Here is a 133,638-nt window from a genome sequence, read left to right on the forward strand (position 1 = left end):
TAGTTCCCCAAGAGGCCTCCTTGTCTTCTCCCAGCATTGGGGCCTTTGGACGCTTCCGGGCGCTGCGGGCAATTTTACGAGGAGCCCTGGGCTCCTCCCAAGCTCTTCCCTCACGGCCCCCTCCCCCAGCCTCACCTTTCTCCCCTCCCCGCTCCTCCGCTCCTCCTTCTCACCCCTTCTCCGCTACCAAGCTAGGGTGACCAGGCAAGGCCGAGCTGCCGCCGCCGGCGGGGCGCAGGAGGGTCGGCGAGCACTGGCGGGCGAACTGCACTCTAGGGAGGCACCTCGGCCCGCCCTCCTCCAGGGCGAGCCCGGAGGGGGCCCGGACCCGCGCTGGGCGGGGAAAGCTGCCTGGCTCCTCCCCTCTCTGCCCTCCCCAAAGTTGCGGTCTTCCCCGGGGCCCGACAGTCTTATGATCCAGCGGATCCTCCTGGGGAAGCCGGGCCGGGGAGAGGACACGGGCGCCGAGCGGCGGGGGCAGCGAGTGGGCGCGGCGACCGGGGCCCCGGAGAGGAGCCAGGCAGTGACCGAGGAGGCGGCAGCGCCCCGGGCCCGCCGCCCCCTCCCCTTGGACGGGGGGAGCCGCTGCATGGGGCCGGGGGGACAACCCTGCTGCGCGGAGCGCCGGCGGCAGCGGACCCCCCAGGCGGGCTGGGGTTGAGCCCGGTGCCGGGGCGGGGGCTCCGGGGTGACCATGCCCGGAGGCCGGCCGGCCGCAGCATGGCTCACGGGCCCGGCGCGCTGATGCTCAAGTGTGTGGTGGTCGGCGACGGGGCGGTGGGCAAGACGTGCCTACTCATGAGCTATGCCAACGACGCCTTCCCGGAGGAGTACGTGCCCACCGTCTTCGACCACTACGCAGGTAAGCCTCGGAACTGCTGACTAAGGGGCTGCTCCCCGGGTCGGGAACTTTGGAGCAACTTTGGCGGAGCCCCCTCGCTGCCTCCCTTGAGCGCTCTCCCCACTCCTCCCCCGCCGCGCCCTCTGCGGGGCGGCCGGCCCCACCCCCGCGCTTTGCCTCTCACCACCACCTTTGCGGGCATATTGGACCCTCTTTCTACCCCCACTCCCGCGTCCAGTGCCAGCTCTCGGCACTTTTCAGTCCCCTTGGCGTCCTCGGGCGACCTCCTTGACCTTCCCACAACCGCCTCCTCTACCGCCCCGAGCCCCCGGGGAAACATTTGGGGGGGGCCGGGCGAGAGAGACGTGGCTCCAGGACTTGGGAGAAGGGAACAGGCTATAGTTGCGGGCCACATCACACCCCAACCTCACGCCGCTTCATAGTGAGCTGAGCGCAAGGGAAAAGGGGTGGCATCTTCTGCAGTGCCCTCATGCCTCCAGCTGGGATGGGAGAGGAAGGTCCTGGTGGGGACGAAATTGCCCCAGAGTCTTAAGTAATCGTGAGCTTTTCTCCCTGCCCCCACTTCTGCCCCTGCAGTCAGCGTCACCGTAGGGGGCAAGCAGTACCTCCTGGGACTCTATGACACGGCCGGACAGGTGAGTGCCTTGGCCCCTGGCCTACATCCCCTTCCCTTTCCAGATTCAGAGTGTTTGCGAAGGACTGTTGGAAATTGAGCTGTCTAAGGAGGGAGGGCGTGTCTGCGAGGGGCTGCTCTGGATCAAGTCTGTCTTTCTTTCTTCAAGTCAGCAAATTAGGAAAAGGAAAAATAACCCAACAGCAACCCCAGACCCGCCCACCCCGTGTGAACCCCTGGGCTTTGAAAGTTTTTGCCTGTGTGCCTTATGTATGGAGCTTGGCATGTGGGTCCCAACTCCTGTTGCAAAGTGGCAGCGGCCAATCGTGAAGCGCCCTTATTTTTGGTTGCAGATGACCAGGTCTCCCCCCACAGCCTTCGTCTGGTCCCTCATTGGTGAGTGGGCTGCCTGCCCGAGGAGCCTGATTGGTGGGAAATGGCATCATCTAATAGGATAGGAAGGCATTTGGTCCTGGTTATGTTTATTACAACATCACTGCACTCTGGGACTCCAGTCCCTGAAAACATAATTTGTGGTGTTACCAGGGGACCACCGGGAAAAAGAAACAACCATTCAGCTACTCCCTGGGGCAGGGAGGGGCAGAAAGGGTTAGAAGTTCAGTGTGAATCTTTGAAGAAGGGCTTTATTTATTTATTTTCCCCTGGAAAGCTAGGTGACTTTGGCTTTTCTATTTTTCTGGGGGAGATATGCAGAAAGAAAATGCACACTTCTCCTGGCAGCCTCTGAGCATTATTTGCAAATTAGAGGTGGCTCCTAAAGGATTAAAGTCTCTTTTCTCTCCCTCTGTCCCAGCTCCTCCCTCTCCCCAGACTCATGTTTGCTGTGGGGCTAAGATGATTGTGTGATGAAGTTTTGCAGAATCCAGCCCTGTGATTAGATCTGAAGACTCGGGCAGAAGTTTCCCCATGTCATGCAGACTTGGGTCCTTGAGGACATGTGAGCACCTGAGGGGCTTAGTTAGTGACTGCGGGATGCCCAGTAGTAGGTTCCTTATCTGTTAAATGGGGCTTAGCACCAAGTCTGGTACACTCTGGGTAGGTGCTCAATAAAGGGGAGCTGTTCTTTGTGGCTTTTCTAGTTTTGGGTTTCAGAATTGTGGTACCAGGTTAGATTCTGAAAAAATGTTGTGTTTGGAAGGTGCCTGAATATGGCCTCTGGTTTCTAATCTGTTAGAGGAGCATCTGAGGATTGACAGAGTGTTGCAGTGGGAGGTGCCTGAGGCAGCCACTTTCTCAAAGCTGACCCAAGTCACTACAAGCAGTTCTCCCAGGGCCCCTTTTTGTCCCTGCCTTATAGTTGTTGGTTGTTCCAGCTATCAGAATGCGTGGAGACCAACTTTTAAGCTGTACAGTTAACTTGTAAACCGCAGGTTGAAATTATTGGTTGAAAGGAGACAGGTTTTAAAATATGATCTCTATTTTTAACTTCTGTCACTACTCCTTTCCTTTTCTCCTTTACTTGTCACCGAGGCCACTCTCTGACCACGAGCCCTGTTGAACAGGATGTGTATATGTCAGAACCGTTCTGTGCACATTCAGACCCGACTAACATTTACTGACTTTCTTCTGTATATCAGGCGTGAGGCAACCACGTGCAAATATTATTATATTTTCTCCACAAATCAACCTTATGAGATAGGTGATATTTCATCTTTGCTGATGAGGAAACTGGGGCTCAGAGAGGCAAGGTTGCTGACCTAAGGTCACAGCTACTGAGGTATTGCTGAGTTTAGGGCACAGGTCTGAACCTGCCCCACTTGGAAGTGGTTTTGTACACAGGAAGCCATAAGAGGTGCTGAGATACCACCTGGGTTGACTGCATTGCTTGTGTGTCGATAGCCCTGGTATTTGGAATCTTCACAGCCATTCTCTGAGTGGGAGTTGTATGCCACCTTTATAGAGCAGAGAACCCAAATCCAAAGAGTCACACAAAATTAGGGCCCACTCAGAAAACCAGGGCTTTCCATATGGCATCATAATTGCTGTTTCCCATGGAGATTGTTAAGATACATGCCAAGTGAGCTCAACCTATTAGTGAGGTTCAGATATTACTGTTTTTGCTGAGTGGTGGGATACCTCTTCTGTTGGCTAAGGTGTGTATTAGGCCTCCCTGGTGTTTCTCCCAGTGTCTAAGACTTGTTTTTGGATCAAAGTTAGTGATAACTCATCTTTCAGCATTTAAGGGTTTATTACTAATAAGCAGTCTTAGCAAAGTAATCAGTGAGATTAAATGGTAAGGGCCTACCATGTACCGAGCACTGTGCTAAGCACCTGGGAAGTCAAAAGAATAAGGTAGGGATCTGCCATGGCCAATGACAGCACAGGTGGAAGTGTCTGGGTCAGATGCCTGCTCATGCACGTTATGTAGGAGATTTCTGTTGTATTTGGTCATTAAGATGCCATGCTTCTATGAATTGGTATCAGATTTATCTTACAATAACAATAATGATAAAAACATGTACATGCTCACACATAAGAATTTTTATGGTCAGTAGAATGATGGGCTTTGGAACCATATAGGCTTGGCTCAGATGGATCCCTCCCTTGCTAGTCATGTTATTCTAGCTACGTTATTTTCTTTCTTTGCGATATAGTAAAAATGTGGATAATTTGACTCTATAGTGCAGTGTTCTAGGCCAGCTTATATTGTTTACTGTACGTAAAAGCACAGACACTGTTCTTCAATCATAGCAGATGTACAGTATATTACGAGAAAGTATTGTACTCCACCATGGGCAGCTTTGTAGGGGGAAGGGATCACAGGTGGAAGAGGACAGTGTATTATGCTTGGAGTTGATAGCAATTCCACCAGGACTGCAGATCCTACACTGTTCTCAGCAGAGGTGTGAAGCCAGCTTTGCACTTTCTGATTCCCACAGTCCCCATCATGGACCCATGGATACAGCCAAGTGCTCCTTGCTCTAAGTGCCCTGTTGTGTCTTATGGTTTTCTTCCTGAATCAGCCTGCATCCTCCATGATGAAACTCTTAGGAAAACTAAGAGTGCAGTATAGACTTTGAGAAACAAGTGGGGTATGTAGGGTTCAGTTGATTCTATTTTGGGAGGCAAAATGGGATGAGGAGGAAGCTCACAGCACTGGAAGGCAGTTACTTTCTCCAAGAAGTTCCCTCATGCCCATGGACACTCACTGTATTTGAATAATAGCAACTGTACTTCCTTCTGGTTGGAACTTCTAGTCTATGTGCTTATTCTTCTGGGTGTCTGACCCCGGTGAAGTTCAAAGCCACAGGCAAGCATTCACCCAGTTTACATATTAGGGCACTCAAGAGATGACTATACAACCATACCTCATTTTATTGCACTTTGCTTTACTGAGCTTCACCAGCAAAAAAGATTACTGCTCGCTTTACTGCGGTGGTCTGGAACAGAACCCGCAATATCTCCGAGGTATGCCTGTAGAAGATGACCGTTTGCCTTCCAGAACAGGCTGCTCCCCACGTTGACCTCTGCTGCTATTGGGCGGGAGGGAGAGAAGAGAGGGGGAGAGAAAGGGAGGGGAAGAAATATGAATGTGTGTGTGTGTTGGCCAGTGTTAGTCCCCATCACATGTTCTGCCTGCAGACATCCCTCAACATCCTAACACACTCACTGACTAGCATTGCTGCTGAAGGGAAGTCCCCTTTCCTGGCCAAGCCCCTGGGTGGTTCAGGAGCAGCTGACATTTTGACTGCCAAGCATTTTGGAGTGGAAGTTGAAGGCAGCGCCTTCCTCTTCACTGGGGCCTTGTGCAGGGGTCTGGCTTCCGGCCTGGACCTCTGGAGCTTCTCCTTTCTTGCTCGGCTTTCAAGACTTCAGTGTAGGCTCTGCAGCAGCCTCCCTGTCTGCTCAGGGAGGGACTGGGGAGACAAGATTTCCCTCCTGCCTCTGCACTGTTTGGGAGCACACGGAAGGTGGGAAGAGCTCTCGCTCTCTGTGTAGCTATAGCTGAGTGGTGGGGAGCTGCCTGCTCTGGAGCTGCTGGCTCCAGGCTGATCGCTTAATCCTTGGCAGGGAGGCAGAACTTGATACCCCAAAGAGAGAGGACTGATGCCCAGTTTATCCCAGGTCCCAGAATACCCACACTCAGGAGGGCGTGTTGGGGGTGAGTTTGGGTTCCCTAGAGTTCCAGATTTAGCCACTGCCTCGGTGTGTGGAAGTCCATATGTGTGCTTTGGGGCGTGCTGTTGCTATGTGTGTTAACTTAAACGCACTCAAGTTCAAGGGCACATACATGAGCGCTATAAATACCCTTTACTCAGGTGTCCCTTGTGGTTGCTTTTTTAGTGACAATCCAGATCTGTTTCTTATCTGACATAGCCCAGCAGCTGTGGCTGCCCTGAGAGCCCTCTGGGCGCCCAGGGAAGCACTTCCTCTCCAGAAGGGTATCTCCGTGGGAGGCAGCCTCAGAATCCCCTGCTTGCCCTGCCTTCCTTCCATATTTCCTGGGGCAGCACCCAGGGCCCTGTACAAAGGGAAGGGGAAAAGAGGAGGGCCAGGGTGAGCTCCTCCCACCTTCAGGAAGCTAGTGTTCCTTACAATACCTTCCCAAGTAGACTTTTCCCAGATGAGGAAATTGAGAGTAGTGGGCTTATGGAAAGCAGACAGAGCTATGATTAGAGTAAAAGTTTTCTTTACTTTGGAAGGGGCCTGCAGGGAAAATCAGTAGGGCTTAGGAAGTGCCCACTCCCTTTACCCAGGCTCAAGGTCCCTACAGCCCCTCATTACATCCACAAGGGACCCAAGGAGCAGAGTTTAGGAGGAGCCACAGGGTTCCTTCCAGATATCAACTGCAACAGGTGAGATGCGGGCACTAAGCATCCTGGTTTCCCTTGGTAACCTACTGAAGATTTGTTATCTGTGCATTTTGCTAATCTTTTTAGAAGCTATTTATATCTCCAGCCTGCACCCTGTTGCTTGGAATGCTGGCTTCCTCCTCTGTGTTGGGAAGGCGGATGGCCTTTGTTGGCTCCACAGCCTTTGCAATGACTGAATGCCCTGCGTTTCCCTCTCTTGGGACTCTGGTAGGTTTGGGATGTGCCAGCTCAGACAGGCAGATGGGGGTGGGGACAGTCTCCATCAGCTCTGATTGGTTTCTCTTTATGCCTCAAATGGGCCTGTCCCCTTTCTGACCCTTTGATCTATCTGGCTTCTCCACTTCTGTCATGATTCTCTCGAGGTTTTGTGACATTTACAACCCTGGGAACCAAAGCTTTCCAGCAGGTGTCTCAGGAATGGGCGTTGCAGGTGTACTGCTGGGGGCAGGGGCAGTGCGCAGCCGCCTTGGAGCTGAGCCTGTGTTGCCATTTTCTGTGTGTGCTGAGATATGAAAAAGCTGGGAAGCATGGCTTGAAAACTCATGGGCCAGAGGCCTAAAGCTGGGTTTTTGTGGTTTTGTTGTGGAATTTGGGGTTTCAGGAGCTGAGACCTAGTGGTATTAAAATGAAACAAAACAAAGCAGCTCTCCATAGGGGTATCAGTTTCTGGCAGTGACACATGTGTTGGCAGCAGCAGGTCCTACCAAGAGGCCTCAGATGCAGAACAGCAATGCTGCGAGGAGGGGGCAAGAAAAGCAGTGACAAAGAAACAAAACCAAGGACCATGCATGTCTTTTGAAAGAACTAAAATTTGTGAGCCTCCGCCGAATGTCCCTTTCACTTGGAGGGGCTTGGTTTTGCCCTAATTTGGCATGCTAGAGTCAAGGAGCAGCTTCCTTGACCCTCAGCAGTTCACTCTTCCTCTTTTAGTTTCAGGCAGGCAGCTGCTTTGCATGAGGAAGCGATGGGACACCCAGCAAGGGAGGCTGCATGGCGTGGCAGGATGGCCATGGCTGGGTCATCGGAGCTCCTCCAGGTCTCTTGGCTCCCCCAGTAGAACTCTGCCAGGTCCTCTGCCTGCCACGCCTCCTGGACTGGTTCTTGCTCTCTCTAAGCTCCATGAGGACAGACCACTGTGTCTGTATTTTCTCTACCACTTTTCTAGCACTTAACCCAGAACCTGGTGCATGGAGGGCACACATCAACTATATCTGGGATTGCATTGACTCTCATTTGGCTGTAAAGTCATTTTTGCTAAAAGGTTAACCAAACACTAAGGTTTTAGCTATTAGGCAATAGCTTCAGGCACAACCCCTTTCTTGGAAAAAAAGCTTTGTTAATGCAGTAGACCTCATCGAAGTTAAAGGGAGTGGTAGTATGGAGGTGTCATCAGGCCATCGATTTGTCCCTACCCGGAACCTGGGATTTATGGATCACCCATGGGCTCCATCCCCCGGAACTGTCTCTCAGGCTCCCGCCTTTGTATCTTACCTGAGACCTCTCACTCTCTGATGATCATTAGGAGGAAGCAGCTTGGCAGTGAAAGTGTGGGTTGCAGATTTTCCAGACCAACTCTGATCCTCCTTGCACCTGTGAGCTGTGGGCCAGTCAGCTCACCTCTGGGAGCTCCCTCCCTCCCCGTGCACAGGAGATAATGTCTGCCTCGCACGGTTGCTGTGGGAGTTTAGAGGTGAGGTGCAGTTGCCTGCTATGGCCTGGTGCTGAGCCTGTGGTTCCTGAGAGTGGTGGCCCAGACCCGCCTGGGGCGGGTTTCCACACACGTTCAGTTGTTCAGTTCGGTTGGTGTTGACTCAATGCTTGCTGTGTCCGACCTTCTGTGGGAGAAGAAAGGGGGGACCAGATTGCAGAAGGGCCCACCTTTGCAACTGGAAAAGCTCATTCTGTGAGACTGGGCGCTGCATGGTTCCAGCTAGGAAGAGGTGGCAGGAGTGAGCTTTCTGGGAGGTCCAGGCTTCAAGGGAGAGGTGAGAAGTGGCAGAATATCCTGGTTACCTCTGTGGGCTCCCACCTTGGACTGCCGGGACCCGCTTCCTAGCAAGGAGCTTGACCTCTCAAAACCTCAGTTTCCTTATTTGTGTAATGGGGATTATATTGTAGAGTCATTGGGTCAAATCAGAGCTTCTCAGCTGCCAGATAACAGATGTTCTCAGGCTTAAGGCTGCAGGGTGGGGCTTGGGACACACAGCCCTGGGCTGAGGTAGTTCCTCCCGACTTGAGCAGTACAGCCTCAGTCACTTAACCTGCTGTTTGCTGAACACAAAATACTTCTCTGTATCATGAAGTGAAAGCTTGGGATGCATTGGACTAAATGAGGTCAAGCCGGGCAGAGTCATGGGAGTTCATAGTCTGGGTGGGGAGTGCAGGCATGGGGTTCCCGAAATGTCCGTTTATGAATCTCAGATCCCTGCTATCAGTGTCAACATGTGGAATAGGGCTGCTAACTAAATTATGGAGTTTCTCACCTGATAATTGACAACTTAGTCATTAGGAGATATTAATCTGGTGCTGTGTTGCTTGTTGATGTTAATATAACAGAAAATGAGGGATGGGGCCTTATATTGTTTGTTGCTATTTCCTTTCAGGTGACTGGTGGGAATAGCCAACCAGCCTATCCCCAGACTTGCCAGCCCTTCCTGGGCTCAGGTTAGAATTTGGGGTTTAATAATAACACACTGGTCGTTGAGTAGCATTTTTACAGAGTACAGAGCATGTTGCATTTTACAGAGTGCAAGGCATGTTGCATGTGAGGCTTCTCACCTGCTCCAAAAGTAAAGGAAGCAAATGGTCCCCTCATTTTGTAGGTGTGGGAAGATCAGTGACTTGCTCCAGACCACACAGCTGGTAAAAGGTAACACCAAGATCACAGGGCACACTGTCCAACACAAGTCCTGGCTTCTCAATGTTAAATTACTCATGCAAAGCAGCTTGACCGTGGTAGAGTGTCTCCTTTAATCACATATATTCTGTTGCTGAATATTTCATGTGAAAAGTATATTGCTCTTCTGGACAGAAGAGTTGGTGGAGTGGTGTCTATAGGTGGAACAGTAGAGGCTGCTTCTAAAATGGCTCCAAAAAACCCGCAATTGTCGCCCCCCCCCCCCACCACCTGGGAATGTAAGGGTGTTTTGTCAGCATTTGTTCATGAACCTGGACTCTTGCTTAAAAAGAGACATGGCTGGGTGGCTGCGTTGCTGGCTAGGGCGTGGGAAGAGCTCAGTGCCATTTGTGTTGCAGGTGTGGCCTCTTCCCAGGAAGGAGGAACAGGGACCCTTCTGTGCTGACAGGAGCTGACTCTCCTCTGGCCCAGGAGACAGGGCTCCCCCACTGCCCCTGTGAGCTCTCGCCCCTGCCCTGCCTGCGAGCCTTGACTTGACCTTCACTTGCTGTTTGGGGGCTGCTGAGCAGGACAGCTTTGGCCTGCAGATGGCAGGCGTCTTTGCCGTCCCAAGCAGCTGCCCCAACCAAGCCTTTCTTTTCCACAAGAATTTTCATATTCAGGTGGAAACTGCCATTTCAGATCTGTTTGTCTCTCTTCCATTTGAATATGACCTGGATACACACAAAACCTTTTCTCTCACCTACTACTCATTTTGCTTGCCGCCTTGGGCTGTCCCCATCGACATCACCCCTGTGTGAGCTCCTGCCCGTATCCTCCCACCTGGGCTGGCTGTTAGGACTAGATGAAAACATTCATGCAGCCAGTCAGCACCCATTCCCCAAGCACCAAATCGGGCTGAGACCTGTGCCAGGGGCGGGGCTTACAAAACAGGTCAGGCCCAGGCCATGCCCCCTGGAGCTCACAGTTCAGTGGAGGGGCCAACTGTGAGTGATGGAGGGGAGTGGGTGCCTGTTCACCCGGGACACAGAGGAGGCCACGTTCTGTCCTTCCAAGGAGATATGAACTGCTCCTAAGAGCTAAGCTGACCAAGGGGTTCTCTAGGTTGATTTTTTTTTTAAATAATTTATTTGCTATAGCTTATTTGTTTGTTTGATTTTATTTTTAGAGAGAGGGAAAAGGAGAAAGAGAGGGAGAGAAACATCACTGTGTGGTTGCCTCTCACTCACGCCCCCAACTGGGAACCTGACGTGCAACCTAGTAATGGGCCCTAACTGGAAATCGAACCAGCGACACTTGACTCGCAGGCCGACGCTCAATCCACTGAGCCACAGAAGCCAGGCTCTAGGTTGATTTTTGATGGAGAAAGTTGCTCAGATTGGATTTTTACATGTACCAGATGCCTAAGAAGGGTTTGATTTACTGTGGTGCTTGCTTGTCAGATGTGCAACTCAGACCAACATGTATCTCTCCAGAGAACTTAGAAATCTGAATTGCTAGGCTCTACCCCAGACCTGAATCAGAAACTTTGGGACATCTCTGTTACAATGAGCCCTGCAGGTGATTCTGATGCAGGAGGAAAAATCAGAGCCACAGAGGGAGTTAATGACTCTTTGTGGGCTTATGTGCCTCCTCTTAGCAAGCCACCTTCGCTGCCCCTCCTCCAACACACACACACACACACACACCACGTGCACACACACCCTTACTGGACACACTGTCCCTGGAGTGCATAATTTATTCATTTTTAACCCCTGCCCCACCAAACACACCTCCTTTCTGGTTCTTTATACATGGTTGTGACTCTCCATATTTGTTGCAGTGAATTGAAGCATTCAGCCACAGGTGCTGCCTTCCTCTCTCTCCAGGCAGAGATGGGGCCAAGGCACGCTCAGGGAACAGAAGCAGAACTTTCTAAGCCTCCCTTGGCTCCACTGCGATGCTGTCTGGCCCAGGGCTGGGCACCCAGTAAGCTCTATGTGCATTCTTTGATGAGCCATTTTCACTCCTGTACATTAAGTGGCCAACAGAGGGGTCCTGGACCCTGCTCCATTCTTGGGAGCCGAGGGTGGTACTCTGGGTGGTGACAGGCCTGCCCCTGAGGAGGGGTGCCAGTGTGGCTGTGCTGAGCTAGTTCCAAAGCAACACATGGGCAACGAGGTCCTTTTGTATTAAAACTCCCCAGGCAGGTCACCAGGGAGGGTGGGAGGAAGGGCTGTCACTCAGATACCCATCTCGGCAGTCACTACCTTTCTGGCTGACCCAAGCTCTCTGTGTGTCCTCCTTCATGCCTCCATTCTCCTATGTGCACACACACATATGCACACACACCCCATTTTACAATTCTTCCTCCCATCCTCCTCTCTTCCTTTCTCTCCCTCTCTCTCCTCCCTCTCTCACTCCCTCTCCTTTTCTCCCCCTTTCTTTCTTACCCCCTCACCACCAAAATTGTTCTAGTATAGAGAAACTGTCCTCTTTCAAATGGCATAATGGTTGGGATTACAGATGAGTTGGCTCAAAGTATGCTTCCTTTAGGAGCCACTGCTGAGAAAGAGCATTTAATTCTGATTGTCCAGTTCAATTAAAATTCCATTTATCCCAGCTTAATTTTCAAAGGCAGTCCTACCTAGCAAGCTTGTTTGGGGCTCACATGTACTACCTTAGGGTGTTTCTAGCGGGGTTCTTGGCCCTGAAGGGATGGGAAAGGGGCTTTGTCTGGCGGGAGGCAGTTTCTGGTTTTCATCCAGCTGCAGAACGTGAGACGGTCCTTTTGAGGCTGAGGCATTCTGTGCCACCTCCTCAGTGACTCCAGCCCTCTTGAGGTTGAACCCTTTCTTTCAATTTCAACTGAGCCAATTGTCTGTTGGCTATAGTCTAAGCATTTGGTTCTATTCACATGTAAATCTGTACTCAGCACCCAGATGGTAATGTGGCACAGAGCACTTAGCACAAGGTTTGGGGGGGCCCAGGAAGAAAGCAGGTATATATTGGATTTAGGAGAATATTTCAGAAAAATTATTATGGAAAGAACCTTGGCCATGACTTTATCACCTCCGCATTGGCTTTCTTATCAGCTCTCTTTGAAGGGAATTCTGATCTGTCTGGACATTACCAAAGGTCTTTAAAATCAGGTTGTAGGTGGTCATTTTAATGCATTGCTCATTGAAGCACAATAGAACTGACCTCTTAACTCACGGACCCCGTTAGTAGAAAGGCTGCCAGGTCTGTTTGGATAAAATATTGGCCAGGGTGTGTATTGTTCTCTATCAAGTCCAGATCTATAGGAATCCTTCAGTGTGTTCTATGTCAGGTGTCCCTCCAGGGTGCCTTGTTGGCCCTCGATTGGAAGCAAGGGAAAGAGGGAGCAGAGAATGGGCTGACCTGCTCAGCTCTGGCTTGACAGGAGGGGAAACCCAAATGCTGCCTGCTGCCCTGGGGGAGCCCTGCCACCTCGCCAGTGTGGAAGCAGCCGGCCTAGGCAGGCTGGTGTTAATGAAAGAAGTGCAATTCCTTGGAATTCCTGGTGGACCAAACTGCATAATATACAGGTTTATTCCTGTTTCTTTAAAAAAAAAAAAAAATTGAGATACAACTCACATTCAATGAATTTTATATATCCACAAAATTGTACAATTCACACTATTTAATTCCAGAATTTTTCATGACCCCTTAAAGAAACCCTGTACCTTGTTGGCAGTCACTCTATTCTCCCTCCCCCCAACTCCTAGCAACCACTAATCTATTTCCTGTCTCTGGATTTGCCTATTCTGGACGTTTCACATAAATGGAAACATGCAATAAGTGACCTTTTATGTTTGGCTTCTTTCATTTAGCATGGTGTTTTCAAGGTTCATCTGTGTTGTAGAATGTATCATACTTCATTTCTTTTATGGCTGAATAATTCTTGTCTGTCCTTTTTATTCTCTTTTGTCAGTCTTTATTACATGGGCATTTGCCCCAAGCTCTGAGAACCATTTTCCAGGTTGTGAGGTAGAGGGCGGGTCTGCTGGTCATGCAGGCCCTAGGTAGGGGTAGGGGTGGTCTCCCCTCCACCCCCCCCTCCCAGTGTCCTAGTTTTTTCTGTGCCTCTGTTCACAAACTCTCCTACCTCCATCCCCAACCTTATGTCTTTATTTATCAAATACATGTGTTTCTGTTAAACACAGGTGAAGTGAGTGAGGAACATTAAGATTCATCTGATAGGGTTCTTCCCCTGTAGGAGCTTAGAGCCCAGTGGGAGGGGAAGATGTATACAGATGACCAAAATGCAAGTAGAAACTGAGAAGGTGAAAATGGTGACGTGTGAGAGGTGTCATAAAGGTACCCAGCTGCCTGGCCACTTGCCCAGAGCCTCACAAATAGGCAGGGTCTCAATGGGGCCATCTCGATTCATCTAGTGCCTTGGTTTTACTGAGGCACTCACAGGTCATTTTGTCTGCAGGTCTGATCTGTGTTGATTCCTAAAGATCCAGATATAAATGAGGTTGCCAGAGGGTTAGTTTACCATGTGGTCTCAGTGAAAAAATGAACACAAGACATAAATCAGAAGCCCACAAAAGAAGAAAAGCAAATAGCCAGTGAACACATGATATGCAAAGACATGCACATAAAAACTTTTTTTCACCTGTCACACTGGACAAGATGGAAAAAAAAATTGTTACCCAGGAGTCAGGGAAGTGGGTGCTCTGTGCACCATTGTTGGGAGTAAAATCAGACACAAACCATTTGGAGGTTCTTTTTGCGTTGTAAGACTGTTTCAGCGTGGGGGGGGGGGCGGTGGGGTTCCCTACCCATACAACAAGCAGACCTCAGCAGGGTTGTCCAAGAAGTTAACTCAGTTCTGATACTTACCTACCCAAAGACAGCATCAGAGTCCACAAGTTAACGGTTCAGTCAAGACTCTCCCTACCACCCACCCCACCCTTTCCACTTCAGCCTCAAGCCCACGTTGTTTACCCGTGCTTCTGACCAACCAGTTACAGACTGGAGGTTCCAAGGACCCCCACCAACTCCAGGTGCCAATTGCAAGTCCAGGTTGTTAATCTGCACTTCTGACCAACTGGCTGTAAGTCACTTTCCCATGGTTCCCTCCTCAAGGGGCTCCATAAATTTGCTACAGCAGATCACTGAACTCAGAGAGACATGTTAGTTACTGGATCACGGGTTTGATGTAGAAGGACATAGCTCAGGGACAGCCAGATGTAGAGCTGTATAGGGCAAGGCGCGTGGGGGGGGCTTTCAGACCCTCTCTGAGCATGCCGCTCTCCTAGCACCGCCACGCATTCACCAACCTGGGTGCCTCCAAACTGTATCCTTTTGGATTTCTATGGAGGCTTTATTACACAGGCACAACTGGGTAAATCGTTGGCCATTGGTAATTGATTCAACTTCAGCCCCTCTTCCTTCTCCCTCCCCAGGAGTGGTGGGGAGGAGTTGGGACTTCAAATTCCAACCCTCTGATCACATGGTTGGGGCTCCTGGAACAGGCCCCCATCGTTAGGTGGGGTCCAAAAGTCACCTCATTAACATAACAAGAGACATCTTTGTGCTCTCAGCACTTAGAAAATTCCAAGGGTTTTAGGAGCTCTATGCCATAAAAGGGGATCAAGACCAAATATATATTTCTTATAAATCACAATATCACAGACATTAATTTGGCAAAAACCCTTAAATTGCGATGATCCATTTCTTTGAATTTATGCCAAAACATTCAGAGTATACAAATATTTACATAAAGTGATATTTATAATAGTGGTAAGTTATAAGCATGTTAATGCAAAGTGATTTGTTAAATGATAGCATGATGTGTATTAGAATAATCACAGCCATTAAAAACTGCTTTCAACAAATATTTAAAGGTATGTGAAAAGGCTAATGATGTGTTAGTGTGAAAAAAAGTAGGAATCAAAACTATATATAGCATGATTACAGCTTTGAAGAATATGTGTATGTATAATATGCAAGGAAAAAACCAGAACAAAATTGTCAAATTGTTAAAGTGGTTAGTTCTAGGTGGTGATATAGAATATTTTTAGTAATTTACTTCTTTATATTTCATTCTGTTTTCCTCTAATTTTATTTTATTTATGTAATTTTTTTTTTTAATTCTCACTCAAGAACTTTTGTTTTTTTCATTGCTTTTTAGAGAGAGAGGAAGGGAGAGAGAGAAACATTGATGTAAGAGAGATGCGTGGATTGATTGCCTCCCGTACCTGCCCTGACCCAGGATTTCATCAGGGTCTAGAGCAGGGGATCAACCCATAACCTAGGTATGTGCTCTAACCGGGAATCTGACCTGCAAAATTGGCCATGGGAAGGTGCTCCAACCAACTGAGCCACACTTGGCTAAGGCCCTCCAATTTTTAAAAAAGTTATTTTAGCTCTGGCTGGTGTGGCTCAGTTGGTTGGAGCATTGTCTGCTAAGCTGGAGGGTCACAGGTTTGATTTCCAGTCAGGGCACATGCCTAGGTTGTGGGTTAAGTCCCTGGGCGGTGCATGGTGTGTGAATGTTTCTCTCTTGAATCAATGTTTCCCTCCTTCTCTCTCTCCTTCCCTCCCCCTCTTTCCTTCCCTCCCCCTCTCTAAAATCAGTAAGCATGTCTTCAGGTGAAGATAAAAGAAAGGTTACTTTAATAAAGTTGTATGTGCAGATGCCCTAAAGAGTCAAAAATTTTATAAGATCCTGTTATGAAGAAACGAAAGATCCCTCTCCACTTCCCCTGCAGTAAAGTACTTTTCCACTCCCCTGAGGCAACCACTTTCAGTTTTTAGCTGTTTATTTTGGTAAAGAAAAAAATATGTGTGCGTATCTGTGTGTCTGTGTGTAGTGTGTGTGTATATATATATATATATATCGTTGGCGGCGGCGGTAGCCGTCCGTCTCGAGAGACGATGGTGTAGCTTCTTAAGAGTCTATCTGCACCGCCGAGAATGGCTGTGCAGTCCGACTCGGGAGTGACACGGTATCTGTCTCCTCCCGTGTTGAATCGACATCTTGCGATGACGCTGGAGTGTCCTCTCCAGTGAAGCTGAAGCTACAGAGCCTGGGCAGGGTGATATGGAGGGTCTGCTGTTGCCCATGCAGCAGACCCCCCCTCTCTTCGCAGCTGAAGGGTCCAAGGGAAAGACGGAGTCAATACAGCTTGGCTTCAGGTGCGCCGCAGGAGTTGCCGGTGTTGACTACAACATCAAACCGCCTTAGGGACTCCAGCTCCGGATTTTCTGTCGGGGTTTACTCCCTTAGCCTTTCCCCTGAAGAGGTATGCCGCAAGGCAGCAGAGGTTTTTTGGAGTCAGAGTTTTCCTTCTCTGATGTGCCCTGACTGGAAGATCGAACCAGCGACACTTAGCTCGCAGGCCGACGCTCAATCCACTGAGCCAAACCAGCCAGGGTTATATATATATATATATATCCTCTATTGACTTTAGACCATGCACGGTGGGGCTTCGGCTCTCTTTCACACATACTTTCCACTTCCCATCCACTCTTTCCCAGTAGTTTTATTGTAATTTGACCACTGGTGAGTGGTTGTATATATATTTTCCTTTACTACCATTTGCTTTTTTAAAAAATGTACCCTTTCCGTGTGACCCAACATATAGGTATTCTATCAGTTCCTTCTTGGAGGCATCCTTCCTGAGCCAGACCTGCTCCATGTGGGCTGATTGCCTGTAGGATGACAGTTGTCATGTGGGATTTCCCTTCTTCCTTATTGGAATTCCCTTTGGCTGTCTCCCTCATGTGAGCTGTTTTTGACATTTTTGTGTTTTCTTGGTTTATTCCCTCATTTTTGTGGAACATATATTTTATTAATTTCCTGAGGAAAGATGCGGTGTAGGCAAAACTTTTTGGCACCTACTATGTTTGAAACTGTTTTTATTTCCTTCATACCTTATTAACAGTTTGAAAGTAGATCAGAAATCACTGTTTTCCTTCAGAACTTTGAAGAAAAATGTCTCCATTGTCTTCTAGCTTCAATTTATGCTGTTACAAGGTCTGATGTCAATCTTATCCTTGATTCATTGTTGGGAATCTGGCTTTCCTCACTGGAAACTTTGAGGATCTACCATTTCACCATCCTGAAGTTTCACAGTCATGGACTTTGGGGTAGCTTGCTGGCTATTGCAAGCCCTTTCAATCTAGAAACCCATGTCCTTCAGTGCTGAGAAATTTTCATGGCTTATTTCTTTGATTTCTTCACTTCCAGTTAAACTTCTATTACACTAGGTGTTTAGATGTTGCAATTCTTGGGACAGTCCTCTAATTTCCTTATACATGGTAGGACGAAAGTAGGTTTACAGTTGTTCATATGGAAAATAATAGAATAATTAGTAAATAATAATACAAGAATAAACTTTGTTTCATGTACTCACAACTTTAAACCCACTTTTGCCACACTTTGTATTTGTTCTCTGTGTGTCTTTTTACTCTATTTTGGGGAGAATTCCTCAAAGTTACAGTGATGTATATTCTTTCCAGTGCCTGCTGTCCTGTGTACCTTTCCTTAGCATCAGGGTACCTAAAACATATGCATTCTTAGGACACTTGTTTGCAATTGAGGCTTTGCAGCAAAAGGGATTAGAAGTCTCAGAGGAGATTTATATTTCTTCTGGGTCCTGAAACTACTTGATGAACTTTCCATTTCATGAGAGCATGGCTTTCTAGAGACCATATGTGTGTGCCTGTGAGGTCCAGCATCTTACCATACCATGAGGCAGAGCTGGATAGACATTAATATTCTAATTATTCATTTTCTCCTTTGCTAGACTCTGTGTAGAGGCTACATAGACCATGCATTTTTAGTTAATATTTTTCAGACAGGCCAAAACATACTCTATTAGGTTACAGCTTTCTTTAAACTTTAGTTACCGTGGTTAGATTTGGGTGTTTTCAAATGTCTCAGTTATCTCAGTATGACCCATACTACAGATGACTAATAACTATTATTGATTTTTATTAATTTAATTCTCAAAATGTAGCCGTATGTCAGATTATTAGGTTCTCCTATACTTGTTAACTATACCTACAAGTATCAATGACATTGGGAGGCTGGAAAGAGCACTTCCAGCTCTGGTGATGGTTGGGGGAGGGTCCATACAGTTTTCCTAGGTAAAGAGATGGCATGTGTGTTTGCGTTCGGTTTGGGCCACAGGTAAGACAAGGTGTTTCGTGCAGGCTTTTCTGGTCCTCAACGGTGGCCTAGAATTCCTGTGGCATTTAGCATAAGTGTCTCTTGTCATTAATTTTGTGCCTACATCTGAGGCCTTCTCTGGACCTGGTTACTCCATTTAATCCTAATGGCAGCCTTATAAGGTAGGAAATATTATCCTATCCTTTCCCCTCCACTTTTTTCTAATGGGTGAGAAAACAGACTCAGATACTGAGATGGCCAGTACAGGTTACATGCACAGCCCATGAGAGGCAACACTGGACCTCCGACCAGGCCCCTGGCTCCAGATCTAGACTTTACCATTCTAGTAACTACCTGCTGCTGCCAGGGTCTTGCCAGGATGCTTACATAATCTAGTGGCTCTCCGAAGGGAGCTGTGTGCTGTTTGATTTGCCAGGCAGCACCTAACACAGACTCAACAAAGGAGATGACATGACAACAGGACTCATCTTAGCGGGTAACACAAGGCAGGGCTACAAGCTAGGACCTTGCAGGTTCCCGAGCAATGTGACCAGATAATAGAGTCCACACCTCAAAGTTTGAAACCTACTTCTACTCTCCTCCTGACTTATCCAGCTGCTCCAGTGGTAGTTTTGCCACCGTTTCACCAAGTGTCATGGGCTTGGTGGCTGTCCACACTGTCCTGGAGGGTGGGTTGGCAGCACCTGTCCCAGCACTGCCTCCAAGGGTTTTATGAGGATACAGAAAAGAGATGGACACTTGGAACCACTGGAATTACCTTTATTTGGTGCTTTTGTTATATAATTTTGTTGTTATTGCCCGTTTCATTGTCTGCCTGTAGCGTTGCTGCTCCTTGATTTGTTGTCCTGGCTCTTGGTTCATTTCTTTAATGCCATGTGTGGGGCAGGAGTCCGCATCCTGATTGGCTGAGCTTAGGGCACAGGGGAGGCTGGTGCAGACGTGAGTCTAACACTGTCCGGTCAGTCCCCGACGACTGCTGTCGCTGCGTGCGGCGCACGGCACAGTCCACATGCATCTCGACTGTTAAACTTCCCAGGTCTCATTCACCATTTTTAAAAAAAAACGTATCTGAACTATATTGCTTTGGTTATTTTATTAAAACAGCTGACTTAGTTCTTGCCTGCCATGTCAACATAAGCACTTACTAAGCCAGCAAAACTTCTCAGTGTGTTTTTCCCAGAGTCGATTTTACCCTCAATCTTCATTTTCTGCCCGTTCATTCCTCTGCCCCAAATCTGCTGAAACTCGGTGGAGAAGGACAGCTACTGGGTGTGGTTATGAGCTGGCAGCCACTACATTATGCTGAGTGCCTTTCAAACCTTAGCGCATTTAATCTTCCCAGTGGCGGAGGAGAAGCATCTATTAGTAATTCATTTTATAGGTAAAGGAAACAGAAAAGACAGGGCGGCACGGCTAGTAAGCTTGTGATTCAAAGATTTAAAAGGCCTATGACCAAAGCCTATGGTCCACTGCCTAGTTAAAACAAAGGGGCCGGGGGGGGTCCTATACTAGTTGTTCAAAGACCTATATTCCCACCTCGCTTCTGCCATCCTCTCCTGTGACATTGGACAAGTGATGAGCTTCTTCGAGCCTCGGTTTCTCCCATCAGAAAAGTGGGAGCTGCCCCATCTCATAGGCTGATGGTGAAGGTTCAGTGGGATAGTTGGGGTTCGTGTGGAAGCAGGAGCAGGGTGTCCTTCTTGGAGCTGTGAAGTCAAGAAGGTTTTAGTAATGTGATGCAGTTACTTGTTTTAGGCCTGGGGGAGCTCTGTTGGGAGCCTCCTGTAGTACAAGAGGGCCCGAGCTGGCAGGGAGAAGAGGAAGGAAGAAATGCATTACCAGCAGAAGAGGGTATACAACATGCACAGAGAAGGATCAGCTGAGCTTAAGTGCTCAGCCACAGGGAAGCGGGGAAGCGTACAATGGGGATTAACGCAGGTCCTGCAGAGCTGATGTGCTGGGTCCGGGGACTTCCTGCAGGTGCTTCTGCTGTGTGCCGCACCTCTCTGAATTTCAAAGAAATCTCTGTTTTTCTCTCTGTGTGTACATGCACATGTGTGTGAGTACTTGCGAGGCTCCAGCTTTGCACACTTGTGAGCCTGTATTTTCCTTAAATGAAGGTGAAATTCACACAACATAAAATTAATCATTTTAAAGTGTACAATTCAGTGGCATTTAGTACATTCACAATGTTGCACAACCTCCACCTCAGTGAGATTCTAAAACATTTTCATCACCCCAACAAAAACTGTATTTTTTGAAGGGCCTATTCTGTGAAAGCACATTTTTGAACTACATTAGGTCATCCTGATTTTGCCTGCTTGCCAAGAAGCCTTCCTCATCCTCAGATGGAAGATTTTACTGTAGGTTTGACCAAAGAGTGTGGTTTAAGTACTCAGATTCCCAGTGGGTTTGTTAGCATGGTTTAACTCCTCTGCTCAGCTTGTCTGCCTCATCTGGGCATGGAAAAAATCAGCAGTTCCGGCTTAATCAGAGTGTAGTTCCTTTCTTCTCTTACTGCTTGGCTGCTTGCCTTCCTGGTATATTAAAAGGCCAGTGAGAGACTTCAGTCTCCTTAAGCCTCTTCCCGAGCCTCAAAGGCAGAGAAGGGTAGGTGTTAGTTCATAGTTAAGGAGAATGGTGTAACCTCTGGATTTGGCCCATCCATTACTTACAGTTCTGTGTTGGTGTTCCCCTTCCCTGGCCCCACTCTTGCCCCCACCGTAGGAAGCCGAAGTGACCTGCATTCACAATGACCAAAGGTCCTCTGTAGCCCATGTGTTGGAAAGGGTAAGTGGGCTGCCTCCATGGAAGCATGAGGCCTGGTTATTATTCATGCCTCCCTCTAAATAGCTAGTCCTGGGTAGTCTCTGCTCCAGAGCGATACAGGGTCAAAGCAATGGCTGATAATAGAGGGGGCCCCTGAACAGTCATCATGAGCTTCAGAGAAGGGGCCCAGTGAACAGCAGCTATATGCTGAGAGAGAGAAGGAGGGAGGAAGGAAGGGAGAGAGAGAAAGCAGAGGAATAGCAGAAGGAAAGGGGTGAGGAGCCTCCTTGGAGAATCTAGGGAATACTTCATTCTGATGGGACATACTTAGGTCATATGCCCATCTGAGAACCAGTGACTTTGGCCAGGGGGTGGGGAATGAAACTCCATCATTGGGTTGCTCCAACCAGGAATTCTTTTAGCTAAATAATGGGATCAGGGTCCCCAGGGGCATGTGTCTAGATGAAGAAGAGGTGGGTCCTGAACAAAGTCAGTTTTGGGAAGGTGGAAATAGGAGAAGGATGCTCAGTAGGCAGTCAACAATATTCTTCACACCTGAGACTTTTCTCTTTTGAGCTCTCATTATGCAGAGACAGGAGGGTTGGAGCCGTAGATGCACCACAGAATATCCCTGATCACAGGAGGCAGTTTTATTTTTGACTGAGTGTGGTGACAGCAACCTGAGAAATTAGAATGTTACTAGAGAAGTCAGATACTTGATTCACCTTCTCCAGCTTTGTAGCCGGTGAAGGAGGTGCAGGCCAGCACTGGGCAAGCCAGCCGTGATCTGGCTACACTTTACCTTTCTGATTTCACCCTTCCACCTGCTACCCACAATCACTCAACAAGAATACAGTAAGCATCACCATAAGCCAGACTCTAAAGAACAGTCCCCCTGCTTTCAGGGTGTCCTGTGGAGATTACAGATAAGAAAAGAGGCAGTCTTACTACAGTGTAAGAAAGGGAAGGACAGGAGAAGCTACGGGTGCTACAGAAGTACCTAGCACCAATTAATCAGAATGGGAGATTTGTTGAATGAAGAGATTTCTAGACCAAAGCCTGAAAGATGAGCAGGAGCTGCCCAGGTATGGAAGTGTGGGGAGGGAAAGGATAGTGAGACTGGTTGGGCAGTTGACTGGTTTGCTGTGTGTTTGGGATGGATATTGAGGATCTTGAGCCTGATGCTCTTTACTGAGATGGTGAGCAGAGGAGGAATAAATGTTTAGTTCAGAAATGTTGAATTTGAGATGCTTCTGGTTTAGACCAAAGGGGAGGCATCTGGAAAGGGGTCTAGAACTCAAGAGGCGGAGCGCTCCTCCAGATATACCCTCCTGACAATTTTCTCAACATCTCAAGCTTAACATGTCCAAAATTGGCCTCTTGAATTTTTTCCCTAATGTGCTTCTCCACCCTCATTATTCCTCGTCTTCCTGTGAAGACATTATCCATGTGGCTGCACAAGCTAAATCCTGAATTATTCCAGAGACCTCCATGACCTAGATCTAACCATACAGCCAGCCCATCATGCAAGCCTGAGTTTACTTCCAGGATATATCCAGAATCCACCATTTCTCTAGCTGTCAACTGCTACTATTCAATCCAAGCCACCATCTTCTCTCACCTGAATTATTATAATACTCTCTGTCCTTGTACTCCTGCCCACTCCTGGTTCATCCTCCACAAAGCAGGCTGAATGGCCTTTAAAAAAAAATTACATGACTCCCCTTTCTCCACTTTTTATTGACTTTCCATTGTAGTAGGCCCTGATGACATAGAATGGCTAGTTCTCCGACCCCACCTTGTCCCATTACCTGCAGGGCTTTCTGCCTCAGGGCTCTTGCACACGCTGTCCTGTATCTGGCTCCAGAAACCTTCCCTCAGGTTAGATGTCACTCCTTCTGAGAAATCATCCTAGTGATTCTCTCTCTTAATACAGTAGTTTCTCTCTATATCGCAGTTCACTTATTGCAACCTCGCTGTATCACGGGATTTTTAAAAATATTATATTTAATTATTTATAGCAGATTTTTTGCTATATCGTGGAATTTTACAGGACTGTATACATATGTTGTTAAAGTTACGTAGGTTTAAGAGTGTAGAATATGTTTAAGAACATAAGTAGTGTTTATAAAAGTGTGGAAAAGGTTAATAAGGGAGTGACAAAGGTTAATAAGGGACTGGGAATGGTTTATAAGTGTGTGGGAAGGGTTTATAAAGCCTTAAAATATATATAAATACTAAAATAAATGTAAGATTCCTACTTTGCAGATTTTCACCTGTCATGGGGGTGTCTAGAACGTAATACCTACGATAAGTGAGGGAATACTGTACCTGGCTCTTTCTGTTCATTGCACGTATCCCAATTTGTATTTATGGTTATTCTTGTCCCAGTTTGTTGAATGCCTAGCTCAGTGCCTCAACCAAATCACACTCATGCCCCTTTTATAACAAATGTTTCTCCTTTACCTATCCTCAAATGAAATCTACAGGAAATATAACCTCTCTATATACATAACTTTAAATCAATATAACATCCTACCAGTAAATGTGACAGAAATAAAAGGGAAGTGATTCATCATAAAAATATTTCAGCATTAAATTCCTAAGTTCTCTGAGCTGAGTCCTCCAGAAATCATAATGAAGTAGTCAGGTACCTATACCTAGAGGTAGAATTACCACGAATGTAACAGCTTACAAATGGTGACTAACATAGTTGTGGTTTATTGATAATTCAGATACTAAGAGTGATATTGCCAGTGGTATACATTTTCTACAATGGTAAGCAACTCCTGTAATGTTTTGAACAAAATAAAGTACAGTCTACTTTTCTCCTTCAATTTGCACTTAAATTACCTTCCTAGAAAATTCATTATAACTGTACCAAAAAAAAAAAACCCAACTTTGCTTTTATATACACTGGGGTTAGGTCCTGGATTCAGGTAATTATGAAAGGGTTTTTCATGTTCATCAGTGCCAGGCAGTACACCCACCAGCCATGCACACAGGTTACGTAGCACCCTGGCTCCCTGAGCGCCAGTAGGGATACCATATATACCATTTCACATCTGAACGGAAGATTATGAAAAAAAAAAAAAAGCCAAATATTTGAAAAGTTTTGAAAAATAGTTCTCTCCTAGGAATTTATAGCACTTGAAAAAATTATTTTTGCCCCCCCCCCAATTTTTCTCCCCCATTTATGTTGACAATCAAAAACACCTTTCACATTTTCAAAACTGCCCCTGGAGACTTCCAGTCAAGATGGAGGCATAGGTCAACACAGCCACAACCACATCAAAATTACAACTAAACTAAAGAACAACCTTCACTCAGGACCATTAGAAATTGAGTTGAATGGAAGTCTGACAACTACAGAATTAAAGAAACCATATCCATCCAGACTGGTAGGAAGGGAACAGATGCAGAGATGCTGAATGGGCTGGTTCCACACCCACGTGTGGTGGATAAAAATGCAGGAGGGATATCTTGGGAGTGAGGATTCCTAGCCACACACCAGGTCCCCCTGCCAGTTCGGGGTTCTAGTACAGGAAGATAAGTCCCCACAACTTCTTGCTGCAAAAACCAGTGGGGATTGAGCCAGTGAAAGAAACTTCTGGAGTTTGAAGCAGTTCCTCTTCAAGAACCCATACAGACTTACTCAAACTCACACCCTCTGAGCTTCAGCCCAGGGCAGTAACTTGAAAGGCACCAGTGGCATACACAGAGAAACTGAAGGCAAGAACGGGGAAGTAGCTTTCTCCCAGACAAAAGTGCTGGCAGAGGCCATTGTTTCTTTTCTGAACCCTCCCCACATAGAGCCACAGAACCTACAGGTGGGTGCCATATCTGAGATTCCATCAACCTGGCTAATATTTTTTTGCCCCACCATGGAGATCCCCTGAGGCTCCACCCCACCAAACTTACAGGCCCACCCAAGCTGTTAACAGTGGCTTTTCTATATGAATGGCTGGTCTTGGCTCATGCTTCACAACTTCCTGAATTCTCTCAAACAAGCAACAGCTTGTTCAAAACTGTGAACAATAAAATGGCAAGAAATACATATCTATCAACAATTGAATCTAAAAAACAAACTGAGCAAGAACAGAGACAGAATCATGGATACGGAAAGCGTTTTGATGGTTGCCAGATGGGAGGGGTATGTGGTAGAATGAGTGAAGCGGTGAGGGAATTAAGAAGTACAAAGGGATAGTGACAGAATAGCCAAGGGGAAGTACAGTATAGGAAATGGAGTCACCAAAGAACTTATAGACATGGCCCATGGACATGAGCGATGGTTTGGGGATGGCCTGAGGAAGTGGGGGCGCTGGGCGAAGTGGGGCAAAAGGGGAGAAATTGGGAACAACTGTAATAGCATAGTCAATACAATATAACTTTAAAAAACAACAGTCCGCAGACACCGTAGCACTGCCCCAGGTGAGAGGCACTCGCTGCCTCCTATGTCACACAACTCCATGAGGGCGGGGACCCTGTCTGTTGTTCACTAGAGCATTGACAGTGCTCACCCCCATTACTTGTTAGAATAAATGAATGAGTGAATATTCTATCAACATGAAATTAGTGCCAAGAAAGTTAGAAAAGGAATAGACCACATAGAAGCATGACCTGACACTTACCTTCTCTCTGCGTGCCGTAGGACAGCTGACCTCCGTTTTAGTGAAAGAGACTTGCCATTAGAGCTCCAGACAGTGTAGAATTTCAGCTCTAAATCCTCTACAACCAGGGAAGCCATCTCACCATGCACAAAAGAAACTGCACTGGCTCTGAAGTTGTGGTTTGTCTTTTTTTGGAAAGTCAGCGTGTCTGTTGAAGAGCTCAAAACACTTGACCATTTATCTTAACGTGCGTATACTATATTTATCCTGCCTCACAGATGGAGAGCTACAGCTTGCCTGAGGCCGTATTTAGCTAAATCTTGATCTTCTTGCCTTGTGGGGTCAGCTTAGATGAAACAGAATCCTGAAGCTTGATTTTTTACCCAGTCGCTTAAATGTCCTCCCACGTTAAATCTGTTACTAGGGCTTCTCACCAGGGTAAAAAGTGTTCTTTTGAGCATTTTTAACCATGTAATGTGCGATCTAGTTGAGCCCCTCCTTTTAGAGAAAAGGAAGTGCTGGTTCATAATGACACAGTTAGATAAGGGCAGGGCTGTCTTCCTGCTATAGCACATTTCAACTTTCCTTTTTCTCCAGCTAACCTAAACAGGAGTTCTGGTCAATCAGGTAGTCAAAGGGGAAGGTAGTGACGGGAAAGGAGCCAAAGATCTGGTTCGCTAGCTCCTGAATAATTGATAAATCAATTGGGAGCCTGACTTATTGTAAATCAAAATATGTGAAGATGACAGTTGCTGAAGCTTAGAAGCTAAACCTTCAATTTCAATAATTCTTTTACTAAGAACTAATCAGGCCAGATATATATACACACATATATTTGTGTATATATAGATATAGATACATCATTTCACGACTGAACTGAAGATGGGGAATAAAGCCAAATATTTGAAAATTTTTTGAAACACAGTTACCGCTTAGAACTTTATAGCACTTAAAACAAAATTCCTCTTCTTTCTCAAATTTTCTTTAGTTCAGCCATAGTAGGAGGTGGTAGACAAATTCAATAAACTCATCACTGATATATTTTGAACCAAACTTATAAAAATGCCCAAAAGAGGACCCAACTCAGCTTCCATGAAAAACACAATTATTGTGAAGGCGGGTGAAAAGTGATATTTTCATTTCACAAAGTGAAACACAGAGTGAACTCAAAAGTGACAGAAAGAACTCCACAAAGGAGCTGAGGTTTCATAGACTACTAAGATTGATTGTAGGTATGTTTATAATTTGCATTAGATTCATGACAAAACATTTTTCATCTTCAGAAGCTAGCTTCAGTCCGTGTGGCCTCTTAACTTCAGTCCAGCACCCTTGGGACTGCCAGTGTTTCAAGAGCCATGCCTGACACCTATTTTGGGCTTCTCGCGAGAAACAGATGTTTCAGATGAAGATTACTACTGTGTTGTTTCTTTGTATACCACAAGCCACCACTTGTCAGGGGCTTTCTTCATTGTCTTACGTTGCAGTATCTCTTCAAGTAGTTAGAAGCTGTTTTAGACTTTAGAAATCTGGGGCTTGTCTGTTAAAGGATTATTCACTGGTGATCCCACTATTTATCTTTCAAGTTTGTTACAGAGAAAAACTTGTAGGATTTTATAAATGATTTATTTATTAAAGTAACATGCTGGATTATTTGGGAGTATAATATGTTCTTATAGCACTTTATGGCCTTCAAGTCATTTGTCACTGATCTTCTCCCATTTTACAGACAGAGAAACTAAGCCTCTAAGAAGTAAGTGGTTTGACCAAGGCCACATTGCTAATAGGTCATATATGTGCCAGTCCTCTCCATTCTTTAAGGCCACCTCTTCTGAGAAGCCTTTTAAAGTCCCCTAATTACCGCTCTGGGTATTTACCACATTTTGACATGTACTACAGTGTTCACATACATTTGTCTCCCTTGCCATGAACTCCTTGAAAGCAAGGACGGTTGTAAATGTTTGTGTGTCTCTCCACCTATCAGATTCTTGCTCCTCCTCGGTGCTAACATTATGCAGGTTCCCACACCAGCACTGCGATTTCTTCTTTTCGAGGCTGTGGCTTTGAGGTCTGCAGAGCTCCACTGAGGTGTGCGAGTACCTAGTGGGTACTGACTGTTATTGCTCATTTAAGCTCATTGCTTTGTTTATGACTTACAGAATTTTATGACAGAGCCTTTCAAGTGTTTATTAGGTGTTATATAAATCAGATGTGATCTGAGTTGTGTCCTCCCTTCATTTGCATAATGAGTGCCCTTCACACCATTCTGGACACACAGTAGGTGCTTATTAATGTTTCTTTGGATTAAGCGTTTATATATTCACCTGCCCAGGTTACACTTTTCTTTCTCCCATTATTGTATATGACTCTTTTTATATGTATATGTTTCGAACTTCCAACTAAACTATAAGCCCTAGAGAGGACAATTATTTCTTGTATTTATGTCTGTCTATCCTTAGAACATCTTCCACACAGTACAATCTCAGTAAATCTTTGCTGATTGATTGTAAGTGACCAGTGTGTGATAGCATACCAGTTAACAAAACATGACAGGGCCTGTGCAACCCAATGTGAGTGGTTTTGCTTAAAATTCATGTTTCAGATACGTACTTTAAGTAGACATACACATGCTAAAAGATATGTATTTTAAAGAGAATTCACTGAAGTAGGAGGGAGCACCAGGTCCACATGAAGGGGACAAAGGTCGTTTAGAAGCGGGGATGGGGCATTGGATGGCCATGGGCACTGCTGGCTGAGCTGTATGTAACCGGGTCCGCTCACCCCCCAGCCCCCATGGCCACCACTACAGTTCTGTACATTGGGAGGTCTTCTGTTTCCTCTTGGGCACATTTATTCAGTGTCCTTTTGTCTGTGGATCCTTCTCAGGTGTCAATGTGTAATATTTTTCAAGGGTTAAGTTGTTGTTGCAGATCAGAGACTCTTGACAAGAGTGAAGAGCTTGATCACTAAGCTACCAGAAGACAGTTCTAAAAAAAATGGACTCTTCTGAAACTTAGCCAGTCTGTCAGAAACTAAAGCTTTTACTAAGCAGTCCAATAATCCTGTTGATCGAACTCGTGATTATTTTTCATGGTTTTGATGTAAGACAGTTGTCTTGAATACGGTTTTCTCTGCTGAGAAAGTTCCAGTTACCATGCTGAAACGTCTAATAACCTACCTCTTTTAAAGAACTAAATATAATTGATCTGTTAATTAAGAGGACACTAGAGAGTTGGCATCCTCCTACAAAGCAGGAGGTTGCTGGACAGTGGGGGTCGGGGGAGGTTAGAAGGTGGAGGGACTGAGCAAAAAGGAAAAAGGACTCATGGACGTGGACACCAGTGTGGTGACTGCAGGGGGGAGCGGGTGTAAGGGGACTAGCTAAATGGTAATGGGGAAAAATACAGTAAAGATTAAAGGAAAAGAAAATGAAGTTTGGACTTTGATAAGTGGTTATTTAAGATTAAGGGCAGTTGTTCCACATTTAACTTTCTTTGTGTTGTCAGATTTACACTTTATATCTGGAGATGAAATTTCTTTATCCCCAAATCCAGAATTTCATATTAAGAATTCACTCAAGATACTGCACAGTGGATGTAAATTTTATATGATGCAGGGTACAGTATGCATAGGGGATAATTTATTTTTTTAATGTGCTGTCTATTATTAGACATCTAATTACTCAGGCTGGATGGAAGCAGAAAGGTCTCATTCTTGTAATAACTGCCAATTATTTAGTTGGAGATTACAGGCAGAAGGAGTTCATTTTAAGTAGTTCAGACATAAGCAGTAACATTTGTTTTTAAGGAGTTCTAAACATACTTGTTGTCTTGGTTTTATTTTTTATAGGCCAAATCCTTCACATTTTAAAAATTTATTTTTTATTAAAGATTTTATTTGTTTATATTTAGGGAAAGGGGAAGGGAGGGAGAAAGAGGGAGAGAAACATCAATGCGGGAGAGAAACATTGATCAGTTGCCTCTTGCACGTGCCCTGACTGGGGACCGAACCTGCAACCCAGGCATGTGCCCTGACTGGGAATTGAACTGACGACCTCCTGCTTTGCAGGACCATGCCCAACCAACTGAGCCACAGCAGTCAGGGCAGATCCTTCACCTTTTAATTATTTCAACAAAATCTTCAATTTAACAGATATCTAGAAATTATTGGTCTAATTTCTTTCCTTTGTGCCCCCCATATCCCTCTTTGAGAAAAGTCAGTATTTACCATGGTTATGAAAGCAATCCATGCAACACTTACATTCTATAGAATATTTGCATTAATATTATTAAACATTTCTAGAGAAGTTTGCATTCACTTTTTATTCTTTGCAATACCTTCTAGAGAAAGAGTGCACATTTTATTTCCCTGATGAGGTAAACTTGCTTGAAAAGTAAAATTTCATTTAAAAAATCTCATCTGGTTTTCTTAGAAATACTATATTCGATAGTCTTAAGGCTCTTGAGTCCCTAAGTGACTAATTAGTATAGTCATAATATTCTCTTTTATTAATCTGAAAATTATACTGTGCTCAAGAGACTTCAGTTTGATTTGTCTGTTTTGATGCCAGTGTAGAAAATTTTATTTCTCACTAAAGGAGTTTCTTCTCTGTGGTTGGAGAGAGATGCAAAACCAGTACTGGTGTGGGACTGCATGGATTTACAGAAGAATAGGAGAATCAGTTTCTCGTGGGATGAAGAATTTATGTGAAAAAACTGGAGTGTGTTATGTGCCTGGCACTATGCTGAGGGATTTAGTTGCATGATTTCATTTATTCCTCATAATCCTATGAGATAGTATCCCCATTTCTAATTCTGTGAAAATTGGAGATCTAAAGATGAATGGGGGTAGTTTTTTTTAAATTAAAGATTTTATTTATTTATTTTTAGAGAGGGGAAGGGAGGGAGAAAGGGAGGGTGAGAAGCATCGATGTCAAAGAGAAATATCGATTGGTTGCCTCTTGTACGCTTCCTGGCTGGGACTGAAACCTACAACCTAGGCATGTGTCCTGACCAGGAATCGAACCGGTGACCTTTCAGTTTGCAGGATTATGTTCAACCCACTGAACCGTGCCAGCCAGGGCAGTGAGGGGAGATTTTTAACAAGAACACTCCATTCCCTGACCACACTGAGTTTTCTCTCTGGAATGTAGAGTTGCTGGGTAGGTGCTAAGATTAAATGCTGTCACTTTTACCGCGCCCCCCCCCCCCATATTGACATGCAGTTTAAAATAGGCAGCAGGGTACAGAAGATATATTTAATGCACCCAACCATACTATTTTACACTCAAGCTGATTTTTAAAGACATATTCTATTTTTGATAGGAGTCCTCTGATAGGGGTGAAACTTGCTTCATACCCTCATTACTTGATCTCTTCATTAATTTCTTAATAGAGCACTGCTTTATTCAAAACCAATTAGAAGCCTCTACTTTTAAAAATAAAAGGTAAATAAAAATAAAGGGTAAAGACGATTGGGGATGGCTTTTCCCTTCTTGTGCTGTGATAGTCTACACCAGAGAAACCTTCCAGTGCCCATGGCTCCAGACTGTGGGTGTGTCCGTTGGAAGCATCACAGAGAAACAGAAGGGTTACCTCCGAAGTCGAGACTTTGAGACGTTATTATGCTTGAGTTGAACATTTCCCTGAGAAAAATGTTAGGAGATGACATGCAAGAAAAATTGTTCCATGAGGGAAATACTGCTGCTGAAACTCCGAGTGGAAGATGTTCTTAATATTTACTCCTTCAGGTCCACGTGCACTGCAGTTCTGGTAGTGAAGTGGGTCATTTAAGAGGGGTGGTGGCCTCGGCCCAAATTAAAGTTTCCTTGAAACCAGATGAGAGGCTCGTCCCAACAAAAATAGAATCCTGACTCTGTTCACTTACTAGAATGTAAATAAGCAGAATTTTGTGTCGTAGAAAATAGTGTAAGCAAAACAGGGTCTTCCCTGCCTTTTGTGATAGATGCTAATGCCGTCACATCTGCGGCCCTTCTGTGGGATACAAAGCAGCAGGTTAAAATCACATGGCAATCTGATGTGTTCAGATCTGGAAAGATCTCCAAGACATGCTCAGGGGTGCAGAACAACATGGATCGCACAATCTCTTCTGGAACAGGTGCTTGAATGTGTACAGTTGTAGGTATATACATGCATAGAAGAAGAGCTGGAAAGATACATGTGGAAACATCTCCATTCCAGTTATGGAAATTTAAAAGGAAAGGGTTTTTTTTTCTTAATTCCCTCTATATGTTTCTATCTTTATATTTTCATTCACTCACACATGCACACACACACAATTTTTAAAAAACCCTATATAAACAGGGAAAGCAAAGATTTAAGGTCTCAGTGAATATGTACGGTGGGTAAGGCATAAAACTGCCAGGGTCTAAATCCCATCTCTTTTACTTATTCCTTACACAAGTTGTTTAACTTCTGTGCCTCAGTTTACTCAAATGGAAAACAGGGATAATGGTACTTATGTTATTCTATAGTTGTTATGAAAAATAAGTAATACTTGGAAGAGCATATGACTCAGTACCTGACACAGTAACCTTTCAGTACATGTTAGTTATTATAAATAACCCTTAGATAACATCTCGCTAGCAATTCTTTGTGCAAACTTTTCAGTGAAAAAATATTTCCAGTGACAGCTTTTGTAATCACAATATATTTTCTCTAAGTTTCATTGTAGTTGTCCATGATCTTGTCATATTTTTACCCCACTGGTATTCAGACTTCAAGAGGAAAAACAACAAAAATGAATGGGATTATCTTGCTTTATTTATTCGTTTGTTTGTTTGTTTTTAGAGAGAGGGTAAGGAGGGTGAGAAAAAGAGGGAGAAAAACATCAATGTGTGGTTGCCACTCACACAACCCCCACTGGGGACCTGGCCCGCAACCCAGGCATGTGCCCTGACTGGGAATCAAACTGGTGACCCTTTGGCACTCAATCCACTGAGCCACACTGGCCAAGGCTGGGATTATCTTGATTTATGTAGAATGCCATGCATTTCAGTTGCAGAACACTCCTGACTTTGTTTCTTTGACTGTGCTAATCTGATGTACATATTATTAGTAAACTAAAGAAATAGAAATGGAAATAATGAGGTTCTTCTTTCTTCCTTAGGAAGACTATGATCGTCTGAGGCCTTTATCTTATCCAATGACGGATGTCTTCCTTATATGCTTCTCTGTGGTAAATCCAGCCTCATTTCAAAATGTGAAAGAGGAGTGGGTGCCAGAACTTAAGGAATATGCACCAAATGTACCCTTTTTATTAATAGGAACTCAGGTATGTCTGCTTTGATTTTACTCATTCAAGAAGACTCTCTCTGGCCTATCTTGTGGTGTTGCCCTGAGACAAAACGGTCCTAAGGATTAGCAAATGGTATACATGTTTAAGCTCTATTGTAAGTTATAATGAATTCTGTCACATTTTTGGAAAAAGTGCTGAAAGAAAGCAATTCTATTAGTTGGTTTTAAAAATTAAGCTCCTGTGTGTAATCTTTTACTGGTGTGTGGGGATTAAGTGGGACTACATGCTTTCATTCATTTTTAAAGACTTGTAATATTATGGGACATTATTGACCTTTTTTAATTAGATTGATCTCCGAGATGACCCCAAAACTTTAGCAAGACTGAATGATATGAAAGAAAAACCTATATGTGTGGAACAAGGACAGAAACTAGCAAAAGAGGTAATGGAACCTTTACAGAATTTGTACATAAGTGTAAAAGTAGCTAAAGTAATACTAGAAGCTAGCATTTATTGTGCATTTACTATATGCCAGGCACTGTGCTGAGTGCTTCTCATGTCTTTTCTCATTTAATCCTTGCACCGACTCTGAGGCAGGTCAGCCTAGTTCCTTCTTTTACTTAACAGAAAACGGAGGCTTGGTGATGTCAAGTAACTTGTAAGGTCCTGCAGGTAATAAATGGCAAAGCTGGGTTCCAGTCAAGGCCTGACTCCAGAGCCCAGACTCTTATACCACTAACAGTATTTTCCTAATAAGTCATGTGTAGAAAGAGGCATTGGAAAAAGGTGCTGATCCTTTCTTTTTTTTTTTTTTTTTTTAAGATTTTATTTATCTATTTTTAGAGCAAGGGGAAGGGAGGGAGAAAGAGAGAGAGAGAAACATCAATGTGTGGCCTCCCCCCACACAACCCCAACCGGGGAACTGGGCTGCAACCAGGCATGCGCCCCAACTGGGAACCAAACCAGGAACCCCCTGGTCTGCAGGTTGGCACTCAATCCACTGAACTGCACCAGCCAGGGCAGAAAAAGGTGCTGATCTTTAAGCCCTTTGTAACTACTTAAATATTTGTACTGTGCTAAGTCAGGCTATGTCTTCAGTTAACACTCGTGGAGTAGGCAGTGGAGGGACATAGGGCGACAGATTAAATCTGCAGTTAAAAAAAAAAAATTATGGCTAGGTTTGAAATGAAATTAGTTGAATTTTCCTCCAGCCTTTTTATGAAAGATAGGAAATAGTGGCATTCTAAAAAATAGATAACTGTGATGCTCATAATATATTTTAACTTATATTTTTCCTCGCCCCAAAGCTATGCTTACTTTTTTCTCCTTTGGGCCCTAACATTATTGGATTCTATTTTTTAGATGTGACTTTAATAGGTCTTTGGTGGAAACAGATTCTAATAAGGTTCTTTAAAGTATACTATCAGGAAGCAGAACAGAGTAGGAAAACTTTTGGGAGGACAGGTTTTTCTAAAGCAAAAGATAAATAGCTTCACTAACAAATCACTTTAGAATTTCCACATATTCAATTTAGTAATCTTGGGGAGAAAAGGAACTCCTAAATGCCATAAAGGTAAAAATCATAAATGAAAATATTGATGATTTAACTATATAAAAATTTAATACATCAAATGCCAGAAATAAAATTAAGTCATATAACATACTTGACATGTATGGCAGAAAAATGGATTAATATCCTTAATACACAGGAACCCCTTGCATGTGAATTGATCAGAAAAAGACATATATCCCCAAAAGAAAAGTGGGCTAAGGAACATCAATGGAAAATTCAGCAAAAAAATACAGATTGCCATTGAAGATAGAAAATATGTTTAAACTCTTAGTAGTCAAGTATAAGTTCAATTTCCACCTGTAAAGTTGGCCAAAAAAATGAGACATGAATTATAATAGACTCTCTTTCAGGGGTGTAAGGAAATGGGCACTCTGTTGTACTCTGAGTCATTGAGTAAAAGCGGTCTTGACAACATACAAAAGCCTTAAAGTCATGCATACTTTTGATCAAGCAATTCCATATGTAGGAATTCATCCTAAGAAAATTATTTGGATGTGCTTAAAGAAATGGCTACAAAGTTGCCCCCTAAAACCCTACATCTATTAAAAATTTATACTAGTGTATCGAGTTGTTCAAATTCATTATGTAGTTTAAGGAAAAAAAAGTGGTGGTGAAACAATATGATCCCATTTTTAGGCCTCTCAGGAGCATTGGCAGTTGGTTCCTCCATGAAATACTTTCACGTGGCTTGCCTGAATGCCCTCTCTTGGGTTTTTTTTCTCTCTTCGTGTTGGCCTTTCCTGTATCTTTTCATCTGCCTGTTTCTGGATAATGGAGGGTCCAGGGATCAGCCCTCAGCTGCTTGGAAGTCTTTTCTTCTATTCCACAGTCATTCTCTAGGGCAAGGTGAGCTTCTGCCAGTTTTGTGGTTCGAACAATCTTCTACTGAAGGTTCCCAAATTCCTGTCTTCAGCTGGACCTCTTCCCTAAACTCTAGACTTGGTTATCCAGCCATGCACGCGACAAATCCATCTTGGTGGCTGAGCATCTCAAAGTTAACGTGTCCAAAACAATTCCTACTTTTATCCTCTGAGCCTCTCCTTCCAGTTACTCAGGTCAAAAACCTTGAAGCGACACTTGACCTTGCTGTTCTTATATGATACAGCCAACCCTCTAAGTGAAACATACTGCTCTACCTTCATAACACATCCAGAATCCAAGTGTTCCACCTCATTCCCTCCCCTATCAGTCAAGTTCAGGCCCATCCATCTCCAGCCTGGATTGCTGGGACAGTCTCTTAACTCTCCTGTCTGTGCCCTCTGTTAACCTGTGCTCAACACAACATCCCCAGTGAGTCTTTTAAAATAAGCTCCATTGGGTCACTGCTCTGCTCAGAATTCTCCAGTGGCTCCCAGCTCATGCAGAGTCAAGGCCAAAGTCCTCACCTGCTACCTCTCTGCCTCACTCAGGCACAGGGCCCCAGGTGCATGACCTACTTGCTGTTCCCCAAGGTCTTCTACCTCAGGACTTTGAACTCTTGTTGCTCCCTGGAGTCTTCTTCCCTCTGGAATATTATTCATTCTTTCACTTCTTTCAGATCTCTGCTCACAAATCACTGTCAATGAGATCTTGCCTGATCTTATCCCCACTGATTTCCTAGCCTGCTTCTCCACAAATTACCCTCTGACATTTCTACCTCTGTATTTATTAGCTCATGGTCTTCTCCCTCTAACATGTAAGCTTCATGAGTAAACTTACTTTTGTTCCTTGCTGTTTTCTCTTATTTGGTAAATAAAAGTGCTCAGTATATTTTCAATGAATGAATGACTAGGTCCCTTCTCCAAGTAGAAGCCAAAGTCTTTAGAGTGGCCTCAAGGGCCTCACTGACTTCATTTCTTGCCATTCCCCCTGTTCACTCTCTCCTGCCACACTGGCTTCTTTCCCATTCCTGGAATGCTCCAAGCAAGCTCCTGCCTCAGGACCTTTGCACCTGTGGCTCTCTCTGCCTAGAATTTGAGATATCCCTCACTGCTCCAACTTCACCTGTTAGAGCTTTCCCTGACCACCCCCAGTGTCCTCTGCACTCCATATCTTCCTCCCTCGGCCATTTCTCCAGAGCATGTACCCGCATCCCTCGTGTGTCCCTCCCCCAAAACTTAGGTAAATGGAAGCATCGCACAGCAGGGACTTTGTTCTGTTGTCCAGTTCTCTGGCATTAATTATCCCCAACAGTGCTTGGCATGTAGTACGTACCCAGTAAATGTCTGATCAAAGGACTTTTCACAAAAATGTCTGGAGGGGTATATATTAGTAATTTAACTGTTAGCTATCTCTGAGTATTATGACAATTTCATTCTTTTTGCATAGCTGTATTTTATAATGTTCCTTATAATGGTGCTTTTGTGTCATACCAGTTGTGTAAAAAAGATTTTATGTATTTGTGATTTTTTTTTTTTCTTCTCCCTCCCAGATAGGAGCGTGCTGCTATGTGGAATGTTCAGCTTTAACCCAGAAGGGATTAAAGACTGTTTTTGATGAGGCTATCATAGCCATTTTAACTCCAAAGAAACACACAGTAAAAAAAAGAATAGGATCAAGATGTATAAACTGTTGTTTGATTACGTGAAAAACGTCTTCAGTGGCCAAGGAAACTGTCCATTTCTCTCTAAGAAAGCATATGAAATGCTACAGCTATACCTAGACCTCTTATAAATACTGAAGCAGTTCAAAACTTGAAAGAAAAAACCAACCCTGTCCTCAGAATTCTATAAAGTTCATTAAGAATGTTTCTTAAAGGTTCAAGAAGCAGCAAACAGCATCTGAAGTCACAATCTATTATAAATACTTTATTTCAACTAGAAGGTACAATCTCTCAGGGGTTTCATAGTTTAAAAAGCTATAATCAGATCATGTAACTACATAAAAAACAGTGCTATAAATGGAACTGCCTGGCTTAGACCATATACATTTCTGCAGTCTTTATGGAATCTGCACACACACACAAAAACTTCTTCCTTTGTTACAGTTAATTGTTCTTGTACGTAAGTTGCTTTCTATTCCAGTATATCCAGAGGGGTGAAATGACAAGGCCAGCCACGTAGCCAAAGGTCGCTCCCAGCGTACAGGAGATGGGCCACACCTGAGGAGCCAATGTATGTGGTCAAAAGAGAACAAATGTTTTATTATTACTTGAGCACAAGTTAAGTGTAAACTAAATACTTCTATCTTAAAGCTTAATGTGCTTTCTTAAAGAATGCCAAAAGTGTAATAAGGTCATAACTGCATTTATCATGAACACTAAAAATGTACACGTTTTAGTTAATGTGCATTCACTTTTAACAAGGCTTCTGGCAACTGTAGATTTAGTTTGATGCTCCCGAAACTGCATGAGAGACATACTAAAATTACAAATTAAATTTTTGGGCCAGACTTTGCCATAATCCTGGACTCAATTTAGCTTGTTGAAGTTGGTAATTTTGTTTTTGAATTTCCACATTGGCCTGTATTGTATACCAAATGAAATGAGAAGTGTATATGACGATCAACAACAAGAAACTTTAAATTGTGTTAAAGAGAAAAGACCTAGAATTCAAGCATGTCACATGGAATTTATAACAAAGCAATTGCCTCCATTATAAAACTGATGTCACCTTTCAGATACAGATATTGGAACCATCGCAGAAGTTATAGAACTACAACTTAAGTCAAACACCTAGAGTATAAATTAAACAAAATACTGGCTTCCAGATACTCATTTTTTTCCCCAGCCGAATTGTAACAGATCACAATATTACATTAAGCTAGAAGTAAATAACGTTGATTTATTCCATCCACACACAAGTAGTGCATGTTGGTCCCTACGTTAAAGGCCCTGTTTTAAATCAAACTTTTTCATGTTATCTGTGAAGCATACTAGAACCCTTTCTAGTCTTTCTCTGGAGGAACAGGCCAAAGAACTGTGTTAGAGGTGAACCATCTTAATTACTAGTTCTGTTACCTAATTAAGCTTCCTTGTTTGGTCTGCTGTGGATCTGCCTTATTCCAAATGCCATGCAACAGACAATAATGTTAGGCAAAGTTTCAGTGTGAACAAACCAATGCAGTTCAGAGAGAAGCATAATCTAATCCATACAATTTTCCCCCAGCCTTTTCTACATTTAAATTTGCAGTTGCCTATATTATGATTTAATGTCTTTGGTGAGCTCCTGTTAATTTCCATAACTTGAGCTTACAGCTATGTCTATTGCACAGATTGGGTAATGAACACCAGACTTTTATACTTGAAAATGACAGCCTTAAATAGTCATTATCAGTCACAAATCTAAGATGGACTGTATTGTATGTGAGCTTTGTAGAGATTTTTTAAAACATAAGCATCATCTTCCCCATTGAAGAGTGGAGAATCTACTGGGTAAGCTAGTCAGGAGCTTTCTCTCTGAACTGGACAGTGGATGTCTTCTTTCTCCTAAGCAGTGGTGGTTCACATTAAGTACCATGGCCTTATGTATGCACAGATGGAATCCTATGTAATGTTCTCATTTAATTTTGGTCTGCTATTTTTAGATAGAATTGAAAGGAATTGTGTAAATCAGTTCATATATTAGCTAAGTTGTCCAACACATGGTATAAAAGAATTAAGACAGTAAAGTATTATACATTTCCAACTTGTCTTTGGGGATTGAATGGGAATTTTATTTTTTCTCAAATTCACACTCTTGAAACTCTTCACACTTGGTTTTACTAGCCAAGTAGTGAAAATTAACTAGTGAAAGTTAAAATCTAGAATTTGTCCTAAGAGAAATGGACCAGGAATCTGGAAACACAGCTCTGGTATCACTTGTTTCATGAATGGGCCTCAGTTTCCTCATCTATAAATATGGTAGATAGAACAGATGACTTCCAATATCACTTCCATTTATCAACTCTTATGTTCTCTTCTTTTCACAATAATCATAATTGGACATTACCCATTCAGCTTCACATTCTTAAGATGGTAAAAATCCTGTACATAGATTATTAGAACTCAAAGCAAAGATGATTGTATCATCTGAACCTGAGGTGCCTTAAGTGCTCTGTTGACCTTGATGGGGTTTGGAGTTTCCCATTGCTTATTAAGAGCCTCTTCATTGCTTTGGCTCTTTAGTATTCTTTTTGCAAAATCCTTTCTGCCACTTTAACTAAAAACCAAAGATTTGTTTTCTATTCATACGCAGATTGTAGAAAATTGCCTTATTTTCAGAAACACATCTTCATTAAAGCTTAGGTCTCAACAGAAATTCAGACTAGTCACAGGAACAACTAGTTCAAAGTAGTGAAATATCTGGGAAATAAAATACTTCAAAAATACCTTACTGACGTGAATTTTGCTAGTGAGTGCACATACACTGCTTCAAATTAGGTGGTATCGATGAACTTATAGTTAGTATTTTTATATATATGTATAATCAATTCTGAAGTTCTTAAAAGTAATGTTAGGGGCTCCCTGAAATCTTAACGCTTTGCTAATTTATACCTTCATTCTATCTCTAAAGATACATTTTAGTTTAGCCTGTTCTGAATTACTATATTTCCAGTATATAGAACCTGAGTTAATGGTTTTTATTGTGAATTATCTTACTTATTTTAGGTATTGCTTCCATTTGATTTTTAATTATTAATTTTTAAGTACCAAATTAAATACTGGTTTTTTGATTGTTGCTTTTTAAGTGATTGTTACTTTAACAATGTCCCATCTTAACACATGGGATTAAAAATAAAATACCATGTATAGTTTACTATCTATGTAAAGCATTGCACTTCTTACCTTAGTTTTTATTTAACACCCTGTGTAAACATTTGGGATACTACTCTTTCCTCTGTTTCTCATGCTGTTAATCTACTCACCAACGGCCAAGTATTAAAGCCTCTGCACTTTGTTAAAAAGCATGCTGTCCAACAGTAGGGAGGATAATAATGCCTTGGGAATCCCAGCCAAATTCCAGTTTGGGTTACTAAGTTCTATTTTAATCACTTTGTAATTTCAGTGCGGCTCTGTTTCTAAACACAAATATATTCACACACACACATCCTTTCAACAGCTGCTGTACTTCACCTCTAGTGGAATGGCAAAAATGAAATAAATATTGGTTAAAAAGTTGTGTCTAATGACGAGTTAAGTCTTCTTGGAACACTTGCTATTAATAAACGTCTCAAGAAATCTATGCTGTCAGCAAACTAAAATGTTTTGAAGATCGTTTCCTAGCAATGGATTAGGCTTTCCAAAGTGGTCCTTAATTGTAATGTGGTAATTTTTTACAAAGAATTTCTCTATTCGAGGGCAACTTCCCTGGTTTTTGTAGACCAAGATAAGGAATAGTGAAAGGAGGAGTTGGAGGAGGTTGCCCACTAATAATTTTTCCTCAAGCAAATTCTTACTAACCTTCTTATAATTGTTCTTAAAAAATTAAACCTATACTATGGCAACAGAATTCATATTGACTTGTCAAGCAATCCTAGCTTAATCATGTATTTTCATAATTAGATCTTGAAGTTTATATTTAAAACTATTTACTTGTTTCATATACAGAGATGTTTCTATTTAACATTCTTCATGTCTAAAAGGATTAGAAAACATGATATTATCTATTGAACAGATGATTCAACTGCACTGCTACAAACATTTCTCCAAAGTATAGTAATCTGAGATGGCTATATATAATTATCTTGTTTTGTTTAAGGAAAATAGAAAAAGACATTCATGTAAAGGGAGTCATTCACAAGTCTGCCACCAAAATGACGGTCATCGTTTTACCCAATTTTTTATTAATTTAAAATCACAAAAGAGAAGAAAACCCCACACTGAGTAATAAGGTAATAAAATGCAAGTGGGTAAAATATTTAAATTATTGTTAAAAAGGAAAACATTTTTAAAAATGAACATCTATATCATGTGAGGAAAGTATCTTGCTTAGCATAATTATTATCCTCTCTTTATATCAAATGACTCCTTATATTTTCATCACTTAAAAAAGGTAAGTGTGCTCTTAAAATAATCAGCATTAACAAAGGCCTAATATAAGTTCTGGGTACATGGTATCTGGAAATAAATTATTTCTTGGAAATAAAACAATTTCATCCTAATAAGCTAAAAAAGCTTCTTTATAAATGAGTTATAACTTTGTATTTTCTCTGTTAAACATTGCATTCTCATTGAAAGAAATTGCAAAATTACAGAAGCTTATTTCCACCTGAAAACTACACTGCTCTCTTCTGACAGAACTCTGCTTACATTTTAGGAAAGGAAAATGTGCTAAAACGAGTATATCTATGTAGTGTTCAATATTTTTCAAAGCATGTTCTGAGTAGTACAGAATAAGGATTAAGAAAACTGGTTTTTGTATTAGACTGGATGAGTCTCAGCTCTGCTATTTGTTAAATATGTGACTGGGCAAGTCACCCAACTCTTGGGTACCTTGGTTTCTCATCTGCAAAATGAGGATCATCATAAGACTCACCTCCTGAGGTTGCTGTAATGACTAAATGAGATAATGTACTATGTACAACTTATAACCATACCTGTAATAGTATCTAGCACATAGTACAAGTGATCAACACATGTGAGCTATACTTGATGATAATGTTTTAGTTCATATTCCTAATTGCTACATACAGGGTGGAGCAAAAGTAGGTTTACAGGTATTCTATGGAACAATAATACAATAAATAAATAATAATACAAGAATAAACTGTTGCACGTACTCACAACTGTAAACCTACTTTTTCCCCAACCATGTAAGTTGTCACAATATAGAAAACCATCACTCTCCAGATTTCTGCTGAGTCTTCTAAAGCTACTATTTAAAAAAAAAAAAAGTCCTACCCAAATTTTAAGTACTTTAAAAATAATTTTTAAAAACTGCATCTAACAGAATTCATGTTTCCTTGTTAAACACAATCCATATATATCATATATGTAAAACGCATATAATTTCAGGGGTTCACAGACCTCTGAGGCCCAACTATGGACTCCTGGTTAAGAATCCTATTACTCTAACTAGTATTTTTATTAACTGTTCTACTTGTTCAAAGAAATATGTTCAATGATGTAGATGGCATGTTTATTGATCTGTGATTTGAGAGTAAACAGTTTAAATACATTTTACTTAATTATAATATACACACTATTATTTAGGTCCCTTAATATATATTAAGTGCACATAGACTTTTAACCTTGTAATGTCATTAAAATGATGTCCACACGTTTGAGACTCTAGAACAGCTAGAATGGCAGTATATAAGCTGCTGCAGATTTCCTAAAACAATGGTCAGGTATTTATTAGAGAATTATAATTAGATAATCAGATAATTATGATCTTTGTGAAATTAGTTAAAATACTCAACAGAAAGTTGTAAAATAATTATATAAAAACATTAGGCTACTTTAAAAAATACTTCATATTTAACTTGGGAACTTTGCTTTTCTGGGGAGAAGCATGGGAGAGTGGAATGAGGATGACCTGAGTTTGCCAGGCGAGGTGGCCATATGACCCTGGACAGGTTACTGAACATCTGAGCCTCAGTTTCGCAATGTGCAGAACAGGAATAATAGCACCTCTTATACTTAAAACATGGGTCTATTATATTAAATGAAATGATGAAAGCTGTGAAGTCCATGCATCAGTATCATTTTGTATATTACATGTTCTAACTTGAAAAAATTAAGCTTATATGATCACTAATGTATTTCTTAGGTACTGACACTAAGTAATCATTAGAACTGGCAGAATCATTATTTATAGTGATTCATTTAGTTTAATCCTTATGATTCCTAGCTTTAATTTATGAAATAATCTGTGGCATCTGTGACTTTAGAAAATAAACAGATGTTTCCAAACATTAAAATTTTAACCTAATAAAACCAGAGGAAAAAAAGGATTTTTAAATACAACAATGCTTCATTTATCTGGTATCTGATGGGTACAAGGACAAATATTTTAAAATAATTTTAAATTGCTTTAAAGACTTATCGATTTTGCTTTTTAAGAAATAAATATGCTAAGAAGTTTGATTATCTCATTTAATTCCATTTTATAAATAGTAGCATTGAAGTCCAAATTTAAAGGTATCTAGGTAGTTAAATATTTGACAATTTTTACTTTCTTCTTTATAATTGTTAATATTGCTTAAATTTTCTAAATAAATGTACACTTTCTTTGTAATTAGAAAAACATTCTCTTCATGTTTGAAAAAGAAAGAATATTTTAAAATAACAACTCCATTTGGGGGAAATTACCTTAAATATTTGGAAAAATCTGAAGATGCAGATTCAAAGACGTTTATGATAGCACTTTATAATAGTAAATACTAGCAATAATGTAAATGATCAATAGTCAACTTCTTAAATTTTGGAATAACTATATAATGGCATACTACTAAGCCATTCAAAATTAAGACAATCATATATGCATTACTACCTCAGTGAACTTGAAAATATTACACATCTTCCTTGCATCAGTTTCCTCACCTGTAAAAAGCGATACAAAGAGCACTTCCCTCATAGTGCTTTACCTAGCTTATTAGCTATATCCTACTGCAACAGGAAACGAAAAACCTGATGTTAATGAGCTTCCAACTGGATCATGTATCCCTTTTTAAAACCTACTTTGCTACATGCTTTAAAAATTTTTCAAACTCAACATTCAATTGGGCCATCAATCACATTAAGAAAAATATGACACTAAAGACCACAAAGGCAATGAATATCAAAATTGAAAATAGGGAATTCCTGCAACTTCTGGCCTATTAAAAAAACAAATGAAACAAACAAACTCCTATACATACCCACAAACTAAGCTTGTTTATTCACCTATATTTGAAGAAAAAGTAGTGCTGGAAGATAGAACCAGACTGATTTGGATGCCTGTGGCACTGAGACAGGCTTCAAGGAGCAACCACCTAGATTATAGAGGGACCTGGCTTACCTACCGTCTAGATTACAGAGGGACCTAGCTTCCCTACTTAATTGAGCAACAAAACAGTTTACACGTACGTGTGTGTGTGTGTGTGTGAGCTTCATCAGCTTTATTATTGTACAAACATTAATTTTGTTGCACTAAGTAGCTGAAACCAACCTGCCACGGTCTTTCCCAATCGAGTGGAATAGGAAATGCTCCAAGCCATGTTCCTACAAAACTAGAAATTGTAGTGATCTGGAGACTATTCTCCCAAATGGATGTAACTCTGTAAAACACAAATACGTAAATGATTGGTGGTATATATCTAAGCTGCATGCAAAATCAAGCAAATAGAAGCACAAATTAACACTATGTATACATATTCTGTTCACTTTAAATAGGCATCTCAAATTGACATATACTTACCGTGAACTATCAACAATTAATTGGCAAGAAGATGTGTTTTCCAGTTGGAAACCTAACATAAGCACATAGTAAGTCAGCCAATATAGAAGAGCATTTGCAGTGAAATTTAAGTCTTCCTCCTGCCCTTATCATCACTGCTAGTTCCTTTCTCCAGAAGCAACTGCCATTACCAACCTAGATCCTTCCACAAATATTTTATGCATGCACAAATACACACACTTTTGTTAGGAATGATATATGCATATTTGCATATACACACACATCTACACATAGATCCTTCAAAACAAAACTCGAAGCATCATGTTATAAACCCAGTTTTGCTGTTGTTTTCCTGTAACAGTTATAACAGTATTTCATTGTATGAAAGGAGCTTCATTTATTCAACAAATGCATCTTATGGCACATTTTGTTTAAACAAATCAACTCTATTTAGTGGAGGGTTAGAAAACAAGAACAAAATATTTCAAAAGATTCAGTGATGCCCTGGCTGGTGTGGCTTAGTAGACTGAGTGCTAGCTTGTTAACTAAAAGGTTGCCGGTTCGGTTCCCAGGCAGGACACACACCTAGGTTGCAGGCCAGCCAGTGCTCCAGTTTGGGGCGTGCGAGAGACAACAAATTGATGTTAATAAATACCTTTAAAGATTACAATTAGAGTATTAATAAAAATCCTTCCTTGAAGTAGACTTTCAACTCTTCACTGTTTCTTCTATGTATCTTAAATTTAAAAGGCTATACATTATGTATGGATTTTTAAAGATTTAGTTTCTGCTTTCTACAATGGAAAAAGATTTAACATTCTTTACCCACAAGGCTCCCATCCCCACATTCACATTTCTGACAACCACCCCTCTTTCACTGTAATATCTCCTCCTCTCAGGTGAATCCCTAGCACTGTATGTACAGTTTATGATTATGAAAATATTCATCACAGCTGAACCATACAGTATACCGTACATATATTTCTTTTTACAGTAAATATAATTTTTAATTTTCCTTACATGCTAAGAACTGCCTCTTTTTCCCCTCTATTTGCTTACATATCTGTAACTAGATCACCCTTAAATATTCCACAGCAACTAAGCATCACTTCTAAATGCTTGCCTGTGCTCTGTCACTCTTTTGTGGAAACACCTCACCTCACCTGCTCCAAGTAACTGTCCACATTGACTCCACTGAAATTTATTACGTCAAATGTTAATTGAAATAAATACAATATTTTGAATGCCAACTATGTGTCAAACACTGTTTCAATTACCTGAGGTAGTTCACATTAACACTGTGACTTAGACCCTCATCAAAACAGTGCTTGTTGAGGTGGAGCTGATCTTTTTAACTGTTCCTCTCCAAAGAAGATGCCACACAGCTCCTCCTAGTGGCGAAAGATATTTATAAAATCCTTATATAAACTTTCCCCTTAGCCAATCAGTACGTATTAAAAATCAATCCCTCTCCCACTAAATTTTTGTGCCCACGTTAAGGCTAAATTAACTTTTTATATGTATACATTTTTCATCATTTATATCTTTTCACTTTCATGTCCACAGTGGTTTTTCCAATATAACATCCCCCTCAATACAAAGAGGACAAAAAGAGGCCTGTTGTCCTTATGTACACAAATAGGTCTTAGTGTCTTTACCTTGGCAAGATAACCAAAGATTCAAGAACCTATTCAGAAATTCAGTTTTCTTTCATTTCACGAAAAGTGATCGGATTCTCACTTAAACATTTACCTAACAGTATAAAAGAACTGATAAGTCAAAAAGCAAACTTCGATGAAAAATATAGGTTAAAGGTAGTCAGATTATTTTTCTTTGGAAGAAAGTCTGTAAATGAAAAAAAAAACTCACAATAATTATAATACAGAGGCAACAAACTGAATTAAAGTTGTACAAATTGAGTATATTCGGTCACTAATAAGCATACCAAAAAGTTGGCAGAACTTTTAAAGAAACCAAATGACTCTTCTACCTTCAAGTCTCTTTAAAATAGTATTTTTTTTAAATTTGTAATAACTTTACATTTACTTTAGGGAAAGTTTTGTTAAAAGTGTCATTTAATTATGTATTAAATCTCAATAGTATCCTCAAATCCTTTACTCTTGGGATATAGTTCTCTCAATTAAAGCTTTTGTGTTTCTCAGTCTTCAACTTAATATCATCCATTCAATTTAAACATGCAAATAAATATATTAAAAATTAGGATGTACTACTTATTTCACTTCAAAGTAGTATGAAACATTTATATTGATTCAATACTAAGTGAGATGTCAACTTAATTCAAAATTGATCTGCTTATACTGAACATCTGAATTATCATATTTCAATAATACTGGAAAGGCTAACTTGATACAAACAAAACAAAAACTCTACCATGTTTTATACACTAAAACACAAGATAAATGATAAAAATATTGTAAGTTCTAAAACTTACAATACTTTAAGGTAATTTAAATACTTTTAATTAATTAGAACTAGAGCATAAGAACTTAATATCAGAACTTTAATTTGTTGTAAATAATTACTGGGTAGGAAAAACATATTATTCATGTTTTGTATAACTTCTTTAAATAATAGAATTCTTTGAAATTAAAGTTGTGACTCAATGTAAATAATGCTAACTGTGTACTGGGACAATTTAAAAATGACACAAAACTAATTGTTTTTTTTTGTGTGGGGAGTTCATATTTTTACTGCAGAACCATCAGACCTTTGAATTTTAAAAATATTTTTGCCTAACAGTGAACATTTAAGAAGGACAGCTCTAACATTAGACAAGTTAATGTATTGAATTAATAATTGTTTCTTAAGTCATTCAAAATTTGACATGCTTTTTATTCTAAATTCTTTAACTATGATAAAACTGTTAGGGAAAAAAGTGAACAATCACTAATGTATGGTGGAGACATGAAGACTTAAGTTGCCCTCTCATAAAAAAGTTCAAATTAATTTTACTTTCAATAAACTGAAAAAACTGTTGGTTTCCTATGCCCTGCACCACTTGGTCTGTTACCGGAACCAGGAAGAGGTACTAAGACAAACAGATTGAAGTATGAAATATATAAATGCTCCATGACATTTGCTAGTCCATTGGACAAACATTACTTAAGCACTTACTATTTGATTTCACTCAGTTCAGACAATCACCCTATAAAGTATGGATTAGTATTATTCTAACGATATTACATATGAGGACCTGTAAAGTTAAACAGCTTGTCTAACATCATTGGCCACTAAGTAGTGAAGACAAGGTAGGCAGTCATTTTCTGATCCTCGATTAGTGTAGTCTTTTAAAAATTTCTATACCATCAGATGATCTGGCTACTGGGCTTTGGCAAATCACTTAACCTGTCAGCTTTCCAATATCTTCATCTAGAAAACGGTGAAAATAGGAGTATCTCACCAAATTGCTGTGAGAATTAAATGTTATAACCTATATAAAAATGCTTTAAAAGTTATCTTTTGCATATTACTATTCCATGCAATGCCCTGTATGATAGTAAAATGTTTTATAACATTATTTTTAGCCATAGTTTTCTAGCAACTGAACTGTTCTCTGGTTCTGTGTTAGACATTTTTTTAAAGATTTTATTTATTTATTTTTTTTAGAGCGAGGAGAATGGAGGGAGAAGGAGAGGGAAAGAAACATCGATGTGTGGTTGCCTCAACTGGGGACCTGGCCTGCAACCCAGGCATGTGCCTTGACTGGGAATCGAACCAGCAACCCTTTGGTTTGCAGGCCGGTGTTCATTCTGCTAAGCCACACCAGCCAGGGCTATGTTAGAAATTTTTGAAGGCTATCTTTGCGATTTAATAAAATTTAGGTGGCATCAGTGATATCAAACAGATTTCTGACATGGGTCTAATTTTCAATAACCAAAACGTAAGTTTAAAGTAAGTTCGGTATTGGCAAAATCTAAGTAATTTAAATTTTTCCTTTTGACTATGTAGTACATTAAAATGGTCAAATTCAAAAGATACCAAAGGGTAGTCAGTGGAGTCTACTTACCTTGTCTTCTAGCTTCTCAGATCCCCTCTCCAGACACAACCAATGTTTTATTATTTTATGTATTCTTCCAAAGATATACAGGTATACCTGTTCTCTCTTGCAACTCTTTACATGAATAATAGCATCCTACACACATTTCACCTTGCTTTTCTCCACTTAACAGTACTTCAGTAAATAAAGACTTGATTTGGGTTGTTTTTGTTTTTAGATTTTTCACAACTGCACAACATTCCATGGTGTAGATTAAATTAAATTTAATCCATCTCTTAACAAAGAACATTTAGACAATTTCCAAAGTTTCGATGAATAACCTTCTATAGTCAAAATTTTGTAGGTATGCCAATATATTTACAATAAAATCCTATTAGAACTGCTGGGTCAAAGATGGGCATTTGTAATTATACATATTACCAAACTGCCCTTCACAGAGTTTGAACCAATTTATATCCCCACCGGCACTATCAAAGGACACTATCAAGAGAGTGATTAGACAATACACAGAAAGGGAGAAAATATTTGCAAATCATGTATCTGATAAGGGACTTGTACCTAGAATATATAAAGAATTCTTACAACTTAATAATAAAAAGACAAATAACCCAATTAAAAAGTGAGCAAAGAATCTAAAGACATATTTTTCCAAGGAAAATCCACAACCAGTCAATAGGCACATAAAAGATGCTTGACATCATTAGTCAGTAGGGAAATACAAATAAACCACAATGAGGATGGTGATAATCAAAAAATCACATAAACCACTGTTCGCAAGGACGTAAGGGAACTGGAACCCTCATACACAGCTATGAGAATCTAACTTTGGAAAACAGACTAGAGGTTCCTTAAATGATTAAACATGGAGTTACTATGTGACCCAGCAATTCCACTTCCAGACACATACACAAGAAAAATAAAAACAGAAGTCCATACAAAAATCTGTACACAAATGCTTATAAGAGCTTAATCGTAATAGAAAAAAGGTGGAAACAACCCAGATGTCCGTGAGTGGTGGTATACAAAGTCTGTCCGGAAAAAGCCCAGACATCGTTAGTATAACAAGAACAGTTTGCACAACACTGACGTAACCTGGAAGCCAAGGAGAGTGGACTGGAATGTGTCAGCATGTACAATGAGAACTTCACTGTACTAGTCACTGGGGGCAGCAGGTGCCATTAAGTGAGCATGTGTACTGTGTGGCTGTCACATTCAAAATGACTGAGTAAACAGAGCAACAAATCTGCATCAAATTTTGTGTTAAGCTTGAACGTTCCTCAGTGAAAACTTTTCAGATGATTCAGAAGGCTGCAGCTCTGGGCAACTGGTGATCAGCAGCTTCATCACAACACACCCACTCATGCATCAATTCATGCAGTTTTTTGGCGAAACATCAAATCACCCAGGTGACTCAGCCCTGCTACAGCCCAGATTTGGTGCCCTGCAACTTCTGGCTTTTCCCAAAACTAAAATCACCTTTGAAAGGGAAGAGATTTCAGACCATTGATGAGATTCAGGAAAATACAACGGGGCAGCTGATGGCAATTGGGAGAACTGTGTGACGTCCCAAGGTGCCTACTTTGAAGGGGACTGAGGTGTCATTGTCCTATGTACAGTGTTTCTTTTATCTTCTTCAATAAATGTCTCTGTTTTTCATATTACATGGCTGGATACCTTCTGGACAGACCCCGTAGATCCATACAATGGAATGCTATTCAGCCATAAAAAGGAATTTAGCCCTGGTTGGTGTGGCTCAGTCGATTGAGCACTAGCTCAATTCCAAGTCAGGGCACATGCCTGGGTTGAGGGCCAAGTCCCCAGTTGGGGGAGCACGAAAGGCAACCACACATTGATGTTTCTCTCCCTCTCTTTCTCCCTCCCATCCCTCTCTCTAAAAATAAACAAAATCTTTTAAATAAATAAAAGGAATTTAGTACTGAAACATGCCACAACATGGATGAATCTTAAAAACATTAAGCTAAGTGAAAGGAAGCCAATCACAGAAGGTGACATATTATATGATTTCATTTTTATGATGTGTTCAAAATAGGCAAATCTAGAGAGAGAGTAAGTAGTTTAGTGGTTGCCTAGGGCTGGGGAAGAGGGGATATGGGAGTGATAGTAAAAGGGTAGCGTTTCTTTTTAAGGTGATGACAATGTTCTAAAATGGTGACTGATGACTGCTGCATATATCTGTGAATATACTAAAAACCATTTAATTGTATACTTTAAATAAATGAAGTGTATTATATTTGAATTATACCTGAAAACTGTTTGAAAAGCTCATCTCCCATACCTCAGTTCCCCTTTGTGTATGAGCCACACCCTCCACATCTGGCCTTAACTTTGTCAGAGTCCCAACAACCTTCCTTTACCACTTAGAGGTGGCAACCCTTCCCACACCTACTCCCAAAAGCAAATCTCAGGTTTTTCCCAAGGAAAAGTGCTATATTTATTATAATATCTATGTACTTCTTAACATGTTTAACATGTATAAAACTGTCGTACCATTTTTATTAAGTTCTCATCTTCATGTGTTTTTGATCGTCCAAGTTTGCATAGTGCAGGGACTTTTTGGACTGCATATGCCATATTATAGCAGGACTTACTGTAGAATCAGATGTCTCCCCCAAATACACTATCATCAGAAACAGAATTCAAAGCCAGATAAATCACCAGTCCAAACCAATAAGGTTTCAGCCACTTTTCACTGTTTAAAAATTTCAAACTAAAACACTAAAAGAAATTAATGCCATTTGGGATACTGTGGTAACAATGTGGGAAAATGTTTTCAATAATTACACTTTGTCTTCTAGAGAGTTTATGAGCACTAGAAGATGGTTCTGAAGGGGAACCAACAATATTGATTCCAAAAAGAAAAACATTAGTAATTTATGGGGTCTTGCTTCCCATCAGGTATCCTCCGTTCTAGTTAGGCCGTTCCCCTCCAAATCCACAAAAATACCATGTTCATTTCAGTTTCTATGGTTTCATTCAGTCCCCTAGCATGAGGTGTCTGTTCTTTTCCCCCTAGTTTCACCAAATTGCGTACTCCTGATCCAAGTCCTTCATAGATCATGCCACCTCCAGTTCATTCTTCAGCGGTCCCCTATCCCTTTGAGCTCCTACACTACTTATTGTCTGATTTGCACAATTTTAGCCTCACATTGTTCATTTCATTCTTGTCCCTTGAACATACAAGCTCCTCATGGCTGGCACTTCAGAATCCACATGCACAACATGGCACACAGAGAAAGAGCTCAGGAGTTTTTGCTGCTAGGGGATAATTAAGACAAAATTATGGGTGCCAAGTAACTTTCTAGTTTTATTAGTTATGACTCAACCATTTTTGATAGAAAGTCATCTCAATACCTTTCGAGAAGCTAAAATTTTAATTTAGCTATGTTGAAAATACATATGGCTGCTAAGGGAATAAAATCCTGTAAAACTTACACTCAGATGTCATTATCACAGTAGAGTCTAAACAAGAAATGGTAGTTGCTACACTCAACATTGTTAGATTGCAGACCCCAATTCTACATTATCAGATGTATGGAAGCAATTTTATCTGTAGTAATTTTATCACAGTGACAAATTATTCCTGAAGAGTGGTTTTCAAAGCTTTTCTTTGGTACCAGAAACCTTTTTTCACACAAAAGGCTTAGTGGAATTCTACCATACAGAAAAATGCAGAGTTAATCTTGCTAAAGTAGAGGAAAGGACCTGTAGTTCTGCCTCCTTGGATCCCCCTCAAGTGCATACCTCTCCTTCCCTCTCTCAGGTCCCCAAATGCAGTGGGCCCTTAAGGTGTCTCCAAGAACAATACAGTGCCGAGAAACACTCATGGAACAATCAGCTAGCTGCCATGAGTAGACAAATACATTAATTTTTTAAAATTTTCAAACATCACTAAAATATGAAATTAAAACTTACCCATTTTTACTGAAAACTCTCAGCCATGCTTTGATGTTTGGTCCTAACAAACACAAACAAGGTACAGTAGTAAAAGTAGACAAGATAACTGCAAATAAAAATGTTTCCAGCACCAACCTATAAAAAGAAAACTTCGTTAATTTTTTTTTAAGAAGTGTTAAAGGAGCAAATATATACGCAGACATAATCTTTGTTCCTTAAGTAAATTTAATATAAAAATATTTTCTTGTATTTTACTTAGAAAGGTAACATGAGTCCTACCAAAATGATTACTATAAAAAAGGTAAGCTATAAAAAAATCTAGCAATTATCTGGCTTTAATGATAGGGTTCTGAAGTGTTAAACACCTTATGATCAATTTTGTTCAAGGCAAGAAACCCCATTTCTAGATCTTCAACTTTCTTCCTCAGTAGTCTCTGGAACTTTCTCTGCAGCCAGTGGTTCAACTTTACTTATATCAGAGCCACTCAGAAAGCTGGATAAACTAAAGATTGGGGAACCCCACCTCTAGAGTTTCTGACTGAGGCCTGAGAATTTGCATTTCAATTAATAGCTGATACTGATTTTAGAACCACTGCTCTAGAAATTTATTCTACTCTAAAATGGGTTACATCAAAATATCCATTCATCATTACAAAGGTCTGGTCCTCCTTTCTCTAGAAAAGAATTAATTACCTGTTAATTTGATGTGTATATATAAAACACTATATATAAATATATATAACTATACACATAGCCATATGTGTGTATATAAATAAATCACTCATTTTACCATGATCATTAATCACTGCTAAAGTTTTCCAAACTATAATAAATGTTACATAAAAAATATTCATGAATTTTATTTTCACTAATTTAAAATTGGTCAGTTTTAAAAAAGTGTTGAGTTAAATTTTATCTTTAAACTATTAACATTAGCTTATTAAGTATATAAATACAGGATTTTATTAACTTCTTTTAAGAAACAAACTTTTTCAAGCACTTCAGAATCACATTTACTAAGACCTGATATGCTAATAGTAACTAACTTATCCATATAACCATAGTAAGTTCCCTTAGAGGGTCTAGGGTCACACATTTACTGGTATAGTAGTTTCTCATTTACACCGCTGTGACATGCTATTGCATAAGAGAAGGCTAGATAACAGGAGCATTTGATGGATTAAGTTATTCCTGTTTTTAAAATAACACTGCTATAGAAGGGCAGTGATGTCAGTATCCTTCTGTGATCCCATGATCAAACACACCCCAGTCTTTCTCTAATCATCAACAGAATTAGCCCTTTGTTTAGTAAATGAGTGTTTTAAAATATAATTGTCTTAAGGTAGAAATTTCAGACTTACTCTATTAATGGGGCTCCATATAGAACAAAAATTACATGAAAGAGGAAACAAGACATAAGAAAGTAGATACAGCATTTCAAAAATCTGGTTACCTAAAAAAGAAATGAATAATTTAAAGACTCAAGAGAATGCCTAAAGGACATTATATGTTTCCATTTATGTACAAACATAACATACTCAAGTGTGAACAGTTAAATGTTCTTTGGATTTGGGGATTCTGAACTCAGATCCCATCTTGTGCACAGCCCTCAATACAGCGCTGTAAAAAGGCTAAAGGCAAATATCACCACCCACCTCATTCTCCCCTCCCAAATAGCACTATAGTCAAAAAGCATTTGTTTCTATTGTATGTATTGAGCTATGTTGTTAATCAGTATTTATGAACTATTTACCAATGACAAACTGCTAGAATACAAGAAAACACAAACTCCTTATTATGTGGTGATACATGAAATAGTTGCTGTATTATTTACTGAAGACACCCTAATTCCACAATTAATGCATGGCAAGGATCTATCAAATGTTGCGGGCAGCCTTCCCAGCAAGTAACAAGCTACTAATTTGGGGGGAAAAAAAGCAGGTTATCTTTAGTCACTGGAAATCCAATTGAGTACTTGACTAATGTTTTATTTTTCCATTAAAAGAAACGCTCTATCTATAAAAATCAGTTATCAAGAAATAAGCCTTACCTTGTATGATGGTGAACTTCTTCTAGTGGATGTATTTGGTTTCACCACTAAATATAATACTACATTAACAGCAGTTACAAAAACAGAACAGATGCACAACCACGTCAGATGTGCTTCCAATACTGAGAAGTTCTCCAAGAAGAATGATGGAAGGAAGATGCTTAAGATAACTGAAAATATGCATAAAAGATGGGCATACAGTAGCCTCTTGATATCATTATTTTTCATGGTGTTTTCTTGAGTGGATGTCCACTGAAAAACAAGTTGAGGAAAGCATATGCAATGATGATTTTTTCCATTGTTCTAAATGTGCCAACACCTAAAAATCAGTTATGACCCAAAGTCTATTTTCTATGTATTAGTTTCAGAATATAGGAAGATGCGTATCTGTAAATGCGCATGTGGACTAATATGATAAACAGCTCTTAGAAACTATAAAGGACAAATTTCTTAATTCTAATTTCTTAAATATTTGTGACTCGTTTCTGCAAAAGCGTCATGTAATTTGGCCTTGATGGAAATATAACCTATGCATTCTAGAAACCCCATGAATACAGTTTGGCTAAATTGCTGGCATTTTTTACCATTGTGGATCCTTGTCTAACATCACAGTAGTTCACATCTTAGCAAATGCCAAGTGACACCACCAAGTGCACACTTGAATATTCAACAGTGGCCAGTGTAGTCAAGAGGGCTCAAACAACATTATGCTAAACTAAGGGATTCTAGTGCTCCAGAAATACCAAAATGACAATGTTTGTTACATGTGCTAGATTACAATAAAAAGTAGAGCATACTTCCGGCCAAGACAGAGGCCAACACAGACATGCTGCATCTCCCTCCACAACTAAGAAGGAATACAACTACCTCAAAACTAGAGACAACCAGAAGTTCCAGAAAATCAAGCTGCATGGAAGTCCAACAAACAAAGATATAAAGAAGCAATACTCATCCAGACAGGAAGGGGGGGTGGCGTTGGGGCAGAGAGGACGTGGTGTGGTGGTGGTGGCAGTGGCGGCAGCAGCAATAGTAGATTCGGCTAGCCGGAAGAAGGCATAGTCACACATTAAGAAAAGTAGGGAGGGACACCTGGGGAGCACTCCCAGCACTACACCAGACCACGCAGCTCATGGTTCCAGCAATGGCGATAATAAAGCCTCATTGCTTCTAACTGTGAAAACCAGTGGGGGTTGGGGTGGAGGAAGAAACTCCCGGTCTCTCAGCAGAGTCTATTTGCTTAGAGGGCCCCCACAGTCTTAGAATGTCCCCAAACTCACCCACTCTGGGAACCACAGCCAAGGCAACAGGTAGACAGGCGCCAGTCTACGGGAAGTGGGAGAAGTGCCTGGAAAAGGGGCAAGTGCCGAGCAAGTGGGATTGTTCCCTCTCAGACCCCTCCCCCATATACAGCGCCACAACGTGGTGAAACAGGTCGCCTGTACTGACAAATACCTAAGGCTATACCCCTTGCAATGTAACAGGTGTGACAGCTCTACCTAAGACACAGAGGCAAACACAGGAACCTGTCAAATTGAGGAGACAGATCAAGGTTCCAGTGAGAGAACTAAGCGATAAGGACATAACCAACCTAACAGATGCAGAGTTCAAAATCCTGGTGATAAAGATGTTCACAGTCTTGACAGATATGCTTGCATATGGCAAACGCAGAAGGGAAGAAGGGAAGGCTATGATAAGTGAAACAAAGGAAAATTCATATGAAACCAATGATGAAGAGAAGGGAATGAGGGTTCCAATCAATGATTTGGAACACAAGGAAGAAATAAACAGTCAACCAGTACAGAATGAAGGAACAAGAATTGAAAAAATGAGGAGAGACTTAGGAACTTCTGGGACAACTTTAAATGTGCCAACATCCGAAGGAGAAGAGGGTGAGCAAGAAATTAAAAACTTACATGAAAAAATAATGAAGGAAAACTCCCCAGATTTGGCAAAGGAAATAGACATATAAGTCCAGGAAGCACAGAGAGTCCCAAACAAGTTAAACTCAAAGAGGACCCCACCAAGACACATCATAATTAAAATGCCAGTTTCAAGATAAAGAGAGAATCTTAAAAGCAGCAAGAAAAAACAAGAGTTACCTACAAAGGGGTTCCCATAAGACTATCAGCTGATTTCTCAAAAGAAAGTCCCTTGCAGGAAGGGACTGGCAAGAAGTACTCAAAGTGATGTAAAGCAAGGACCTACAACCAAGATTACTCTATCCAGCAAAGCTATCATTTAGGATGGATGGGCAGATAAAGTGCTTCCCAGACAAGGTAAAGCTAAAGGCGTCCATCATCACCAAGCCCTTATTATATGAAATGTTAAAGGGATTTATTTAAGAGGTCACTGCTTGATGTTACATATCATGCTGTCTATAAGAAGAAGAGGATCAAAACTATGAACATTAAAATGACAACAGACTCACAACTATCAACAATAGAAGCTAAATAAAAATAAAAACAAAAGCAAACTAAGCAAACAACCAGAATAGGAACAGAATCATAAGTATGGGGATCATTTGGAGGATTATCAGCTGGGAGGGGAAAGGGGGAGAAATGGAGAAATGGTGCAGGGATTAAGAAGCATAATTGTCGTCGGCAGCCGTCCGTCTCGAGAGACGATGGTGTAGCTTCTTAAGTGTCTATCTGCACCGCCGAGAATGGTTGTGCAGTCCGACTCGGGAGTGACACGGTATCTGTCTCCTCCCGTGTTGAATCGACATCTTACGATGACGCTGGAGTGTCCTCTCCAGTGAAGCTGAAGCTACAGAGCCTCGAGAGACGATGGTGTAGCTTCTTAAGAGTCTATCTGCACCGCCGAGAATGGCTGTGCAGTCCAACTCGGAAGTGACACGGTATCTGTCTCCTCCCGTGTTGAATCGACATCTTGCGATGACACTCCAGCAAGAAGCATAATCAGTTGGTACAAAATAGACAGGGGGAAGTTAAGAACAATATAGGAAAGAGTGAAGCCAAAGAACTTATATGCATGACCCATGGACATGAACCAAAGGGGGTGGGGCTGCTGGTGTGAAGGGAGGTACTGGGCAGAGGGGCACAAAAGGGGAAAAAATGGAAACTACTGTAACAACATAATCAATAAAATATACTTAAAAAAACAAAAAAAAAGCATAAATGGAAGGAAAGAATTTACTCTAGCTATATATAAAATACACATATCTTTATAAATTACCTAGCAGAGAGCTTATACATAACCCTGATGTTTTAAGGATCTTATTCAAATAATGGTCCACATGTAACTGTAGTTATTCCAAAAAATATATACATTTTACATACACACACACACAGGGGGCACCTACTAGCATAAAATGTCACACCCATGCCTTATCTTAACAGCTCTCATTTAATTCGCGCCATAATTTTCAAAGACAAATATTTTACTAATAAGGAAACAGGCTGAAACAGGCTAGGGGATACGTCCAAGGTTCCAAGGTCCCAGGTTTCCAAGCGCTAAAGCCATTTCAAATAAAAACACGCACTAGGGATCAAGAAGAGTATTAAGGACAACAAGGGAAGGATGTTTCTCCGAGATCCTAGTCTCAGCTGAGGGGCGGGGAAGCAGATATGCAATACACTGTGTGAACAGACACCTCTTCGCACATTTTTTTCTGGCCACTCTCAGAACTCCAACTAACATGAGCAAACTGGGATGTAATACAATGAGCAGTACCCAAACTCAAATGCTTACTGAACCAATGAATGAAAGAACCAATGAATGAATGAACAAGGAAACAAAGGAGTGGGTTGTTTGCTCCCCTTGAGGTACCAGCCCCGTGTTAGGCCCGGATGAGCGAGCATATTGAGGACACCCATCAGGTAACCCCTGGGGGGGGGGGGGTGCTACAGCGCTAGCGCTTGCGGTCTGACTTGGCCCGGGTCCTCAAGACATTGTGGGGTGAAAGAAGGCCCTTTCTGAACGGCTCCCTGAGGAGACTTCGCGGGAATCCCGGGGCCCTTAGCTCCACCCTAAACTGGGTGATTGCGGGACTCTGCCCAAGCCTCAGCCCGCCGGAGTGCAGGCAGCGGAGGACGAGCTGAGAGCCATAAGCAAAAAGCACAGGTGTGAAGACCAGAAGAAAAGAGAGACAGATACATAAAGTCCGAGGGCCGGCCCATCAGGGTCACGCCGGAAGGGTGACGAGTGTGGGCCGGGGGCACAGGGGTTCGCGGTCATCTGCGAAGTTGGAGGCGTTGCTTGCACCCCCAGGAGGCCCGCGTGCCGGAACGTTCGGCTGGGCTTACCTAACTCTCCCGCCCGCGTAAGAGAAGGGGTAGCTACTACCTCCCACCATCAGGTGCGACTGGCCCCCGGAACCTTCGCGCAAGCGCAGGCTTGTGGGACGGAGACCCAAGGCCGCACAGCCAATCGCAGAAATGGGTGGGCGGGCAAAAGAAGCAGCCCCGCCTTCCTGCTCGTTGTTATTCTTCTCCCGGCTTTCCAGGTGTAGGATAGGCGGGGCGCAGTGAGGACCCGGAAGTGGGGGTTTTGTAACCCGGAAAAAGAATCCTTCTCTGGCTGTATTGATGTTTTTAAGTTGCTGCTGTAACTGCTGCTAATCGTCGCAGAAGGATGGTGTGCGAGAAATGTGAGTAACGGGGCCGCTTCTGCGGGAGAAGGGGATAGGAGAACCTAACTGGAGTTTCCTGGAAACTTTGCCCTTTTTGTTTTGTACTTCTGCCACAGGTCTCTCGTTTTAGATTCTATCCTCCTACTGTGTCCTTGGATCATTCCTGCCCCTCCCCAAAACATATTGCTTTATATTTGCATTCCCGGTGGTCTCAGTTTTTTCACTTCTTTGTCTATTTTGTGTGGCTTCCCCCGACCCCGGATCTCATCCCATACAGCTTCTTGACTGGCTTCCTCAACCCACAGACCCTTAACTTTGGAATAGATCTTAAAAATCACTTCTGTATTTGCCGGATTTAAACAAATAGAAATACCAACACCCAGTTAAGTTTGAATTTCAGATAAACAACGAATAACTTTTTTTTGTATATATCCCATGGGGTATTTGTCACTTGTTTCTGTTTGCTGCTCCTTACTACTGTAAGAAGTGCTTTGTCCCGGAGCACTTACTTTTAGGAAGTTCTTTCAAAAGAAAACCCTATTTTGTGTGTGTGTATCTGATATTTAAGGTTTACGGGGCATCCTGACAACCGAAATTAGTATCCCTCCCAACGGCTTACGCGCATTTTTCACGAATAACTACAGTATTCAGGCAAGGTGGCAGGAGATTTTCACCACCTTCAAAGCAGTCTGTGTAGATTTCACTGGCTTTTAGAAGAGTCCTTTTTATATATCCAGTGATTTTTTTTTTTTTAACATTGTATTTATTTTTACAGAGATGGGAAGCGGGTGAGCGAGAGAGGGGGAGAAACATTGAGTTGCCTCTCTCACGCCCCCAGCTGGGGACCTGGCCACACCACTGAGCCACACCAGCCAGGGTGCCATCCAGTGATTCTAATGCCAATCTAGAAGATATGTTATGGTTTTTTGACTTCACAAACTGTCTCTATGTTTAAAAGTAGCTGTCATATGCCCAGGTCTGTTTTTCCCCAAGCTAGACATATGTGGCTCTTCTGTGACAAGATTTCAAATGTCTAGTTAACATAATCCATTTTGTTTATATGCCCCCAGTAGATAAAACTTTGAACCCAGACATCCATAAGTTTGAATCACAGATCTTATATTAGGTAAAAGAATGGCCACGGACAAGTTACTTTAATAAATTCTCAATGTGCAGGGAATAGTTTTGGGTCTCCAAATCTGACATTCACCCTCCACAATAAGACCTCAGCTTATCTTTCCAACTTAATTTTCACTAACCATTATTCTTTTTACACTTTGGCCAAACCAAACTATTTAGCATGCCCATGTGTACCCTGAACTTTCCTTGCCTTTCCGCAGGATGTGTCCTATTTTTTTGTTTGTCTTCATCCTCTTTCCTCCTCTTCCTTCACAGTCCCATTGCCACATACCCTCTCGACTGCCATTCCCTCAGAGCTTTTTTTGGGTTTCCCTAGCCAAGGTTTGTTTCCTTCTCCATGGATTTTCTTCTAGTATGTTAGTTCTCAATTTATTTTAGCTCTCAATTATTATATTTTTTATTTTCTAGCTTATTTTTTTTGTTGTTGTTCTCTGAATCCTTTGAAAATCTGATGAAAACTGTAAACTCTTAGCAGAGTCTATTTATAAAAAGGAATATGCAAAAGGTTTGTGTACAGTTTCATCTAGTTCACATATCTCCTCAGGTCCACCCATAAAACTCGACTTAAGGGTTAGAGAAATCCAAAAGCTCCTTGGAACCTAGAACTTTATCTAACTCATCGTGTTTCTTTGTCTCTGTATGATGTATAGATGCTTAGTAAGTATTTATGAAATGAATAGATTTATCGGATTTGTTTACCTGATTTGTTTAAAGTGTACAGAGGAAGCCTTTTATACTATAAATTTTACTAAGGATCAATTATCCATTTCCCACAGTTAATAACTTAAGTCTCAGTTCACTGACCCCAACCCCAGTATTAACAGGCTCCTACTGTAATATGACAGTTCATACCATTGTGAATTTTAGGCATAATATAATGTATTTATTAGATAGTAAATACTAATTCTCCTTACTTTTACTATCCTGTTGTAACAGGTGAAAAGAAACTTGGTACTGTTATCACTCCAGATACATGGAAAGACGGTGCAAGGAATACCACAGGTATTGTTCCTTTTAGAACACAGAAGTTGAATCAAATTCTTCCTGTGAATAATATTTTAGTTTTTAGAGTATTTGTAAATGAAATGTTATGGGTACAAAATATTTTATCTATTCAACATTAAATTATACTGGATCCCCCAACAATTTAATATTTTACTTAGTTCTCTTAGTTATATGTCAAAGTTCCTAATTTGGTAGGCAGGAGGTAGCAAAACAATTAAATTATTTTCAAGCAATGAGTATATCATACAATTGATTTGATTCAGCTTAATTAGTTAGTATCTAATCCCCCTATCCTCCCCTGATTTTTATATTCTTAAGCAAATCATTTAAATGTTTTCACCTTCTTAATCACTTTTTTGCTGTAAGATAATTTATTACAGACTAGTCAATACCATCCTCCTAATCATTAAATACAGTGCAAATGTCAAAGGGAAAGAAAAGAAACACTTTCACTATATTTGAGGTCTATGGTACTAAAGTAGTGGCTTCTAGATTTTACAGTGGTTAAATTAAATGTAGATCCATTTCTTTCTTTTTTATTTTAATTATATTTTATTGGTCATGCTATTACAGTTGTCCTGATTTTTTCCCCCTTCCACCTAGCACCCCCTACTCCCTCAGGCAATCCCCCCACCATTGTTCATGTCCATGGGTCATGCGTATAAGTTCTTTGGCTACTCCATTTCCTGTACTGTACTTTACATCCCCACGGCTATTCTGTAACTGTCTATTTGTATTTCTTAATCCCCTTACCTCTTCACCCACTCCCCCACACTTCCTATCAGGCAACCATCAGAATGCTCTCTGTATCCATGATTCTGTCTCTGTTCTTTTTGTTTGCTTAGTTTGTTTTTTAGATTCAGTTGTTGATAAATACGTGTTTATTGCCATTTTATTGTTCATAGTTTTGATCTTCTTTTTCTTAAATAAGTCTCTTTAACATTTTGTGTAATAATGGTTTGGTGATGATGAACGCCTTTAGTTTTTTCTTGCCTGGGAAGCTCTTTACCTGCCCTTCAATTCTAAATGATAGCTTTGCTGGGTAGAGCAATCTGGGCTGTAGGTCCCTACTTTTAATGACTTGAATATTTCCTGCCAATCCCTTCTAGCCTGCAAAGTTTCTTTTAAGAAATCAGCTTAAAGTCTTTTGTATATTTCTTATGTAACTAACTTCTTTTCTCTTGCTGCTTTTAAGATTCTCTCTTTATCTTTAACCTTCGGCATTTTAATTATGATATGTCTAGGAGTGAGCCTCTTTGCATCCATCTTGTTTGGGTCTCTCTGTGCTTCATGCACTTGCATGTCTGTTTCCTTCACCAAATTAGGAAAGTTTTTTTTTCCTCATTCTTTCAAATCGTCGTCGGCAGCCGTCCATCTCGAGAGACAATGGTGTAGCTTCTTAAGAGTCTATCTGCACCGCCGAGAATGGTTGTGCAGTCCGACTCGGGAGTGACACGGTATCTGTCTCCTCCCGTGTTGAATCGACATCTTGCGATGACGCTGGAGTGTCCTCTCCAGTGAAGCTGAAGCTACAGAGCCTGGGCAGGGTGATATGGAGGGTCTGCTGTTGCCCATGCAGCAGACCCCCCCTCTCTTCGCAGCTGAAGGGTCCAAGGGAAAGACGGAGTCAATACAGCTTGGCTTCAGGTGCGCCGCAGGAGTTGCCGGTGTTGACTACAATGTCAAACCGCCTTAGGGACTCCGGCTCCGGATTTTCTGTCGGGGTTTACTCCCTTAGCCTTTCCCCTGAAGAGGTATGCCGCAAGGCAGCGGAGGTTTTTTGGAGTCAGAGTTTTCCTTCTCTGATGTGCCCTGACTGGAAGATCGAACCAGCGACACTTAGCTCGCAGGCCGACGCTCCATTTATTTTAGTATTTATATATATATTTTAAGGCTTTATAAATCCTTCCCACACACTTATAAACTGTTCCCAGTCCCTTATTAACCTTTCCCACTCCCTTAACCTTTTCCACACTTTTATAAACACTATTTATGTTCTTAAACATATTGTACACTCTTAAACCTACGTAACTTTAACAACATACATATACAGTACTACAAAATCCCGCAATATAGCGAAAAACACGTGATAAATAATTAAATATAATATTTTTTTAAATCCCGCAATACAGTGAGGCCGCGATAAGTGACCATGATATAGAGAGGGCCTACTAGATTTCCAGTTTCCTGCTCTTTCTTTTCTCTTTCTGCCATCCCTATGATGCAAATGTGTGGCCTCTTGAAGTTGGCCCAGAGGCTGCTTATACTAGCCTAATTTTTTTGGATTCTTTTTTTATTCTTGTTCTCATTGTTTTTTTTTTTGCTTCCTTATGTTCCAAATCACCGATTTGATTTTGAGCTTCATCCACTCTACTCTTGTTTCCCTGTAAATTGTTCTTTATTTCTATTAGTGTATCCTTGGTTTCTGACTGGATCTTTTTTATGCTGTTGAGGTTCTCACTAAGTTCCTTGAGGAGACTTATAACCAGTGTTTTGAACTCTTCATCTGATAGATTGCTTATCTCCATTTCATTTAGCTCTTTCTCTGGAGTTTTGATCTGTTTTTTCATTTGGACCATGTTTCTTTGTCTCTATGTTTTGACAGCTTCTCTGTGTTTGTTTCTATATATTAGATAGAGCTGCTTTGACTCCCTGTCTTGGTTGTGTGGCCTAATGTAGTAGGTGCCTATCATCCAAGCTGGGTACTTGAGGTGTGCCCTTTGTGTAGGCTGAGTACACCCTTCTCTTGTAGTTGAGCCTTGATTGCTGTTGGTGGGTCAATGGGAGGGATTTACCCAGGCCAGTCAGCTGCAAGGACTGGCTGTGACCACTGACACCACCTTCTGCCCTCCGTGGAGAATCAGCTGTGTAGGGGCAGGGTGGTGGTGCTCTGATGTGGTCTGTAGCTGCCCACTGGGTGCTCAGGCTCTGGGATTTTCTGGGTGGTGCAGGCCAAGGTCAGCCCCCGACCTATGTTTTGCCTGGGGCCACCCTGCCTGAACTGTAAAGCAATCTGAGGTGGCAGCTACTTGTGCTGGACTTGGAGATTCCCAGGGGAGTCAAGCTGTGACTCTAGGCTGGCTGCTGCTAGTGCTGGGCCTGGGGCTCACTGAGACCAGCTGTTCCTTATTTGAGAGGATTTAGGAAGTTGTGAAGCCTGAGCCAAGACCAGCCATTCCTGTGAAAAAGCAGCTGGTGTGGCACATCATTTGGGTGAGGCAGAGTCTCAGGGGATTTCCAGGGCAGTACTAGCCAGGTTGATGGTGTTTCAGATATGGTACCAGCTTACTGGCTCTGTCGGGGGAGAGCTCAGAAAAGGGACAATGGCCTCTGCTGGCCTTTATGCCAGCCATTTCAGTTCCTCCCTGTATGTCACTGGTACCTTTCAAGCTGTTATCTTGCCACTGGAGCTGAGAGGGAGTGAGTCTGAGTAAGTGAGTCCATGTGTGGGTTCTTTGAGAGGAGCTGCTTGGGGCTCCAGCAGTTTCTTCCACCGACTCAATCGCCTCTGCTTTTTGCAGCGAGAAGTTGTGGGGACTTATCTTCCTGGCACTGGAACCCTGGGCTGGGGGGGTGTGGTGTGGGGCTGGGAGTCCTCACTCCTGAGATACCCCTCCTGGATTTTTATCCACCACATGCAGATGTGGACCAGCCCATTCCACATCTTGCCCCTCCCACCAGTCTGGATGGATATGGTTTCTTTAATTCCATAGTTGTTAGTTTCCATTCAGCTTGATTTCCGATGGTTCTGAGTTATAGTTGTTCTATATTTTAGTTGTAATTTTGACATGGTTGTGGGAGGAGGCAAGCCATGTCTGCCTATGCTGGCATCTTGAGTCTGAGAAATAAAATGATAGTTTTATCTAAATTTTTGATTTTTATTGTTTTCCTAATAAATATTTGTTTTCTATTAAGTAATATCCTAAGAACCTCGTTATTAAATGAGGTTTTTTGAAAATTTTGATTTAGGTTAATCTGTTGGTAGAAGGTGAAAAATGAACCTTTTAACTGATTGTTTAATGTTATATGTATATACTATATGTGAAATATTTAATAGAAATAACTAACTGAAATGCATGTTTGTTTTGATACAGAAAGTGGTGGAAGAAAGCTGAATGAAAATAAAGCTTTGACCTCAAAAAAAGCAAGGTAGGTATAGGAGCATCTTTAGAGCAGTAATATATTAAATTACCAATCTTTTTAATAGTAAACATACTGACATGAATTTGGTGTGCACCTTCTATTGTGATAATGCAGTTAAGTAGCTCCTAGCATGCAAAACCAAGCTATCTGTTATAGCCTGCTGGTTTCACCCTGTTCTTCCTCACTGTGTCAATATAGGAAGATACTAGTGCTACTTTATTTTTATAATTTCACCGGAAAACATGACTTTTTTTCTAGTTCTTTTTTTTTTAATTACCAGATGGCATTATTTCATTGCTGTTAGAGAGAAAGGAAAGGAGAGAGAGAAACATCAGTGTAAGAGAGAAGCATCATTGGCTGCCTCCGGTACAAGCCTGTTCCGGAGATTGCACATGTCTGGTTCAGGGGTCTAACTCACCACCCAGGCATATGCCCTGACTGGGAATCGAACCTGCAGCCCTTTGGTTACAGGACAATGCTCCACCGAGCCACACCAGCCAGGGCTTTCTAGTTCTTAATTATTCTGCAAATCAGAGGCAACAGAGAAGTATGGAAATAGCATAAGTTCTGGAGGCAGATTTCAATTTGAATCTGGCCTCCATCACCGTCTAGCTCTGTGACCTTACACAAGGTAGGCTAGTTTCTTAACTTTTCTGAACTTTAATTTTTTCTCTGAGAATGGGGATAAAAATGTCTCGCACCTTAAGAACAATTACTGACACCGTTTTATTATAGCCAGTCTTAAAAATCCCATGAACCCTTGCAGCTGCCACCCCATTTTCTTGCTTCCCTTCACAGCAGAAGTTTTCAGAAACCCTATCTAGATACTTTCCCAGTGTCCTTGAGTTCCATTTTCTCCTTCAGCCATCCCAGTCAGGCCCTTGTCCCAGCCACACCGCTGAAACTGCTCTTGTCGGGATCACACAGGACATTTCAAACTGATGTCTGCTACTTTATTTTTATCTTACTTAACACTTTAACAGCTCTTTATTTTTGAACCCTTTATTCTTTGGACCCTGGGACACCACATTCTTCTTTCCTCCCAACTCACTGGCTGTTCCTTCTTAATCAGGTGCCTTAAGACTCAATCCTAGACTTTTTTTTTTCTTTCTATTTGTAAATTTATAATTTCTCCTCAGTTGACTTTGGTCCAGTGGTTTTAAGTTCAAACTGTTAATTGCTCCCAAATATATATAGTCCTGACTTTTCTGAGCTCTAAACTGTCCGCTTGGCTTATCGAACCGCATGTCTTACAGGTAGCCACTTTGTCTTTCAGTCTCCAACCATAGTCTTCTCATCGTTGTCCAGCTCAGCTGTGCAAGCCTAAAAGCTAGAGCTCAGTACTGGTTCCCTCCTTTCCTACACTGCCTGTGCCCATCAGCAAGGCCTTTGATTCTGCTACCAAAGTATAGCCTGAATCCACCTGCTTTTGTCCATGTCACTGCTATTACCGTGTTATTTCTAGCTCAAGTACCTTAATAACTTTCTATCTCCCTGCTGACTCTCAATTTCCTTATAGTTAAGTGTAAACAGCATGTAACTTCTTTGCTCAAAACCTCCATTGGTTTTCTCTTTATGTTTAATAACTCGCAAGCACCCTACTGTGTTGCTACAAGGTCCTCCGAGATCTGGCCCCTCCCACCTCTCTGACTTCCTATTGTAGCAACGCCTGCATCAGAGAGGCCGAGCCTGCGCCCTCTCCGGGGAGAGGTTTTTGCAGTACTGCTCCCTTCTTCTAGAGCTCACCCCTCAGAGCATGCAGAGCTCCTCCTTCTCTTCCTTGGGTCTCAGCTGAAATGTTACTTCCTCAGAGAGGGTCTGTAACCAGCATCTAAACTAATGTCTTCCCTTGTGTCTGCCACAGTGTTCTGTTTGAATTTCCTCTGCAACACATTATTACTCTCTGAAAAGCGTATTTGTTTCATTACTTATTGTCCATCTCTCAGTAGAATGTCAGCTTGAGGGCAGAGGCTCCGTCTCTCAGGTTTATCTTTGGTATTTAAAACAGTAGCAGGCATGTAGTAGGCACCCAGTATATATTTGCTGAGCAACTAAATACCTGTTTAATGACATTATCCCAAGGATTAGAAATAATAGTAAAAATAAAACTTTTACTATATCCAGTGACTGGCACATGAATAGCACAATAGACTAAATCTTTTTTTTAATTATATTTTTTGGTTTTTCAATTACAGTTGTCCCATTTTTTTCCCCATTGCTCCCCGCCACCCAGCCCACCCCTTCTCCCACAATCATATCCCACCCCGTTGTCCATGTCCATGAGTCATTTATACACGTTCCTTGACTAAACCCTTCCCTTACTTATCCCCCTTCTCTCCCTCCCCCATCCCCCCTAATAACTTATTCTGTTCCTTGTTCTACTTAGTTCATTTCTTTGTGTTGTCCTTTAGTTTCCTGTATTAAGTGATATCATACGGTATTTTTCTTTCTTTGCCTGGCTTATTTCGCTAAGCATAATTCTCTCTAGTTCCATCTATGTTGTCGCCAATGGCAGGAGTTCCTTCTTTCTCTCTGCTGCACAGTATTCCATTGTGTAAATGTACCACAGTTTTTTGATCCACTCATCTACAGATGGGCACTTAGGCTGTTTCCAGCACTTGGCTATTGTAAATAGTGCTGCTATGAACATAGGGGTGCATAGGTTCTTTTGAATTAGGGTTTTAGGATTTTTCGGGTATAATCCTAGCAGTGGAATCGCTGGTTCAAAAGGCAGTTCCATCTTTAGTTTTCTGAGGAAATTCCATACTGTTTTCCACAGTGGCTGCACTAGTCTGCATTCCCACCAACAGTGCAGTAGGGTTCCCATTTCTCCACATCCTCACCAGCACTTGTTGTTTGTTGACTTATTGATGATGGCCATTCTGACTGGTGTGAGGTGGTATCTCATTGTGGTTTTTATTTGCATCTCTCTGATGGCTAGTGATACTGAGCATTTTTTCATGTGTCTATGGACCTTCTGTATGTCCTCTTCGGAGAAGTGTTTGTTCAGGTCCTGTGCCCATTTTTTAATTGGGTTGTCTGTTTTCTTGATGTTGAGTCATATAAGCTCTTTATATATTTTGGAGATCAGTCCCTTGTCTGAGGTATCATTGGCAAATATGTTTTCCCATATGGTTGGTTTCCTTTTCATCTTGCTGATGTTTTCTTTTGCTGAGCAGAAACTTTAGTTTGATGTAGTCCCATTTGTTTATTTTTTTCTTTATTTCTCTTGCCTTAGGAGATGTATCCATGAAAATATTGTTACGTGGTATATCTGAAATTTTCCTGCCTATGTTTTCCTCTAGGACTTTTATGGTATCACAGCTTACATTTAAGTCTTTGATCCATCTTGAGTTTATTATTGTGTGTGGTGTAAGTTGGTGGTCTAGTTTCATTTTTTTGCACGTCCCTGTCCAGTTCTCCCAGCACCATTTGTTGAAGAGACTCTTCTCACTCCATTTTATGTTCCTTCCTCCTTTATCAAATATTAGCTGATTGTATAGTCCTGGATTTATTTCTGGACTCTATTCTGTTCCACTGATCTATATGTCTGTTCTTATGCCAGTACCAGACTGTTTTGATCACAGTGGCTTTGTAATATTGTTTGATGTCTGGTATTGTGATTCCTCCTGCTGTGTTCTTCTGTCTCAAGATTGCGTTGGCTATTCGGGGTCTTTTTTGATTCCATATGAATTTTTAAAGTATTTGTTCTAGGTCTGTTAAATATGTCATTGGTATTTTAATAGGGATTGCATTGAATCTGTAAATTGCTTTGGGTAATATGGCCATTTAGATGATGTTGATTCTTCCCATCCATGAACATGGTATTTGCTTCCATTTATTTGTATCTTCCTTAATTTCTTTCTTCAATGTTATGTAATTTTCAGAGTACAGATCTTTTATCTCTTTGGTTAAGTTTATTCGTAGGTACTTTATTTTTCTTGTTGCTATAGTAAATGGTATTTTCTTTTTTGTTTCTGTCTCTGATATTTTATTGTTGGTGTACAGAAATGCCTTAGATTTCTGTATATTTATTTTGTACCCTGCTATTTTGCCAAATTCGCTTATTATATAGAGTAGTTTTTCAGTGGAGTTTATGGGTTTTCTATATATACTATCATGTCATCTGCATATAATGATAGCTTTACTACTTCTTTCCCAATTTGGATGCCTTTTATTTCTTTTTCTTGTCTGATTGCTGTGGCTAGGACTTCCAACACTATGTTGAATAGGAGTGGAGAGAGTGGACATCCTTGTCTTGTTCCTGATTTCAGGGGGAATGCTTTCAGTTTTTGTCCATTAAGTATGATGTTGGCTTCAGGTTTCTCATATATAGCCTTAATTATGTTAAAGTATGCTCCCTCTATTCCTATTTTGCTGAGTGTTTTCATCATAAATGTGTGTTGTACTTTATCAAATGCTTTTTCTGCATCTATTGATATGATCATGTGATTTTTGTCTTTCATTTTGTTTAGGTGATGTATTATATTTATTGATTTGCAAATATTAAACCATCCTTGCATCCTTGGGATGAATCCCACTTGATCGTGGTGTATGATCTTTTTAATGTATTGCTGGATCCTGTTTGCCAATATTTTGTTGAGGATTTTAGCATCTATGTTCATCAGTGATATTGGCTTGTATTTTTCTTTCTTTGTTGTATCTTGACCTGGTTTTGGAATTAGGGTAATACTGGCTTCATAGAAGCAGTTTGGAATTTTTCCCTCTTTTTGGATTTTTTGGAATAGTTTGAGGAGGGTAGGAGTTAGTTCTTCCCTAAATGTTTTGTAAAATTCGCCTTTGAAGCCATCCAGTCCAGGGCTTTTGTGTGCCGGGAGATTTTTGATTACTGTTTCAATTTCCTTCTTTGTTATTGGTCTGTTGAGACTTTCTACTTCTTCTTGATTCAGTTTTGAAAGGTTATATGTTTCTAGTAGACTTAATCTTTTAAGTGATGAGTAATGTCATATTATGTATTGTTGACTGACTTATTGATGTCTTTTAAGAGCATTCAGTTATTATTGACTGAGTTGTTATTTTTACAGGTTGTAGATTTTAAATACTTCTAGTTCCTCTATGCTCCCAAATTTACTCTGATATCATTAAAAAGTAGTTATTACTTTGGAAAGTGCACTACTGTATTGCATTGATTCTAAGATACCATCATTTATAAGATGCATCATTGCTTTAACAAAGAAAAAGCTCTGCCAATTAATACTTGTAAGATTTCAGAGATATTGAAATGGGCATCTTAGAATGATATAATATGGTTTTTAGAAAAAGTAATCTTCAGACATACAGGTTGAAACAATTGAGCATATTGAAAAGAAGAATATTGCCTAACTTCTCATGTGGGGAGTAAAGTGATATTCTTTAGGGTTTGAAAAAATTAGCCTTTTAAAATTAGCTATTGTACTGTGTACGCGAAGAGAAGAAAGTGTTGGTATTCAGTATATGAGTATTTTTAGAAGAAGTTATTGTCCATTTTAGGGAAAATATTTCCTCTAAATTTATTTTGCACCTCATTCACTATAAGGTGGCATTTTTATATAGTAGGATCTTTTTTATTCAAGAGATTAGGTCAGTTATTGAAGAAATCAGTGAAAGTAGGCAATCTTTAAAAATACACACTTTAAGCCCTGGCTACTGTGGCTCAGTGGACTGAATGTCGGCCTGTGAGCCAAGTGTCGCTGGTTTGATTCCCAGTCAGGGCACATAACTAGGTTAAACGACAGGTCCCCAGTTGGGGGCATGAGTGAGAGGCAACCACACAGTGATGTTTCTCGCCCTCTCTTTCTCCTTTCCCCTCTCTCTAAAGATAAACAAATAAATAAATTATTTTTAAAAATTTAAAAAATACACATACTTTATTTTATTTTAAATTAAAACACATAACTACATGCATTGAGACAAAGCCTTTGAGTGTGAATTCTTCATCATTTTCCTGATATAATTCATAACCAGAATATATATTTCCAGCGTCTAAAGTGGAGCAAGAACTGATAGTTGCAAAGTGCCAAATCCTCCCATTTTTCTCTATTTTTAACAGTTGTCTTACCCACACTTAAACCAGTTGTCTTACCCACACTTAAATCAATAGCAGTTCTAATGATTCAGACTTAACTAGTCATCCTTAAACAGCCACTTAGTTTTTAATACACTCACCCACTCTTTTGGCACCCATATTTCATCTGTTTCCATAGTATTATGTCAGACAAATAGATTGACAAATATGTTGGCTATAAACAGATTTGGGATTAAGTACAACTGGCTCTTTATAAGTATACAGCTTGCATGAAGGGTTGGAGTGTGCAGGAGTTTTATATTGTAGCCAGATGGAAGAGTGCTGTGCCTATCAATAGTAGAGTTTGATAGAGGGAACGGAGAACATGGATTAATCCCATTTGTTGCTTAAGTGAGGTTATCTAAGAGTGTTTCTGTGTTTCTGTGGTATTACACATTTTCTTTCTTTAAAAAAATCTCTAGATTTGATCCATATGGAAAGAATAAGTTTTCTACTTGCAGAATTTGTAAAAGTTCTGTGCACCAACCAGGTTCTAACTACTGCCAGGGCTGTGCCTACAAAAAGGGTAAGTTTCATACCATTTTTCTGTTCATATCAAATCTATTTTATTTGATACTGATTTGAATAATATAGAAAAGGAACAGCCTTTATAAATTCAATTATAATCAAATTTTATTTCTTCTAAGACAAAATAGAACTTGTTCATTGTTAAAAGTATATATTTTCTTTTTCTCTTTTCTGATACTGTAAAGTTATGTTTTTAGCTTCAGAATTGACTTAAATTAACCAAACCATTGGTATTATATCTGTTGGTATTAGACATTAGTTGGTGTTATTATCTGATGCTTACATGTTTTCTTTTGTTTTAGGCATCTGTGCAATGTGTGGAAAAAAGGTTTTGGATACCAAAAACTACAAGCAAACATCTGTCTAGATGTATTGATGAAAGTGTCTGGCTTTCTATATGATTTTGCTTTCTGCTCTAAATTTTCAAGGCACATCATAGATGTATGTTCAAGTTACAAAATAACATGTTTTAAGACAATTAAGTTAAACAAGGGAAGTTGATTGGTTTTCATTTTTTTGCTCTCAAGAAGTTCTCAATAGAAACAGTGTAATTAGTCTGCCTTACATGCATCTAATTGAACCAGAATAAGTGGCAAATTTAACAACAAAAATATTGGCCCAGTTCTGTATGCATTTTTTATTTAACATTATTCATATAATTCTTATTATCCTCTCCCTCTGTTTTACTTATAGGTATTGCAGAAGTGAAAAGGAGATTATTGTTATTTGCTCAGAACTTGGCATCCAGACTTACACTCTTCAGGCCCTCAAGGGTTCCCTTTTTGGTTGCCTAGTTCTTAGAATCAGCAGTCCCTTAATTAATTGCAGCTTCACAGGGTATTTAACTATCTGAGACCAGTATCACTGAATGGTTCCTTAGAAATTAGCTCAGACTCAAATCAAACACAAAAGTTGTGTATATGATTTTTAAAAATTTGTTCTTGAAGCCGTATTGCTAATACCTTTCATATGAGAATAAGAATACAAAGGATACCACATATATATCTAAATGAATACACTGGATTTCAGGAGAACACATGTTATGCACATGACCTTGAATTCAGACTATTATGAAAGCCAAGAGAACAGTGTTTGTTATGATGATGTATAATGGAAATGAATCAGCATTCTTTGGGAAAGCTCTTTGCAGCAAAAATGAAGCTTTGTTAATCCCCGGCCCACCAAAAAATAAATAGAACAAAGCAAACATTTTGGTTCTAAAAATATGTGTATATATCTTCAAAGAGAGATTTTTGTTATACTATCAGAGGTTCAGGACTTATGCTTTGGAAACCTGCAGCCTACTAAGGGAGACCAAAAAAGGGTTCCCTAATGTCAAGTACAGTATGTAAAATACCACTGTCAAATGTGTAGAATAGATAACATGATATACATAATATAGATACTGCATTTTTATTTTAAAGTTATGGAAAATAAAGTTTTAACTTTATAAGTGTTTTAAAATAGTGTTTCTGGGATACATTGTTATTAATATCCAGAAAGATCACAAGGATAATGTAAAATATAATAAAAAATAATAGCTGTGAAGACTGGAAATATATTCTCATGCTTGAATCAATTTGGGACTTTTAGTTAAAATCAACAGAAAGTACTCATAATAGGACCCAGTTAAAGAGTGGGCCAGATCTGTTAAAAGTTGGGTTGGACAACTTTGGGAAAGGTACATTTCTTAGATATTAACTGGAATCTGGACTTCCACAACTCAATTTCGTACTTACACCTTAAGTAGCCTCCTTGCATAAATAACCCAGTCGCCAGACACAGATTCTCTTGTGAAGATTTTCATTAGTGTTAAATATCAGAACAGAATATAAATATTATAAATCTTCATATTGTTGAAATAATGAATGGCTGACATACATTGAATAGAATTTATTAAATGAGAAGGAAAAATCCCAAAACAAAACATGAACATAAAATATTTTTTAAAAGGAAACACATGAATAGAAACTATAACATGAAATAGGACGAAAGAATTATAGCCCAACATAGTCTTAAAGTAAATGTAAAAGTGATGAAATAAGGTAATTATTAAAATCCCAGACATTTAAATACATATATTAGAAACAACATAGATATCAATAGAACACTTCTCCAGTACATTGATTAGAATAGGTAGCCATCAAAATGATACAGGAATTACATATATATGCAGAAGTTTGGGTATATACATAGAAAACATCTGAAAGCTATTAATACTTTTTTTCCCCCCTGTGGACTGGAACTGAGGGCTAAGGAAAGAGAGACTTAACTTCTTATAACCTCATACCAACCACCTAATACTTTTTAGCTCCAAGTTTCCTTAGCTAGAGGAGCAGGAGAATACCGGTCATTTTAGTATCCTAGAAATATGTTTACATACACGTGTATTTGTTTTGAGAATTTTAGAAGAAATACATATATTGTTCTGCACTTGGACTTTTTTTTTAATGTTTCTCTTGTTTGCTTTACCATTTTCACTTTATCTTTTGTTATATATTTTTTTCTTGACTCATTTGAGAGTACATTACAGACATCATACCCTTTACTTTTTAATGCTGTATCTGTACTTCGTAAGAACAAGCATGCTAAGTACAGTTGTCAAATTCAGGAATTTAGCCTTGATAATAATACTTTCATCTACACTCCCTCTTCCAATTTTATTTATTGTTCAATTGCTTTTTTTTTCTGTTATAGTATCTTATCCAGGATCATATGTTACTTTATCATGAATTTTTAGCTTCTCTTGTTTTTTGTAGTATTGATGTATTTGAATAATATAGGTCAGCTAATGCATAGAACATCCCTCACTGTGGGTTTCTCCAATGTTTCTTTATGTTTTAAATTCCATTATGCAGTGTGGGTTGAAATACTATGAGTGATGTGTCCTCCAGTGTCACAGCCAGACACACAGAACATTACTTTGTATATTATTGGTGATGTTCACTTTGATCACTTAGGTAAGATGTTGCTAGTCACTGTAATTATTGTTTTTCCTTTGTAATTAGTGCTTAATTTGTGAGGAGATATTTTTGAAACCATGTTGATATTCTGTTCCTCATCAAACCTGCCCCTCCTAGATTAGCATCCTTTGCTATTTCTTATCAGAAAAATATTTTGCTGTGATGTCTACAAAATTGTGGTTTTATTAGTTGTCATTCTACTCTTAAGGAAGTTTCCCTTTATCAATATAGAATAAATACTTTTCCTGACTATTTGCATATTAGCTGCCTCTTTACCTCAAATAATTGTGTATTTCCTAAGAACAAGAATATTTTCTAACATAACCCTAGCACCAATGGCCTTTGTATGAAAGAAAAAGGGGCGTGGTCAGGATCTAATCCAGGATAAGACATATTTAGCTGCCAAGTCTAGTCACCTAGAACAGTTCTTCTTTGAAAATGTCAGTCATGAAATACAGGCCAGTTATTTTATAGAATCTTAGGGTTTCTTTTTTTTTTTTAATTTTACTTAATGATTCGATTGAGTTTATGCATTTTTGTCAGGAATGTCATAGAAGTGACGTGTGCTTTTCAGTGCATCATCTTGGTGTCGGTTGTCCCATTTCAAGGTGTTAATTTCAGTCACTTGTTTTAGGTGGCATCTACTAGATTTCTCCACTATAATGTTTCTATTTTTTTTCTATTAAATTAAGCATTTTGTGGGGAGGTACTTTGAGACTGTAAATATTCTATTTCTCTGCAAACTTTCACACCCTAATTTAGCACCCAGTGATATTTCTTGGCTGAATTAATTGTTACTCTGATGGTTGCCAAATGGTAGTTTTCCAATTGTATCATTCCTTGTACACTTGTTAGTTGGCATTCTATTGTAAGGAAAGCTTTTTCTTTTTCTCACTGATATTAGTATGAGCTCAGAGATTCCTATTTTATTCAGGCTGTTACTCTTCATTTGTTTTGATGTCAAATAGCCCCAGATTTGGCCAGTGGGAGACCTTAAGCTGGCTGCTGGGTCTTTTTGGCACATTCATACCATTTTTGAGAAATTTCTTATTTTTCAGCACAAGTGTTCCAAGTTTATCTTATTGTTTTTTCTTTTCCCACCCAGCCCTGGAATCAGCCATTTCTCCAAAGTTTCTTTTAGCGGAGAATTAGACTCTCAGATCTGGGCCTGCTGGATTATCATTGCCTCTAGGCCTCTTCAACAGAAAGAGCAAGAAAACGTATATTAAAAATTGTAAGTTTTATTGATATTGCCAATTCCAATTCAACGTCACAGGCTTCTTCCTTGCCTTTCCCCATTCCATATTTGTATCGTCTTCCACAGTAAGAACCTTAGTTCCCAACATCATCAATATGACTCATTTTTCATATTGGTCATGTATTTTGTACAAAAATATTTTGTACTTAAAATAATTTTTAAGTTTAAAAAAAATCTAGGTAAGCCCACAGGAGAATAATACATGCAAATGTCATTCATCAGTCTGATGTTACAAAAAAAAACCGTGGAGACTTCTGTGCTGCCCCCTAGATAAATCTAGCAAATGAACAAATGGTACTAAATACTTTTTTCAATTAATCTAACATTTATTGGATCTCTACTTTGTTCTCATCCCTAGTCAGACTGCTGTTATTGGTTCTAAAACTTTTCCTTATAAGCAAGACATTGATAGGCAACCCATCAAATTAATGTAAAATTGTGAAAGTAACGTGTGATAATAGGAACAAAGAAAATATATTGAAAGAATAATGACTGAAGGGAGAGGCTGACTCAAAAGCAACAATCCTAGCAAAAAAACTAAACTAAAACTAGGAACAAGCCTAAGGTGGTATTAGGAAAAAGGAAATGAAGGGAGATTTAGAAAGGTGTGATAAAAGAAGATTTGACAGGATTTGTTGACTAAATGTGGAGGAATGAGAAGGTGAGTTACAGTGTGTCTCATTTAGGTGTGGTAATAGTATGTTTCTCCACCAGATGGCAATGGTGTTCTTTCTTGGTTTTCCATATGGATAAAAGATTTAGTTTTAGCAACTTAAAGATCAAATAGGTGGGCCTGACTGGTATGGCTCAGTTGGTTCGGCCTCATTCTGAAAAGTAAAAGGTCACCTGTTTGATTTCTGGTCAGGGCACATGCCTGGGTTGTGGTGCACTTCCTGGTTGGAGTGCAGGTCGGGGTGCATATGGAAGGCAATCAATGTTTCCTTCCCCTCTCTAAAAATTAATAAAATCTTTTTTAAAAAAGATCAAATAGATGGACTTAAGTTTCCAACAACATTGTGAACAAGCTAGCCAGAGAAACTTACCATACAACAATGAAAATTCTGGAAAACATTTACTTACATATATACATATGCATGTAAGTAGACAAAATTTATATATGTAAGTAATTTTAAAATATATATATAATTAAACTGGCAAGAAAGTAATGATTATTCTCAAAAGTCAGAAACAAAGGGGAAGTGAAAATTCAAAGGGTAAACTGACACCAAAGTCAGTACTTGCCTTTAGGAATATCTGCCAATCGGCCAGGGTCTAAAGCCTAATTTTCAGGGCATACACACATGGAAAACAAAACCATGGACTTGAGCAGGGTGGGAAGGTTAGATCAGAGGCAGACATAAAGCAGAAAGCCCTACGAGGCAGCAATTTCAGACTTTAGTAACATGAAGTCTGTCCGGAAAATGTCCAGCCATTGTTAATATAACAAGAATGGTTTGCACAACATTGATGTAACCTGGCGGCCAAGGAGAGTGGCCTGGAATGCACACGTGTGAGCAATGAGCGAGTAGAGCAATGAATCTGCATCAGATTTTACATTTAGTTTGAATGTTGCTCTGCAGGAACTATTTCCATGAATCAGAAGGCCACAGCTGTGGGCAACTGATGATTGGCAGCTTCATCACAATGATGCACCTGCTTGTGCATCATGTCTTGTGCAGAGCTTTTTGCAAAATATCAAATCACCCTGGTAACGCAGCCCCCCACAGCCAAGATTTGGTGCCCTACAACTTCTGGCTTTTCCCAAAACTAAAATCACCTTTGAAAGGGAGGAGATTTCAGACCATCAATGAGATTCAGGAAAATACGATGGGGCAGCTGGTGGCGATTGGGAGAACTGTGTGAGGTCCCAAGGTGCCTACTTTGAAGGGGATTGGCATCATTGTCCTGTGTACAATATGTCTTGTCTCTTATATTTCCTTCAATAAATGTCTATTTTTCATATTACATGACTGGATACCTTCTGGACAGACCTCATATTGTTCTGCACTTTGCCTTCTTTTTTAATGCTTTCCTTATTTGCTTTATCATTTTCTATAGCTTGTTATATAATATTTTCCTTGACCCATTTGAGAGTATATTGCAGACATCATACCCTTTATCCTTTAATACTACATCTGTACTTCATAAGAACAAGCATGCTGACTACAGTCATCAACAAAGGAAAATCCACATAAAACCAATGGTGAAGGGAAGGAAACCAGGGTTCAAATCAATGATTTGGAATATAAGGAAGAAAAAAACAGTCAACCAGTGCAGAATGAGGAAGCAAGAATTGAAAAAAATGAGGAAAACTTCACAAATTTTGAGAAGGAGATGGACATACAGGTCCGGGAAGCACAGAGGGTCCCGGGCAAGCTGGACCCAAAGGGGACCACACTAGGACTCAACATGACTGAGATGCCAAAAGTGAAAGATAAAGACAGTCCTAGGAGCAGCAAGAGAGAGGCAGAGAGTTGCCTACAGGGGGATGCCTATAGGACTATAAGCTGATTTCTCAGAGGACACTTGGCAGGCAAGAAGGGACTGGCAAGCAGTATTCAATGTGATGAAAGGCAACCTGCAACCAGGATTACTCTATCCAGCAAAGCTATCATTTGGAATGGAAGGGCAGATGAAGTGCTTCCCAGACAAGGTGAAGCTAAAGGAGCTCATCATTACCAAGCCATTATTATATGAAATGTCAAAGGGACTTACTTAAGAAAGAGAAGATCAAAACTATGAACACTAAAATGACAACAAACTCACAACTATCAACAACAGAATCTAAAAAATAAAACAAAATATAACTAAGCAAACCAGAATAGGAACAGAATTATAGGTAAGGGGATCATTTGAAGGGTTATCAGCTGGGAGGAGGGAGGGGGAGAAATGGGGCAATGGTGCAGGGACTAAGAAGCATAATCAGTTGGTACAAAATAGGGGGATGTTAAGAATAATATAGGAAAAGGTGAAGCCAAAGAAATTATATGCATGACCCATGGACATGAACTAAGGGGAGTGGGATTGCTGGAGGGAAGAGGGGTACTGGGCAGAGGGGAGCAAAAGGGAAAAAAAATTGGAACTACTCTAACAATATAATCAATAAAATATACGTAAAAAAGAAAAAAAAGCTATTAATACCCACATTAACAAATTAGTGGGGAAGAAACTATGACCATTTTTTAAATAAAATTCAACAACCAATTATAATAAAAATTGTTAGTAAATTTGAGTAGAAATTCCTTAACCTAGTAAAGGGTAACATCAAAAAGCCCACAGCAAATACATCAAGTGTTAAATACATTGGCTTTAAAATCAGTAACAAGATACAATTGCCCCTCTAACCACTTCTATTCAACATACTGGAGGTCCTAGTGGTGCAATAAAGGAAGACAAAGCGTGGAAAAAGTAGATCAGAAGGAAGAAACAGAACTGTCATTGTGGCTTCAGAAAGAATCCGTGGCAAGTTATTAAGATGACTAAACTTAGTTTATCCAATTTACTACAAAGGAGATCAATACACAGAAGTAAAATGCATTTCTGCATAACAACAAAAACAGAAAATGTAATTTGAATATATACTCTATGTAATAAAAACTAAAAAATGTAAGAATGTAATAGAAGGTGTCCAAGTCCTTTATATAGAAAGTTATAAAATTTTATTGCACAAGCTAGAGCTCAACAAGCTGATCATAAAATTTATAAGGAAGAGCAAAGGGCCAAAAGGCACTTTTAAAGAATAATAAGTTGGAAGGATTTGCTGTACCAAGTACAAATGTTTATTATAAAACTGAAGTATTAAGATAGTGTGGTACCTAACAAAGAAACAGGAAGGCCAGGTATAGATGAGTACACATATTGAAAGGTGGCGTACGACAAAGGTGGTACTGTCAGTCAGTGGGGAAATTCTTCAGTACATTCAAACAGGATCGCTGTGCACGGAAGTCAAATCCAGGACTTAGACGTGTAAGGCCGTCCTGCTCTGCCTGTTGTCCAATACCAGGGAACAGTTTTCTAAATGTTGTCTACTTTTCTAGTCTTTCAGAACAGAAAGGTAAATCTGGTCCCCAGTAGTCCATCATGGTCCTAAATGAAAGTCAAGTACAGTTCTTTAGAGTTTTCTTCTTCCTGCAGACTGTTTTTCCTCCTCGTTGCTTTTATCTGTTTGTCTAGATCTCTATCTTCCTTATTAGAAGTTTTCTTCAGATGTCTGGTCGTATTTAGTTTTCTGCTTACTCTTCATAGAATAGGGACACTAAGGCAGAGTCTATCAATGGCAACACTACTAACATTTTGGACTTGATCGTTCTTTGTTGTGGGAGGCTTTTCTTGTGCATTGTAGGATATAACATCATCTCTGGCCTCTACCTGCTAGATGCCAGTAGCACTCCCCTGAGGACTGTGACAAATTGTCTCTAGACATTGCCACATGCTGCTAGTTGAGAATCACTGGTGTAGGATGATCTGCATGGGCTCTTTGTGAGGGCACTCTTGAAGTCAGTATCTTTAGATATTTCCTCTTGAGATGATCATATTCTGCACAAAATAGTTCTCAATGAAGTGGAGGAGGGAAGCCGAGGGCCTTCATATTCAATACACATGCATTCACATATTCTTTCTGCTTTAAGTACTTCACAGCCATCCTTACCTGTGCATGGTGATCCTCCAGTACAGAAACCATCTGTTTCCCTGTCTCTGAAGCCTAAACCTCTAGGCTTTGCCCAGTGTAGAGGGGCAATCAACCAGTGGTGTGAAGTGGGGAGAGGGGAGAAACCCAGAAATCCACCTGATCCCCAAACAGCTTTTATTTAACCAGCCTTCCTTAATTAAACATCTCAATTCACCCCATTTCCAAAGGTGCCACCAATCCTTGAGTCTTTGAAGGACTCTGGAGTGCATATTGAATTTACTTTTTATCTTTATTTAATATCAGTTTACAATTTGGTCCTTCAAGTGTGCTTGCTACCTTCAAAAAATGTGGTTCCTTTGGTAACCTCTTTCACTCTCTTTATCCTTAGGATTTATGCAAACCCCTCAAAATACCTTTAATGTAGAATAAAAATTAGATGTGGGTTTCATTCATCTTTTTTATCCAGAAGCTTCAATCCCATGTGTTTGTGATGGTTTCATGTTTCTAATGGTCACCAGACATTGACTATTTGGAATGTGGACTGTCAGGTGGAAGGGGACAGGTATTGCCTTCATTTCCTTTTCACCATATTCTGTCTTAAAGATCATATTATAATTATATGTTGACCCAGGGAGGAGATAGCCTAATTAAGAGAAGTAGTGGAGACAAGAATAAGCAAAGACATGGAAGAGTGAAGAGTGAGGAGTTATTAATGGATGATATGAAGATTAACCTGGTTGAAATTAAAGTTTATGTTGAAGGGTCATGAGAGGTCTGAATACAATAAATTGATAAGATAGGATCAGATTAAGAAGCCTAAAATAACTGGTTTTAAGAGATCAAGTTGGATCCAGGAGGAAATAGAAAAGTGTTAATGAACTTTTCATCTGAGAAGTGATTTGATGAAAGTAGATTTTCTAGAAATTAATCTAACAGCTCTGACAACAGATTACCAAAAATAGGGAATGAATAGAGGCAAAGGAGCTTCCTAGGAGACTTGGCTGGAATCCAGCTAGGAGTGATAAAGTACTAGGTCATAGCAGAACAATGGGAGTGGAAAGGACGGATTGTAAAGTCATTGACAAGGAAAATTTGATTGTATTTGTGACCACCAGCTGTTTTAGAAGTTAGACAGACCACAGTTGAACTTATAGGATCTTTTATCTGGATAACAGATCTAAAACACATTAAATAAAATGTTGGTTGTGGCAAGAAATGTACCCAGTAATGCACTGTGTGATTTAGTTATTGAGAAAAAAAACAATCAAGACAATGCAAGGAAAGAGAAAGAGAAGCTATTATAAATCCACAGAGTGATGTCATTGGAATATAACAATTCCTGAAGAACAATAAGCCTTCTTAGATCATGGAACTGGAAAGACACTGAAACACTTTCTCCATTTTACTTCTGCTTTTTCAGAACATATCCTGTAAGGCCTACAAGGGGCTTTTCAAACCCTGAGGCCATGTGAGCTTTCTGGCTGCATCTCTATCACCAACTGCATCTTCCCTCTGGTCTTTTCGTTCAAATTCCTGAAAGAAAATTAGCTCCCAGCTCCACCTTTCAAGTCAGGGTCCAAGGTACCTGAGCGGCCAACTGGCAGAGGATGGGTTGAGGAGGGAGTGGTTGCACAGTAATGTCCATTTGGCAGCAACCGTGGATATGGCAGGACAGTTGCCCACCCAATCCCAAAGGAAACTGTTGTTTTAACGAATCTGAATTAGAAAGGAAGCTGGCACATTTTGGTCTTACCTTTTGTAGAGGCATCAAATATGGAGCCACTGCGAGGGAGAGGTAAACATGTCCAGTCTATGAGATTGGCACAGTGGACTTATTCCATCTATGTTAGTATCATAGGTTGTACCTCAGCCTAACAACTCCCCCTGAATTCGGCCTGTGAGTCATCTGGCCTCTTTGACAGCACCAGGCAGTCTTCTCCCGGCCTCTCTCCATGTAATTTAAAGATAAAGGGCAGTTTGTTTGCCAATGGACCAGTGTACCTTCACCCCACAACCCCATGGAAATTGGTCTCCTGTGCAGCTCCAAGGAACTCAAAAGGTTTCCTAAAGAATTTATCATTTTTCTACATCTATGCAATTTCTTCAGGGGCAGAAAACAATGGCCCAGAGACCAGTCACCTATTTTTGTATAAAGTATTTTAAGACACAGCCATGGCCATTCATTAACAGATTGTCTGTGGTTGCTTTTGTGTATAATGTCAGAGTTGCAAAGCCTGCAATATATACCACCTGGCCCTTTAAGAAAAAGTTTGCTGACCCATGTTCTAGATATCTAGGAATGATCAGCATTTTTGGAAAATCCTTGGGTTGATATAAAAGGTAGTGGCTGCACAGCAGTGGTACAATGTTTTCCCAGGCTATTTTTATTGGTTCTTAATTCCTTAATCACTTAGTGGACTAAATTTAGGGCAAGAAGTCAGGCAAGACATCTCTAAAGACTGTCTCACTGGCTCAAGCTAAAGCATGTATTATTCTATATTGATAACTAAACCATTAAGTAATTTCATCTAGATGATTGTTTACAGTTTAACCCAAATGCCTTTAGTTTGTTCTGCTTATCTACCCAAGGATTATACCTTCTTGATATATTCACTCAAGAATAATAGTATGTAATTTATATCCTGTGTGATCTCAAATGTTGGGGCCTTTATCCAAATGCACCTTTGATTTGTTTCCACATTGTGTAGTTGGCCTTTCAGCGATGTGGTTGAGGCTCCCCAAATAGGATATCAATTTTCACTCTTCGCAGCGGGAGAAACATAATCCTACTTCATGATTTAGTGGGCCAAATAGCCTCCTACTTTCTTGTACTATCTTTTTTTAAAACTAAAATAAATGTTAATTTTGTTTTTTTGTGGATCATTTGCAACAAACTTGTGTTTTCAAGGAGCTCACCCTATACTAGGGGAGCATACTCCGTTAAAGCAGCCCATTGGGAGCTTTCACCAAGAGTTTAATGATAAGAATACATTGTTTGCAAAAGCTCTAATTTAGCACTCTGGTGTCTCCTGTGAAGTTTTGCCAAAAAAACTCTTCTTTTCTTGAAATATAGGATCTTTTAAGTCAGCTGTCATTCTCTCTTCAACAGGCAAGGGGGAGAGACTTTGGGGTTTTTGCATTGTGAAGGACCCTCCACTCCTGTTCCTCCCTAGACTTCCTATTCAAATAGCACAAGTTGAGAAACATAGACATAGAAACTTCTTGCCTAGACATACAACAGTCAGTTCCTTGAGAAAAATGTGTGTTCATAATTACCAAGTTTGAAATATATAGCCATCATTGCTACTGGAAATTTGGAGCTGGTTCAGAGCCAGATCAGCTGCTCCCTGATCCCTCTGCCACTTTAGAGGTATCTAGCCTGTAGCCTGCCTGGCCTATCAGAGCTGGTCCTGCCCCAGAGTCCTGGTATTTCTTCTCTCAGATTCCGTCTGCTCCTTTTTGTCCTACCCAGGAGGCCTTCTCTGACACCTCAAGGCTTAGCTAGGTGTCCTGCCTCAGTGTCCCAGTGCACTCTGCTCGTTCGTCATTATCACTGTCTTTGCATGGGCTCCTCCCTCCTCCACCTGAACTGTAACATCCTTGAATCCAGGGACCATGTCTTTTTTTGTTCAACAAGACTCTAAAACTTCACTAAGACCAAAACAGGGTTACTCATGCCCCAGTATATAGCTCCACATAGAAATCAATGGTTTTGAATAAAGGAATAAGTGAACCAATGAGGGGACTTTAGATCTGCTAAGGGTGGGTGTGGGGAAGGGGGCGCAGAAACTTTGGAGGTGGAGACAGGTGACTTTTCAACAGCTCCAGGGACAGGGAAGTTCCAGAGAGGACCTGGTGAGAGGAGAGCCTCAAGGGGGTGTCTGGCAGTATGCAGCTGCCTCCCCTTCTTGTCCCACCCTTCCTCTCTCAACATTCCGGTCTAACTGCTGAAGAGCCTCCATGTACCATGGATGGAGATTTCATCACTCATCCAGTCCTTGGAAAAGACACCTTTATTCCGGCGTTGTTCTAAAAGTCACTTAGCTCCAGATGCCACACTGTGGAAAATGTGGTGAGTGTATAGGAAAACTGTACCAGTCCTGGGGGGCGGGGGCACGTGGGTCTTATTTTAATCATTCTATACAAGTTCACTTTTTGCTCAGTGTCTGATTTCGTTTTGGGTTGAGTTCCTCTTTTGCAGTTACAAAATCTATGTTAACTTGTATATGAATTATATATAATATCAACTGATTTTTGTCCCATGTTTACCCTCCTCCTTCCTTCAACTCATTCAGGCACTAGCCTGTTCTGTGCATCTTGTCTCAGAGGAGGGATATGATAGCAATGGACAGAGGAATAAGAGTGTTTTGCTGGCTTTTTGTTTCAGAAGCTGCTCTTAGGAGAAAGGAGGAGGAGGAGGAGGGAGAGATGGAGGAGGAGAAGAAGGAAAAATTAGCAGCGTAGACAAAATGTTTGGGAGAAAAGATTATTAGAGTAGGGAAAGTTCCCTGTTCCTGGGGAGGGGGAAAGTGAAGTAAATTCACGGGAAAATACCAGGGCACAGATGTTGCTAGTCCGGTGCGCTACTCCACAGGCTCACCCTGGGAAGGTAGCACAATCCCAGGTGTGTTTGTGGAGTCTAGAAGGAGAGAGGACATGTTTCTTGCATCCTCAGAAGAGCTCCAGGAAGGTTGCAAGACCTCAGAGAAGAAAAGGGTGCGTGGTTATGTCCCCACTGAAGCGGCCTTAGAAGGCTTGCAAAGTTTTCCATGTCCCAATGAGATACGGAAGCAGGTCCCCTCTGCCCAAGAGGACACGGGAGAAATGGAGGCTGCTCCTGGACACAAAGAAGTCATGCAAACAAGGTGAGGGATGGGCCCATAAATACCAGTGTGGAAGGATACCCTTGAGGACCAGATTCTTCACTCCCTCCACATCCCCTCCCCCTACTACACACCTTGGCACCTCATTAGCCCCTCCCTCTGAGATCAAGTTTCTGACAATGCAAAGAAATGGAAGCTTGAAATTAAAATTAGGTTATGTTTCTTTATATAAATTTGTGGACTAAGAAATGTATCCACTGCTTATAGCTACTGTTCCAGGATGACTTTCCCACAGAGGACCAGTACACAACTAGCCACTTAAATTTCTTCCTAACTGGTTTTAAGGTTCTAGAAACCAAATAGTGATATACTATCCAACATATGCCGTGAAAGTGGAGCCAATAACTAGAGGGAAAGCTTCTCTCCTGATGGGAAGGTATCCGTATTCCCTAAGCTAAGAACAAAGTCAAATGATAACAAGTGTGAACGCTGTTTGGACATCAAAAAAAAAATTTTTTTTCTTAAACTTAAGCATGATATTAACTCTACTTTTAGTATCAGTTGATTAAGAAAGTACATAACAAACAGCTAAGATATATTCGGTAGCATTGTAAGTTAATTTCTTCTATTCATCACAACATTTTTGCATATTTGAGAAGTAATGCATATGAATGAGCCCGCTTTTCATCCAGTCTATGGTCAGAACATGCACATGGGTTTGCAGATCACTTGAGGTACACAGCTCCCAGGGGCCGGATGTCCACAAGTTATGAGCTGCTGGGCCATTTCATTTGAAATTAGTCTTAGTTGGAGAATTCAATATGTTTGATAGCAATGTCTTACATAAATATTCCTTTCTGGATTCCAATCTGTGGGCTCTGGCAGAAATAATAGTTTGCTGCAAAACAGATCACTCTTTTTTTGTTTGTTTGCAAAGTCTTCATACCAGCTGAATCACAGCTTGCTTTTCACTTCGCGTAACACCTTGCAACATCACAAAATATTTGCTGAAGTTTGTGCAGGGCGGCTGCAGAGTAAGTAAACGGAAAGGAGGCCTGCCTTCACTCCCACCCCTGTCAGCACCTTCTGTTCTCCCAGACCCACAGGCAGCTTGAGAACTCTGACTGCCTCTCCAGATTAGGACAACTCTTGGCACCATAGCCTGGAACAAGAATGGAAGCAAAGGAAGTGTTAAGAGTTTTCCAGGTGCCAGCGTAACATTGTCACTTTACAGAATTGAATTTATAAATGACTTCATGAAAGTAAATTGTTATGAAAACCAGCCTTCTCAAGTTTTACATAGGTAAGGATAGTGTGGGCCATTTATGCTTGGGAGTATGTCATCTGTGTTTAATGACAAACTACCCATGCTCTAACTCCTGGTTAACTAGACTCAGATAATGCTAGACCAGGAAGGAACCTTAGCAATGAATACTTCCAACTCCCAGGTTTATAGCTGAAGAACTGAGATTCGCAGAAGCGATCCCACACAGTTACCATGTGTCAGACTGAGCCCATGTTTCCTCACTTAATTTTCTAGTGAGTGCTCTTTTCTTTTTACCATGCCGCCTTTCTAAATGGACTCAACTTCTGTGAGTGGATAAGAGAGATGGGAACACCATTAGACATAGAACCACCATCACTTTATTTTATTTTATTAAGTATATTTTATTGATTATGCTGTTATAGTTGTCCCAATCTCTTTTCTCTTTGCTCCCCTCTTCCCAGTACACCCCTTCCCTCCAACAATCCTACCCCCCTTAGTTCATGTGTATGGGTCATGCATATAAGTTCTTTGGCTTCACCCTTTCCTATGTTATTCTTAACTTGTCCTGTCTATTTTGTACCAACCAATTATGCTTCTTAATCCCTGCACCATTGCCCCATTTCTCCCTCTTCCCCCTCCCAGCTGATAATCCTCCAAATGATCCCCATACCTATGATTCTGTCCCTATTCCAGTTGTTTGCTTAGTTTGCTTTTGTTTTTATTTTTATTTAGCTTCTATTGTTGATAGTTGTGAGTCTGTTGTCATTTTAATGTTCATAGTTTTAATCCTCTTTTTCTTACAGACAGCATGATATATAACATCAAGCAGTGACCTCTTAAATAAATCCCTTTAACATTTCATATAATAAGGGCTTGGTGATGATGAACGCCTTTAGCTTTACCTTGTCTGGGAAGCACTTAATCTGTCCTTCCATTCTAAATGATACCTTTGCTGGATAGAGTAATCTTGGTTGTAGGTCCTTGTTTCTCATCGTTTTGAATACTTGTTGCCAGTCCCTTCTTGCCTACAGTTTCTTTTGAGAAATCAGTTGATAGTCTTATGGGAACCCCTTCGTAGGTAACTTCTTTTTTCTTACTGCTTTTAAGATTCTCTCTTTATCTTGAACCTTTGGCATTTTAATTATGATGTGTCTTGGTGGGTCCTCTTTTGGTCTAGCTTGTTTGGGACTCTCTGTGCTTCCTGAACTTATATGTCTATTTCCTTTGCCAAATTTGGGGAGTTTTCCTTCATTATTTTTTCATGTAAGTTTTTAATTTCTTGCTCACCCTCTTCTCCTTCAGATGTTAGCACATTTAAAGTTGTCCCAGAATTTCCTAAGCCTCTCCTCATTTTTTTCAATCCTTGTTTCTTCATTCTGTGCTGGCTGACTGTTTATTTCTTCCTTATGTTCCAAATCATTGATTGGAACCCCCGTTCCCTTCTCTTCGCCATTGGTTTCATGTGGATTTTCCTTTGTTTCACTTAGCATAGCCGTCCCTTCTTCCCTTCTGCATTTGCCATACACGAGCATATCTGTCAAGACTGTGAACATCTTTATCACCAGGATTTTGAACTCTGCATCTGTTAGGTTGGCTATGTCCTCATCGCTTAGTTCTCCTGCTAGAACCTTGATCTGATCCTTCTTTTGGGCCATACTTCTCTGTCTCCTCAACTTGACAGGTTCCTGTTTTTGCCTCTGTGTCTTAGGTAGAGCTGTCACACCTGTTACATTGCAAGGGGTGTAGCCTTAGGTGTTTTTCAGTATGGGGCGACCTGTTTCACCACCTTATGACACTGTATATCGGGGAGGGGTCTGAGAGGGAACAATCCCACTTGCTCGGCACTTGCCCCTTCTCCAGGCACTTCTCCCACTTCCCATAGACTGGCGCCTGTCTACCTGTTGCCCTGGCTGTGGTTCCCAGAGCGGGTGAGTTTGGGCACATTTTAAGACTGTGGGGGCCCTCTAAACAAATAGACTCTGCTGAGAGACCGGGAGTTTCTTCCTCCATCCCAACCCCCACTGGTTTTCACAGTTAGAAGCAATGAGGCTTTATTATCCCCAGTGCTGGAACCATGAGCTGCGTGGTCTGGTGTGGTGCTGGGAGTGCTCCCCAGGTGTCCCTCCCTACTTTTCTTAATGTGTGACTATGCCTTCTTCCGGCTAGCCGAATCTACTATTGCTGCTGCTGCCACTGCCACCACCACCACACCACGTCCTCTCTGCCCCAACGCCACCCCCCCTTCCTGTCTGGATGAGTATTTCTTCTTTATATCTTTGTTTGTTGGACTTCCATGCAGCTTGATTTTCTGGGACTTCTGATTGTCTCCAGTTTTGAGGTAGTTGTAGTTCTTCTTAGCTGTGGAGAAAGACACAGCATGTCTTCCTATGCCTTCATCTTGGCTGAAGTCCACCATCACTTCTTATTGAGATGTTAAATCAAGTTTTATCGATATGCCGGTATCTAAGTATATAACTTCTCCACCCTAATATTCATGGATTTCTAATTCAAACTTTCATTTATTTAGAATGATGGGAAGAACAGTGTGGGGAGGCAGGAAGTGATCTTAGAAGACTTGATCATGGTTCCATCATAAACTATATGTAGATGAGTAGTTGGCAAAGAATTACAATAGACCAAAATCATATTGAACATATGGCAAACTTACTTTAATGATTCAAACATACTATTTTTCAAGGCCTAGTTTCTGGAAGAATAATTTCCATTGCATAAATATATGCAAAGTTGCTTTGGATAAGAGCTTTCCTTCCAGAGCACAGAAAATTTAACTCTTAAGAATCTCCATAGGTTCTTGTAGAAAGAAATGGCAGAAACTTAGAGTACTTAGTACCATCCTTTTAAAACCAAATCAAAATCCAAAGTTATAACTAAACAGTGAAATTAAAGAATGTTTTACTTAGAGTATTATTTTATTTTAAGGGACATATGAATACAAGTACTTAGTCTCCAAAAGTCTTTCCTGTATGTGAATCACCTGGGGGTCTTGTTTAAATGCAGATTCTGGTTTAGAATGTCTGAGAGGAGACCTAAGATTCTGCATGTCTAACAATCTGTCAGGTGGTGTTCATGCCACTGATACTTGGTCCACACCTTTAGTGGAAAGGTACTAGGTTACCTGTCATCTCCCTAAGTGTGTTTTCTGTGAAGGTCAACCCTGATTTTCAGATTAACAACCATCCCGGTCAGAATCTTCCTGGCCTCTGAAGTCCTAGCACTCTTATATTTATATATGTAATTCACGAGGCACATAGACACTGCTGTGGATTGCAGTGTCCCGTGTGTCTTATATCCCCAACCACACTGTAAGCCCATCTATGTCTGCTCAGCCCTACATGAGCAACACAGGTGCTAAATGAAGAACTATTGGTTGATTGATGAATTTAAGATTACATCCTCCTCAGACTGCTACAACCTAGCTCATCAATGAGCCCAAGACTAAAATGCCTGGGCTAAGAGCCATTAAGTCTGTTCTGCTCTAATTTTGCCTCTTGTGTAAGTTGACATTTTAGAAATCCGTGACTGTGTGGAGAGTCCTGGTTGGGTATGTGATAATCAAGGGGAACACTATGTAGAGTGTATAATTGTCTAACCAGTAAGCTGTACCCCTGAAACCAATACAGAATAAAATTGAAAGAAAAGCAACAACACTCAGCTGTGGAAGCAGGTGGGTGAAGGGACCTGTCACAGCAAGAAGTATGTTTATTGGTTGCATTAGACACCAAAAGTGGAAGCACTAGGGTATACTGGAAAGAACACAGGCTTGGAGGCCAGCAGACCCAGGTTCAGAGCCATATACACTGTCTACAAGCTATGTATTCTTTAGAGAAGTTACATAAAATTACTAGGAATTTATTTCTTCGTCTGTAAAATGGAATAGTTTCTCCTGTGGTTGTAAGAACTATAGAAAATGTAGTAAATGCACTGAAAAGTTCCAACCAAGGTGCTCACTAAGAGAGATGTTAGAACATCGGCAGAATCACTTCACATTGGTGATTTAGTCCGTTTGAGAAGCCAGCTGGGTGGTTTACCTGCAAGGCATTAGCTTTATCTAGTGGTGCACCACTGTCTGAGCTTCCTTACAGAATAGTCTTCCCCAGCAACACACACCTATGATGGTCCTTTGATTGATTGATTGATTGATTGATTTCAACAAGCATTTACTGAATGCCTGCTGCATGTAGGGCACTAATTTGGCTGCTGAAGCTGGAACAGTGAACAAAATAGACGTGGTCCCTGCCATTAGGGAGTTTATGGACAGGCAGGAAGGACAGATTAAATAATTTCTCAAGTAAATTTTGAATTCAGTTTCTGAAAAGCAGTATGAAGAAGGAGTACAGGATCTAGTGAGTTTGTATTGCAATAAGACTTCCCTCGGGAAGTGACATTGAAATAAGAGGAGAAGTTGGCTAAGAGACCATATCAGACTGGTATCAGCCACCCAGCAGCATCTCTCTGGAAACACCACTTCCCATTTAGGATCATGGTCCTGCCAGTCCATTGGGCACTTCATTCTTAAACTGTGGCCTCTTTCATCAATCATTTAGTATCTATCACATCCCCCTCTGTGTAAGTCATTGTGCATACATCATCACTGGCCTCAGAAGATCCTTTTACAGACAGTATTCAGAGAGGTTAAGTAACTTACACAAAATGACATGTCAGAGACTGGATACACTCACACCCACATCTTTCTGCCTTCAAAGTCTATGTTCTTTATTTCACTCATGCTGTCTCCCCAGTGCCAAGCCTAGATCTCTATTCTGCTGCTTGCATTTGGCTGAAAGGAAAGCATTAGGAGGTGTGTTTGGGGAGAATGAAACTGTGAAGGGAAAATAATAGCTTTGTGGGTCATCCGTGAAGGGCAGAGAGGAAACTGCTGACTCGGCTAGTTATGCGCCATCAGTGTGTGTTAGAAAAGTAAACCCGAGAGATCCCCTCCATCAGAAAAGTAAGTTTCCCTAATCATGTTCATTATGCTCTTGTGATTTAAAATGTGGTGCAGATTAGCCAAAGAACATGTATGCATAACCTTTAGACAGAGACAGCAGTGTGGTGATGGCCAGAGGGAAGGGGGGTGGGGGCTGGTCCACAGGCAAAGGAGGGGGATAGGGATATCTGCAATAGTGTCTACAATAAAAATAAATAAAATGAAATAAAATGTGATGCAGTTGTTGCTAAATTCAAGTGATTTGAGGGATCATTTGGAGAAGAGAGGTTATTCTGTGGAGCTCTACGAGAAGACATAAGGATGGCCAAGCACCAAGAACAAAACGTTCCTGGGTCAGAAAATGGCTGCAGGCTTGTGCAGTGAGTAGGGTGACCAACTGTCCTGGTTTGCTCAGGGCTGAGAGATTTCCCATAACACAGGACTTTCAGCTCTAAAACTGGGACATTCCTGGGCAAACCATGATGATTGGATACCCTATAAATGAGTCAGACTAGGGGGGTACTGATGCACCCATGGAAGTTAGGCTGCCACAGTTTTTGAAACCTGAGATCTAGGTTGGGGCTTGGTCATAGACCAAGATAGAAAAGGTAGGACAATATAAGACACCTTCCTGCTGAGTCCCTGGATGACTGTCCTAGAGCTCTGCTCTAAGAACCGAGGGAGAGCTTGGGTAGAGGACACAGGAGAGCAGAGTCAGGCTGGTCTGTGCCTTCGTTTCCTCATCTGGAACGTGGGATAACAATACCTGCCTCCTAGGACCGCATGTGAGCTATGTGAATTAAATATGTAAAGTTCTCAGAGCAGTGCCTGGCCTAGAGGAATGCATAAAGTGTCACCCTGTAATTCTCAGAAAGAGAAACTTGTGTGTCGCCATGAACCGATCACCTTCTAGAGCTGTTTCCTTGCCTTTCCTTGCCTTTTTAAAGTGGAAGTCAAAGGCTCTGCCAAAGCTTTTAGAAGAAACAGAACAGAGCACAATCAACAAGGAAATGGAGAGTGGTTATGAATGGATGCCCTGGAATCAAAGCGCTTGGGTTACATCCAGCTCTGCCATTTAGATGTTCATTTATTATTTAGCAAACACACATAGGCCAGGCACTGTTCTGAGCACTTGACACATATCAGCTCACTCAGTTCTCATAGCAATCTCACCAGTATTTTTATTATCCATCCCATTTACAGATGAGGCACAGAGAGGTTATAACTTGCTCGACTCTCTCAAGAAGCCAGAAGTTTGGGCAAGTTTGTCGATCTCTCTCTTCCTTAGCTCCCCTAGAAAAGTGGGAATATAAATTATGATATCTACCTCATAGGGTTGTTATGTGCATTAGATGAGATGATCTAATAAAGCCCTTAGAAAATAGTCTAGACATAGTAAATGCTGGATACTTAAACACAAAGTACCTTACTCAATTGGAATAATACATATATCATTTGCTATAGTTATCAAAAATACAACTGGCAATTTAAGGAAATGGCCAAAAGAGCAAAGCAGTAAAGCCCAGTGTATACAAAATAGCCTGAATTTAAAAACAGGAGGACAGGCCTAAAGATCCTATTTGCAGGAGAGGCCTTGTAAGCCTTTGGGGAGAAATGGTGAAGAGGACTTTAAGGGTTGACAGTTGGTCCCAAGACTCCAGACTTTTCTTTTCAGAACTAACAGACAATAACCAAACCCTTGCCGCTGGGAAGAAGTTCTCAGAAGCCCCAGATAGGAAAGTTGAGGAACCTGAGAGGCCCACACTGGGCCTGGGGCTGCAGTGGCTGGAATGGCCTCTGAGTGCTGCCTGCTCTTGCCTCCTGCTGTAGAAAGCTGGGCATGGTCGGGTTCCAGCTCATGTTCCACATTTCTACCATGACTGCCCTCTGGCTTGCCAGCTCAAAATCACTGCTGCCCTGGCATTATCTCTCTGGTTTCATCCACTGAGACTCTCACCTTTGACTCCCTAAACTCAGCCCTCTCCCTTCTCCCTTCTCCACTCTCTTTCTGATGGTGCCCTTTGATTCCAGAAAAGACATGTCACTCTGTGTGCCCTAGGCAGAGGAACCCTGAGGGCAAAGAGAACTGGCCAGAGGTGAGCGAGGTGAGTGGAATCTCGCTGGTAAGAGAGGTGGCAAGGAACCTCACAGATAGCCCTAGGCTCCTGGCCAAGCCCTAGGAATTCACCCCAAGTTTTTCATCAGAGGGGGCATTAAGCTACATTTTAGAAACCTAGTAAGAGTTGTAATTAGGAGCAGGAAGAGAACAAGAACGCTTCTCCAGGGCAAGTGACAAGAGCAGTAAACGTTGAATGCTGAATGAACACAACCCCTTTCCTCCTCTCTCAAGTGGCTGGAGCTGTGCTCTTGGGCTCAGTAATCATTTCAGGCTGCACTGCTTTGCCCCCCAATGGATTCTCCATCTCTCCTAAGACCTTTTGGATAGATGGCTGGACTGAAAGGTACTTGACTTGTTCATTTCAATTTTTCCCCTGGGTACTGCCCTCCTTAAGTCATCGGCATTCAGTATCAGCAAATCCCATTTCTCCCCCTTGAGTGGGTGCTACACGTGCCGTGGGCCAGTGCCTTGGGGACCTTTGTCTGTGGGAGGGTTTGGATGGTGGCTGCAGCAACCTAGGTGCCTGGCATTTCAACCCTGTTTCTCGGGTCTTGGTTTGGGGGTGGGATGCTGCAGAGCGGAGTCACCACGTGGGAAAACGGAGCGTGAGGAGTTGCCCCTGTAATGGGAAAGGGGAGGTTTCTGAGGGAGAAAATGAGGACTTGAGGACCTTGGTGGTCAAAGGCCATTGAATTGCCTCCCACAAATTGATGTTTTCTGGAGAACCTCAGCTGAGGGTCATCATGTTTCTCCAAGGTTCTGCTAAGACAGCTTCCAAAAAGAGACTGGAATTGGGCTTCAATCAGGCTTGAAGGGTGATTCACCCACATTGTACATTCGGGTGTGCCTTTCTGCTCCAAGTGATTCTTCAGCCCAGTCTTACATTTTGGTAACACTTTACCATGAATGTTCTGTTTTATTCTACAGATACTATAGGACATAGCATGATAATGAAATCTTTGTGCTTCCTGTTGCTGTTACGAAAAGATCAGATTGATATTTATATGACATTTTTGTTTTAATATATGCCGTATGTGAAAATAACTATTATACAAACCAAGCAGCCTGCTTTCCATTGCCAAGCCTCTAGGACAGAGGAGCTTGAAAAAGAAGCATAGCACATAAAAACAGTTTTTAGAATCACTAATTTGGTGGCCGGGATACAAAGCTGGCAAACCCCTCCCTGCCCATGCCGCCTAGGACCGACCTGGTGGCCATGTCCTTCCTCAGCTCACGGTGCTGCAGAGGAGGGAGATGTCTCTCCTTGGCCTCCATCCCAGGCAGCCCTCACCTTTCTGACGCTCCCATTCCTGGCCCGGGGACTGATACCGAGTGACCTGCTTGCTGCCCTCCTGGGATATGTGGGCTGCTCCGGAGGCATCACTGGCCTTCTTGCTCAATCCAACTCCCACGGATGGTGTTCTGAGTACTCACCAGGGAAGGGAGCATCGTTAGTCATCTCCTGCGGTCACTGTCATCCTCTCTTCCCTCTCTGAGGCCTCTCTTCCTGTAGCACTTATTTTTTCTAACTGTGATGAGAGCCTCTTCTGACCTTCCATCTGGAGGCCTTTCCTCCTCATTAAATCCACACCCACCCCACCCCTCAGCCCTTGTTCCCTGTGTCCTTCCCACAATGCCTGTCACAATGCCACTGAGTTATCTGGGCTGGCTAGGACATGTCTATGTACATTTTATTACAACATAAACTTGAGGTGAACCTACTAATGAAATAAGGTGTGAACTTATTTTATTTTTGCTTATTTGTGAGTGTAAAGGGCAGGGAGGAAAAAACCATTCTAAGGGAAGAAAAAGGGACCTCGATTGATTGAGCCCTTGGCGTGCTCGAGATCGATGCCTCACACACATTGCTGATCCAGCCTCCCAGTGGGCTCAGGGGATGTTGTTTATCCCATTTTACACAGGAAGAAACAGAGAGTAAATAACTTGCACAAAGTACTGTAGCATAGGTAGCTAGATAAAAGAGAAAGGAGCAAAAGTATATAAACTTAATTAGGTTGGAAGCTACAGCTTCACACACTCCAGGAGATAGCTGCATTGCCCCGCCAAGCCAATGGGATTGACAACCCTCTGTCCCACCCATGCAGGGAGGAATGACCAGCTGTCAGTCTCCCCAGGGTCAATCTCCCCAGGGTACAACTGGCCCCCTAGCAGGATAATGGCGGCGGCTGGGTAGGGGAAGAGCAAGGGAAATTCCTCTGCTGAGGCATGTGGGATAGGAGTGAAGAGGGTGACCAGAAAGAGGAAGTGTCTAATCTGAGAGAAAGACTGGTTGATTAGGGAGAGGGCCAAGCACAAGCCCAGGAAGGACTGGGAAAGAGACTGGTCAGTTTGAAAGCCCAAGATAATATAATCAAAGCTTAACAAAAGCCTCTCTCTCTCTCCTCATTTGTTCCCGAGTTCTCCCTCTGTAGCAGCCTTACAGACCTAGCAGGCCCCGCAGGGAGAATAAAAACTAAGCTAACCGGATGGGGGCAGAAGCTGAACCAGACTCAGCTTTGACTTGGACTGATCTGGTGGCACAGAATTTCTGGACCCTGGCCCTTCTTCTGGGCTTGAGAAGACAAGGCTGGACTTTGTCCACAGCAGGATGGAGGGAGATGAGACACCAGACACCTGGGGGCAGTCTTTCATTTCTACCCCAATAAATCTTACCACTACACCTCATCCTCCCACATGTGGGTCCCAGAAATGCTTTCTTTGTGACTCTGGAAGGACCCCATTTCCACCAGCAACAGTACCAGGATTGGTAAACAGAGAAGCCAGTTGCTAATTTGTTTTCATTTTGTATAAAAACTAATGAACATTTCCTGGATGATTCAATCCTTAAAATAAAAGATAGAACTCATGAAATGTGCTGTCAAATGAGCTGTGTGACCTGGGGCAAGTCAATGAATTTCTCTGGACTAGAGTTTGAACATCTATAAAATCAGGGATCTGCCATCTAAGAGCTTCTGACCCAGTCATTAATTACCTTTGTTCTCAAAGAAGGACTTCCTTCTGCTCAGCCCAGATCTCTCAAGGACCTAACTCATACTAACAGGAGATAAGTGAATAGTACTCACGGAGTATTAATCAGGAGCCCATGAGGATTTCCCTCCTTTTCCCAGCAGGCAACAGTTACACAGCCAGCCATGCTCTAACTCCCCTAAATCAGGAAGATGGGAAAACCTAGTCAGCGCTGAAGGGTTTCTACATCACCTAGATTTCTGCTTCACTACTCCTCCACACCTTCTGCCCCAGCAACTGCAGCCAGCATGCTGTGACCCTGCCCTCCTTCCCTCTGCAGCCTGTGTGCTCCCTCACTGCTGGCTCCAGCTCTGCAGGGAGGGCCACTGCCCACCATGCTTTATCCCTGGGCAGGCCCAGCCATGACAAACAGACCAGACCCACATGGCCTCCCCTGCACCTTGGGAGAGCACTGCTCATGTGGGGGAAATAAGACCATAGTTATGAGAAATAACAAAATCTAGACCAGCTCCCAGTCACGGCACATGACTAGGTTGCACGTCAGGTCCCCAGTTGGGAGCGCGAGTGAGAGGCAACCACACATTGATGTTTCTCTCCGTCTCTTTCTCCTTTCCTCTCTCTCTACAAATAAACAAACAAACAAACAAATAAATTATTTTTAAAAATATTTTTTAAAAATCTAGACCAGCGTGTGCACCTTGAAATTCCAAGAGCCATGAACTGGAAGGCCACTTCCTGACTCCCTGTGCAATCTGTACATACCTGGCTTAGGAGAGGAGGGAGGATCACACACATACACATGCACATACACATGCACGTATATGTATACATACACATATATCTGTATATATGTATGTATACTGACTATCTCTTTGGGATTTGCTAAGCCTCTCATATGAAACATCAACAGCCCTAGGAAACTGTACTTATGAACCCTAAATTCCACTAGAGCTTGCCAGCATTCCAGAGGCAAGGCAAGAACTTTTAAATAGCTGTGGACTAGATTCTGATCTCGGAGCACAGATCAGACAAAGATGCCAGCGAAGCTGAGTTTAGGAGGGAAGCCACTCCTGCCCCTCTAACTATCCATGTCCCTCTCTCCTGTCTCCTTCCCAGCCTCCCAAGCCCACCCTCCAACACACACATACCAAAAAAGCGTTAAGTCCCAGAATGAGCAACTAGGTATAAGACAGTCGTTGAAGCTTTGTGTGTGTGTGTGTGTGTGTGTGTGTGTGTGTGTGTGTCCCTGTGCCCAGCACTTAATCTGGGGGTGACCAGAGGCAGTGCTATAATCATTTCAGTCAAGTTTTCTTTGGCACCCTCCTGCATCTCCCAGCCTATCCTCTTTGTTCCCATCCCAGCCCTCCTCAGGCACCCATCCAAGCTGCTCTGTGCAGTTCAACTAAATTTACAGAACACTCCTCCGCTCGGCACTGCGCTGAGGAAGACACAGGCATCTAGTACCAAGTCTATTGCAGGCTCTGTGACCTTGGGCTTCTCAAGTGACTGTGTTTTTGCTCCACCTTAGAGAAACTGGAATGATGCAAAAAGATTATGAGCAACTCATTCTTAAATGAAAAACCTAGGCTTCTTATCAAAAGACTGGCCAATAAAGCCATATCTGTATTTTTAAGTTAAAGTAAGACAATTAAAGACTGATGTTTCATTGTCTTATCAGCTCTAACCAACTTTTTAAAGTAACTGATCAACAATAGTCCCAATTACGTTTGATGAGAACTTCTATGATAATATCTTAATTCCTATATTTATTAATGTCCATAATTAGTAAAGGTCTAAGAAAACACTGTGCTGGAGCCAAAGGGAGGCCATCCTGGAGGGGCAGGGCTTAGGGGCAGGGCTTGAGCCAGGCTGATTGACATGAGGTGGGGGACCAGGGAAGGACACAGGGCATGGACCGATGTCTGGACATAGGGCCAGTGTCCAGGTCAGGGAGGAGATTGGGTTGACTAAAGCACAGAAACTTGTGGGAGAGTAAATAATAGGACAGAGAATTGTATAGGTAGAAAAGCGAAGAGGAAAATTTTTTATTTTGCACCAGTTAGTGAATCACATGATTTCACACACTGTATATGATTTTACTCAATCCTAACATCCCTGGGAGTAGGTGGGGCTGAGGTTCCTCAGCCTCTAACAGGGTTCCTTAAAGAAGCTAACGTATTTGCTGAATCCCAAACAGCTAGTTAGCGGCAAAACCTAGATTCTAATTCTCCTTTTCTGTCTCTAGACCCAATGATTGCTTGTTATTTATTTTACTTTTTTCATGTTAACTTTCTAAAATTATTACATGAAATGGATTATATATGTATGTGAATGTAAATAATATATGTATTGTTAAAGAGGAATAAAATAAGCACTTGTGAATCCAACCCCCCAACTTAAGTAATAGAATCTTACCAATATTATTGAAGCTCCATATGCCCCTCCCTTCCTGGCCCCAGAAGTAACCACAATCCTAAAATGTGTGCTAATAACTTCCTTGTCCCTTAGAATTTTACCACATGTATTTGCTGGTTAATTTCTAGTAACCCCCCCCCCCCAAGATCCATTCTCATCTTCTCTATCCTGCCCTGCGCTCCCCACCTCCCAGGGATTCCCTTGCTCTGACTTCCTGACGCATTTGACCAAAGTGAGGCACTGACAGGGGACCTGAGGATGAGGAGAACGAGGTCAGGATGTTCGCTCCTGTGCCCCCTCCCTGCTGAGTCACCCACCATAAATTGGTTGCAATCCTCTCTCTAACAAAGGCAGAGCTCCTCCCTACAGCTGCTCCCTTCCTCCCCTCTCATCGCCCCTTCAGGCCTGGGGATGGGAAAGTGTCCTGTTTTATGCGCCTTGGGGCACTGTCCATTCTCTGTTGGTTTCCCAAACCTAGTGTTTCTTAATCTTTTATTTTTCATTATCACCTCCCACTAAGTAGTCCTTCCATAATTTTTCCCTAATTGTTTTCCCCACATGAAATGTTAATACTACAGGCATATGGCATGTCTATTTATGTACTATACATCTCTTCTGTACTTTGTATGTGAAAAGAATATTATCTGCCCCCTTAAGAACCAATTTCCACCCCCTTGGGGGCGATGCTGCCCTCATGGAGAACACATGCCCTAACTAAACTCACATTTTTGTCCAGAGTCTCTTTAACAAGCTGTCATAACCCCCCGGTTTGTGTGTGCCCTCTCTTTATTGCCAGAGCGCTAATACTTACCTGTGTCTTTGACAATATATTTTTAGTTTTTCTGGGTTTTGATTTTTACATAAATGTATTTTTTTTGTCTTGCTTTTCTCACTCAATATTGTTTTGTGAGATTCATCCATACTTATGTGTGTAGCAATTGTTAATTTTCACTATTGTATAGTATTACATTGAATCAACATATCAAAATATACATCTTTATTTAGTGTTGATGGACATTGGGGTTGGTTATTCTGAACATGCGACATGAAACATTCTTGGACATGTCGCACGTGTGGATATGGATAGGGATAGTCTAGGGTACATATCTGGGTGTAGAATAGCTGAGTTGTGGGGTGTGCCTATCTTGCCCCTTCTCAGGAAATGCTAAATTGTTTTCCTATCCCTGTACTCATTTCTACTCACACTGATAAGGTACAAGAGTTCTGGTTTCTCCACATTCTGTCCAGCGTTTATTATTGTTAGACTTTTAAATGTTTGCTGACCTGTTTGGTATGAACTAGGTATCTCATTGCAGACCAAATGAAATGTTGAGCATGTTTTCACTCGTTCACTGTCCATTTGCGTTTCCTTTCTGTGAATGCCTGTTGTGTGTGTATTTTGTCTATTTTTCTATTGGGGTGTTTCTTTTTATTTTTGATTCTTTGGTGTCCTTTATATAAGCTGGACACTGATCCTTTACCAGTTATATGTGTCACAGATATTTTTCTAACTTGGATTGTCTTTTTGCTTTCTTTAAGGTGAATTCTAATGTATAAAAGTTTACATTTTAATGTGGAAAAATGTATTAATCATTTTCTTTATGGTAGGTGCCTTTTGTGACTTTTTTGAGATTACACTTTCCTGCCCTGAGTTGACAAAGTTTCTTTTAAAAGATTTTTTAAATTGTGCCTTTTACATTCAAATTTTTATTGTCAGACGCTATTTTTTGTACATAGTAGGGATCCATTTTCTCCCATTTTACTTGAAACCAATTTTCCAGTCCCATTAATTGAATAGACCCTCATCTCCCTTGTCTACTTTAATGCCTTCTCTGTCATATTTTTATAAGGGTGGGTCTCTTTCTGGATTCCTTCTTCTATTCCATTGGTCTATCAGTATATACCTGCACTGATAACACAGTTTTAATTTTTATAGCTTATTAATCTCTTGATATCTGGTAAGGTAAGGCTCTTTTTTCTTTTTAGGAGCGTCTTGCCTATTCTTTGTTCTTGGATCTTTCCTGTAAAACTTTTTTAAACTGTTTTTCAAGTTTCTGAAAGAAGCCCAGCAGGCAGTGTCGTGATGAGCAGCAGGAGTGGGAGGAGCATCTACGGCAGAGCAGTGAGGGCCACTGGGGGCAGAGCAGGTGCTGGAAGGTGGTGCCAGCAACCCGAGCATATCTGCAGTCCAGGAGCCAAGGCCTTTGGGAGCCAGGACAAGTCCACCTGGTACAGGGAAGCTCAGCCAATGTCAGAAAGTGATGGAAGGCTGTCTCTGCTTGTTTTTATTAATCCAGTGGCCCAGTGGCTAATAAAAACAAGCAGAGACCTCATAAAGGAACAGCATAAAGGTACTAAACATAAAGGGACTTCATAAAGGGACATCATTAAGGTACTAAACCTCTATCATAAGCCTCCTTTGGGAAAGTTTATTTAGGAACTAGAATTTTTTATTCTGAAAAAGAGAAAAACTAGTAGTGACTGAATTGTTGAGCACTCTTCCAGGCTAAGGGAATAAGTGAAAAGTGAAAACAGGCCAGAGTTGGGGATTCAGACTCAGACGGATCTACTAGTATCAGAGAGAGTCAAACCTAGATGCACCCATAAAACCAGACAGTCTTCTCCCAAAGAAAATGTAAATGGTTCCAGTACAAATCCATGGCCATCACCAGTGTTTTGTTTGTTTTTTGTTTGTTTGTTTGTTTGGTTGGTTGGTTGACACTTATTAAGCATTTATAATGGACCTGACTCTCTTCTAGGCACTTATAATGTATTATTAATTTATTTAAATTCCACCCTCCTAACCCAAATTAGCTCAGAAAATGTATCCAACTGATGAGTGATCAATCAATTGGTATGTTCCCATAAGAAACAGATTACTGAGGGAAGCTGAAGAATTCCCCTCATGGATAGACCTTGGCAACCATTCCTCACACTAGGCTTTTAAACATTTTCCTAGTGGATCTTGTTTATTTACTCTGAGTGGGAAAAGGTACAGCCAGGAATCAGGTCATGTGGTTTAAAAACGAAAAGAAAGAGGATCGTGGTGACCACATTTTCTCTGTTGTGGGCAGGCAGAAGGAAGGGATGAGCAGGTAGAGGGGCATTTTGGAACAGACTGCCTCGAGCACCCTCCACAGTGGCCACGAGAACCAAACTTGGCCCCTTGCTCTGGGTCAAGGAGACCACAGTCTCAGGTGCCAAGTATTGGCATCAGGGGTTTTCCAACAAGAAGGTAGCGCCTCAAATCCTTTGTGGAGCAAAGCAGGTTATAAATAGATCTATAATTTTTTTAACTAGAAGGCAACAGGCTTAGCACAGCTATTCTTCCCTTGTGGTTCTCCTCCCAGCACCACTTTGCCTATTATATCCCTGCTACCAGGCAGACTCACCTGCCTCATAGCCAATCCGCTGCCGCAGCCTCAGGAGAGCCAGGATGGAAACTGGCTTCTATTACTACTCCAGATTGTGACCTTGCTTGTGGAAGAGAGTAAATCTTCCTGTCTTATCTCTGGCTAATTGGGCTGGAGGAAGGAGAGACAAGAATTTATTATACAATTTGCCACCTGCTGACTGGAACACTAATGTATCCATTTCGGAGGCACGCTCTGATTTTAGTGACAGGCTGAGGAGAAAAAGGACATAGACTGGGTTTCTGGGACATGTAGTGAAGGCCTGCTCTTGGGGCTTTTAACTACAAGATCAGAAGACTGGTATTTTATTGGCGGCCAAGTTATATGTGGCTTGGGGTGTGTGTGTGTGTGTGTGTGTGAGAGAGAGAGAGAGAGAGAGAGAGAGAGAGAGAGAGAGGAAGAGATTGATTTCCTCTCTCCTGACCCAAAGGCATTTGAACATGCAGGGACTTAGAAACTATTCAGCCCAATGCTTCTCAAGCTTCATTGTCCGTCAGAATCACTGGGAGGCTTCCTGACACCCAGATTGCTCGGTCCTGCTCCCAGAATTTCTGATTCAGTAGTTCTGGGGTGGGGCCTGAGAATTTGCATTTCTCATTAGTTACCAAGTGATGCTGATGCTGCCAGTCTGAGGACCACACTTTGAGAACCACTGATTTGGACCAACCTTCTGCTGTCACAGACGAGGAAATTGAAGCCCAACAGTTAATGAAAGCACGCATCCAAGGACCCACAACTGGTTACTGGGTAAAGCCAGACTAGAACAGAGATTCCTGACTCCTTATCTGGTGTTCTTCCTACCACTTCAGGCTGGCATGTGGCCAGAGTGCCAGGGAGGTGCTATTCTAATAATAAACTTGTTATCCTTTATGGCTGAAGATTACTAGTCTCTATATTGTTTTCTCTTCCTCTGCCTCCCCCAGTCCAACATCACTGGCCCTGCTGGCTCAATGCATAAATAGCTCAGCTCAGCCCACTCACCCCATCATCCAGTGGATTTCAGATTCGGTCCTGTTCCCATAGCCAGGTGCCCACTCCCAAAGGCCTAGTGCCTACTTTACTCTCTTCATAGCCTTGCTGGTAAATGAACTGGAGAACCAGGGCCTCTTCAGTGACCACTGGTCATGTGTATTGACCCTGAGTTATAGTTCTTCATATAAGGATGTTCACCAGAGCCTTGACCCTGGTATCTGCTATTTATCCTGCCTACCTACCACCTAAGTCCCCTTCTGAGGCTGGAACTCCACTCTGAATGACCATCCAGCACTGGGGAACTATGCTTCTGTTGGTCCCATTCCTGGGCCGGAGTGTTGGCCTACACCCAAAGCCAGTGGCTGGGCCCTGTAGCCCATGAGCAAACCTCCTACCCTGTGTCTGCCCACCCAGAGGCTTTCTGAGCATTATCTTTTGAATTCTTTAATGTTGCACTATGGCTGTCAAACTGGAAACCCCAGGCCTGACCTGGTAAGAAATCAAAGCTGAGATTTTCATGGCACTGGGATGCTTGTCTGCCCATCACTGGCACTTCCAGAACCAACTTCTGCTTTGGATCAGTTGCCCAGCCCCATCCCATCCTAGTCACATTTCTTCATTTGTCCAGTGAGACCCATACAGAGATGTCCTAAAGAGGGCAAGCACTTCCAGTTTTTCCTCAGCATAGAGAAATGATACACTGACCCATCCATATAACACCTTAGAGGCCCTTTTTCATAGAAAGGTGATGCTCCAAAGGCATGGTCTGAAATGAGACAAAGAATTGGCTAAATTATTCTGCAGGAAGAATTGATAAATACTGGAGGTAAAGGAGCAAATATATGGAGGGCCCTGGAACAGGTGAAAACAGGAAGCTGGAACCTAGGGGGAAAGTAGCCAGTAAGAGATTCCATACGTGGCATGGACTTCTGCTGCTCATTTTAAGTTTGCCTGCTATGAGACAATATGACCTCTTCCTTGCTCCAAATCTTGAGACACCTGTACAGCTTCTGTGGTGGCAACACGGGTGGGGCGTTAGGGAGCAGGACAATGTACAAAAGTGTGGCCTGCTCCACTCACCTCTGCTGAGACTCATGGGTAGCTAGCAGTACTATATCTCAATTCTAGGCTGTCACCTCCTAGTTCTCGGTGGTTAATGCCAGAGGAGTGAGCTGTGGCTAAAAGTGGGGGTGGAGAAGCAGGGAGGAGTGCTTGACCCAGAAACAACTGCCAGGTGGACATCTCGGGCAGGGACACACAACATACCCCTCTGTGTGCTAAACATACCAGAGACTTCGAAGGCAACTCTTAGACGGTGGTGCTAGGTTATGCTGGGATTCAATGTCACTACACTCAAACCATTTGAGAGAATTAGAGTGTCTGTAATTTGCATCCAGTTAATTTGAAATCTGTGCTCCCTTGGTCAGAGGTTTGGGAAAAATGATCTTTTCCTTATCTATGAAGAAACAAATCAGAAATAGAGACAAGACAGTGGGGAAAATGTTTAGCCTTTGTAAAAGAACAATTGTGTAATTCTTACATTCTAACTGTTTATCTCCCTATGAAAAAATAATTTGCAATACAGACATTAATAGTTTATAGGGGTTTATGTTTTTAGAGAATAAACTTAAATCCTCTGTCCATTTTTTCTTTTTTTTTTTTTTTTACAATTTGGTTTGAGGAGAGTTCCCAAGCTCTCCCTAATCACTTGCTCCCCTTTATGTCTCCCAAGCAGACCTTGTGTGGTGTGGGGATAATATGGAGAGCCAGGTTGCCGTTTTTTTAAAGGCTCCCAAAGAATCCTGGAATGGGGCAAGTTTTCTTTCTCCTCTCCAAATAAGCGCCAATCACCAGGGCTAGAAGATGGGCAGGATATTGCGGTGGGAATAGAAAGAGAGGAGAGGAAAGGGTTCTCGCTGAAACCAGGCCCTTTCTTTGATTTGTTCCTAGTCCAGGAGCTGCTGGAAAGTGTCTCTCAGAGCACACCTTGGTCCTTTTCTGGAGAAAGCCAAACTTGGAAGTGACTAGCAGGCCTAATTGTGCCTCTTTGGAATCCAAATTCTGGAAGGAGACAAAGAGAGGTCTGGAGGCCTCTGACCGGAGAGCCTGATGGATTCAATCCAAGCCTCGAACGGTCCCAAAAAGCTGTCAGGGTGCCTGGGCAATGCAGAACTGATCTGGACAATGCCTTCCAGATGGTTTGCCTTCTTTCCTTGTGTTTGGGACCAGTTGGAGCTCCCGGGCAGTCTCCCAAGGTAGACCCGCAGAGAGCTCAAGGCAACTGTCCAGTGGGAGGAACTAGGTTCAGGATGACTGTGGCAGGCTCAGAATTAAAGGAAAAGCCCCCTCCTTTGTGTGGAGCATCTGGATATCATTTTTCAGGCCATTAAAAACACTAACTCTGCTCTGTTAAATACAGCCAATTCATTAAAAAAAAACAAACAAACAAAAAAAACACCCAGGGGACAATTGCAGGCCAAGCAGTTGCCCCAAAATGGACCCAAATAATTTTGGGCTATCCTATATGGTGAAGCTCAGAGAAGGGCTCCACCATTCTCTAATAGGCATCCAATCTCTACCCCCATGACTTTCTCCCAACTTCATCAGCTCACGAGCAACAATGCCACCCACTGACTGCAAAGACTCAAGGGCAATGTCAGGGCTTTGCAGTATATTTTTCTGTTTTTTGTTTTTGTTTTTATTTTAGCTTGTATGAAACATGCAAGACAGATGTAGAAGACTTTCTTCCACATTCAAAGCTTTCCGACTAGTTTATGAAAAATAAGCATGAGAGAGAGAGAAGGGGAGGGACAGGGAGAGCACAGGAGAGAACAGAGAGAAGGGCAGACTCCACGCATGAGCCACCTGACAACTCCCGGGGACTCCATAGTCTGTGAATTTGCTTTGGCTATGACTGAATTGTTATACTGTAAAGAAAAGGCTTATTTGCCTGTGGCCCTGGGGTAACCAGGTGGGTGCAAAGTAATCTGAGGCCAGTCACCTAAGCGCAGCCCCCCTCTCCAAGAAGCCTGGGGAGGAGACAGGAAGTGAAGAGTAGGCCTCTGCCCTGAGAGTGTCCAAGGCTGGATGGGAGAGAACCAGTCCCTGCTCTGGGGAAATCCTGGCGAACAAGGCAGCAGATCCCAGCGCTGGAGAGCTTCTGGCTTGCTAGAAAAGAATGATCATAGAGCAGCGTGCACTAACAACCCCAAAGGAAATGAGTCCGTAAATATTGAGGGGACACAAATGAAGGAGTGAAGAGAACAGTCTGGGGTTATTTGGAAGAAGAGTTGCTGAAAGAAAATACCCTTTTCAATCCCAATAGTCATACACAAAGGAGGCCCAGGGACAGGTCCTGCCCAAGCATTCCAGCGTCTATTCTGCAGCTTTCGGAACTGTGCTTTACTGAAACTACTTTGGACACATTTCTAGAAGGTAAGTATCAGAAAATTTAAATCTTACATATTCAATTAATCTCCCCAAATTGCCTTTCTTGAGGAGTGGAAACATCTTCTATATATATCTCCCGACTCTCTGAACTACCTCTGAATATAAAGCGTGCTTCCTAGAACTTTCAGCATAATCCACACTGGGAGAAAATAATGACATTCAGTACATAAATACACATCATCCTACAAAACAAGCTATGGATAATCAAATACATAAATCTATAGACTGCAAACTTCTGGGGATATACCCCTACAGAGCATATCCATATGCTCCTCCTGCTTGATCTTACTGTGTCCTCAGGACTCAGACAAGAGAATCCTTCTCCCTGTTATTCAGAGACCTCATCTGACCCTGGTCCTCCTGGATGCCTCTCATGCAAACCTACAACCTGAGGCTCAGACCCTTGCCTGCTTTGACAGGGATTTTCTGGGCGGTCAAACAGCACCCTGCTGTGTTCCAAGGTGTTATTATTAATGCTGATGTCGCTCACAGCAGCGCTGCTGTGAAATGCCAGTTCTGTTAATAGCTCAGCATCGGGCTCTGTGCATGTCTTTTGGAGTCCTACCTCAGGCCTAACCTTTACCTCCTTTTATAAAATTAGGACATTGACTGACTCTCAAATGCTATAAACAATAATTTCCTGAGACTCATCTATCTTGTGGTAGCTGACACATGTCATGAGCACCAGCCAGTCCTTCTGGAATAATATTAATGTAAGTAACAGACACACAAGGAAATGGCAGGTATTTTTACCTCCTGATTTAAATGGGGGTGTTTGATATTGTTCCCCAGATCAAGAGACTTACATGGTGGAGAACTTCCCTGGACTAAATGTCTCTTGCTCATTTGAATTTTAAAAGACACTTTCTCAAGAGTCTAGACCAGTGTTGCTCTAATTCTTTGCATGCATCAATGTTAGTCTGCATCTTGTCTGTTCCTGGTAACTAGCAGCATTGCTCTTTGGCATGATATTGGGTACTTTTCCATTGCTGTTGGACCTCTCCCTTTGTGACTCGTGCTTCTCAATGACAGGTTGAATGGAGGAGCTCAGAATTGTCCCAGAGACACCTAAGATGGGCCCCAGACGGGCTTGCCTAAGGAACAGATGCAGCAGACACAGAGCATCTCAGCCCAGCTCCAAGTTTCATGGCCACCCGGTCCTCATTTCCTTTCCTGGAACTGCTCATAAGCTCAACCTGACGTGGAGGCTCCACTGTTTGCTTAGAAGGAAGACGCCTGGAGAACTACTCCATGATGAAAACTGGAGTCCTTGAGGCTCTGCTCTATAAGGGTTTGGTCTAGATTTTCTAGGGTAACTCACTGTACTGTGGGAAATGAGCTCATCTGGTCATGGACCTGACAGATGGCAATGACTCTGGTCAGGAATGCCAAGGAAAACTCCCCAGAAGATTGCTTCTCCTCCTGGAAGCTTTGGTGGCAGCACCACATGGATGGGTCTGTCCAGCAGTAGCCAGCCTTCTTGTACCCACAGAGTGTAAGCACCAAAAGAAGCCACATTCCCTGAGATCTGCCTAGGGGATGTCTGGGTGGGTACCTGGCCTGATTTGAGTCAGCAGAGGAAAATTCATCAAACCAAGCACCATTGGTGTAATGTGGTGCTGTTCTTACTCTCTGACCTGGTAAAGTCCACTCTGGGACCTAAGGGCTGAGGAAAGCTGGCTGAAAACAGCAAGACTCATCCAGTAAGCAGGATGGGGGCACACCCTTCCTGCCCTGGTGGGTGGCTGGCTGCCAAAGTAGATTGGCACCAAGAAGTCACTGGCAAAGAGGAGAATACTTCTCCTTCCTCTGCATCAGAAACCTGTGCATGGGTCATGAGCTGCTGGAGCAAGGGCACGGTGTAGAATTGGAAAAACACCAGGAGGCTTTTGCAATCTGATGATATTTCTGGACTCATTGAATTCCTCCATCTGATCTGCTTCCAGGAGGCTTCCTCCCCTGGCTTCTCTCAGGTGCGGTGATGGGCCTTTCATTTGGTATTGATCAGCTCTTTCCACACAGTGTGTCCATGACTCCATCCAAGAGAATTTGTTCAACTCTTGGTTGGCCCAGGTGATCACAGTCTGGGATCCCCCCTTGCCCCCAGCTTCTTTCACTTGTGAGAAGCGAGATTACCTGCAATAAGTATTTTAGAAAGAAGGTACAGAGATTTGTTGTTACCAAGAGTATCTAAATTTACTACTTTAACCCACAGCAATTTGGGTTAGGGGAACAGGCACAACACTTTTCCTTTTCTGAAAATTTTCCTTCTGATTGTTCATTTCACTCTTGTAACTCTCAGAATCATGTAGGGACTAGACAAATGACCTCCCTTGACAGCTGAACACAACACAGCCCCATAGTGACTTGTTTGAGGAAGTCCAGAGAATTGGTGACAAAACTGATATCTGGTCTCTTGATCCCCATTCTGCGGTTCTTTCTACCAATTTTCCTTAGCTCATTTATTCAGTGTAGCAATAAATGAAAAAGTACCTACTACATGCCATGGAAGAAACAGGTTTCTAGTCTTATCACCCACAGCCCACCCACGCAAACCATCTGTCCAGCCACACAAAAATAGCTGGTGTTTTCAGCCTCTGCACCTTTGCTCCTGCCATGTGACTTGCTTGAACAGCCTTCCTCCAATTCTCTGTTTAATGAAACTTAATCATCCTTTAAGCCCAAGCTCAACTGTCCTCTTCTATATTTCTCTCCTGATTATTGCAACAGGAAGTAATTTCTTGCTGGGGATGAAGTTAATTTTAAAAAGGCAACTTGGATGCCACCATACACTGCTTGGGATTATAATACTTTGCAGGTGATTTTTATCTCCCCAAGGAAACTCTGACCCTAAGGGAAGCAGAAACTGTTTTTGCACATCTCAGTGTTCCCCGCAGAGTCTTGCTTATAATAGAGTCTCAATATTTATCAAATGAGCAGAGACATGGGGCGGTAAAGTGGCTTCTCTAAAGTCTGACAGATCTCAGAACTCCAGAATCTGATCTCCATGTACATACCACCAAGTCATGCTGAAAACAGTGCAGTTTGCACTATAATTAACCTCCTTGTAGCTCAAAAATGGTTGAAAATAGGCCTTTTCATATAGCTCAGTCTAATACAATGCATATTGAGTGGTTCAGGAAGAATAGAATAGTTTACATTGTTGGGCTTGAGAGACTGAAATTCCTGTTCCTTACTTCCCATGCTCTTGACTGGCATGAAATGAGTAGCCCTCTCCCAAGGATGCCTCCTCCTTTCATAAACATGAATTGATTCTCACCATGAGTCAATGTAATAATAAAGTACGTTGGCCATTAAGGTGCCTTCATGGGCCAAACGAAGAGGAGAATTCGAGAGCGATCCAGTGTTATCTTGCTTCAATCATCCATGCACTATTTTTATCAGCACTGAGTGAGCACACTCTGTCTGCCCACACTGAGCTAGGTGTTATGGATACAAAAATAACACAAAATCTCTACCCTCATGGAATGCCAATCTGGTGACCATGGCAACTGCTCTAGTAGTAGTAGCACTCTTCCTTTTGTTTTATCTGAAGAGCTGAATTAAGGGTGAAACTCCAGGCGTGATTCTGCACATGAAACGCATACTCAATCTACATACTGAATCAATAAGTATACTGAAATGTAATGAAATAGAGATTGTTATGCTTGCTAGGACACTTTCAGGAAGTTTCTTGGGATGAGAGACTCCTAAGAGAGTTAACAGAAGTTCACTCGCCTGCCTTCAAAGAGGGACAGAGTTTGGTTAACTACAGTGGTCTTCTGCTGAGCAGAGGGTACAAGTCTGGGTCAGACCTACATTGTTCAAGCCAATAGAGAAGAGATTGATCCTATCCTCTTTCCCCTGTGGTTCTCAGGGTGTCTTGAAATAAATATTAAGCACATATTTAGAGAATATGGGTTTGAGGCAAAACCAAACTGGCCTGTTAAGGCAGCTGTCAGTCTTGATCTATCCTTGTTTACTGTGTCATTTCACTTATCAAAAGTAACGAAACATTTCTTGGGAATAGCAGAAGCCACAATGGAACTCAGGAGTCTTAACCCAGTACTACATCCTACACATTTTTCCTTTGCTATTAGCAATTCATTCCATTTGTTTATTTATTAATAACAATTATCAACATTGCTCAAAGGACTTCCTCATCCAACTTAAATATTAAGAAATTAAGTCAGTAACATCAGTTTTCTGAAGGCTATATACCTCTCTGAAGTACAAGAGGGGTTCAACAAATCAAGCAAAGACCAATAACCAACTTTCTACCAGATACTTGCTAGGTACTCAATGTCATAGTAGGTAAGACTTAGTATGATTCGTTCAGAAGACTACTCTGATAGACAAACCAAGAAATGTTTTTGTAGAAGGATAAAAATAATCATAAGTACCTCATCTTTAAAAATATATAGATATATCCTGAACAGCTCTAGCTCCCTTTAACAACTCATTATGAGTTCTTTTCCTATGTAGTTACTGAAATTCCTGTAGCATTTATTTTGTTCATGTCTCTAGCACTTGTTGGTATGACAAATGTGTAACTCATAAAGTAGAATTTCCTCTTACATGTTCTAAAACTACTTCTTTCAAAGTTCTGGTGTTCCTTCTCCCCTTTAGTTTTAGTGTTGTATAATCTGGTGACTCATTCCTTATTACACGGTATGTAAACTTCATATTTTCATAAAATTTAATCATGTTTTTGTCGGTCTTCTTTCAGAAATGCTTTACCCACCACAGTACGCCACCAGTCCTCAACTCATTTCTGAGGCCTTTCTGGAACTTTTCTAGTTCTTCATGTTTGTATTGATGTGTGTATGATTCCCAAAAAAGTGGGCGATAAGCACATAAGGTGTAGACTACCATGATTCTATATATATACGGGTTGATGCCTAAATGATTCGCTAATGATAAACTGGTCAGTATTTCATACAACCATTTGTCATCAATCCATGTTTTTACCCAGACACTTCCTTGCTGTATGAACTTCTTTTCCGCAAAAACAAACAAAAAAGCCCGACTGCGGCAAATGATACCTGTTTAGGACACTCCTTTAAAACTCCTTGCCTGCTACTGCATTCTCTTGCCTGACTTTGGTTTTCTATACACACTTAAGCACTCACCTATGTGCTCAAATTTTTTAAATGCAAAAAAGTCCCCCCTTTTCTTCTACAAAATACAAAACAACAAACCCTCTCCTTTCCCTGTACACTTCATTTTCTCTTTAACTCCTTCTACTCCCCCACTAAACTCCATGTTCTCTCTGGCTTCTAAGGCTTCTTTCTCATCTTTTTCTCACAGGGTAAATGTTAAAAACACAACAAAGAGAAAAGACTTTTCATTCTCCAGCTAATGTGTAGCCAATGCAGTGAGGAGAAAATAGGTCTCTTAAGCCAAATAAATTTTAGCAACTAACAGTGCCTTCTGTGTGTGAAACTTAAATATACAGTTTTTAATACTTCATACTTTAGGATTGCCAATTGGGAAACTTGCATTCAGGTAAAAATTAACTGCTTTAAAACTAGACTCCAATGTTATGGAATCTAATTTTAAAACAGTTGATATTTTTGATGGATAGATGGGGACCATGTGATGGACTGATGAGAAATGGATGGACTATATGGGTTTTAAGTTGTTAGGAGGTAATAATCCCTTTGGGATCTTCAAGATAGCCTTTGGGCTAGTATTTTGTAGAATTAATACAACTGTGACGGCAATATACACTTAAATAAATGAATTAGTTATAGAAATTGATGCTTTTAAAACATGTTTCATTGGGATATCTCCAGAAAGGCAGCACAGTACCCATTCATTCAGGAAAAGCTTTTTAAAATTAAAAAACAAAAAATGGTGAAAATTGGTAGGGTAGGTACTCCAGGGTATCTTCAATCTTTCCCTGACCTATCCAGTCTATGTATTTTTAGTCTAGAACCATCACTGGCCTCAAACCTTCCCAAAGAAAGCCTCTACCGAGTTTTCAACATGAGTTTCCTAGAGACACGTTCAATGACAGTAGGTCTACATGGAGATATAGGTGAATCTTCACCTTTACATGATCAGGCCACTAAGTAGGTGGCATCATATTTTGGTGAACTGGGAGTGAACATAACATTCACAGGGAAAAATGTTGACCAGGCATGAGGAGGGAGATTGCTGAGTCTAGTATTTTAAAATACTAGAACTCTTCCACATAACAGTCTGGAAGGATAAGTCAAATACAGAATGTTTTATTTTTCTAACTTAAATATCTGTACTAGATGACTAGAAAATACTATGTGAGTTGCTAATTTTAGAAATGTTGGACTCGTTTTTACAGTAAAGATATCAGCTAAATATAGGGTCCAAAAAAAGCTAGGGTTTTTGTTTGTTTGTGTGTTTGTTTGTTTGTTTTGAGAACCTAACCAAAAGTCCCTATCAGAAGCTGCCTGTTGTTAATGAGATGCCTGTCGACACAGAAGAATATAATAAAAACCAACTGTCCTCCTAAATGACTTAATTTTTGAAGAAAGCTGAAAAAACAGACATGTGACTTGTGGTTTGAGAGATGCCAAATAAGCTCCTTCGACATATTTGTGTTCAAATTGACCCTGCAGATATCTTCAGTTTCTGACTCTAAGATGCTATGGCTAGGAGAAGAATCCATATGCATCTTCCTCCTGAATGGGCCACTGAAAGTCAGTATGTTCCCCATCCTCCAGCTGCATTAATCATCTCAGAGCAGCCCACATTCTGTAACTGTTCTACAAAATTTAAGATCCTTCCAGCTGTTATTTACAAAGCTGTTTGATACCTATTCACAGAGTCTTGGTTTAGAATAAAAGTGCATAAGATGTATATGTAGCCTCTTCCTAGAACATTCACTATTTTCCTTTTGCTGTTTAGAAATAGGAGTTTATTAATTCAAGCAAATGTCCACAGGAAGTACATCATCCTCCAGGTAGCTTGGCATAGCTATCAAATTTTTAAGTTAGGAGGGGATTCTGGGAAGATGGGGGGGGTGGAAGCATAGCTTTGACTCTCCCCAGATCCCTTCACAAAAGCAGAGTAACTAGATAATAAAACTAAGAAACCCTTGGAATATTTCCAGGAAAAGCCAGATGATGAAGTATCTCCATGAACTTCAATATACAAGCAGAGTGAAGTAGACACAGAACTGGATGTTATCAGCACCTATGCAGAAAGAAGCAAAGAGAAAGAACAGTATATTCAAAAGATTTAAGAACAGGAAAGCTCAAGGACTTCCAGCCAAGATGGAGGCCTAGACTGACACACTCCATCTCCCTCCACAACTAAGAAGGACTACGACTACTGCAAAACCAGAAATAACCAGAAGTTCCAGAAAATAAGCTACATGGAAGTCCAACGTATGAAGTCATAAACAAGTGGTGTTCATCCGGATGGGTAAAAGGTGTGAAGCCGGGACAGAGAGGTCAAGCTGTGCTGGTGGCAGCAGCTGCAGTGACGGGTGGTGGGACTGCGGTAAGCACAGATGCCCGTATTTAAGGGGAGGTGAGAAGCGCCTGGGGAGCACCCCTGGCTGCAGACCAAACCCGTCAGCTCGCAATTCCAATGCTGGGGATGGCAGACCCTCATTGCCTTGGACTGTGAAGCCCAGAGGGCATGGGGACAGAGGAGGAGGCTCCCAGTCTCTCAGCGAAGAGAGAACAGAAGGAATCCATCTTGGACCCCTGTCCCGACACAAAGTGCCACAGTGTGGTGAGAAGGGTCGCCCAGTAGTGATGAGTGCATGGGGCTCCGCCCACTATAGCGTAGGAAGTGTGACAGCCCCATCCAGGAAGCAAAAAACTGCCAGGATGGCAGGGATCATGACAGAGATCCCAATCACGCAGCTGACCAGAAAACAAATACATAAATTAACGGGCGGATAGATAGATAACCTTTCTGAGGCTCAGTTCAGACCTATAGTTATAAGACAGCTTACAGAAATAACAGCAGGACTTAATCAAGATGGGGAATGAAGGCTAGTCCTGCTGAAATGAACAAAAACACATACGAAACAAGTGGTGAGGGAAAGAAAACCAGGGATCAGATCAACAAATCAGAACATAGGGAAGGAACAGTCAACCAGTGCAGAAAGAGGAAATGAAAAGTGAGGAAAATGAGAGGATCAGAAACCTCTGGGACAGCTATAAGCGGGCCAACAACTGAATCACAGGGTTGCCAGAAGGTGAAGAAGAACTAGAAATTGAAAAATTATGTGAAAAAATAATGAAGCAGAACTTCCCAAACTTGAGGAAGGAAATAGACTTACAGGTCCAGGAAGCACAGAAAGTTCCAAATAAACTGGACCCAGGGAGAACCACACCAAGACACATTATAATCAAAATGTCAAAAATTAAAGATAAAGTGAGAATCTTAAAAGCAGCAAGAGAGAAGAGAATTATGTACAAAGGGGTCCCAATTAGACTATCAGCTGATTTCTTTCTCAAAGGAGACTCTGCAGGCAAGAAAGGACTGGCAAGAAATATTCAAAGTAAAGAAAATCAAAAACCTACAGCCACAATTACTCTATCCAGCAAAGCTGTCATTCAAAATAGAAGGGCAGAGAAACTGCTTCCAGGACAAAATAAAACTGAAGGAGTTCATTAGATCCAAACCACTGTTATATGAGATGTTGAAGGGACTTGTTTAGAAGAAGGAGGATCAAAACTGTGAACATTAAAATGAAAACTGTATCACAAGAAACAACAACAGAAGCTAGGGAATCAAAACAAAGGCAAACTAAATAAGCAAAGAGAATGGCAAAAGAATTGTAGGTATGGGGAACATATTGGGGGAAGGTCAGTGGGGAGGGGCAAGGGGGGAAAGGGAGGGAGATGATGCAGGAATTAAGAAGCGTAGTAGGAGGGAGTGGAGTAGACAGGAAGATGTTGAGAAGAACTATATGCACAACCAGTGGGCATGGACTAAGCAGGAGGAGGACAACTGGAGGGAGGGGTCACTGGGTGGAGGGGAGCAGAGAGAAAAGAAATAGGGACAACTGTAACAGCATAATCAATAAAACATATTTTTTTAAAAAAAGAACAGTAAAACTCAAATGCAGCCAATGGGAAGTCAATGGAAAGTATAGTGGGCCAATGTGATAACAACAGCTGAATCTGGAGGTATTTTGCCCCCCATAGTTGGTGAGCGCATGGAGCTCACAGTATGGAAAATTAAAGAACCTGAAGCCGTATAAACCCTATGAACTCTTGAGACCAGCCAGGGCATCTTTCCAGGACAGGGCTGCCCACCCTGAGTATAAACCTTGGTCAGTAACATCAAAATTGATCTGGACTAGTACAATAGAGACAAAGGAAGAGAAATTTCAGATAAAAATGGGGAGAACAACAGAGCCAGAAAATCCCAGAAAGCCAGCTACCTTGTTTTCAGCACTTCACAAAAATAGCAAAAGATGGGGACCCTGTGGAGTTAGCTTTTCTAACTCCTGAGCCATGCATTTTACTAAACCACACCTTCTTCTAAAAGTTCAGAAAAACTAATTTTACACAGAAATGAGCAACAGAAAAGGATGAAGGTCAAATCCTGTGCAAACATTATTAGAGAAAAGAGAATAAGGAAAATAACATTCCTACAATGAAACAACTCTAGTAAGGCAAGTACTCAAGCAAAATAAAAATTAAGCTACCACTTCACAATGAAGTAAAAGACAGTAGGAAAGTTACACATGAAAGGATAACATGAATCAAAATTAGAACAATACCAGAGGTGATTAGGCAGAACTGAGAAAAAATTATAAATTAAAAATATATATATATTTCAGAATTAAAAGAATGAAATTACAAGAAACACAAAAAGAAATAAATACAGTAACAATACTTTAAAATAAATATAAGTAAAAGAAGGGGAAAACTCTAAAATCTATATAAAACGAAGAAATAAAAAGGCTGCAGAGAAAGTGACCAATATTGAAAACAGGCAAGAAGATCCAACATATAATAATGGGAGTCTCTAAAGAAGACACCCAAAGCAAAGGACCAGAACAAATATTTCTTTTAAAGTAATCAAGTCTTGGCTGGTGTGGCTCAGTGGACTGAGCACCAGCCTGGGAACCAAAGGGTCGCTGGCTCGATTCCCAGTCAGGGCACTTGCCTGGGCTGCAGGCCAGGTCACCAGTTGGGGGTGTGCAAGAGGCAATGACACATTGGTATTTCTCTCCCTCTTTTTCTCTCTCCCTTCCCCTAGCTCTAAAAATAAATAAATAAAATCTTAATCAAAAATTCTTCCTGAAACTAAAAAAGAGTACATACAGAATAAGCATACCATGTACCTAAGAATATCGATTGATTAACTAAGATATATTCTAATAAAAATACTGAATTTTAAGAAAAAAAAATCCATTGGGCATATAGTTTTGTAAAAGACAGTATTATTAGGGAAAGAGAATTAGGTTAGCATCAGATATTTCAGCAATAATACTTATGTCTGAAGAAAATGAGTAACATATTTAAGATTCATAATTAAATGTGAGCTGAGAATTGTTATATTCAGAAAAACTGACTTTCAGGTACAAAGAACACAAGAGACTATTGTTCCTGTGAACCTTTTCTGTGTGTCTACTAGAAAATAAGCTGCAGAGTGACTCACACCACATTAGTAGGAAGATTTGTGAAGGTTAAAAGATATAGCTACTTGTAGAAGCGGGATAAAGTGAGGAATAAAAGGAAGCAAGTACTGTATGCAATGATTATACACTCAGACAATGTAGATATAATAGAAATTACTTTAAAAAATAGAAGCAAATGGAGAGTGCAACTGGAAAAATGGAACTCTTAGCAATCATATTGGTGGTGGTGGTACTAGTATTGTTCTGAGCCTATTGTGTTTCTAAACCTATTGTTCTAAATCCGAATTAGAAGTATCAAAATAAACTCAACATATCTTTTATTTTTAAATATATATGTTTCTTAGTTCTGTCCACTGAAAAGGCCTAGAAACCATAACTAACACAGAAGTGATAAATATATTTAGTGCCTTTATTGTGGTTTTGAAATACCATTTCCTACTAAAAGAAACTAGGGCTTGTTGAAAAAATGGCAGATTCCAGGTCTGGGGCATGAGATGTACTAGATGAGCCTAGGCTATCTTTTCATATCTGATAACAAGGAAGCTATCAAAGAGCGCCAGGGTCATGTCAAAAAAATTCAAGTGCCACTGGAAGAGGCTCTCAATGACCAAAGTGGGACAAATTGAGTGGCAATAGAAGTAATGGTTGCAATGACTTGAAACCCATATAATATGTAGAACACATGAGTTCATGATGACTAAAATACAAAGTCACCTATGTAAGATGATGCGAGACATTCTTTATCTCAAAAATTGGTAAATAAAGGAAAAGATGCATTTACTTTGCCTTTCTTATCTCAGTTGTGCCACCAATTAAAGAAATAATAGATGGGAGGAAGTATCTTTATTCCAGCTAATAAATGAAAAATAAATAACTAAATTAAAATATTCCACAGCCCACAATAAATTAATGGATCTAAGCATTGAGCATCAATATATGTTAAAGTCACAGAAAGAGAGCCAAACATTATGTATCTCATGACGTACCACTCATTATCTTGCCATATGTGAAACTCAAAACCTGAGCCTCATCAAACCTGCAAATCCAGCTGCCAGTTCACAGGAAATACGAAGGGCAGGGGCACTGCACCAGGACCACTCAGCTGGCCTCACCCAGACTGCAGGGAACTCTGCAGGTCAAATGCCCTGGGTTCTTCAACAGAGAACTTGCATGGAAAAGAAAAGTTTGAAGGGGAAACTATACATTTAAAGAGATTTTAAAGACATATCAAAATTTAAAAAAAATAATAAACGCAACTAGCATGTAGTGTTCAGGAATGCCACTGGGCTGATAAAACCTCAAAAATCAGAAGGAAGTGATTTCTGTGCAAGTCAACATAGTGGTTCCTTCTCGCAGAAAGAGGCAGCTGTGATCACCAGAGAGCACAGGGGGGCTCCCGACATGGGTGACAGTTAAAAGGGTGCCCACTGTATAAGCTCTGCACTTGTTTAGTTTCGTTTTCTGTAATTTTATAGTAAAAAGTGGCTTTAAAATTTTAAATGCACATATCCTTTGGCCTAGCAATTCTATTGCTAGTCTATAAGACAAACTCACTGAACTACACGAAGATATATGTATAGATGTGTTCACTGCAGCACTGTTTGTAATTGCTAGAAAGTTGGGGTGGTGGTGGAAATGTCTATTAGGTGGGGACTCATTGAATAAATTACGGTACATCACACATTGGAATATTATGCAGCTAAGAAAGAATGAGATAGGTATCTGTCTCTGACATATCATGAGGTGAAAAAACGCAAGATATAGAATGTGATGATGATCTTATATGTGCATACACATGCACACATGTTGTAATTGCATTGAAAATATTCCTAAAAGCCCTGGCTGGTGTGGCTCAGTGGATTGAGCGTCAGCCTGTGAACCAAGTGTTGTTGGTTCGACTCCCAGTCAGGGCACATTACTAGGTTGCACGTCAGGTCCCCAGTTGGGGGCGTGAGTGAGAGGCAACCAGACAGTGATGTTTCTCTCTCTCTCTTTCTCCTTTCCCCTCTCTCTAAAAATAAATAAACAAATAAATAAATAATTTTTTTAAAAAAGAAAATATTCCTAAATAAAATATCCCAAATGAGAAAACACGAAAGCCAGAAAGGACTGGTGCCGGAAAAGTATGACAGGACGGCTGGCAAAAGTAAACCCTTGGTGAATTCCACCCCCAAAAAGCAGATTTCCTACTGTGTGCAAATTAAACTAATTAAACAAATTAAACTCAAGGTCATCTTACCACTGATGGTTCGTTAGTGTCTTCAGGATACAGTAATTCGACTTAAATTTGGAGGCCCCGTGTTGTTGGGTGGGCAGGAAATTCAGCTTCGGTCAGTTGAAGTATCTTGTATACACTCAGTGAGGGCTCTGGCAGAGACCAAGCATCTTAAGAAGTACAAAAACATCTGGGGGCCCTTTCATCATTGCTCCACATGGTCCCTTTGGGTTCAGTCCTCTGCTATTTTCTAGAAAAGAGATACTCTTTGTCAAAGACACGCCCCCCCGCCCCCTGCCCCTCCCCCTGGAGGCCTACATAACAGGGGTACTGCCAAATCGTAGGGTGACATTTTTGCTACTTCTGGGAGGGCAGATCTTACAGTCGGGGACAATTCAGCTCTCCTCAAACCATAATTCTCTTCGAAGGGCTTATTCAGAACTAAAGCCCGGAAGTTCAGCCACAAATCTCTCCTGAGGCAAAGATACAGAACCAGTTAGAATGGGAGAGGGAAAGGGGAAACTACAGAGAGAAAGAACAGAAATCAATTTTTCTTAAGAGCGTTTCTCACCAAATTCCTTTCATTTTAGAGTTGAGGAGCCTGAGATATGGGCATAATGACTGAAGGCATACAACTAGTTACCGGCAGAGCTAGCTCTTTCCACTATATCACAGTGCCTCTTGGCTTTTTCTCATTTCCAACCTCTGTTCTACTCTAAATTGCCCTTATTAATTGGCACTTAAATTTCTACACCTAGAGTCTTAGACATATTTGGAAACATCTTTTAAACACGCTGATCCACTCAGGGCAAGAATGGCTCCACCCTGGTACATATCCAGCAGGATGAGGGATTCAGGGATAAATCATGTTGGGTTCTATTCTTCCTGGCTTTTGATATTTTCACACAAGAGGAATCCGAGTCCTAAGAGTGCACAGGCCCCAAAAGGCCATCTTAAGGGTGTCTGTGGAGGAAAAGTCTTTCTGTGGAGGGAAGGCCAAAGTTCCATGGGTCCAGTCACCCTCCACAGACATCCTTAGGGTGACCGTGGGGAAACTGATTCCTCCTGTGCCAGTGATGTATGTGGACTGGATGACTTGGAAGAGTCAGGTGAATGAGCTGTATGTACATAGTGGGTCCTTCTTAGAGACAACTGGCAAGACAATGTCCTTTTCATACTGCCTCTGAGAGTCACTGTTCACCTGCATCTGGGCAGGAAAGGGAAAAGGGAGTGATATTGCATCTAATTTTGAGAGTAATCATTACTGTATCAGCATGCAAAGGTCATGTTCCAATGGGCAGTGTAGGAGTGCACAGGATTGTCTGTTTATCTTGTATATTAAGGCTTGGTCTAACACTTTCTCGTATTCTTTCTCTAATAAAATGAGAGAGAACAGGATGTACTGTGATGTTTTATAATTCAGGCAAACAATATAGGTATGGGCTAACATGATTTGACAAGCTTTTTTTTTTTAAAGCCAGTCTGGCAGAAAAGCACTGGGAGTTGCATTGGCCCTTCCAACATTTTTCTGTTCAGTCCTTTAATCAGCAGCAGAATAGCCAAGAGACCATGTTACTGTACTGTAGGCCACAGAGGTCTGTGGTTGTGAATGGGGTGACTGGGAACAAAGTTAGATCATTCCAATTCTGATTAATTAATGCTGAAGTCATTGCTAAATAATGATTACCAGCCCCAGTTTCCACAGATCATTCGGTGGGTGAATAAGGACTAAGTTAAACACACTTGGGCCTGTGTACACCGATTTTTCTCGCAGTGGAGGCAGAAGTGTGGAGAAGGCAGGGAAGGGAAGAGAAAAACTAGATCTGACAATAAGCAAACAAAAGACAAGGGCGGTTTCGGTTCTCGAGGTGCCTTGGGCACTTCCTGTCCTCAAGCTCCTGTGACAGCCTTCTCCTGTCTCTGCATTCCCCATCTCTGTGCAGTCCTAAGGCCTCTGAATGCTGCCACCGCAGTGACTCCCTTCAGTCACCCACGGCTCCCTCCTTACAGATTCCCATGACAAGCCAGATGGAGTTACTGCCTCCTCAAATAGTTTAAACCTCCCCTCTCTCAAGGCTTTTCTACCCAAATTCTCCCACTCCCCTTGATTCTTCCCAAGTCCTTGTTTCTAGCAAAGTACATTCCATATCATTCCCCTTGTCTCAGGATCTCTCTGTCTCTTTTTCTATCACTCCATGTTCAAATATTTGCATGCATGGAAAGTTGACATTCTTTTACTTTGGTTAGACAAACTTTCAAAATATTTAATGTATTTCCACTAATCCTGAACACAACGTAGGCAGGATATTAAAATCACAAGAATGTTTTGGACAATATCAAATTTAAATCTTGTTTGTGGTTCATTGAGACATATCTAAACAATTTATGTGGAAAAATGTTTTCAGTTTTAAGTAAGCTCTGGTTGCTTTGATGTCCGCAACCTCTAATGTCACTTCTTGACAGCTTTCTACTTGGTAGAAAGTGCCCCCTAAAGATGCACTTTTGTGAAGTCAGAACCAGCACAAACTAAGTCAAATTATGATTAAAATTCTTGCTGGCTGCTCCTTTAGCCAGTATAGTTCTGTGTTTCCACTTGTTGGAAATATATCTGCCTGTCAATGTTTGAGAATGCCAGTACCTTTTTGAAATTACAAACACACAGTATTCCTCTTCAAGAATGCCAGCATTCATAATTTTTGAGTCTCAAACTTTCAAGAAATGGAAGCAATTGAATTTCTCTGCATCTTAAAGTAGAAATGGTAATATTATATGGATTGGTAATAATGTTAGTTATGCTTTCAAATATGAGGTCCTTCTAAATTTATGCCTGTGTATCAGTCACAAGCTAATGCATTCCTTAACTTCAAACTACTTTCTTTCTTGTCCCAGAGTTTCTGAACAATTACGACGATGCAGAAGTTTGAGTTGAAATGCAATGTTTCAAAACTCAGGTAGACATAAATTATAATTTATTAATGTGAGGAACACTATTAGTTGCAATATTTCTTATAGGAAAGTTGCTAAGTATTCTAGATAAGACAAATAAAGATTTATGAGGTGTGATTTCACAAGTAGAAGTATTATGGTGAAAACTCGTTTTTTGTCGGTAAAATAAGAAATCACAAGAGTATCTAGATGAACCTCTGTGGAAATCATCTGCTAACTTAATTGTGCAAATGAAATTCATTAATCTTTAAAAATCAAACATGCATGTTTATTATTCAGTTTCTGGTATTGAGTTCTTTTTAGTTTCCTACAGAGTTGATTGTGGGATCTATTTTTGGACAACAGGGTGGGGATTGACTGTGGGATGGGGGCAAGACAAGGCAGTGGAGAGCAATGGGGGCAAAACTGAGACAACTGTAATAGAACAACAATTTTAAAAAAAGAAATAAGAAAGAAAACATGCTATTTTACCATGGGTTGTCAAGTAGAAAAGACATTAGCTTAGGAACCATAGAGCCTGGGTATCATTTTCACCCTGCTACTCACCAGGTTTGTGACTATGGTCTTTCTTTTCCATACTCTGGACCTCTGTCTTCTCTCTTCAACAGAAATGAGAAATACCTGATCTCCTTGCCTCTTAATGTTGTTGTGAGGATCAAATAAGGTCCTAATTGTTAAATCACTTTGGAACTATGAAGTGTTATACAATATAAGGCATTCTAGTCATTATCACCTCAGAATTCCTCTCAGATTAAATTGCCTCAAATGCATTATTTAGGAAAAGTACGAAGTTGAATGCCATATGGAGTCCTTGTTGACACTGCAGATGTTGGTTAATTTTAGATTCTGAAAGAACAAAAGAACAGAAGCACAACCAAGCAAATTATCCTCTTTAGCCTTTTCTTCGAAATTTCCTATTATACAAATACCAAACTAAAAATGGCAGGCTAAATATTATAGAAAATTACATCAGTTGAAGCACTGAAATTCTGTATATCCAAGCCCTTTTGCAGAATATGAGTTTATTCCCTCCAAAGCACACCACCAATGAATTTAATGCTATAAGATTAATTATGGTTGCATCTTCAAGGACCAAGTAAAAGGATTTTAATTTTCAACTTTAACTTCAAATAGCACAGAGCCAAAGGAAACATAAAAGTCTCAGAAGAGTCACAAAAATATATGTGATTCATTTTGGTGGTCATATTTACTCTTGAACTAACGGAAAACTGAACTAAGCTCAGCTAGGCCTGGGTTCCAATTCTGAAGATCCATATTTGCAACTGGGGATTCCTTTGTAGAACAGGTGTGACAGACATGCACACACTCATGACAACTGCTTTTACAGCCTCATTGGTTTGGGCATACCTGTCTTGCTCAGGTGTGCCATCTGTAAGACATCTCTTTGCATCCTGTCAATACTGACTTCCTGCTTACACGTGCATAAACAAGATGCGTTTTTGTAAAATATGTAGGTGACATCTGTCATTCTATCTCTTGTTTGCATACCACTAACAACAAAATATCCTGAAACAAACTGAACATTTTGCGTCTTAAAATTAGTTATATATAATATAAATATTATGTAATATTTATATGTTAAATTGTAAGTAATATATTTATCTTATATAACACATTATATAAGCAATATATATGAAGCAATAAGACAAAGGATACTTTATATCAGAACGTATCCATTAAACTACCTAAAGTAGTTTTACAAAGGTCCCGTTGGTATTCTGAACATAGATTTTTAATAACATTTTCCAGAGAATAATCCTGTCTCAAAATTGCTTACTGAGTCTTAGTGCCTTAAGACACTGAAAGAATATCACTCTAATTAGAAATAATTTTCAAACAGAGTCCAAAAATATAAGATACTTGTTTCTCTAAAAGAGGCAAAAATTTCAAAAGATGTTTCAGCCTGTATTTTAGAAATTTGGTTGATACTATATGATATGCTATTTCAAAATGTGCTCTCCTGTGAATTAGGAATATTAAAAGTAAATCCAAGGGTAGATTTTATGGCACTGCTTATTATGGATGTAGTCTGGGCTGATTATTTTAGCATTAAGTATATACTATTAATCAACTCCCTATCCTGCCCATATACTACCTCTGTTAGCACAAAAGGTCTAATAAGACAGGTGCAACTTGATTCCATTTCACATACTCTTCTCGAATGAGAACAAAACTTTAACCCCCCAAAATATTTTCCCATGTGAAGGACTTCAGATTACTGCAGATGATCACAGGCCTGAACCAGAAATGGATTCAAACAACTTTCATTCACTGCTGAAACTGAACTGGAATTGACCCCCAAAGGAAATTGGCTTAATTCCCTGTAAGAGGAATATGAATCAGGTTGCCATCTGTTTCCTTCCTTCTTTAACATCACCAGTGGGCTGGGTTAAACATGTATCTGGAGGAGCCCTTGGGAGAAGAGGAAGAGAACTCCAGCTTCATGTATACAGGATATGCTTCAATGGTAAAGTCATCCCACATGCAAGAATAGAGGAGTTTGGGGATTATCTGGGGAAATCTTGCAATTTGCCAAACCATGGGAACAACATGAGTTTAATTTGCCTAATTTTGTTTGGTGATACTGCATCAACTAAAGCTCCTTTGCTTGCCAGAGATGAAAAGTGTAATCCAAACTAGCTTAATCAAAAAGGTAAATGTATTGACTCGTGCAGCTGAATAATTTAGAGTTTCTGGTTCAGGTGAAGCTTGATCCAGGGCTCAAACAGTGTGACCCAGGGCCTGATTTCTCTCTCTCCATTTCTCTATTCCGCATCTTCAATATTGACTTCAGCCTTGGGCAAGCTCTCTCTTTGTGTAACCAAAATGGATGCAAACCACTCCTCGCCTCTAGGTTCAAATCCGGAGACAACTTTTCTACTAATTGGTCTAGGATGGATTACTGGGAATAGGCTAGACTAGATGAAGGAGACTAAGGTCACATGTCCTCCCTTCCCCCAAGGAAGGAGGTAAGGAAAGGGAGGGGGTGTAGACCACTCTTCTCCCCAACCCATGGGCTGAGAGTAAGGGAAAACCATAGTACCCAGAACAAAATGAGAGTGTGGTTAGTAGAAATAATGTTCTCTGCAGTCACTCGAGGACCAGATGCACAAATAACTTCATCAAGTATTGTTTTAATCTTCAGAAGGAATTCTGGCTATATCTTAAGGATAGTAGTGTCCAAGTCTTACCAGCTCAGAGGGAAAAAGGGTAATGGCCAAAAGAGAGACTATAGAGCCCTTACATGAGACATTTTTAAAATGAAAGCTAGTTTCAACTAGAGCTGGGGCTAGCTTCTCTTCAGAGAGACTGGACAGTTCTACAATTTGTAGATGTGATACCTGAGGAACAAAGCTTTAGAGCTATGAAAAACTTTCTGGATAGCTATTTGCTACACCTTGTAAACCTCACGGTTTATTTTTAAATGCTTTCTCTCATGCTCTATACATGGAACAAAACCAAAGAGAAGTATTATGTGGAAAGATAGTTTTATTTAATAATAATAGTAATATAGCTGAGTTATGTATTTTAAATGACAGCTCGCACTGCCACATCACTTGTACATATTTCTGCATCTGTATATGTTATCCCAAATGTCACGTAAATTAACTGCCTTGGGATACTTCCATCTTGGTCTCATGTATCTGGAATCTTATTCATTAATAAGAAAAAGTCTTTGAGGGGGCAGCTAGTGTAAAGATATAACACTTAAACTTTACATGACTCAGTTAAAAAGCACATTTTACCAAGTCCTTAAACTTATTTTCCAAAAACAATGATAGGAAGATGAAGAATTACTAAGGAAAATGAAAAGGGATGCTAATGAAAGGTAGCCAAGGGGTATTCGACCCTAGGGATAGGCTAACACTAAAGCTACTTGGGGCATTGTACACCTTGCATGTTCTAAACTCCAAACGCATCATCCTCATCTGAGACTTAATTCCAGAGATGTTTCTACATATTGAATTAAGAAGACAGTATATTCTAGAGCTTGCAATTCATTAACTGGGGCAATAATCAAACTAAATTTTATTGTCTTCCTTTTTTAACTATTTTGCTGGAGTGGCAGATTAAATTTTTTTAAAATCCTCATTGTAAAAAATACAAAGACATAACTTACAGGCCAAAGAATGAGGATATTCTTAACGGACCATGAGAGTTTATCCTTGGAAAGCTGAGGTGCTAATTTGGAAACCCAGCCACACTATGTTAGGACATCTTTTTGGAAGATTTTACTATAGTGTTTGGGAGACTTCTGGGAATTTATCCTAAGGATGTACCTGCAGACACATGTGCCAGGTTATTCATTACAGCATTGTTTATAAGAAATAGCAAAGATTGGAAACATCCCAACTGTTCATCGGTTGGAGAATGGATAGATAAACCATGGCACATCCTGCACTGTAGTGCCAGGCAGCTAGTTAAAACAATGAAGAAGTTCTCTTAGTACTGATATGAAAGCTCTCCAGGATAGAGGGAAAAGCAAGATGCAGATCAAGGGATATAATATGCCACCTCTCGTGTAAGAAGGGGGATAGAGAAGAAATGTAATGATTTCTTATATTTGCATAAAGAAGCACTGGAAGGGAACATAGAAGAACCAAGAGTTATCTCTACCTATGAAGGCAGGTGGGCATGGGGAACTGGGGAGGAGCAGGATGGGCAGAGACTATTCACCATATATCTTTTTTTTCTGACTTGATTTTTGAAACATGTGAATGTAAGAGCTAGTCAAATATAAATAATTAAATAAATTCCAGAAAGAAAAAAAGCTTGAGAGAAGTCATTCAGGAATCCTATCGTAATTTTATTAAAGTTACAGTTGCAATTAAAACAAACAAATGAACAAACAAACAAAAGAGCCTGAATTCATTTTCAAAGGAGGAATACTGTTGGAAGGGTTTGAGCAGGGGTCTGTTACTGATGCCCATTCTTTTTAGCTGACCACCTTCTCTTTGTCCAATATCATTAGCCTCCTGGCTCTTTTTCCTTATCCTTCTTTCCAGTTCTCTTAAAAAGAAATAACAAGTCAGAGATCTTGGAAGATGCTGCTGTCAACCATTACTCTATCCATAAAGAGTTAAGTTAAAGCTTTACCTAGAATGTGAATTTGTGCACATATTCACAAGTGCTGAGAAGCTTCCTTAGCTATGTTTCCAAGAGAGCAGGACTCCTGGTTCACTTAGCTGGACCGGGCTCGGGGCTCCTTCTCAGATGCTCTCATTGTAACCTACACATAACTCTGTCATTGCATTTAAAACATTCCAGGGTAGGGGGCAGTCTTCCCCACTAGATGGTGAGCTTTTTTGAGAACAAAGACTGTGTCTTATTCATTGAGTTCTGCATTATCAGAACCTAGCACAGCACTTCTATCTATAAGCACTGTGTACTCAGTAAGTTGAAATTTCATCCACCTAAATCGCTTAGACCATAGTCCTAAAAGTCAGCTTTATTGTATTGTGTGTTCATCACCCCTAGTCAAGCCTCCTTCTATAACCATTTATTCCCCACTACACCCTCTTCCTGCCCTGGCTGGTTTAGCTCAGTGGATTGAGCGTCGGCCTGCGAGCTAAGTGTCGCTGGTTCGATCTTCCAGTCAGGGTACATCAGAGAAGGAAAACTCTGACTCCAAAAAACCTCCGCTGCCTTGCGGCATACCTCTTCAGGGGAAAGGCTAAGGGAGTAAACCCCGACAGAAAATCCGGAGCCGGAGTCCCTAAGGCGGTTTGATGTTGTAGTCAACACCGGCAACTCCTGCGGCGCACCTGAACCCAAGCTGTATCGACTCCATCTTTCCCTTGGACCCTTCAGCTGCGAAGAGAGGGGGGGTCTGCTGCATGGGCAACAGCAGACCCTCCATATTACCCTGCCCAGGCTCTGTAGCTTCAGTGTCATCGCAAGATGTCGATTCAACACGGGAGGAGACAGATACCATGTCACTCCCGAGTCAGACTGCACAGCCATTCTCGGCGGTGAAGATAGACTCTTAAGAAGCTACACCATCGTCTCTCGAGACGGACGGCTGCCGACGACGACGACCCTCTTCTATCTCCTCTTACCCCACTTTCCCTCTGGTAATCACCATACTGTTGTCTGTGACTATGAGGGTTCTTTTTTTTTTTTTTTTTTAAGTATTAACTTTTTTAGAGAGACAGGAAGGGAGGGAGAAAGAGAGGGAGAGAAACATCGATGTGAGAGAAATACATATACCCTGACCGGGATTTGAACCAGTGACCTTTCCCTTTGCAGGACAACACCCAACCAACCAAGCTACAGCAGTCAGGGATTTTCTTTTTCTTAATCCCGTCACCTTTTTAACCTTGCCCTGCAACCACCCTCCCTCTGACAGCTGTCAGTCTGTTCTCAGTAAGCTGAGACTTCATATGCCTAATTGCTTAGACCGTAGTCCTAAGAGTCAGCTTTAATGTCTTTCCCTCACTCTCTTGTCATTGAATCTATCCCTTAGACCTGACAGTTCTCTCTGCCAAACACACTCCAAAACCTACCACTGTCTACCATTTTCAGTACTACCACCTAATCCAGACCACCAGCATCTCTCAGTATGGACCAAAACAACTGGTTTGCTTTCTGCTCCCCTCTTCCACTGCCCCCTAGAATGCATTCTCCAAATGCAGGTAGGGCAATCTTTTAAAAAACAAATCAAATTATATGGCACTTCTTAGAACCCTTCAGTGGTTTTTATTACAATTAGTATACAATTTAAACTCTTTACCCTGAACTTCCAAGTCCTACATGATCTGATCTGGCCCCTGTGTTCTTTGATTTCACCTCCTACCTCTGCCCCTCACTCCCTCCACACCACACCACACAGGCCTTCTTTCACTTCCTTGGTCTACTTTGCCTGCTCCTGCCTCAGGGCCTTTGTATATGCTCTTCCCCTGGCCCTTCTTTCTGTATGGTTGCCTCCTTCTCATCATTGATGCTCAAACACCACTCTCTCAGGAAGGCCCTCTGGCCACTCCAGCTACCTCAGCCTCCTACTCAACATTGTTCTATTTGTAGCACCTTGAACTACATAAATTAACATCTTTATTTGTTGGCTTGTGCTTATTGTCCCCTCTATAATGTAAGTTCTATGAAGTCTCTTGTATGACCAGTGCCTAGAACAAGGCTGGACATAGAATGGCTCTAAAATGTTTGAATAAATGAAGGAGCTTAAAATCAGTTGTGGGTAAAACATTTATTTCATTTCCTTAGAGATGTTTTACTGTAACTGTTTAATTATAAAGACAACAAATAATTTTAAAAAGAAATGAAGATGTCATAACTGGCTTTTGAGGAAACATTGTAGATAGTAGGCTAAACGGGTTAATTGTGAGAAAATGATGCTACAAAAAATGGTAACCTATGCCATAAACCAAACTAGGCGATAGGCAGGCCTAGGCACTATGTTAGGTAGAGTGATATAAAGATGACCAGATGTTGGTTTTGTACTTAAGGAGTTCAAAATCTATTAAAAAATATAACTTTGTAACTGTAATATCTAATATCTACATAATGCAAATCACATTCACAATTACTCCATTTGATCACTACAAGTGTCCTATGGAGTATTATTATAATTGTTATTATTACAATTTTATATATTAAATAACTGAGGCCCAGAGAGGTTATGTGACTTGCCTTGGATGACACAGCAAGTAATAAATGAGATTTTTAAGTTAGACCCAGATATTTTGACTATCTCTCCTGTTCTATTTCACCACTATGTCTATTTAGTGTGGTCAATGTATATGCAACCTGCTATGGGGGGAGGGGTCAAGTATAACAAAGAGACTTTTATCTGGAGAGGTCTGGGAAGGATTTACTGAGGGAAAATCATATAAATGGAGCTGCAAAGGGTGAGCAGGAGTTTTCAGGTGGAGAAGAAGGCACGTTTCAGACAGAGATCTGATAAAAAAGGAGAGAAAGATGAAAATGGATAGCATGTTCCACATATTGGGGAGCAGAGGAGTCCAGAAGGGAGATTCAGGCCAAACTGTGAAAGGTTTTCAGTGCCATTTCGTATGCAGCTGAGTAGTGTCTGAACGCAGAGAATTGAAACAGTCAATCTGGGTTTTCAAAGGAAAATGAGAGTGGCAGATTGGTGGATGAATTGGAGCATGAAGAAACAAGTTAGGCTTTTGTGTGTGTGTGTGTGTGTGTGTGTGTGTGTGTGTGTGTGTGATCCTGCAAGCAAGTTTAAGTTCCGAGAGAGGATAGTGGAAATGGGAGAGGACAGATTAGAAAATGTATGAATTAGAGTCCCTTCTTAGGAGGTGGCAGAAAGGGAGCAGTAAAGATTATTTTAAAACATTTTTAACTCATATGACTTGGTAGACGATGATTATCTCAACCAACTTAAAGAATACAGAAAAACTGATTTGAGAAGGGATAGGGGGTTTTGTTGTAGCTAAGAGTTATCTTTAACTCATTTTTGGTTTGAGGTGCCTGTTTATAATGTCCACTTAGATATGTTAAGCAGGTAGCTAAAATTATGGGTCTAGACTTTGAAAGCTATGTTGAAGCTACAGATCTAGTTTTTGGAGTCATGAAATTACAAATTGTATAAAAATTCTTATTGCAAAAGGAGCACAAGGGAACTTTTTGGCATGATGGAAAAATGTTCTATTTCATGGTTATGATCATGGTTATAAGGGTATACATGTCTCAAAACTTTACACATAAATGGGTGCATTTTATTTGACCTTAAATCCCTTAAAATAAAAGTGAATTTCTTTATACATCATAGTAAGTGATAAATTGTTTTTTAATTGTTCATCAGTTGTTTTTGGAAAAGAGAAGAGAATGGGAAATTGTTCTACACACATCAGTTAAAAACAACTGATTGGCAGCACGGAAGCGGCCACAGTTTCAGTTGGTCCAGAGCCGGTGCGAGCTGCGCGAGTTTCTGGGCCATATGGGGGAGTTCTCCATTCAAAACTGTAGTCCCGCCCCAAACCATCCTCTTCCAGCCCCAGCCCACCTTGTACCACCTGGGTTGACTTCTGTATTTGGAAGAGCTGAGACAATAAAGGTACCTGAAGACTATATGACTCATTGCTGAACAAGAAAATCTTTTCTTATTGATTGAATTTAGGCTGAAGGCCAATTTGGCCTCCTTGTGTGGCACCATTCCCTCAGCATCACTTCTGAATCGTCCTTTCAGTGCTCAGCTTAAAATCTACTTTGTCCAAAAACCATTTTTAATTTGACACAAGGAGGTGAAGTTTGATACCTATATTCATCCACCAGTGTGGACACATCTCTCATTAGTATACAATTACCAAATTTGTATCTTTACGAGTATGTTCACATCTCAGCTCTCTCATTTACTAATTCTTTGAGACCTGGAAGAGAACGAGGATAATAAAACCTACCTTGTAGGGGGTGTGTGTGTGTGTGTGTGTGTGTGTGTGTGTGTGTGCATTCAATCAGATAGCATAAGTGAAATGCTGAGTATGGCATTGAGTAGGCACTTAATAAAAGGAAGATGTCTTGTCAAGCCTGACTACTTTCTGAATTATTTAGTCTGTATCCTAAGTTTTTGAAAGTAAAAGCACTCTTACCTGCACTCTTTACTCTCACCCTAACTAATACATCCTCAGGAGACATTAGGAAATGATGTTTAGGAAGCTGACAGATCAAGGATAAAGTTGAAAAGGATTTACACAATACATATATTGATGAGATCATTCTGGGGAGATGAAAAAAAGGAACTCAATTCAGAGGTGGTGGTAAACATCTTTCCTTACATTTCCTCTGTCCACTTATTTAAAATTTTATCTTGCTAAAAAGAGGGCACAGAAGGACTCATCTTGATGAGCGGAGCTGCAGGCCTGTGCGCCAATACACCTGATATCGATTCACGCCAGCTGGGAGAAGAGCTTGGCTTCTCAGTGTTTTACTACTGTGGTTTCCTGGGCTGGGCAGCTGGGTGTCTAATAATGATAAAACCATAATAATACTTCATAATTATGTACTGCCCTTTGCCAGAACTTGAATTTAATTACAATGACTACGCTGGAACTGGCAACATCTCCCTCCCTGTTGGGGTGCAATACCCAAGGGCCTGGAAATACAAAGCAAAGTGGCAACTGCAACCTTCTCCTGCGGAGACTATCCTGGCAATTCACCGAAGTGCTCTGGGTTGGAAGCTCATCATCGGAAACAAAGATTACTTTTAAATCGTCCACATGTATTGTACTTGGCATTGTCAAGTGAATAGCATTTTGGGGCACAGCATCATGGAATCCCAGGCCTGGAAGGGACCAGCCCAGATGGCCTAATTCATTATTACTCTGTCCCTTGCCATGATCATCACTGCCACTACACTCTCATAGGTGAGTTCACTGACC

At 41.1% G+C, this 133,638-nt stretch overlaps 3 protein-coding genes across 6 annotated transcripts; 2 read left to right on the forward strand and 1 right to left on the reverse strand.

The window, feature by feature from the left end:
- Positions 1-285: 285 nt before the first annotated feature.
- RHOQ (ras homolog family member Q) lies at positions 286-40,608 on the forward strand. Its single transcript, XM_090281245.1, has 5 exons — positions 286-862; positions 1,439-1,497; positions 32,823-32,987; positions 33,298-33,393; positions 36,935-40,608. The coding sequence occupies exons 1-5, from the start codon at positions 721-723 to the stop codon at positions 37,088-37,090; spliced, it is 618 nt and encodes a 205-aa protein (XP_090137371.1). The 5' UTR covers positions 286-720; the 3' UTR covers positions 37,091-40,608.
- On the reverse strand, positions 37,285-59,153 carry PIGF (phosphatidylinositol glycan anchor biosynthesis class F). The gene is made up of 6 exons (XM_090281244.1): positions 59,050-59,153; positions 54,785-55,036; positions 54,096-54,187; positions 52,753-52,869; positions 44,574-44,682; positions 37,285-37,603 (listed from the first exon to the last, which is right to left on the reverse strand). Exons 2-6 carry the CDS (start codon positions 55,010-55,012, stop codon positions 37,490-37,492), a joined length of 660 nt encoding a protein of 219 aa, XP_090137370.1. The 5' UTR covers positions 55,013-55,036; positions 59,050-59,153; the 3' UTR covers positions 37,285-37,489.
- A 106-nt stretch (positions 59,154-59,259) lies between these two features.
- On the forward strand, positions 59,260-103,957 carry CRIPT (CXXC repeat containing interactor of PDZ3 domain). 4 transcript variants are annotated; one of them, XR_016511904.1, is made up of 7 exons: positions 59,266-59,393; positions 61,452-61,517; positions 65,615-65,669; positions 72,150-72,253; positions 72,558-72,696; positions 76,324-76,452; positions 103,681-103,957. XR_016511904.1 is itself a non-coding variant. In XM_090281248.1 (5 exons), exons 1-5 carry the CDS (start codon positions 59,378-59,380, stop codon positions 103,689-103,691), a joined length of 252 nt encoding a protein of 83 aa, XP_090137374.1. In that variant the 5' UTR covers positions 59,260-59,377; the 3' UTR covers positions 103,692-103,957. The 4 variants fall into 4 exon arrangements, 2 of the variants coding, with proteins under 2 accessions (XP_090137374.1, XP_090137372.1); XR_016511905.1 differs by lacking the exon at positions 76,324-76,452; XM_090281248.1 differs by lacking the exons at positions 72,558-72,696; positions 76,324-76,452 and having other exon boundaries at positions 59,260-59,393.
- The last annotated feature ends 29,681 nt before the right edge of the window (positions 103,958-133,638 follow it).

The sequence above is a fragment of the Furipterus horrens genome, unplaced genomic scaffold (genome assembly GCF_987537825.1).
Source record: "Furipterus horrens unplaced genomic scaffold, mFurHor1.1.pri manual_scaffold_6, whole genome shotgun sequence".
NCBI lineage: Eukaryota > Metazoa > Chordata > Mammalia > Chiroptera > Furipteridae > Furipterus > Furipterus horrens.

Excerpts from the sequence above, each read along its gene's own strand:
- RHOQ (XM_090281245.1), top strand. The coding sequence starts at position 721 with ATGGCTCACGGGCCCGGCGCGCTGATGCTCAAGTGTGTGGTGGTCGGC. Across the intron at positions 32,988-33,297 it reads TTTTATTAATAGGAACTCAG|ATTGATCTCCGAGATGACCC; the intron begins GTATGTCTGCTT and ends TTTTTTAATTAG. Across the intron at positions 33,394-36,934 it reads GACAGAAACTAGCAAAAGAG|ATAGGAGCGTGCTGCTATGT; the intron begins GTAATGGAACCT and ends TCTCCCTCCCAG.
- PIGF (XM_090281244.1), bottom strand. The coding sequence starts at position 55,012 with ATGAAAAATAATGATATCAAGAGGCTACTGTATGCCCATCTTTTATGC. Across the intron at positions 54,188-54,784 it reads GAAGTTCACCATCATACAAG|GTAACCAGATTTTTGAAATG; the intron begins GTAAGGCTTATT and ends TTTCTTTTTTAG. Across the intron at positions 52,870-54,095 it reads TATGGAGCCCCATTAATAGA|GTTGGTGCTGGAAACATTTT; the intron begins GTAAGTCTGAAA and ends TTCTTTTTATAG.
- CRIPT (XM_090281246.1), top strand. Across the intron at positions 65,670-72,149 it reads TTGACCTCAAAAAAAGCAAG|ATTTGATCCATATGGAAAGA; the intron begins GTAGGTATAGGA and ends AAAAATCTCTAG. Across the intron at positions 72,254-72,557 it reads GGGCTGTGCCTACAAAAAGG|GCATCTGTGCAATGTGTGGA; the intron begins GTAAGTTTCATA and ends CTTTTGTTTTAG.